This window comes from Schistocerca cancellata, chromosome 5, assembly GCF_023864275.1.
Source record: "Schistocerca cancellata isolate TAMUIC-IGC-003103 chromosome 5, iqSchCanc2.1, whole genome shotgun sequence".
Lineage (NCBI taxonomy): Eukaryota > Metazoa > Arthropoda > Insecta > Orthoptera > Acrididae > Schistocerca > Schistocerca cancellata.
The window spans coordinates 522,597,525-522,719,420 of NC_064630.1; the positions used below are offsets into that span (position 1 = coordinate 522,597,525).

Here is a 121,896-nt window from a genome sequence, read left to right on the forward strand (position 1 = left end):
GAGTGGCAGCGGCAGCGATTATCGATAGCGTGTACTGTGATACCATCTGTGGAGCAGCCTCTAGTATTTCTGGGGTCAACGTGTGGTAGCGACTGGAGTTGGGACGCAGCAGTAGTGAGACCCGGACAGCCAGTACTTGTATGGCCGTTGGCGACACACATGTACAATCCGATGGAAGGATGCGCTCGCGAAAGTGCACGACCACGTCAAGGACCGGACTCAGTGAGTTTCAGTTTAATGGACGGTGATATTCGAGTAATCCAACTTTCACAGGTGTGTGTGTCCGCCCATTGAAGTGCCCACATGACAATAAGTTGTCAGTCGACGATATATATTTGGATCTTTCAGGTGCCTCACTTGAGTTGGAACGACTGTTGGTTGGTCGTTCTGTCGGTCGTCGCAGAGGACGACGTGCATTTGGTCTTTCGACCACTTATGGCTTCTCTGTGTTTTGTAGACTTATAATTCATCCATGTTGTTTCACAGTGACTGATTTTAGAATTGTGAATTGTTGGTGGAACTGTTTCCCGGATCCACGTGTGGGTCTAGTGACTTTGAATGACCAGTTATTTTAATGTTGTCTGCATACTGGATTTGGTGAGGGGTTGATAACGGACATCAGTTCATCTTCGGACGGAACAGCAAGGAGGTCCGCAGCATGAGGGCAGGCTGGGACAGCTGGGGGCGTGCAGGCACTGTTGGACCGAGGGGCTGTAGCGAACGACCGAACCCAGGAAGTTTGAAGTTGAGTGAGCCGTGTTCACTACTGAAACCTCCACCGTTTGAAATCTCGCTGCTGTTTTTGTGTTGCTACTCCCAGGGTCGGTGAGACCAACTGCAACAAGTGGAGGCTGTCTGGTTGGCGAAAGCTATTAGCCGCCTTCTACTCCTTGACGTCAGTTTGGATTTAGTATTATTCTTATTAGTGAAGTGCAACCAACGGTATTTTCTTCCTTGTGGCCGCTAACGCCCCAGTCACCTGCCCTTCGGCCGTCGCTATAACTTGTTACAATTATTAAGATTTTTAAAAGGGTTTTTGGTATTTTTAACGTGTAATTATTACTTTATTGGTATTTCAGGCCTTCAGACATCGTGTATTTTGAAATTGTTTCTGGCCTTCAAGTTAGCGGGATTTTCAGGCAGGCCGGCCGGGGTGGCCGAGCGGTTATAGGCGCTACAGTCTGGATCCGCGCGACCGCTACGGTCGCAGGTTCGAATCCTGCTTCGGGCATGGATGTGTGTGATGTCCTTAGGTTAGTTAGGTTTAAGTAGTTCTAAGTTCTAGGGGATTGATGACCTCAGAAGTTAAGTCCCATAGTGGTCATAGCCATTTGAACCATTTTTTTTCAGGCAGTGCACCTTTCCTTGTCATGTTGATGCTGTCCGACACGGCGTGTACTTCGACAACCTCTTGAATTGAACTGTGCACATGTTTTTGGGAGGTCTACCTTGGTTCTAGTATTTCCTTTGGCCTTGATCGTGAGTGTGTTTCTGAAGATGTGGTGCAGTCCGTCTCTTCGCCCTTGCCTAACAATATTCCTTGATTGTACCGGTGATCGCGGAGGCGGATTGGTTAGTCGGTCGGTCGTCGCTTAAGCTACCACTAGTGTGAGTTGCCATCCTGTTATGTGAGTTCAACTCTTGGCTGCCTGTATCACCGCTTACACAGCTGTAGACACCTTCCTCAGGTCGATCCAAGGCGCACTGTCTGTGGATCACTCCGTCTTATGTGGACAAGTTGTCATAATTATTTAAAATTTACCCTAATGTTTCCACATATTATTGCCTTCCCCACTTGTAATTCCGGCCTTCAGCCGTTAATTGTTTGTAACATCGCTTGTGATCTTCAGCCGACAAATTATTTTCAATTTTCTCTTAATATGGCCTGCAGCCGTCACTATGGCCTGTTACAGTTCGTGAAGATTGATTTAAAACGGTTTTAGTATTATAACATCTAACTGCCTTCCTTAGTTGTAATTCAGGTCTTCAGCCGTTGAGTATTCTGAAAATTGCTTGTGGCCTTCAGCCCCCAATAATTTTGAATCCTTTTTCAATCATTCCTTCAGCTGTTGATTGTTTGTAACATTGCATGTGGCCTTCAGCCGATAAATAATTTTCAGTCTTGTTTTAGTGAGGCCCTCAGCAGTCACTATAGCTCGTTGCAAGTTATTAAGATTATTAGAAAGGGTTTTAGTATTTTTAAAGTGTAATTGTCCACCTTATTTTTAATTCAGTCCTTCAGCCCTTGTGTATTGTGAAATTGCTTGTAGCCTTCAGCCCACGAATAATTTTCAACCTACTTAATCAGGCCTTCAGCCGTTGATTGTGTGTAACATTGTTTGTGGCCTGCAGCAGACAATAGCTTGCAAGTCTTCTAATAAGGCTTTCGGCCACCACTGTAGTAAAATTTAAAAAAAAATGTTGCTGAGAGTTTTTATTTTTTTAAATAAAGTGTATGTGTTTTCTGTGCAGCCAACGGTAACTGATTAGGCCCCTCCACACCTTTCCTGCTTTCTGTAAGTTTCACGTAACAGACCTGATGATAGGACATCTGTTAAGAGATGGGGGAATGAATTCCATAGTACTAGAGGGAGCTGTAGAATGCAAAAACTGTAGACGAAGACGGAGATTGGAATACATCCAGCAAATAATTGAGGACGTAGGTTGCAAGTGCTACTCTGAGATGAAGAGGTTAGCACGAGAGAGTAATTCGTGGCAGGCCGCATGAAACCAGTCAAAAGACTGATGACAATAACAAGGCTTATGAAGATTGGTATTATATTATTTGGGAAAGGTAAATTTTGTACTACGCGGCACAACGTTGTAAGGAAAAGGGACATGTTAGACAACTTTCCTAGATGTTTTTAAAGTAACTCTTGGCTCATTTTGGGTTTTTGGGAGATAAACATCACACTCTGTAATTTCGTTCTGGACACTGGTGTAAAGAAGTTGTCAAACATGGCGGAGACTGCACCGCGCATTGGTAAGATGGAATGCTATGCTAACTTCTGCTATATAAATGAGCATCCATCTTGTCTATTTCTGGTAGTCAATAATTGTTGCAGCGCATAATTAATGAATAAGTGAATTTAAGCGCTGTGATTAATTCTGTTTTTTGAGTTTTATAATATTCTGTGATATTAAAATTATGACAAAATTCTGGGAGCTTGAAAAAGATGGAAACGTAACAAGATTCTGAAAAACAAATCCATGTCGACGACGGTGATATTGTCGATCCGGCTGTATACAAAGCTGATTCTGATGTTGATACTCCAGAATCTGCGGTTGCTAATGCGAGTTATTTGTTTGAGAATTCAAACAAAATTGATGAAAGAAGAGCCGCAAGGTTAACTTCTCGCGATACCAAATTGAAGAATGAATTAGTTTCTCGAGATATGAAACTTAAGAGTGAATTGAATGAAAATATTTCCCGCATTTTTAAGGGAACATTGCACTAGAATCGACGATAGGTTGAAAGCACAATCCATTTGGACGAACAAAACGTTTGACGAACTAAGTAATAAGACAGAAATAATCAGATTACCACAGCTTCAGATTGCGTAACAACTGAAATAATAGGTCTTATAGAAGCATACCGTGAAATATCGGTTGTAGTAAGCCAATTATCTGAGGATGTTAAGGAATTAGAAAGTACTTAGAATGTAATAGAAACCAACAGAGAATAAGTTAAACCCTCTCTGCTAAAGGTGAGCAGTCTCACAAAACGTGTAACAAGTGGATTTCAGAAAAAAAATACTGACATCCTTGAAAAAGCTGAGAAGGAAATCCGTGCTGCGGTACAATTCGACGATGCGGAGGTCCTTTCTGAACCGGCAAAATCTGCCGAGACAATGCGAAATAAGCTCGATCAGATAAGATAGGTATTGACCCCCGACTTACCGGAGAGGTGAGACACTGTTAATGCATAGGTCTCTGACCTGAAACAGGAACTCTAAATGATAACGCATGAGACATGCGGACGCCACCATTTGCGAATGTAAAGTATGGTACTACAAGTCAATAAGTTCAGTCTGTTCCGCGTCAACGAGGCCTATTAGCCTGTTTCCAGAATGCTCGTATGATTCGATGGGGCCAGCACCCATATTCCCACGTTAACCGCCATGCTTGTAGAGGAAAGGCTGCTCAAGCACTGGCATTCCAGATCTATAAATTCGCGAAAAAGTATCCAAGTCCTGCCATTTCCATTCGTAGTTAAAGGGGATCTTACCTAAAGCGTGGAATAAAAAAAAAAAAATACGGTTCACGGTATCACACATGCGAGGGGAATCTTTTCTGTGGGTCGCACCAACTTCGGAGACCTATTTAACTTTTGATCCATTTGAAAATGCTTTTCTTGCGAAGTGTCGGTCGCAGTATGTCTAAAGTCGCTTAATACGTAGAGTGTTCAATCCTGAGACGTACAAGTCGAAACAGAGCAGTCACAGAAAAATATTTCGAGATATAATGGGACAACGCAATAGCATACAAAGATGGCATCAGAATGTTGAAGGGCAAACTGCCGAACAGAATTCGTGAAAAAATTGTTTCATGCACCGGAAGACACCGTGGAATACTTTTTGACTGTAGTAAATTCGCTCGATATTATTCAGAAGGACACCAAGCATGTTAACGGCCACGCTGGCACGGCGACAAACAACAACTGTCAAAATCACGTCGCTTGCATAGGGTTGCCATCCGTCAGGATATAATGGGACCGTCACCGTTATGGATCCTCTTGTCCCGACACCCCGACAAGACCCAATTTTGCCCAGATTTGGCAAAACACTGTTATGAGCTTGGCTCAAGTACGGAAGTAACGCCACCTGTTAGCCAAAATATAAGTTCACCCTCAGTTAGTTTCATTTATGCCAGCAAGTTTATGTTGACAAGGTAGTCTCACAGATGGCGTTATTTTGCCGAAGCCCTGAAGTCTATTCGTGTAGTAGAATAGCTTCAAACCTTCGAGGGGACGATGAAGTTTTACTTATTCGAGGACCTGTATATTTTTGTTAATATTTGAAAAGAACCAGTCTAGTTACATATGTCATTTTTCTGTAACAGACTTTGTGTATGATAATATTGGTTAAGTAAATTGGAAATGGAGGGTCGAGAAAGGAAAGGAGAGGAACTACTGATTTATGCCACATCGGGAATTTCTGAGGAATCAGCGGCGACGAGAGAAAACGCGTACCGGACTGGAATTGGACCGCCGGATCTCCTGGTTACTATGCAGTTGCATTAGTCACTGCGCCAGCTGAGCACAGTGTCTACAACAATAGCGCGGTCTAACATAACTAATGAGGAGGTATTGAACAGAATTGGGGAGAAGAGGAATTTGTGGCACAACTTGACTAGAAGAAGGGATCGGTTGGTAGGACATGCTCTGAGGTATCAAGGGATCACCAATTTGGTACTGGAGGACAGCGTGGAGGGTAAAAATCGTAGAGGGAGACCAAGAGGTGAATACACTAAGCAGATTCAGAAGAATGTAGGCTGCAGCAGGTACTGGGAGATGAAGAAGCTTGCACAGGATAGAGTAGCATGGAGAGCTGCATCAAACCAGTCTCAGGACTGAAGACCACAACAACAACATCTCGGCACGCCTACCTGCCGAACAACAGTCCCACCTAGCGCCACCTATTTGCTGTCCCAGTCCTTGTCCTCCATGCTCGCTACTTTGAGATTGCCACAGGAGGTCGAACGTAGTTGTGCATCCGCCCGGAATGTGGTGGATTCATTACCCATCGAGGCGAATCAGTATGAATGCGTCGTGTCTAGTCCGAAGCAACGACACTATACATAATAGTAATATTCTGTGGCATCGTAGTAGAGATTTATTGACGATCAGCGATACTGAAATCATCATTCGTCGAAGAGGGGTTGCGTCTGCAAGATTCCTGTAGATGCTGCTGAAATCTGCGCTGTGGCTCACACAACACAGCCACAGGGCCTGGCGCTGAGTGCAGACGCCAGCAAAGTAGACTGCCAGCAAGTGTTGCAGCCAGCTGGACAGACGTTAGCTGTTGGTTGAGCGACTATTGGTTCACTCCTGTGGCGCAAGTACATGTCTTCCAGCCCAGACCTCAGTACTACAGAACTAATGTTGTTGTTGTTGTTTTTTTTGTTAGTCATCAGTTTTCTGGTTGGTTTGATGTGGCTCACCACGAATTCCTCTTCTGTGCTGGCCTCTTCATCGCAAAGTAATACTTATATCCTCTCCGTCTTCCTCTACAGTTTTTACCCTTCACAGCTGCCTCTAGTACACTATAGGCTATTCCCAGATATTGTGTAACACATGCTTTACTATCCTGTCCCTTCTTCTTGCCAGTGTTTTCAAATGGTTCAAATGGCTCAGAGCACTCTGGGACTTGACATCTGAGGTCATCAGTTCCTTAGAACTACTTAAACCTAACTAACCTAAGGAAGTCACACACATCCATGCCCACGGCAGGATTCGAACCTGCGACCGTAGCAGTTGCGCGGTTCCAGACTGAAGCACCTAGAACCGCTCGGCCCCAACGTTTGCCCATTCCGTTGAGAACCCCCTCATTCTTTATCATATCCGTCCACATAGTGTTCTGAGTACTTCTGCAGCAGGATCTCTCAGACACTTCAGTTGTCTTGTATTCCGGTTTTCCCTCCATCCGTGATTCACTACCATAAAGTGATGTGCTCCAACCGTACATTCTCTGAAATTTGTTCCTCAGATTGAGGCCTATGTTTGATATCAGTAGACTTCTCTTAGCCAGGAATACACTCTGTCCCTGTGCTGGTCTGCTTTTTATAATATCTGTATTCTGCGACGCTGTAATTGAGACTTACCGACGATCAGCGTTATTGAAATGGCTTATTGCTGAAGCAGAACAGAGTAGGGGAATGTGTTCCCTCTCTCTCTCTCTTCTCTGTCTCTACCCCTTTTTATGAAGGCGAGCTCCTCTCTCTCTCTTTTACTTTACCTTCTCTTGTAGTCTGTCTTAGCATGCAGACCTTCTTTGTTAAACTTTTAGAGTAACGAAATGTTGTATCTGTTAAGGACTTCTGTAATTATTTAAAATTTATTTTGATTTTATTTTGGATAATTTACATGTTTTTTACCATAGGATACTGCGGAGTCGTCAGATCATTGTGAAGCAGCGCAGTGACCAGACACGTATTGCGTTCAGTCGATAATTTATACTTGCTCATGAGCAATCAGTGTCCCTGAGATCAATAGCCGATCGCTTTAATGTGTCTTGCTGCTATTCCATGAAAGAGACGTTATAAATGATTCGGTCACTGTTTTCCGATCAGTGATACTGTCAGTTTTTGTCAGACATCGACCACGTGTTCAGTAATTAGCGATTACTCTCCTTGCCTTGAGCCCTATGAAGGTTAAAAGATACGAACAAAAATCTTAAACTAAGATAAAAATTGAGGTGCAACGCGTGACTATCGTCGTGTCCCTTGTTCTTGTCAGAGTTTTCAATATATTCCTTTCTTCACCGATTCTGAGGAGAGCTCTATCATTCTTTATCTAATAACTAATTCTGAACATTCTTCTGTACCACCACTTCTCAGGCGCTTCACTTTTGTTCCGGTTTTCCCACTGTCCATGACTTACTACCACACAATGCTGGGCTGCAAACGTGCATTCTCACAAATTTCTTTCCCAAATTAAGGCCTATGTTTGATATCAGTAGACTTCTCTTGGCCAGGAATACACTCTGTCCCTGTGCTGGTCTGCTGTTTATGTCTTTGTTTCAACTGTCAAGGATGATTTTGCTTCCAAGGTAGCGAAATTCCTTAACTTAGTGTACTTCACCGGATCGTCTGGCACCAGATTCATCACAAAGAGACCAACTCATTACCGGTGAAATTTACGCTGCTACGAATACAGCGCTGACAGTACTAGGGGACCATCACTTCCACTCCTATCATAAACAATGTGAACAATCTGTCGTGCCAAATACTTTGAAACCCGGAGTGCATTTCTGTCAGTGTTGCGTATCACACTGCTGCAGTGCACAACTTTCTGTAGTTTGTGTTATATAGTGATGCCGCCTATTTCAGCCGCGGCGAAGTTTTGAACAGGAGGAAGTTGTCATCTAATCATACACGGCAATCGTATAAGTTCACCAGCAATGATTCTCTGTCTAGCTTGTAGGCCGAAATAGTACAAGATTTATTAAAAGCATCATGTCTGATCAGAGGGACTGACTGGGTACGTTACTTGATGTCTGTTCGAGGTGTGCTGGAGACAGCACGTCTTGTTTTTGGTGATTTCACATCTGTGCTCCACCCCATATCGATAGTAGTTTTGCTGACCATCTGAACAACTAAGACGATCGTCTTACGATGGGAAGAGAATATTTTTTCTATCTCCAACGCGATCGCTAGGTACCATACTTATAGTATTTTAGTTGCAATGGTGTTCACAACCATGATAAATTACTTAACTTATATCAGTTACTCGTAAGGCTATTATCATTCTTTAAATCATAATGTTCACAACTACGTTGTTTGAGCTGTGTAGCCATTCTCAAGTGTCTGCAATCCATATCAGGTATTGTACGGTAAACTGCACAATATAAAGAAAACACTTGTTGTGTTGTCGACACAATAAAAGGAGAACTTAGGAAGCGTAGCCTATTATTAGCAAATACCATGGTTACACCCGACGTACTTTTCTAAATCGCATAAATGTGGATGCGGAGCGTAGCGAATTACATAAAACTGAAAGAAGTAGGCATGTATTAACCTCTGAATATTGTTTGAACGTTTGGAAAATTGAATATCACAGTATAAATAGTTCTCATGTGTCACCTACACCGTCCATCCTAAAAGTTTCGATACGGATTTATTCCCGTCGTATAAGTATGAACTGCCAACTGTAAACAGACGGAAATTAGGATTATGCGGGTTAGCTGTGTGCAGGTAGTGTTAGGTGGTGGACGTGTGACCGTAGTGTGTCAACGTTATTGTGTCACAAATCACAGTGCAACAAGAGCTCTAAATCAAGTCGTCAAGAATTTCTTCAGGATGTTTGGAGGAAGAGAAAAATGTTAGGAAGAATTATGCGACACACCTTGATACCCGAACAAAGACAAAGGCTGCGAACTGATTGAAATGCAAAACTCAGCCAGTTCTTTTATAGAAAAAATCATGGTCTGTGACGAGATTTGGTGTTATCAATGCGAAGCTACTGCAGTATGACAAAGTGCAGAAATTCACACTAAGGGTCAACGCTTTGACTACATAACCGGCTTTCAAGCCAGTGCGACGCGCGAGTTGTACGACATTCCAAAGAAAGACTTTTCTAACTACTTTACACAGTTGTACAAACGTTGTATGTGTCGGACTCAAGTGAGGAGGAACTACGTAGCACAGCTGAAATTAAAACCACCATCTTAAAATTTTTCTCTCTTTTATTATTATTATTATTATTATTATTATTATTATTATTAATCCCGTCTCGAAATTTTCTGGACTGAGAGGGTTGTGCAGTGATGCACACTTGGATAATGTCTTCCACCATGTTGTACTATCTGTAACACCGTGTTTCTCTCTGGCGTTATTGGAGTCGTGCGGCCATTAAATCAGCGGGTATCGAACATAAACTTCGATATGTTTATCGACTATGACTGTTACTTGGTGGATATATGCTCGCTGATCCAATCGATGAAGTACGAAACTTCTGTGAAGACTCCAGGCAAACCTTCGGAGGCGCAGGGTTTCTCAGACCATGAGACTATTCCGATCTGCTGGCCATTTGCTATGAGGGGACCTCCTGAATCTCCCTGAAAAAGAAAAATTGTTTATTACGGATATGAAGGCAGGCAATAAAATTATCACGACAGATGTCAGAGCGTTAGGTACACTGCAGTTCAACCTGCATACAGCAACAGTAAATTCAGAGTAAAAAATGGGTTTTAAAAAGACAACACATTATGGTACATGTAAAACCTATTCGATTCTTCAGACACTGATACTTCGTGCACTAGAATCACAAAATCTTTGATAAAGTTATTTAATACTGTCAGATAAACAAAATACGTTGTTGTGAATCAGATGTGTAGGCATGTAACAGGACTGAATCCTTGCTAGTAAATGGAGCGCAGTACGTCTTTATCAATGGCCACGCACTGAGAGAAGTGGAAGTAACATCAAGTGTATCTTGAGCTGTAATAGGACCGTCACAGTTCATGGTAAATCGTCTTTTTGACTGAGATATAGAAAAAAAAAATGTGCAGCCAACCGTGACAGGCATAGTCACACCACAAGAATAGTATATTTCGGACTAAGACTGATCAGTTCGCATCCCAAAATGGCAGCACTTCCCAACCACCATATCACAGTGTTCTGTACTTCCTGTATCTTTGACATACCAATATTTCCAGACTGAATAAACGGCGCGCTTAAACGGAGGGTTTATTCTGTGACTCTTCAGGCTTTCCCTGTGGATATGTTAAATATAACACTACCGGTTTTGCCGGCGGATCACGTTTTATAAATTCCACAATATTTCCTGGAGGCAACTGATCCACATTGTCATCCGACTGCACATGCCCAACTTTCATATGAGGCCTCCATAACAAGACCGTCACCATGAGGGCGACAGCAGTTGGTAAATACCATCAGTAACCGGCAGACACCGCTTGACGGTATTGAGCAGTGGCCTCAAAGAAATATTGTCAGATTGACAAAGCATCATCCAGGTCCGAGACCCATGTATAGGCATATGGTGTTTGTGTTATTTATTATCTACGTACTTTTGTATTCGAATCATTAGTCTTTGTTTGTGTACATGTTAGAAAATGATGGCGATAAGGAAATTTAAAAAACGCTTGCTTCTGACGAGGAACTGTCAGTTGAGAATCCGGTGTAAAACACAAATTAAGTCCATCATAGATTCCTCCTTCTTTTAAGCAGAAATAATCACTTCATCCACAGAAAATTTAGAAATTTCAGTCCTTGTTGATACTTTACACACACGGTATGTTGTTTAACATGGAATAACAAATTTAGGTGTGAACTTACAAAGAAAGTTATTTTCATCTGGGCTTTACCGAATCAGTCCAGATCCGTGTGCTTCAGAATCTCAGAGTCTGTGATAAGCACGACCAGCTAGAGCGATCAAGTGACACCAATCTCTACAATCAACACTGTCATTTACACTCAGTGTCTGTGTCATCTGTAACACATTTAGCTAAGTGGTTGCCATCTTTTACCCACCAGACTGTCTGATGTGAGCGTTTCTGAGCAACATTGATATTTGATTTTCACGAAATTATCATCAAAATGGTGCCTGTAGGTGCCAAGAGCTGCAAGGTTCGAACTTCTAGATTGGACATTGGGATTTCTGAGGGCAATTTGGAAAGTAAGGAAAGATCTGTCGCAAAATAGAAACCCCAGTGAAAATCAAAACTGTTTCATTTCCGACAGTTAACTACATCTTCCAGGTGCTCCTCTGCACAGTCGCCGTTCCGACTTATACATTTGTCGTAGCGTTATACTAACTTTCCAATACCCTATTTATCGATGGCAGCCTCCTGTACTTTCCGACAATTTGTTATGCTGGACTGCAACTCGTTGTCTGTGCCAAAATATCGTCTTTATAGCCAGCTGTTCACGTGAGCACTCCGTCTTCAGGCCACGAGTGGCCTACCGGGACCATCCGACCGCCGTGTCATCCTCCGAGGAGGATGCGGATATGAGGGGCATGGTCAGCACACCGCTCTCCCAGTCGTTATGATGGTATTCTTGACCGAAGCCGCTATTATTCGATCGAGTAGCTCCTCAATTGCCATCACGAGGCTGATTGCATCCCGAAAAATGGCAACAGTGCATGGGGGCTGGATGGTCACCCATCCAAGTGCTGGCCACGCCCAACAGCGCTAAACTTCGGTGATCTCGCGGGAACCGGTGTATCCACTGCGGCAAGGCCGTTCATGTGAGCAGAAATGAAAATTGGAGGGAACCAAGTCCAGGTTGTACAGTTCGTGATCGAATATTTCCCACTGAAACCGCTGCAGGAGTGTCCTCATTGCCCCTGCAGTGTGCGGCCCAGAACTGTGTTAAAGAAGGACATGCATACATGCATAACAGTGACGTTATGTGGGGTTGCGTAAAATCAGGGGAAAGCTCCTGATGGGCACCCATACTGCGCAGGAGACACTACTTTCTAGGCATCTTTATGCATTCACTGTGCTCACGGCAGAGAAGAACGACGTGACGCTACCTAAGGACATACTACAGATTCTGGGGAACACATCTCTGTGTTTCACTGTGGTTTCCATTTCGCGACCTATCTTCCTTTCCGAATTGCCCTTGTATAAAGGCTAATCACCTAATCCTATGTAAGATATAATTATTAGCTCTGAAACTTTCTGGCAGATTAAAACTGTGTGCCGGACCGAGACTCGAACTCGGGACCTTTGCCTTTCGCGGGCAAGAGCTCTACCGACTGAGCTACCCAAGCACGACTCACACCCTGTCCCCACAGCTTTAATTCCGCCAGTACCTCGTCTCCTAACTGCCAAACTTCACAGAAGTTCTCCTGCGAACCTGCAGAACTAGCACTCCTGGAAGAAAGGATATTGCGGAGACATGGCTTAGCCACAGCCTGGGGGATGTTTCTAGCTCTATCCCTAGTTATTAGCTCTACCCCTAGTTTTAATTTAGTCGTCTTTAGCAATTTACATGATGTACACGTAATGAAAACACTGCCCAGGAAGTAGTATGCCAAATTACAGTCCGAACAGGTGCCCATTGTGTAAGGATCCAAATGTGGTATAGTGGCGAAAAGATTTGTACAGTAGCTACTAAAGTGAATTATCAATGGAAATGTGTAGATTCTGAAAGTATACGTTGCTGCACACTTAAGAAAGAGTTTGAAGTAGACCTGCCTGTATCTTTACCAGATGACGAAGTTGATCCCGCCTTAGAAGATACAGATGTTATCAAGGACGGATTCCGGCAACTCAGTAGAGGCTGTGTGCGCTCCCAGCAGTCAGCCGGTGCTGGCACCGAGAGACCAGAAGGCCTTTTTATGCAGCGGCCGACAGCTCCTATAGGTTGTTCACCAAGTGGAGGCTGTTGAAACCGTCCTCGTAATCTGCTACTGCTACCTAGTAGCTCTCTACTGGATTAGACTACGGCATGGCAAACGGACTATTAGTTACTGCGCTGATAACGACTTTATGAGGGATTACGGAGTTTTTGGTATAATTCTTCCAACCCCTGACCCAACTCGTTCACGTTCTGTGATTGTTTCATTACGCATTAAGGAAATTAATTAAAAGGACTACAAGCAATGTCTCCTCAACGAGCCTTCAGTGAACGTAGCTGCGTATTGGCCCCCAAAGCAGGTGCCTGGTTCATGCACCAATGTTAACTGCTGTTCATCGGCGACGAAGGCTGGAATTCGCACGCAAAAACCGCGACAGGACGTCCACTGAGTGGCGACAGGCTGCCTTTGCAGATGAATCACGTTTTATGTTCCAGCGTCGTGAAACGTGTGAAAGAAAACACCCTGGAACAACTGTCGGAAAAGTCCAGGTCGGAGGAGGGAGGGTTATGGTCTGGGGAATTCCCTGCGTGATCTCGTCATTCTGCAAGGCAGAATGGATCAACATAAGTACGCATCTATCGTTGGGTACCATGTCTACCCCTACATGCAGTTCGTCTTTCGTCGGCACGATTGTATCCACCAGGAGGACAGTGCAACGTGTCACGCAACTCGCAGTGTGTGTTCACGGTGTGAGGAGCACCAGGACGAGCTGACCGTTCTCCCCTGGCCACCAAACTACCAGACTAAAACCCAATCGAGAATCTGTAAGGCCGCTTCGATCGGGCTGTTCGCGCTATGGACCCCAACCGAGAAACCTAGCGCAGCTGGCCACCGAAATGGCTCTACGTTCCTGTCGGCAAATTCCAAAACCTCACTGCCTTCCCGCACGTCCACACTGCAAGAGATGGTCATTCAGGCTTTTGGTAGATAGTCACATCAATGTGACTTGACCGTGTATATGGGAGTTTGTGGTGTCCCATGATACCAAAATCAGCCTTCCTCCTTGAGAGGGTTGAATTGTAGGCTCACTCACATGTGGTTACCTCCAGACTTACGGCTCCAGTGTAATTAAGTTGTGTTATTCAGTCAGTGAACGGTCGATACCGGTCTTACCGGTTATTTCTCTGATATTCACATGAGCAGTTTGCAGATATGTAAAAGAGGAAGTCGTTTCAACCTTGCTCCCTGCCGTGATGTGGCTGTTGTGGATGGAAATGTGGTCCACGCCCTTACATTTCATACAGGATGCCTTTTTCCGTTTGAAGCACTGATCTTAGTAGTGGCCACGTCTAGGGCATAAGGCGCAGCAGTTCGTTTTCTTCGCGACCCTGTTCTAGCCTGTAAGCTTGCACCCTTTAGTCAGTCTTGGCCCAGTGTTTCCATTCACTGCATTACACACAGAAGGCTCCTGAATTTTATTGTTTTTCTTCTTGTCATCCGTCGTTTTAACCTTCACGTGAAACGCGAATGTCACGTGTAGTCTACACAATTCCCTGGTGGAACAGTATCCTCACGTATGTTGTGTGTTCCATCCACCTCTTTCTTTAGACGCTCCACGAGGTGTGTGAGATTTCCTTCTTGGATCTTTCACCTTCATGCATGGAAAAGCCAGTGTCTGGAAATACCCTGTGAGAATGCACGTAGATGTTTGGCAGTGAGCAATCTCAAAGAATCCACGTCCTCTCCCAGTGCTCATAGTGCTTGAATATGCTTATGGCAGTCATTGTACGCGGCATTGAGAGCTTCTGCACTGCATGCAGTAGAAGCTTTAAGGTTCTCCTAGCGGTCTAGGTACCTTTGGATAATTCTGTTCTCATCGCTTTATTTGGATTTGAAATCATGAATCGTCTTCTAATATGAGTCAGTTGTGAAAGAAGTCCCATCGGCCAAGTCCTTATGTTACACATCTAGATATCCACAGAGGAATATATGCTAATTAATAATAAACAATGTCGGATTTTCATCCTTGGAAGGTATGAACTGCTCTCAGAATGGAGACATATAAATTAGAATGCTGTTTGCTGTTAGGTAACTTCACATCTGTGGAGGCGTCATAGTGAGCTTTTGAGGTTGGAAAATGAGTATCACTTGTATTTCTACCATCTAAACGTGCTCCTCCTAGAACCACTTTCGCCTTCGGATAGCGCGTTTGCATTTGTTGGTACAGTTTCAGAACTTTCTGCGTCGGCCTCGTATTCAGTGTCATCCAACAAATCTTGTGCTTAGTCACTGAGTGTGATCAGCTCTTCGAGGGGTCTCTGCAGGCAAAGCTGTCAGTATCCAATTTCCCCTGCCGGTATGAAAAGGTCAAACGTGTTTATCTGGCTCAGGAAATGCGTAGTATTCGAGTGAAGATTTGTTCGTTGTCGTCTCTTTCTACTATGCGATAATATGCCAACTTTACAATATTGCTCTGTCACTAAAATGCCTGCGTCAAATTACATCATAAACAAAAAGAGTCTATCAGTAATATCAGTACGAACGCAGTACAGCAATGCTGCGACTAATTTGAATGAGCTGGACGTGGTATGACCTGTTCTAAATTCGAGATTTAAGTCGCTCGAAATCTTCTTCGTCGCCCCCACAGGCCGTCCTTCTCCTTCGTGAAGCCCGCCGTCTCTACTGCGTTTTTCTCCGCACTCGTGACGGGGACGCACTCACCCGCCACCGGCAATTACAACGACTCATCCGCAACATGCTTACTGCGAAGAAACGCCGTGCTTGGCGACAGACATGTACGCAACTCAACACCACGCTCCCAATAAACTTTTCCCAGTATTGGGATCTGCTTTCCACCGCCTTACTGGGAACCACGTTACCTCCCAGTACCCTCTCCTCCTTGATGACTGTCTCTTTCCTGACAACCTCAATAAGGCCAACCACTTTGCCTCCCACCTATCCGATATTTTTTCCATCCCAGATGATCCTCAACTTGATTCCCCCTTACCTGACGTCATCGACTGGATGGATACCAATGTTCCTCCCCATGCTGCTAGCTTCCAGTACTTGGGCCACACAGCACCATCTTAACACTCCCATCACTTCACAGGACATCAGACTCATACTCCGCACTAAGCGCAAAACTGCTCCCAACCACGACCGCGTTTCCTACTTCCACCTCAAACACTGCCCTCCCTTCTTCCCTGCAGTCCTTGCCACTTTCTATAATGTAATCCTTGCCACCGGCTTCTGCCCCGACCTGTGGAAAAGCTCCTGTATCCTGATGTTCTCCAAATCCAACAAGCCTCCATCTGATGCCTCTTCATATCGCCCTATATGTCTCACCTAGGTGTTCAGCAAGCTCTTGGACTCAATCCTTACCCAGCACAATCATCACCACCTCCACTGACACCACCTCCACCCCAACACCCAATGTGTCTTTCGACTTTCCTTCTCTACCGATGACCAAATCCTATGCGTCACTCATCTCCTCTCCCTCCAGCTTAACTACCATCGCTCCACCATTTTGGTCTCCCTCGACCTCGGAAAAACCTATGACCATGTTCAGCATCCCGATCTCCTGTCTGCCTCCTTCTTCTCCTGTCACCCCTCCTATGTTACCATCCATAACGCCGATTCCCACACCTTCTACCCCTCTGCATGTGTGCCCAAGGGCTCTGTCCTCTCCTCTCTCCTCTACCTGTACACGACAGATATGCCCCAACCCCCCCCCCCCCCCGCCCCTTCAGTACACCTCCTGCAGTATGCCAATGATATTGCTCTTGCTCCTATCCTTCAGCGGTCCCAACACCTTCTCCAGAATCACCTTAACCTTTTTGCCGCATGGTGTAGCCAGTGGCTTCTGAAAATCAATCCTTCCAAGACCCAGGCAATCATCGTAGGTCGTACCACTCGCTCCTTCCAGCTCCTTGATTTCTCCCTTACCATCTGCGCCTATCATGTCTGCTTCTCCCCCACCCTCACCTTCCTTGGCCTCACCATTGACTGTCACCTCACCTGGATCCCTCATCTCCACTCTATCCAATCCAAAGCCCACAACCACCTCCAACTCCTCATACTCCTCTCTAGCTGGACATGGGGGTTGAACTCCTCTACTATCCTCCACACCTACAAATCCTTAATCCATCCCATCTTCTGTTATGCAAGTCCCACCTAGATATCTGCCCCACCCGAAATTCGATAAGTCACTCCTCGAGTGCCGTGCACTCCACCTCGCCTTCCGTATACGCCTCCCGTGCCCCACGCGGATTCCCTATGACCTTATTCTTTTCCACCATCTGCTCCTTTCCTCAAAGGTATCCGCATCCTCTACACCTCCCACCAACTTGATCCCCATCATCACCTGGTTGCTCCTCTCCTCTCGGACCCCTGCCCTCTGCTGCGCCTTCACCATTGTGTCCCCCCCTACCCTCCACATCTACCCCCTTCATCTCCTTTCGCAAGGTGGCTTTCATCATCTCCCCCTTCCGGATTTATTCCTCCTATCAACTCTGATCCTTACCTCCCCCCCTCCTCTGTCCTTAACGTGGGCTCCCTCTCACTCACCTTCCATCCTGCTTTTTCCCCAGCTACCCTCTCTCTGCCTCCCTTCTCTCCCCTGAGTCCTTTTGCATCTCCCTCCTCTGCCTTTCCCCATTCCCTCTCGCGTCTGCCCTGCGCCCCCTTATGAGTCCTCTCCTCCGTTGGCTCCTCTCCTTCCCCCTTTTTTCCCCCTCATCTGTCCAGGTCCCCCCATCTGTCCTTGGCTGTGGTGTGTCATCTTCGTGCCAGCATTTTAGTGCAGTGTTTTAAGTGAGTGTTAAGTGTTGTGCGTCTTTTCCGAAGTGTTGTGAACAGAAATCATACTGTCGCTGGAAGTGATTTTTTATATCTCTTGCGAACAGAAACCAGACTGTCGCCGTGTTTTTTAATTGTCTGTCTACTATTTTACCTGTCTTCTTTCTGTGTATTTGATTAGCATCGCCAACCCATTGTTTTATGTTTTTATTCCACAATTTTCCGCCATTTTACAATTTAGGTCTCAGTTTTTATCGCCTGTTTTTATTGTTTATTATCTTCTTCTGTTTTTACAATTCCGTAGGCTGAAGAGCGGCGTACTAAGCTGGTGCCAGCCCGCCTCCTTCGGGGCGAGTCGAAACTCAATAAAGAGAAAAAAAATTCTTGCTCGATGTCTTATCCTCTTGAATGTGTTGTAGTAATTAATCTCTTCATATCATCCCAAGTTTCGGCACCGAAATGTTGCATCTCACTTTTGTTTGAAGGAATTCAATACAGTTACTTTAGCACATACACCATATTCACCATATTCACAGCACCCATTACAGTTACAGTTACATCACACACACACACACACACACACACACACACACAAACACACACACACAAACACGTATATGCTTTACTGGGCATCACCGTCTACAGTTCACTATAATACGCCAATAGACGGTATATTGTTAGAGCCTGCACACACGCTCTTTGTTATTCCCCAACACAAGCTAGGCTGAAAAAGAATGGCCACTAACTGTTAATGGCATTTAATATGTCTGTCAGAAGGATGGAAAACATAAAAACGTAATGTACGCACTGTTGGTAACAAAGGGTGGACAGTGGTTATTCGTGTGGAGTATCAGTCTTTGCAACATGGCCAGCTGTTTCAGCAGATCATCAATAGTCCAGTGTGCTGATGCTTGGGCTGCAATCCTTTGGACCATACTTCGATCCAAAAAGCTCCATTCAAGCTCGATAGCATTTCTGTAGTGGGTGAGCTGGCGACTGTAAACACTTGAATCTTCATGTTACAGACACCTGTGTAACGAGGCAGACCTGCATGGCGTCCACTATTAACCATCAGAATCAAAATCCCTTTCAAATGTACCAGTTTGCAGGTGCTAAATGCCTTGTAAGACATCAGTTGAAATGGTTCAGATGGCTCTGAGCACTATGGGACTTAACATCTGAGGTCATCAGTCCCCTAGAACGTAGAACTACTTAGACCTAACTAACCTAACGACATCACACACATCCATGCCCGAGGCAGGATTCCAACCTGCGACCGTACCGGTCGCACGGTTACATACTGAAGCGCCTAGAACCGTTCGGCCACACTGGCCGCAAGACATCAGTGATCAACTGTAAGCAGTGATGGGCATCCTACTAAAGGTAGTCTGCGACATAAGAGAACACTGTTCTACATCAATACTGAGAGTCTTGTAACATGGCCCAGCAGAAAAAACGGCGAGATGCTCCTTCTAAGCTAAATCACGAACCATTAATCAACGGAACATTAGCTTACGTTAGTGAATTTAATCATGAACTATGCTTACATGGGGCTCCGAACTTGGTTTCCGTAAACCAGTTTCCTAGTTCCACTTTTGATTGGACCTGTTAACATTCCTATACCCATTCTGGAATTGTGGTTAGCGCTGAGGTATCTTTAAATTTTTTGAGTGTTATAATGTTCACCAATTACCTTTCCATATATTTTCCAGAAGATGCATGATTTCAGTGGGTAATTAAATAGTGCAGCATGTATTAAATGGCATGGACAATTTTGAAAATATATTTTCGTGAACAGTCCCCTCTTCTTCTTCCTTAGAAGTTCATTGACACCTATTAGGAAATCGTGGCCTCACTGTATTAAAAATATTACAAAGGAAGTGATAACGTTATTCTGTTGTGCTGATTTACAAACGCCATTCGTATTTTCCGAAGTTAGATCTTCGTCTTCCGCAAATTGTGTTGCATGTAAACGTAGAGATGGTGCTAAGGACGCCACGTTCGACCAGCCACGAGTCACGTTTGTTTGATGGGAATGCGTATTACGGGTCGCCTAACGTGTGACCATTAAAATCTAATAATACACAATCATAAGGAAAATGTGTGATTAAGAATGTCACAAGGGCACTACATTAGCCGCATGTCTTTGGCCACTTAAAAAGAAAAACAAAAAAGGACCAGCGCTGGATTATAGGACATTTCTCCTATTGCTTTTAATGTTTCCTCCATTCTGGAGCCTTCTCACCAGCCACGGAATGATGCTGTGGATGTCATCCTAGCTAGTAGTGACTGTGTCTTCCCTCTAGCCCCATAATTGTCCAGTACACATAACGACATTCACATATTTTCGAAATTCCATACTACTTCCATCGAATGTACATCTGTAATGTTTTCTGACAAATTCACACAGTAAGCATTCAGTAAATATACTGAAGATCTCTACTCACATTAACTGTTGCAGGGACGAAAACGCAACCTTAACACAAGGGCAACTATTATGCGCGACACGTATGAAGGCCACCGGATTTACTTTGATGTATACGGAGCCGTTCAGACAAGAATATGACGTAGTGTTCTGTACCAGGTACCTTCGGTCAATGTTATGCTACCTGCGATATAACCTGCGTCAAGAGGACTGAAAGAACCGTGCAAGGCTTTGTGTCCTTCTCATGTAACCAGTTGCTATGACACTGAAACTAATGTAAATTATGTGAAAGAGTCAACGCTACTTCCATTTATGAATTTTGTATTTCAGAAAACTTTTTTTTGTATTCCACAGTTTTTTATTTGGCGTGATTGTTACCGTGTCTCAATTGAATTTTAGGAAATGTCTAACTGACAAAAACGTTTATCTCCTACGCCTTTGAGCTCCTATTCGCAGGTTTACAATTAACTGATTATCGTTTCGTTACTCATCATAGTTTGGGGTTTCCAAATTAACTGATCAAAATCACATAATATTAAGATTCTTCCATTTAAAATGTACTTTCTCAATATATTGAGTATCGTCCACTTCACGTAATTCCAATAAAATATAGCTAACACTTCGAAAAAATTTTTAAATTTTGAAGGATTTGAAGCTTCCTCTCCCTCTCATGCAAATTTTGTTGTTGTGGTCCTCAGTTCAATGACTGATTTGATGTAGATCTCCATGTTGCTCTATCCTGTGCGAGCCTCTTCGTCCGCGAATAACTATTTCAGCTTACATATTCTTCCGAATCTGACCATTTTAACCCCCCCTCTCTCCCCATACTTCCCTCCAATAGTAAGTCGGTGATCCCTTAACGTCTCAGAATGTCTCCTATGAACCGATACCTTCTTTAGGTCAATTTGTACAACAAATTTCTTGTCTCCCAAATTCTATTCAGTACCTCATTAGTTACGTGATTCACCCATCTAATCTTCAACATTCTTCTGTGGCATCACATTTCTTCCATAGATGGCTACAAAATCAAATGGCTCCAAGCACTATGGGACTTAACATCTGAAGTCATCAGTCACCTAGACTTAGAACTACTTAAACCTAACCATCCTATCACACACATCCATGCCCGAGGCAGGATTCGAACCTGCGACCGTAGCAGCAGCGTGGCTCCGGCCTGAAGCGCCTAGAACGACTCGGCCACAACGGCCGGCATAGATGGCTACACTCCAGACAAATACATACTGGAAAGACATCCTAACTCTTAAATCTGTATTCGATGTTAAGAAATTTCTCTTCTTCATACACTGTTTTGTTGCCAATACCATTTTATATCCTCTCTACTTCAGCCGGCCGATATGGCCTAGCGGTTCTACGCGCTTCAGTCTGGAACCGCGCGACCGCTACGGGCATGGATCTGTGTGTTGTCCTTAGGTTAGTTAGGTTTAAGTAGTTCTAAGTTCTAGGCGACTGATGACCTCAGGCGTTAAGTCCCATAATGCTCAGAGCCATCCTCTCTACTTCAGCCATCATGAGTTATATTACTGCCTAGATGCAAAACTCAACTTCTACCTAATCTAACTCCCTCAGCATCACCTGATTCAGTTCGACTACATCACATATTCTTGTTTTGCTTTTGTTGATGTTCATCTTTGTTCAGTTGTGTGTGAAATCTTATGGGACTTAACTGCTAAGGTCATCAGTCCCTAAGCTTACACACTACTTAACCTAAATTACCCTAAGGACAAACACACACACCCATGCCCGAGGGAGGACCAGCCACACAGTCCTTGACTGCAACACCCAAGACCGCCCGGCTAATCCCGCAAGGCGATGTTCATTTAATATCCTCCTTTCTAGACAATGTACGATCCGTTCAACTGTTCTTCCGAATCTTTTGCTGTCTCTATCAGAATTACAATGTCACTGGCAAACCTCAAAGTTTCTATTTCTTTTCACTGAACCTTAATTAATACTCCACATGTTTCTTTAGTATCCATTACTCCTTTTTCCTTGTACAGACTGAACAACATTGGGGATAGGCTACAACTCTGTCTCATTCACTTCTCTACCACTGCTTCCCTTTGCATGCCCGTCGACTCTTACTTCTGCCGTCAGGTTTATGTGCAATTTGTAAATAGCCTTTCGCTCCCCGTATTTTACCCCTGCTATTATCAGAATTTCAAAGAGTATTCGAGAAAATGTTGTCAAAAGTTTTCTGTAAGCCTACAAATCCTATTAACTTAAATTTGCCTTTCCTTAACCTCTCTGGTCGCAGGATCAGTAATGCCGAGCGTGTTTCTATGTTTCTTCGGAATCCAAACTGATCTCCCACGAGGTCGGCTCGTGTTAGTATTTTGCAACCATGACTTATGGAACTGACAGCTCGGTAATGTTCACAAATATCAGCAACTGCATTCTTTGGAACTGGAATTATTGCCTTCTTCTTGAAGTCTGAGGGTATTTCGCCTATCTCATACATCTTGGCTCTCCCAAGGGCATCAGTAGTTCTGACGAAATATCGTCTACTCTCTGGGCCTTGTTTCGACTTAGATCTTTCAGACCTCTGTCAAATTCTTCTCGCAATATCGTATTTCTTATCTCCTCTTCATGTAAGTCCACTTCCCTTTCTTAAAACTGTCTGCAAGTCTATCACCTCTGTATACCAAGTAAGCAGCCAGGATTTGTCAAAAGATGGAGGGGGGCATTAGTTAAACAGGACCATCAAAGGGCTCATGTTTTTAAATTTATTTTGGAAACTCATTAATTAATTTATTAATATTATCTACAGAATTTGCTTTCTAGAAATGATCATGCAAATAGTATTTTGTCTATAAAATTAAGCAGAAAAAACTTCTCATAGAGAAGAATTACATTTAGTAAGAAATACCCAGTTGCGCAATTGAATATTTTTTTCGTAAAATAAAGACCAACTTTCTTCTCACAATGGTGATTTTATTTCCATGCACGAGGCATTTCGAGTCCTGGGCGATCATTTCCAGGTACTTTAACAGTCTACATCAATTTTTTTTTCTTTTCTCAGATTTAAGTTCATTCTGGTCCTGGTAAGATTACAATGGTATATTACAAAGTGGCACATTATGAACATAAGATTACAGAACTAAGACAAATCTAAAGATAACTTACTATTTCAAGTAGTGGATACATGGTTCTGAAGCACAATATGAGTAAACATATCTATGTACGTATACGCACATACGGACAGGCGTATAAATGCACATAAACATGTTTACTCGTACTGTGCGTCAAAATAATGTACCCACTATTGTAAACGGTAAATTACTTTTCGATTTAATGTTTTTTTTTTTTTTTTTTTTTTTTTTTTTTTTTTTTTTTTTTTTTTTTTTTTTTTTTTTTTTTTTGTAAACTTATATTCACAATGCGCCACATTCTGATATATCAATGTAGTCTCACCTGGACGAGACTTAATCTAAATCTGAGAAAAGAAAATGATTGATGTACACTATTGAAGCACCAGAAGATCATCGCCCAGGGCTTCAAATACCTCATGCATGGAAATAAAATTACGATTTTGATTGAAAGCGACTGTTCTTTACTTTATGAAAGTAATACCGTCACAGAAGGAATTCTGACGAATAAGGATAAAATGAGGTAAAATATTCCTTTATTTGGCAATATGTTAACTTCACTCTATTGCCAAAGGAATTAAAATTCTAATGTAACGTATTGCCTCATTGCTAACAAAAGACAACTCAGCCATTTAATGCATGGTTCACTATAGCAGAGCAGAGGAATCTTAATTTCGGTTCAATAACTTATAAAGTTAAATGGGTTCATATTGTTTTGACGATAGCTATCTTTCTCCTACGAACCTACACTCCTGGACATTGAAATAAGAACACCGTGAATTCATTGTCCCAGGAAGGGGAAACTTTATTGACACATTCCTGGGGTCAGATACATCACATGATCACACTGACAGAACCACAGGCACATAGACACAGGCAACAGAGCATGCACAATGTCGGCACTAGTACAGTGTATATCCACCTTTCGCAGCAATGCAGGCTGCTATTCTACCATGGAGACGATCGTAGAGATTCTGGATGTAGTCCTGTGGAATGGCTTGCCATGCCATTTCCACCTGGCGCCTCAGTTGGACCAGCGTTCGTGCTGGACGTGCAGACCGCGTGAGACGACGCTTCATCCAGTCCCAAACATGCTCAATGGGGGACAGATCCGGAGATCTTGCTGGCCAGGGTAGTTGACTTACACCTTCTAGAGCACGTTGGGTGGCACGGGATACATGCGGACGTGCATTGTCCTGTTGGAACAGCAAGTTCCCTTGCCGGTCTAGGAATGGTAGAACGATGGGTTCGATGACGGTTTGGATGTACCGTGCACTATTCAGTGTCCCCTCGACGATCACCAGTGGTGTACGGCCAGTGTAGGAGATCGCTCCCCACACCATGATGCCGGGTGTTGGCCCTGTGTGCCTCGGTCGTATGCAGTCCTGGTTGTGGCGCTCACCTGCACGGCGCCAAACACGCATACGACCATCATTGGCACCAAGGCAGAAGCGACTCTCATCGCTGAAGACGACACGTCTCCATTCGTCCCTCCATTCACGCCTGTCGCGACACCACTGGAGGCGGGCTGCGCGATGTTGGGGCGTGAGCGGAAGACGGCCTAACGGTGTGCGGGACCGTAGCTCAGCTTCATGGAGACGGTTGCGAATGGTCCTCGCCGATACCCCGGGAGCAACAGTGTCCCTAATTTGCTGGGAAGTGGCGGTGCGGTCCCCTACGATACTGCGTAGGATCCTACGATCTTGGCGTGCATCCGTGCGTCGCTGCGGTTCGGTCCCAGGTCGACGGGCACGTGCACCTTCCGCCGACCACTGGCGACAACATCGATGTACTGTGGAGACCTCACGCCCCACGTGTTGAGCAATTCGGCGGTACGTCCACCCGGCCTCCCGCATGCCCACTATACGCCCTCGCTCAAAGTCCGTCAACTGCACATACGGTTCACGTCCACGCTGTCACGGCATGCTACCAGTGTTAAAGACTGCGATGGAGCTCCGTATGCCACGGCAAACTGGCTGACACTGACGGCGGCGGTGCACAAGTGCTGCGCAGCTAGCGCCATTCGACGGCCAACACCGCGGTTCCTGGTGTGTCCGCTGTGCCGTGCGTGTGATCATTGCTTGTACAGCCCTCTCGCAGTGTCCGGAGCAAATATCGTGGGTCTGACACACCGGTGTCAATGTGTTCTTTTTTCCATTTCCAGGAGTGTATATTTAGATTTATGACTTACCTGTAACCAAGGAAAAATTTCTTCACCACATCCAAGCATCCCAAGTTCATCAATTAAGTCTCAAATTTTATTAAAGTATCTTTCATTTCATTAAAACTCTTCAGTTTTTAAGTGATCTAGAACAACCGACTTGAAACTACAAAAACTCGATTTATTCGTAAAACAGAAGGGAATACACAGATTCTGTGAACTGTAGTTTGGAGATCTTAACATTGCTTCGTGCATTAATTTCAGCTCTACTTATTATGTATGTGCCCTCATAAATGAGTTTGTATTTATCCATGATAATATGATTATGTAGTCTTTGATGGTAATAAATTTCTTAAGATGTACAACATACATTGTCACCTGTATGACAGTTATCTACAAATACGTTAGAGATGATACTGTTGTATCACAGTTCCAAGGTTATTAGGAATAACACATTTCACAATATAACATTTTGTTGTAGGAAAACTTAAAGGCATGACGTATCACCGTTCCAGAAGTGAGCCATCACATAAACACAGTACAAAACGAAGATCGCTAACCACCTTCAAATGTAAAAATGGCTTTTAGTGTCAGGAGTACCCGAAGAGATGTTCGGCTCGCCTTCGAAGCAGCTCTTTTCGTTGAAGCAGAGAGTCTACATCTTTAAGGAATTGGGATCTGTTAGGAGGGAAAGGAATTCGGAAGGAATTGGCCGCGGCCTATAGTAAGGGGCCAACCCCGGCATTTGCCTAAACTGAAAACGGGAAATCGCAGACAACCATATTCATGATTCACGGCAGATGGATTCCAAAGACCTCCCCTCCCGAATCCACGGATTGGTAGCTGAGAACCTCAAGGCACAGAGCTGCCCCGGTCGGTGGAGAATGTGAAAATGGTTGTTGTACATTGTTTTTAAATAAAATAAAATGAATCACACAAATTATATGTTTCTACTTTGATTGTGCCTGTTTCGTCTTTCGACAGTGCATGAATGCCTGCATTTTAAGATTAAGTGTGCAGGGAATTCATGGCTTTAGTTATTGAAGCATTAGAATAGCGTAAATAGATTTTGGAAGAAAAGGGTGGGAGCAGGGTGCAGTCGGTTCTAACGAATCTAAGTAGCCCTCTGAAAAAATCTTTTAGAAAAGAACAAATTATAGAATGTGGTGTCATCACATGCCCCATCTGCTCTCCGCAAAGCTCTCTCCGTCTTCCATATAGGAACCAGTTTTCATAATTGAGTACCGTTCGGGTGACCAGATTTGGGCTAATAATGAAAGAGTTTTGTGAATCTTTGTAAAGAAATGCAACCATTGCCGTTTGGGAGATTTTTTTTTTGATCAGTACCACTTCTGGGTGACACAGAGCAGTCCTAGCGTATTTTTATATACTGAGTTTAGTTTAATGTTATTTGAAATGATTCTTATCGCTTCGCTGCCTTGTGAAATACTGAAAAATTTCAACGCCTAAGTTCTACCAGTCTCCATGCAACTATTCCAGTGCTAACATTAAACTGCTACAGGTGAGTAATTAGGATATTGTAGCAGTGTGTACATGTTTTTAACTTACAATAACGCCAGTGGACGAATCAAAATAGGTTTCTCTTCTTTCTTTTTACAGTCTTATCCGTAATTAGAAACTATGGGAATAGAACACAGCAAAAACAATCATAAACGGCAGCACCTACATTAAATTAAACTGCAAGTAAGAACTGAACTGATTACCAAAAGGAAAACTAAACTCTAGTAAGGCGAAGAACGAACAGTAGTAGGTCTTGGCTAAATTAGGGATAGGAGAAAGCCAACAGTGTTAGCAATATATCGATAGTTTAAATCTAACGATCACTTCGGTGACTATCGAAGGTACTTGTTCCTTTTTCGTCGTATGATTCAAAATCAAAATATGCGCGGTGATCAAAACAGTTTCCGTTCGATAGCCGTACGGTCCTGAATCAGTATGCCGCTCAGGCGAAATCGACGTGGACATTGAGGTAATCACCCAACCGACGCACCAGATCGAAGACCCTCTTTTGGTAAAACACCGTGTCCAGCTGCGTGAGCAACTCCGCAATGGCCTCCTGCACACCCTTGTCCGACAGAAACATCGACCCTACAAGGTCTTTTTTAAGGGATCGAAAGCGTGATAATCGAATGGAGAGAGATCAGGACTGTAGTGTAGGTGCTCCAGTGTCCCCTACTTGAGATGGCGCAACTTATGCATCATGACATTAGCGACTTGAGAACGTGCATTGTCATGAAGCAGCAGTACCCCTTGTCGCATCATTCCAGAATGTTTTTCGACAGACGTGCTGCCGTATACACATTCATTCTCCGATGCATGCCTTGCAGTATCTGTCCTTCAACAGCAAAGAAGCCAATAAGAGCACGTTGGTCGTATTTGGACGTATTTGGTAATAACATCGACATAGTTTACGTTTCCGCATTTATGGCAAACACGTCGGAAAAACACAAACGACAGACTAATCCGTTGCAACATGCCGGCGCTTACATAACCGTATGGAAGTTGTGCTACGTTTCATATACGCCGCAGCGACGCTGTCAAACGGAAAATTTTTGATCTCCCCTTACATCTTTCAATTTAATTACGCGGCAACTTGGTCTGGTGTAATTCCTGTAGACGGTATTTATCTTTCTACTAATTAAATATGCTTCTAAATCCTTACATTTGTTCTTCAGCCATTCCTAATTGGCCGTTTAGCACTTCCTGTCAATGTCGTTATTTTACACGTTTGTATTCCGTTTGATCTACCTTATTTGTTGCATTTTTACATTTTCTCCTGTTCGTCGATTACAGTCAATATCTCTTGTGTTATCCAAGGATTTCTACGAGTCCTTGTCTTTTTACCTACTAGTTCTTCTGCTACCTTGACTATTTCATCTCTCAAAGCTACCCTTCCTTCTTCTACTGTACTCCTGTCGCCTGTTCTTGTCAGTCGTTCCCTAATGCTCCCTCTGAAACTGTCTACAACCTCCAGTTTTTTGACTTTATCCAGGTCCCATCTCCCGAAATTCCTTCTTTTTGCAGTTCCTTCGGTTTTAATCTGCAGTTCATAACCAATAAATAGCAGCGAGAGTCCACATCTGCCCCTGGAAGTGTTACGTGCTTCCTAAATCTCTGTCTTACCATTATATAATCAGTCTGAAGCCTTCCGGTGTCTCCAGATCTCTTCCACATATACATCCCTCTTTTATGATTCTTAAATCAAGTGTTAGCGAAGATTAAACTAATTAAACTCTACCAGGCGACTTACTCTTTCATTCCTTTCCTCCAGCCCATATTAACCTATCATTTTTCGTTCTCTTCCTCTTCCTACTATCGAAGTCAAGCTCCTATCACTATGACAGTTTCCTCTCCTTCAACAATAGGCTCGCGATAATACGACAATTACTGGGCCGAGGAGGTTTCGAGTTATCAAAACTGTAGCAGTACCAAAGGTAGATTTTTTAAAAATTGAATTTAGAGTTCTATGGCTAGAAAATTGAAGTTGTTTTGTATAAATACTGAGTATGTGGTCTACGTACTATAGTACGCCTATTGTTACAATACATATTGATTACCTGCATACGTATTTTACGGCCACTGAGGTTATAAAAATACATATGTACATATAAGACAAATTTATTACTTGTGTTAGTATGTATTACAAGTGGATACAAATACATACATAAAATGTACATACATACATGCTAATGTATACAAATAGCGTATTTATCGCTTAAGAAAATCTGTTATTGTATCTTTCGTAAATAGTACGTCATGGCTATATCTTGTGTGTCATTCCCATAGTCGAGTTCCCTCTCTTCACCAACGTACTGAAGTGTTGTCAGCCGCCGAAACCTCACCGGACTGCCGTGGCCGCCACAGTCGGGTCGTTGTCTACAACATGAGCAATAACTTCGTGGATTATCTACTATTCTGTCACTTCAGGACCAAGGTTATCTTGTAACACCCATCTTCTAGATTTTTCTACATCTTATTGCGGACTATTTCATCACAAAGTGTAAGCGCAGCCTTGGTAATTTCCTTATTACAATTAGATTTGTTATCTCTGTCGTCTTTCTGTGGAAGGAGTGGATTTCCTGGTCAAAGATTTTCCCAATATCTTATCAGAGTTAAATGCTTCTCTTGGCGCTGCATTGATAATGGGCTTCTTGAAGTTAAATTTTTGCGGGACTGATGAGATGTTTGCGTCAGGTTGGCTGATGATATCAATCAGCACGCGCTTTTTGTAATGTGCTTTCAATGTTTTGATAACATTTTGATCCATCGGTTGAACCAGTGCAGTCGTAATTTTTGCGAAATACAAAGCCTCTGTGTAATCAACCTCCTCCTTAACTCTAAATTCTTCCTTGTCCGTGTGTCCATGAGCATTATCTAATGAGAAAAGGGTCTTCAAATGGCAGATTTTTTTTCTCTTTAAGTGTCCTTAGACTTTTTGTGCAAAATGGTTGGAAAACCAGCATGAATAAACTTCTTTAGTAACCCATGCTTGGCTTTCGATTTTGTACGTCACTGGAAGAGGTTCCACTTTCATGTTTATAAATACCCACAGCTAAGAGTTTTAACATATGGCTTCCAGCGGCATTTGCGCACACCATTAACGTGATACACTCTCTGAGATTTTATTTAAACTTCTTTTTGGGAATTATACAATTGTTCGGGAACAAGGCCTCGTCCGTCGATTTCGGCGTTCAACTCTCGAATGAACTGAGAAACCTCAGTCTCATCAGCTGATAGTTTTTATCCGCTCATCTGCAAGAAAAGAATCCCACGCTGCTTCTTAAAGTTTTCAAACCAAGCATCGCTAGCACGAAAAACAGCTTTGTTGGTCAATTCACGATAAAAGAGCTGGGCCTTCTGTTGTAAAATATATCCCGAAATAGGGATATGCCTGTTTCTTTGTTGTTTAATCCAAACGTACAGAGCTTCCTCAAACTGAGATTATTCACTCATGCAAGGGGTTTTTCCTTTAGAGCCATCTTCTACAATTTCTATAAACGGTCCTACTTTAACCCTATTTTTTACGATGTCGTAAACGATAGATCACCTGATATCAGAACGTTTATAACTGGAAGTTGGAAATTCACAACGGTCGTACCACCATTTATCCATAAGAGTTAAAGTTTTGTGCTATCGTTCAGCGTTTCCACTTTAGCTCACCGTCACACAGCGCTTTTCAACACAAAAATTAAAACAGAACAATTAATTCACGTAGCAGAATTCAGATTCACTAATAACATGAAAGAAACATCCTAAATAACACGTTTTACACTGGGTGAGGCAAGGGGCAGGGAGCAGAGGGGAAGAGTCGCCAGTTGCGACAAGTGTGTGCCCCTCTTTGTCTGGAGCAAGTGCATTGCTGACCCCCGTCGCGGCGTCGGATTGTCAAGCGTTTAGGACTGTCGAATGTCTGATTATTGCGAGTCTACTGTAATTTCTTTTATCTGGTTATCCATTTCTTCAATCTCTTCATCATTTGCGGAGATAGTTGGCATATGAACTTGTACTACTGTGGTACATGTGGGCTTCGTGTTATCTTGGCTACAGTAATTCGTTCACTATGCTGTCCGTAGTAGATAAACCACAATACTATTTTCTTATTATTAAACCTGTTCCCACATTACCCCCATTTTAATCTATATTTACAACCCTGTATTCACCTGACCAGAAGTCCTGTTTGTCCTGCCACCAAAATTCACAAGTTCCCAAAATATCTAACTTTAACCGATCCATTTCACTTTTTAAATTTTATAATCTACCTGCCCTATTAAGGGATCTAACATTCCACTGTCCGACCCGTAGAATGCCAGTTTTGTTTCTCCTGATGACGACATCCTCCAGAGTAGTCCCCACATTGAGCTCCGAATGAGGGACTATTTGCCTCCGGAATATTTTACGCAAGAGGTTGCCAATATCATTTAACCATACAGTAGAGCTGCATGCCCTCGGGAAAAATTACGGCTGTAGTTTCCCCTTGCTTTCAGCCGTTCGCAGCACCAGCACTGCAAGGCCACTTTGGTTGATGTTTCAAGGCCAGACTGATACCCCTGCAAGTACTGAAAAGGCTGCTGCCTCTCTTCAGGAACCATACGTTGGTCTGGACTCTCAACAGGTACCCCTCCGTTGGAGTTGGTCCTACTGTACGACTGCTATCTGTATCGTTGAGGCACGCAAGCCTCTTCACCGATGGCAAGTTCCGTGGTTCATGGAGAGCTCGTGCTGTAGTAGTATGCCGCCCTCGACGAAATCATCGTGCACAACGTTGAAATTATTAAATGCTTATTGTCAATGTAATTCATATACACGAGGGCGTGCTGAAAAGTAATGCATCGAAATTTTTCATGTAGAACTCTTAAAGCTTTTTAAATAAAACAACATCCTGCATCTTTGTTTTTCATGTATATTTATTTAGTTCTCATCATAGTCATCCTGGAGATAAACACATTTCTTCCAACGATAGACCAATTTGTTGATATCGTCACTGTAGAATGCTTGACGATGTTGACAGAGCCACAACCACTCCTACGTTTACAAAGCTTCATCACTATGAAAGTGAATTACTCGAAGATGTTGTTTAAGTTCTGGAAACAGACGCATATCGGATGAGGCCAAGTAGGGACTGTCTAGAGGATGATAGACGGCACTGAACCAAAGGTCTCGGATTGCTGAAGATGTCACAGCGTGTCCTGGCATTTCATGGTGAAGGGAGTGTGCTCCATGTGTGGAAGAATTTTCAGGCACCGACACGCCTCACACACAGACATGTTCCGAGACAAAATTCGGAACCCCTTAGCAGCAGCGAAGCCGCACGAAGGCGGAGGGTAGGGGGTGGGAGTTGGGCGCTGGTAGCGGTACAGATAACCCGCTCTTCAGCCAGTAGAACGTAATACTAACACAGATGCTAAAAATAGAGAAACAAGAAGACACATGTACTATGAGTTTAAAAGTAATTGAAAACGGAGCAACGTGCACTTTCACTATAACTGGTAAAGTACCAGCCCTGGGATGGTGGATACTAGAGGAAAAGAAGGGGTCGGGGGGTGGGGGGGATAGAGGGAAATATAGGCGTGGTGGTGATGAGAAAGGCGAACTGGGAAGAAGTTGTGACAAAGACAGGGATGGCTGCAGGGGACAAGTAGAGCTGTAGATTGGAGAGTAAAAAGTGGCGGGGGCGGCAGGGAAGAGGAAAAGGATGAGATGCGGTAGGGGGAGAGGAGGAGTAGGTAGCCGTTGGGAGGGTAGACAGTTTAGGATGGGTTGGTAGGAAGGGTATATGTCAGGGAGAGGGACACAGTTGAGATTTGTTTGGGAGAGGATGTGGAGGGTGTGCAGGTGATGAGTGGCTGGAATGTGTAAGTAGAGGCGTGGCAGCACACTAGGATTGGAAATTAGAGGGGACACAATAGGACTGTCGGAGTCCAACTTACGGATGGTGTAGGGTATTGAGAGGTGTTCAATATGAGTGGGGAGAGGTGGGAATTTGATGAGTTGGTAATGGATCCTCGTTCGGGAGGGTGCGTGAAAGTCGACTGAGAAATATGTATGACATGTAATACCTCAACCGATATCAAGAACAGAATAAAAAATTCAGAGGCATTACTTTTCAGCACACCCTCGTTCTTAAGAAGTCACGTGTAGTCTACGAAAACATCTCTTTCGGTTCAACCATTTCAGCCGCAATCATAAGATGTATTGAACTTAATCAGTTGCTATGAGCGTTTTGGAAGGAGCAGTTGCGCCAAAATTTCTTGAAAGGCAGAAAAGTAATTACCTGCCTCTTATCTGTGACTGCTACAAGTTGTGCCAGTGAGAAAGCAGTCCAAGAGATCTCATATTAGCCTACCAATGCAGGTCGTGCTGTCCTGTCACAGACCATTTCACACAATGTCACCTCCATGAAACTGATTTCTCTGAATTTTGAAGATTTTTTCTGCTTATGCTCATAATTACAGTCGACCGAAATAGTGGTGTGTGGCTTTTGCTTCACGTTTCGTGCCATGTCTAGGTAGAGAAAGGGCTCTCTGTTCTTCAAAAGGGATCCCACAAAGTTAGAATGGGATAAAGGAGTTCAGTTGAAAATATTTGGAAGTGGATTATTACATACGGAACACTCGTAGCAACCAAAAGAGATAAACTTTGATCCCTGGCGGGAGATTAGTATCTAATTTAATTTGTGGCAGGGAAAATATAATCCCAGACCATAGTACACTGGTAAGCAAAACTTAAGAACGAAATAAATTATCGCCTGTTCTGTCACTGCCAAGTAACATTTTCGAAGAAACTTGGACCATGTATAGAAAGTACTGCTGCAATACATCATATACGAGGGTTGGAACTTAAACAGTGGCAACTATTTATCCACAACCAGTACAAAACAGTTACATGTTTGTACCTGTTACTGTCTTTCAAAGTAGTCACCAGTGTTGTGTAGAGCCCGTTGCCAGCGATGTGGAAGGCGTCGTATACCGTTAGCAGAGCCTGTTCTATTGATGGTGCGAATGGAGCGGTCTAAAGTTATGGTGATTCTCGTGATGGTGTTATCCTTATGTAACTCTTTTGTATCGGTTGTGAATAAATAGTTGCCACTATTTAAATTACAACTCTCGTACACTGAAGAGCCGAAGAAACTGCTACAACTGCCTAATATCGTGTAAGGCCCCGCGAGTACGCCGAAGTGCCGCAACACGACGTGGAATTGACTCTACTAATTTCTGAAGTAGTGCTGGAAGAAATTGACACCATTAATTCTGCAGGGACGTCCATAAATCTCTTCTGAACAGCACGTTGCAAGGCATCCAAGATATGTTCAATAATATTCATGTCTGAGGAGTCTGGTGGCCAGCGGAAATGTTTAAACACAGACGAGTGCTCTGGGAGCGACTCTTTAGCAATTCTGTACGTGTGCGCTGTCGCATTGTCCTGCTGGAATTGCCCAAGTTCGTCGAAACACACAATGGACATGAATGGATGCAGGTGATCAGACAGGATGCTTACGAACTGTCACCTCTCAGAGTCGTATCTAGACGTATCAGGCGTCCCATATAACTGCAACTCTACACGCCCCACACCATTACAGACCTCAACAAGCTTGAAAAGTCCCCTGCTGATATGCAGAGTTCATGGATTCATGAGGTTGTCTCCATACCCCTTCACGTCCATCCACTCCATACAATTTAGAACAAGACTCGTCCGACCAGGCAATATGTTTCCAGTCATCAACAGTCCAGTGTCGGTGTTGACAGGCCCAGGCGAGGTGTAAAGCTTTGTGCCATGCAAACATCAAGGGTACGCGAGCGGTCCTTCGGCTCCAAAAGCCCATATCGATGATGTTTCGTTGAGTGGTTCGGCCGGTGACACTTGTTGATGGCTTAGCATTGAAATATGCAGCAATTTCCGGAAGGATTGCACTTCTGTTGCTGAACGGTTCTCTTCAGTCGTCGTTGGTCCCGTTCATCCAGGATCTTTTTCCGGTCGCAGCGATGTCGGAGACTGGATGTTTTACCGGGTTCCTGATATCCACGGTACACTCGTGAAATGGTCGTACTGGAAAATCGCCACTTCATCGCTACCTCGGAGATGCTGTGCCCCATCGCTCATGTGCCGGCTATAACACCACGTTCAAACTCACTTAGATCTTGATAACTTGCCGTTGTATCAGCATTAACCGATCTAACCACTTTTACAGACACTTGTTGTCTTATATAGGGATTGCCGACCGCAGCGCCGTATTATGGCTGTTTAAATAGTTCTGTATTTGAATACGCATGCCTATACCAGTTTCTTTGGCTCTTCGTTGTAGTACAGTACAGAATGTAACTGGGAGAAAGACACAACGAGACGAACAGAAATGAGACTTTCATTCATAAATTCACCGCTATTTATGATAATCCTCTGGGTATTACAGAAGGCGGGACGTGATTCACTCCAGGATGTATGACGGCCATGGACGGGAATCCATGCTTTGCTATGTGTTCCCACGGTGGCGACAAGGTTGGTGAAGAGTCCTTGCGGTAGCGCGTTTCATTTCTGAACCAGCGCTGATGACGATTGCTGTAAGGTCGTTGGTATATGTGGAGGTGCTCCAATAGGTCTCCTCAACGGGCCCCACGCGTACCCGATGGGATTTAAGTTGGGGGAACGGACAGGTCAGTCCATTCGCCGAATACCCTCTCGTTATAAGAGCTCCTCCACCAGCGTTGTTCTATGGAGACGCGCGTTGTCATCCATAAATATGAAGTCGGCGCCGAATACACCACTGAGAAGACGCTCGTATAGAAAAGAGTACAGTGTTATAATAATGTTGACCAGTGGGTGTACCGCGTTCAAAAATTTTGCGGTCGGTTCCCCTATGCAACATAATGCCTCTCCAGACCTGGGCCGCTGAAACCTTAAGGTTCGACATCGTTGCTGGGTACATTACATCCAGAACCATTTCGGAGACTGACTCTGCTCTCATCCGAGAAGAGCACGTGACACCACTCCTCGTTGGTCTAGTCCCTACGCTCTTGCTCCATCCCCTTCTGTGCCGCCAATGTGCGGGTCTCAATGGAACACAACGTGCCGGTTATCGGTTAGAGATACTAACCCCAGCAATCGCCGCGCCATTGTGGAGAGTGAGGTATCGTGCCTTGCAATCCTTTTCAGTGTGACAGCAATGACACCCGCTGATTGACGTGGGTTGCTCCTTGTCTTTCGCACAAGACAGCGGTCGTCTGCTACTGTATTTGACCTTAGTTTCTCGTCTGGGTAGCAGTATCTGTGGTTCGGAACGCTGTGGGTAATACGAAATTCCTATGCGACACTCGTTTGGGTTGGGTTGTTTTGTGGGAAGAGACCAAACAGCGAGGTCTTCGGTCTCATCGGATTAGGTAAGGATGGGGAAGGAAGTCGGCCGTGCCGTTTCAAAGGAACCATCCCGGCATTTGCCTGGAGCGATTTAGGGAAATCACAGAAAACCTAAATCAGGATGGGCGGACGCGGGATTGAACCGTCGACCTCCCGAACGCGAGTCCAGTGTGCTAACCACTGCGCCACCTCGCTCGGTGCGACACTCGTCACACTCCGTCCTTATTCTAGTTTCTCGATGATTCATCCCGGTGCGAAGTCATTCAGGAGGTGTCTACGACCCTACGGTCGTGAAGAACACCAACACAGTGCACCATAACTTCTCATTGATTTACACACAGTCTCCTTCTGCTGTCTCGGGCTATGGAGCCAGTTCCATTTGGCGCTGAGGTCACGCGCTGACCTCCCACCATGTGACTTCCAGCTTTCTTTGTGTTACTGGGAGGCCTCTGGCAACATGCTACCGCATTTTCATTTGTTACCAAAGAGTTGTTAAAGTGTCATGCTATTTGATTTATCTCGTCCTTATGTTTTCAGTGCACTTTACATAGGCCTAGTGTCGGGACGTGTATTCCTAATGATTACTCTACTTGCCTTTCATTCCCTAGCGCAATTGGCAGCGTCTCTTGTACAGTTCTCGGTTCTCACCCAACAGATCTCTGGAGGCTGGAAATGTGACAAATGGATATAAAATTGGAAACGTTTCTGAGGAGAATTGTTACCAATTTCCGTGTTTACTTGATAAACATGGGAAATACAGATCAGAACTAGGAAGCGAGCGGTTTGCGTGTTGTGGGTTGGGGCGACTGCAGATATTTTAGCCAAGATTAGTGATGATATTTTTCCACACAATAGCTGGATGCTTATTATTGTATTTGTATTTGTTAACGTTTCTCAAAGGGTACCTACGTCTTGTATTATAGTGTATGGAGCTAGTGGTGTGCCGGAGAATCAGTAGTAAACGTAAGTGACAGAGAAATACACTTGTGGGCGTCAGTAATGTCATGGAGTTATGAGAAAACCTCTGTTCTGTTTTGAACCCGTCTGATATACATAACTCGTATATAACGAGTCAAGTTGTAGGTATCACAAAAACAAATCGAATGGGAAATGTGGTCATACGCAGCAGTTAAACAGGTGGAACTTACCAGTGAAAATGGTCGATCACAAAGAGATATGCAGGCCCACATGCAGAGATAACTAAATTCCGTCCGAAGAGGCCTTGAATGGCCCAGCGGTACCGACATGCCGCCGTGTCATCCTATCCCGCAGGCGTCACTGGATGTGGATATGAAGGGGCATGTGGTCAGCACACCGAACTCCCGGCCGTGTATCGGTTTACGAGACCGGAGCCGCTACTTCTCAGTCAAGTAGCTCCTCCGTTTGCCTCACAAGGGCTGAGTGAGTGCACCCCGCTTGCCAACAGCGCTCGGAAGACCGGATAGTCACGCAGTCCGACAGCGCTTAACTTCGGCGATCTGAACGGGAACCTGTGTTACCACTGCGGCAACGCCAAAATATTACCTAGAATGTGCTCGCTTGTCATCCAGAAGGAAGAAGAAATGTTGGGAGACCAAACAGAAGAAGGGGATTATGATTTAACGTTCCTTCGACGATGAGATCTTTATTGACTAAGCACATGTTAGGACGGGGAAAGAAATTTTAGGTCGAAAATACATGTAGAACTGAAGCCTTAAATGGATGCAGGCATAATGCTAGGTGGAAGAAAAGTAGTTTTTGCCTGTATTTTATGTCCTGTATATATGTGCTAATGATGCAATTCAACGCTTCTCGATGTTCTCATTTCCTCTGTTTTGCACAGTATTAATCGTTACCAAAACTTTGGAATCCTGAACGGTTGTAGATACAGAACAGGAAAGCGTCTATAAAGTACTCAGCTATATGTAGCCATGAAAATGGCTTAACTCTCCAAGAGAAGAGGACACCTCGCTTCATTCGACGCAAATCAACGATGAAATCGACATCGTCGAGGAGAAGTTCGATTTACTTCACATGCCACAAGAAGACTAAGACTTGGATGACGACGTTTCCTCTCAGGGATCAGTTTCCACGAAACGCAGAAATGCATTAAAAAATAAATTCTAAGTGAATGTAAATACAGGATAACAATTGTTTAAAGCATGTTATTAAAACATTCTTCTCAATTTTATACTGTAACTGAAGTATTTTCCATTATTAAAACCTTTGTTTTTCATTTTTAAAACCGTATATTATCATCTTTTCCTGGATTGGTAATTAATTAGTTTTGATACACAGAGCTAACAACCCAGATATCTAGGTATCTAACTAAAATGTCCTTAAATTTGAATATTTGGATGAATATGGATGATTTTACATTAAAAAGTAATTTGAGTTTACGGAAAGCTCTTAGCATGAATGAGTGAGTGAGTTCATTTTGAAATTCAGAAACACTTATTACGCAAAATTTAAAGCTCTGCAAATTTTATTCGTGACACTTCTCATTTGGAGTAGCGACTTTTGAGTTAGACGCACTGGAACATAAGCATAACTCACTTTTCCGCCAAGCTGATAAAAAGAGCCGATATTTGACGATCGATTGCGGCTAAACGGGTGAACTGATTTTAACTGTTACATGGGTCGTACTACGCGAAATTATGCTCTTTCATTTTGGTGTTATGGAAATCTAAGGGTGTATCGTTTTCGAGGCGAAAACTGAAAAGAATCAAAACATTTCGTTATTTTTGGGCCCCCAGGAGTTTAGCAAAACCCAGACTCATTTAACTCTTATTTGTGATGCCTAACGTAGATTAAAATTGTCCCCTGCTGTGTATATTTATTGGCCAGATTTTAAGATTTTGCTTTCACCTCACATCTGCCAATTACCGTTGTCTACCATTTTTTCACACACAGTGCTGCCTTTCATACTCTTTTTTTCGGGGGAGTTAACTGATTTTCAAATATTTAAGCGCATATTCTATGTAATTGGGTTACCTCTGTTTCCTCTAAAACTGATATGAGTCTTGACCTCTGTATTTATTAATTTCGTATTACCTGCACGTTTCTGCCTTCCTCCATCTCCCAAGGCTCGAAATATCTATAACACATTATCAGTCTTAACTTCTGAGTTTGCACTTAAAAGATCATCAAGTAATTTAGACGAGATACTTTATATCCATGTTTGACAGTTTCGTTTTACCAAAGAATATGTCATAGATATTTCCAAGCCTATGAGAATGGCCTAAGGACGAACCACTTAAGGAAGTATCTAATAAATAGAGTGGTCAAGACTAATATCAATTATTAAGTGCTTTAAAAATAGCCGCAACATCTCACAAAGCGTTTATGCACTTTGTAACCTCTGTGTATTTCGCAGTTATAGTGCTTCCTAAATTGAACAACTTCTTTCTGTTGTTGTTCATTAATTTTTTTTCGTTTTGATAACTTTAAAATGAATTACTTTATAAAGCACGCTAATCAGATCGTAAGATATAATTTTTCATGTCTTTTTTCGAGAAGTCTCATTGATTAGAAAATAATGCACTGATTTACACCTGTTCGGTCGTTTCCTTCTTTAGTGTGGGACACAAAATTTTATCTTCTGTTTCTTCTATTTCTTCTTTATCCCTCTGTGTTCGTATTTTACCGAAGATCATGGGAAGTCGCTGGTTTTAGGTTCAGAATTAGTATATTTCTATGGATGAAATACCTATAGATATAACGTTTACCTAACGTAACACACGAGTGACAGAGATTGTGAACCCTATGTTTGTAAACAGTAATGTTTTCCCTAAGCGTGATTCCGTGCTGCCTGCGTATTGGTTCGCTAGTTGGATAAAAAAGATCCGTTCTGTTTGTCTATGCTTTTGTGAAAAGAGTACGTGCAACACCCAAACCGGGCAGTGTACATGTGCAAAGGTCGGTTGTATAAATATGATCTAGACTGTCCTAATCACCTACTGACCAATCTAGCTCTATACGCGAAGTGCTGTAAGGACACGTTGCCTGACTCGGAAAGTCGGACTCACAAACAGTTATAATGAATTTATTTCCTTCTGTGGCTTGCTACTTTCTGAATGACCACGCTTCTTTCCGACTGTTGGGTCCTCTTTGCGATAGTTTGCCACTATAACAACATAGACTATTGGTTTTCATTTTATGTAAATAGACTGAAGCGGCGAGTGAAAGCTTGTACTTACGCCGGGAATCTAACCCAGGACTCCTGCTTACTAGGCAGCTCCGTTAGCCACTAAGCCACCCTGGCACAGCATTTCACACAGCCGCACGGAATACCCTGGCACAGCTCCCACCTCGATCCAAATTCTCAGCGGCACCCTAGTGTACTTTAAATTCCCCCCTACAAACGAACAGAATTTCCAAGGCTCTCCATGTTCTGGAATAACACCTCAGCATAGACTGTAAATGAGGGATCCAGTCTGAAACTCAGGTGCACGTACTTATAAAAAAGAAGTGACACAATTTCAGAGACCTTAATGGTCTTACACAGATATGATTTTGTGTGTAGAGACTGAAGTGGCGAGTGAGAATTTGTAACAAGCCCGGACTTGTAGCTTGCGTCTCCTGGTTACTTGGAAGGTATGTTAGCCACTAAGGCACCTAGGAACAGCGGTTTACACAACTACACGGATTACCCTGGCACACCTCCCACCTTCATTCAAATTCTCAGCGGCACCCCAGTCTTATTTAAATTCCCCAAGGTAATCCGTGCAGCTGTGTGAACCGCTGTGCCAAGAAGGCTTTTTTTTTAATCTCATTTTGTTCGATTTTGTTCGTTGCATCTGCTCAGGGCGGACGTCGTAAGACACCCTTTTGAGTTCGTTGTTGATCGACTAACTCAGTTTTTTTTATTACAGAGGGAGCTAACCATCTGACCGAACACGTTGAGCTACCGTGCCGGCAAGGCTTAGTGGCTAACGGACCTGCCTAGTAAGTAGGAGTCCTGGGTTAGATTACCTGCTGTGCTGCCTTGATACAAATTTTCAATCGTCTCTTCAGTGCACATACATAAAATCATATCTATATGAGACCAGTTATGTCTGTGAAAATTTGTCATTTCATTTATATACGATTGTATTTAATTCCATTTCCGATGATCAAATGTTGAATCTGATTAGTTTTTTTCTTCTATAATGTGTGCCAGATAATGTTTTCATTATCATATGTAGTAAAGTAGCCATCAGTCCAAAGACTGTTTTGAAGACCACGGTGCGTCACTTAGTATGGTCCTGTTGGATGTGATGCCATATGCCGTTGCCTTCCTCTGACCTTTGAAATGACTTACCCAGTCAGCTGTAGAAGGATCTGGAGACCTTTAGATTTGTAGTATGGCCCTTTGCTCCGTTATTTTGGCTTTCCATCTCTTCTTATAACTCTTCCTTGCTCTCTCCAATTAATAAATTCGTTGGCGAGTTTCTGTGCAACGAGATAATAAGCTTAGTGCATCGTCGGATCTCTGAATATATATCTGTCATTAGACGTGAAAGATAAAACTTCTGAAATATAATGCCATCTTCTACTGCAGAGAGAAGAAGCAAAACTGAATCTGATATTTCGTCTTCAAGACATTGCTCAAATGTATAATGGTTTGGAGATGTGGTAAAGAAGTAATGGCACGCGCCCTCTCATGGAAAAGACAGTAAAATATACGTTCATTGAAGTCTGACATATTTGCAATAAAATGAAATAAAATTGCGCTCATTCTAAAAACAAAGTCTATAAAGTACTCAGCTATATGTAGCCATGAAAATGGCTTAACTCTCCAAGAGAAGAGGACACCTCGCTTCATTCGACGCAAATCAACGATGAAATCGACATCGTCGAGGAGAAGTTCGATTTACTTCACATGCCACAAGAAGACTAAGACTTGGATGACGACGTTTCCTTACAAAACTGGCAGGGAAGGAATGCACAAGAAAATTCTGCTTTTTCTCCTTACGTTACGAATAGTCATATCTGGAACTAAAATATCACAAGAAAGGAAGGTAACATAAAGTTCTAGCGGAGACTTGAAATTTTCTGCTTGAAATAAAACTATATTAATTCTTCTTCTCCACGTTGGGATACTATAAAGACTACCAATCAGTCGTAAGTCATAGAATACTGACAATTGTTAGTCCGCATTTCTTTTTCCCTCTTATTTTCTGATGTTCATTTTCGAGGTACGCATACTTATCCCCGAATGCTGCACTGCCGTTCGTTGTTGTACGACTTGTAATGGGAATTGAGTGCATAATACTCTGAATAGGAAGCCGTGTCCGGAAACGTACCGTTTCCGTGTTACGGCCGTTTGCTACAGGATAGACATGATGGGAGGCGGGGTGGTTTCGTTGAATCGGCTGACGTCATCTGACGTCCATCCTATCTCTCTGATCTGGTTCAAGCCTTATTCACGTGTCTGTGAGTGTTTGAGCTACATGCTATAGCACACGTTTGCAGAATACACCGGCATGACTCTTCTGAATGGCGAAGCTCACAGTAATGGAAGAGTTGCTGCTCGCCTTTATCAAGATCGTTTTCCTCAACGTCTAACTCCCTCGAATACTATTTTAGCCACAAATACGTAACGGCTTCGAGGAAAGGTACCTTCTACGTCAGGTGTGACTGTTATGGTCCTAGGAGACGTCCCACAACCGAATTGGAAGAGGCCGTACTGCATCGCGTTGAAGAGAACCATCAACGAGTACACGAGCAATTTCTTTGGCTATTAATGAGTGGATCTGTACAACAAGTTATGTACTGGGTCAGGCCTAATCAATTACAAACACGTTTTGAAATTGTTGCAACACGGTAACGGTACATTTCAAGACATGTGTTCCAATTCAAGTTATGATCTACTCGCTCAACTCTACAACGGGAATTTCCGAGTACCCTGTATAACTCAAAGTGTGTCCAGTTATCCATGTTACTGCGTTATTCTTCATTCGTGGGTATCTCAATCTCTGACGATGAAGAAGATCTTATTTATTGATGCAATTGGGAGCTGTGCCATCTATTACCGGTATTGTGTGGAGGACGTATCTAAATATGGTCATGTGTTGCCGCATGTCAATCTATGAATGAAGGTATCTCTGAGTCAGCGAGTCACATTGCATGTATTGTATTTAAAAAGTGGCCCACACTCTTGCAGGAGTACGGGTAAAAATTAGGAAAAACTGCTATAAACGTATGTCTAGGAACAAATTCTTGCTGAGATACATACTATTCTGTCGTATGACAGCCATGGCTGTGTCGGTACTATACAAGATGTTCAACGTAGCCACAATACGTTCTTACACATCCCTCAATCTGTTCTCTCAAAGGAGCAAGAACTGGTTCCAACACATGTTGCTGTCTCTGGCTTTTGACGAACATAGGAAACACAATCCTGTACCGTGTCAGTGGGCGTGGAGTACATCAAAGCCTTTAAATTCCTCTAGACACAACTCTTAGGTATTAAATTGTCTTCCTGATAAGGCAGTGTTACCAAACAAAGCGCGTAATCGGATTCTCAGAAAATAGTTATCAACAATAGCTATTAATTTGGGCGGTTTATTGTATGTTTAACTAATTACGAACTTTACAATGTAGAATCAGGAGGGATTCATCATCTGTGGGATAAGCATAGGATATATAACCAAATTTATGCCAAGGAAACAGCCAAAATCCTGCCATAAAAAAAGAATAAGATAAACAAAGGAAAGAGAAGAGTTCGATGTTGGAAGACCAGAATTTATTGTATTATTTATGAGAACATTAGACGTCGAACAGACATTGGAACAACCGTTGGTAAAGAGTAAGTCTATGACTCATTCTGATGAAACCTTCATAGCAGTCACCTTACGTACCTGAGGGAATAAAAGATCACTCATTCCAGGATGACTGAAAGGGTCGTCGCTTCCGACAGAGAGCGTAGCTGCAGGATAGTTTCAAAACGGCGTCTGTAGGTCAAGTACGTTACAAGGAACGTGCCGTCATTGAATATCTCACTGCAGAGAAAGAAACTGTGGGGATTATTCACAAACGCTTGTGCAAAGTGCATGGAGCATCTGCTGTCGACAGAAGTACAGTTAGTCTCTGGGCACGGAGGGTGAGGTCATCAGAAGGCGGTTCGGCGGAGTTGCACGATTTGCAGCGGTCGGGGAGACCTTCCACGGCTTTCACACCTGACACACCTGATCTAACCTCCTCGGACTTCCACTTATTCGGGCCATTAAAGGATGCCATTCGTGTAAAACGTTTTGAGGACGATGAGGAGGTGATTCACACAGTGAAGCACAGGCTCCGCCACCAGGACAAGGATTGGTACCGACAGGGCATACACGCCGTTGTTTCGCCTTGGAAGAAGGCCATAGAACGGGAAGGAGATTACGTGCAAAAATAGGGTGTGTAGATGAAACACCATTCTTTCGTGTGTGTAATTCACATTATGTTCAATTAAGAACTGTTGAAGAAAAAAATGCGGTGCATTACTCTCTTGGCAGCCCTCGTAGTACACCGTCTTAGCCGTTGGGAATGCCAGTACACCGTCTTAGCTGTTATGCTAGTTGTCTCGAAAACAATTATACGAATGGTTTAATGTGAAACATTTCCATTACACCCTTGTTTTTTGTATTACATTCGGCTGCAATTAATAAGGTACACGAGACAATACCGACATTAATTAAATACGATTGTAGCTGCTTGAGTACGAAAAATATAAACATCAGTTTGTGAACCGTATAGGTCTCAGTTTTCTTAAATTCCCTCACATGCTAAAAATGACAAAGATTCAATTCAGAAATGCGATAAGAATGGGAATAAAAACTTTGACTACTCACGTTGCATTGGCCTTTGCCAGTGGTTCCTGCGCAAATGTTGTTCTCCCGCAAAACTCCGTAGTTTTCGTACGCTGCTTTACATTCCTCGTCCGACCATACTGGTATGTCAACCTTCCGCAGTTTATCTACGGTAGACGATGACGACGTCTGAAACACAAATCACAATAAACACTTTATGGCACTGAGCACTGTTTCACAGTGGACACTTTCCTCTAAAAGCACAATTCGTACTGCAGCCCAGTTTCTTTTTTCTTTCTTTACAGTAATACAGAACCTTATACCTACTGAGTTGTTACGTTCATCAATTTTGGATGTTTGGAAGTACCAGTATACTACAACCTGAATCGAATATGTTTACCTAGCGACTCTTCTTCTTCACACATTTGTATTTAGTGCTTTGGACCGGACCGTGACACGAATCTGTCACAAAAGTGTTTGAAGATACAGAGGTGCGACTTGGGAAACGTTGTTGAAGCTCTAAGTGGGATCGTTCTGGGACAGCATAATTGGCACTGCAGCTTCAGCCGCACCTCGCCCCCTCCCAGTCTCCCCTCCTCCGCTCTCCACACAACGTCAGTATTGATCCGGATAAAAATCCCAGTGTCGCACATGTTTTCAGCTTTTCTCATACAGTTACATCGTTCACTCCGCAAACAGAGTTTGGGGCTCTTCTCTTTGTGACTTAAATTTACAGTGCTGCTGATTTCTCAAATATCAACTCAGACCATGTGGTTAATAAGCTCCCTGGACAAAATATCAGTCACACGCTTAAGAGAGTTCACGGGTTGCTTAGGAGTCCTGTGGATGGTTTGGAACCGGTACCAGGTGACTATGGAACCGTGAACTGCCGACGTGAGTCATGGCAGTGGAGTGATATGGTTTGGGCCACATGGTTGTATGGAACCAGTGCAGTAAATTGGGTCGGCTTATAGACGTCACAGGTTGGCAGAAGGCAGCTACCGTGTGTGGACGTGCTATAGTAGAACAATGTGTATCTACAAAGGTCTTATACAGTCTTATAGACACTAAGAGAATGCTATAAATATTTGCAGAATGTACAGGGTTATTACAAATGATTGAAGCGATTTCACAGCTCTACAATAACTTTATTATTTGAGATATTTTCACAATGCTTTGCACACACATACAAAAACTCAAAAAGTTTTTTTAGCCCTTCACAAATGTTCGATATGTTCCCCTTTAGTATTTCGGCAGACATCAAGCCGATAATCAAGTTCCTCCCACACTCGGCGCAGCATGTCCCCATCAATGAGTTCGAAAGCATCGTTGATGCGAGCTCGCAGTTCTGGCACGTTTCTTGGAAGAGGAGGTTTAAACACTGAATCTTTCACATAACCCCACAGAAAGAAATCGCATAGGGTTAAGTCGGGAGAGCGTGGAGGCCATGACATGAATTGCTGATCATGATCTCCACCACGACCGATCCATCGGTTTTCAAATCTCCTGTTTAAGAAATGCCGAACATCATGATGGAAGTGCGGTGGAGCACCATCCTGTTGAAAGATGAAGTCGGCGCTGTCGGTCTCCAGTTGTGGCATGAGCCAATTTTCCGCGGGCTACGCGTGAAACTTGCCCGCACGCGTTCAACCGTTTCTTCACTCACTGCAGGCCGACCCGTTGATTTCCCGTTACAGAGGCATCCAGAAGCTTTAAACTGCGCATACCATCGCCGAATGGAGTTAGCAGTTGGTGGATCTTTGTTGAACTTCGTCCTGAAGTGTCGTTGCACTGTTATGACTGACTGATGTGAGTGCATTTCAAGCACGACATACGCTTTCTCGGCTCCTGTCACCATTTTGTCTCACTGCGCTCTCGAGCGCTCTGACGGCAGAAACCTGAAGTGCGGCTTCAGCCGAACAAAACTTTATGAGTTTTTCTACGTATCTGTACTGTGTCGTGACCATATGTCAATGAATGCAGCTACAGGGAATTTATGAAATCGCTTCAATCATTTGAAATAGCCCTGTATAAAATATAACCATACTAGAATGCAATGCCTAGAATGTCCAAAGGAACAGGCACTACGTCAACGACCGCCGTTACGAATTACATGAACTGTATTCGTAGTTGCGGATACGGACAACCATCAACTGTGCAATTGAAAGCTGACAAAGAAAATTAGTGCCGGACCGCGATTCGATCCTAGATTTCCTACTTGTCTCGGGCGGTCGCCTTAACATTTTGTTTACCTCATCTTGTTCCTTATTATTCCTAGCAATTGCTCGGAACGGACGTCCCTATGACACCCGTTGAAGTTCATTGTTGATCCATTTACGCAGTTTTTTTTTTATTACAAAGGCAACTAACTCTCTGACCGAACACGCTGAGCTACCGCGCAGGTATACCATTAGGCCGTTCTAGCACGCTTCACTGCCACACCCAAACTTCCACATGTTGTCAACTATGTGTTGTTCAGAAGTACGACGCAATGCGGCGACTACAGCCGTTATGAAATACAGAGCGGTCCAAAAAATGTATCCAATGTTTAAAAGTCCATAACTTGCAAACTAATTGACGGATTTGTCTCATTTTTGGTGAAAGTGTAGCTTAAAGTCCAACTTAAAGATATCACTGTAGGTGTTCGAAATGGTCACCATGAACATCCACACACAAACGATGCCGCCAAACTGCAGCACGAACTACTGGCTGCAACGTGTTCAGTTGGATACTTGCACATGAATGTACGATGGATTCTCGAAGTTCATCCAATGTGCGTGGCTTTTGTCGATAAACGACGTCCTTAAGTGTTACCCACAGGTAACAGTCCAGAGGAATTAGGTCTGGGGAACGTGGTGGATACTCCACAGCACCTCTACGACCTATCTCGGATGGCACGTAAAATGGATGTCTGAAGCTTCTGAAGGTACACCTCACCGGTAACTGTGCCATAAAAGAAGATTGGTCCAATCAAGCCCCGGTAAGACAACCCACACCACACATTTACTCCTGGCAAATTCACGGCTTTGTCTACATGGACGTTCGGATTTTCGGCGGCCCATTAGATGCAATTGTGGCGATTTACTGTACCACTGAGTTTAAACTGTGCCTCATCAGACCACACAATCATCTCTGCAAACTCTTCATCGATGCACACCATGTTAGTAAACCACTCGCAGTACTCCATTCTACGATCGGGGTCGTCCTCGTTCATTGCGTGTAGCAATCGGGGGATGTAGCACTTCCCCTTTGTTGTCTTCAAAATTCGCCGACCACTTGAGCGACTCACTCCAGTTTCACGGGCACACTGTCTCAGAGATTTCTGTGATGAGCGAGTGAATTGTTGTAACACGCGACAAAAGTTAGCTGGACTTGTTACTGTTACAGGTCGTCCAGATCGTTGTTTGTGTACATCTTTAACACAGTCTTCGGCTTCAAATTTGTCTCGAATGCGATGAAAAACCACTTCAAAACTGACTTCCTTTCATCGAATGTAAGCCTTACGCCAGCCATGTTTACTCGAGTAACTAGGCGCAACTAAGAACAAAACACTGACTGTCTGGCGACTGTCATCTGACAAAACAAAGAACGCAATACAACGCTTGTGTGGCGATTGCCGGAGCTACAAACTATTACACTCCCAAAGGTGAGACAACTCCGTCAATTAGTTTGCCAGTTATGGAGTTTTAAACAGTGGATATATTTTTTGGACCCCTCTGCACATAAAAGGTATTCGCAGTTGCGAATGTGGACAACCATCGGCTATATAATGGAATGACCGGAATGAAAATCTGTGTCTGAAGGAAGACTGCATAGCACTTCTGCACCACACAGGCACTGCAATATCGTATTTTGTCCGCCGACACCAGGCAAACGACTTTCGATTAAAATATCACCAATGTACAGGAATATACATAATTTAGGTATGAGTGCAGGTAGTAGACACATGGTTAACGACATGTGAAAATTTGGATCTGGCCGTGAAGAATTCTCGGATAAGCTTCTGGCAAGGCGACCGTGCGCGATAAGCGGGAAACGCAGATTCGATCACCGGTCCTGACACGAAATATCATTATCGTCACTCCATTATACAGCTGATGGTAGCCCATATTCGCAGCTGCAAATACATTTCATGTATTGTATAAAATTTGGATAACCGTTTGGATTTGATCCGAGAGACAATCGAGAAATCAGAGCCAGCTTCCGGAAAGACTCTCTTTTTAGTGCGCCTTCTGTCAGAAGCTGTCATATTCTTATCTTTGTACTACATAGAATAGTAATATATGCTTGATAGATACGATGCTTTTATTTAATATTATCATGTTTCCATGTCCTAACATTGATCTTTAAACACTTTTGCAGCTATTTTGTAACGGTGAGTGATGAATTAAGCTGGAGCTTACTAACATGTTGATGCTACTGATCGGGCGCTATTGCAGCAGTCTTAAATGCGTATAGCTTCGTCAATATAGGAACCTGCCTGCGTTTTTTCTAAGTTATTCCCACGAAGTTTGATACCTATTAAAGAATCACAGGATTGCAAAGCCCATAACATCATTCAAATAGCGATATTTCTTGTCATGGTCCTTCAAGACACTGTTAGCGAGCTAGCGATCACTGATTACGTCGGTTTCTCCCTTGGCTCATGTCATTATGATAATTCAGCTTTCTGTTGTTGCCAGTAATGTGTTACAAATAATGTCAAATATTCAGTCGGATAGAAGGAAGAAATATAGTGCCCATGATCATACCGTTTACGAAGTTTCACAATTTGTTGGTGTATCAAACCCTATTTCGTTGGTCTACAAGGAATAGTGTACCACTCTTAGCCACGTAACATGACGTAACAGAGATGGGCATGAGGAAATCTTACGTGACAGGGACAAGAGACGAGTGTCACATATTGCCAGTGAGGAATGGTTTCAAACTCGACACGAATTGCTACTGCCAGTGAATGCAGGTCCAACTTAACCTTTGACCGAGAGAGCGCTGCGAAGGGAACTACATGCAGTAGTCATTTGGAGTCGAGTACCTCGAAAACGATCAGCCATTCTAGAGGCACAGAAAGCTGCACATATTCAGTGAGACAAACAACACAGAAAGAGGACGGTATCAGGTTAGGACGTATAGTGACGTCCGACCAGTCACTATTTTCCCTCTTTTCAACAGATAAAAGGCTTCGAGTGCACCTACGTCCCAATGAGGCGTTTAAAGCGCAGCGTGTGGAAGGCGTATTTCATGCAAAAGGTGGTTCTGTGTTTTGTTGGTGTTTTTTGTACCATGACTTGGGACACTCAGATAGATTGCTGTGAACATGAACCAGCCTGTTTATGACAACATTTCATTCAGCGAAGATTGCCTTTTCTTCTACATCAGTATGAAGGGTACGCTGTGGAGAGAGTCGTCTTCCACGATGACAAACAGCAATCTTCGCAGGTCTGCAGGCTTACTTTTTTTGAGCTGGTGAATACTCAGGAACGCTACAGCACCTCGACTGGCCCTTTCAGGCGCCCGAACTGAAACCCGCTGTTTGAAACAGCTAGTGAAACGTAGCTGTAGACATCCTTACACTCTGCTAGCTCTACCGGATGCCATCATCCATGAGTGGTCTCAGTTACATGTGGTATACATGAAGAGACTTGTGGACCACTTTCCTCACCGAGTTGAGAGAATTATCAGGGGCAGATGTGGAGTTACGCTGTGTTCCTGCGTTGTGTCATAAGGGAGAGGAGGAAACTGTTCACTTTCCGGTAAAGCGAAGGTAAATACACGTTACAATTATGATACGAGTTCCCATAATCCATTACTTTCTAATTGAAAATTTTATTGAGAAATATTGCATGAATTGTTCATTTTTGTTCATAATACTCTTGATCTAAATGAATAAAACCATTAAAGAAGTATTAGGGTATAAATAAATTAAATCAATGTGAAATACAAAAATTCAGCTTTGCTAATCCAAAAATGATCATACAAACTGTACACACTTTAGTATGTACTCTCAGCTGAAGAAATTACTGATAGTTCAGAAGCTACTGAAACATACCAAAGTAAAAATAATCAGTAATTAATCTTTTTGGATACCTGTTTCAAATAATTAAATCTTAAATATCTGTAAACTGATGTTAAATGAAATTGGACGAAGCTACGATTATGGGTAAGTAAATGATTTAATTATTTTTGAATATTTTAGACTACGCTGTTTTAACAGCTGTCTGATTTTGTGAAGAAATTTGATTTTCAAAGTGAGCAGATATTTTAAAGATGTATTGAGACTGCCACTCCAGCGGTAAATATGGATAGCTAGTACTGTTTGAGTTAGAAAAATATATGGGACAATTTTTTTGTGTTTCCTATGTTACATGTACTTCATCACAAAAGAAACTAAAATAGGTTCTATATAGCTGAGTCAGACGAACTTCCACGCGTACTGAAGATGATAATTACCGATTTTCCCTGATATTAAAAACTGAATAAGAAAATAGTCAAACACTGGGTTTTTCAGTAGACGCGTTACAGTCAAGCCGCTTTGAAAGTAGCTAGATATTACTGTTAGGTTGATGCTTAAGTTATCAATGTTTTTGTTTTCAATGTTGCTATTCCGGTTGCTATGGGTTTATTTGTAGAGTGTCAATTTTTTTTTTTTAATTTACAGTTCACAGTAGCTACCTGAGTTTTCACATTGCCATTTTATTGTCTGAAGTTATTATGTGGAGCTGCGGACGCTAGAAAATGGAGTTCCAATTGGAGCAATCGGAACATTTCGGACACATTCTACTGTTTGAGTTCAATAGAGAGGTGACAGCTTCAGAGGGAGCCAGGAACATTCGCACCTAGTATGAGCATAACGCCATTGGTCAGATTACGGCAAGAAAATGGACTTCTCGTTTTAAGAAGTATCTTTTTGACGTTAGTGACTATTCACATTCAGAAAGACCTTAGGGGTTTAATACGTAGCGTTCAAAAGCATTAATCCACAATCAACCACGTCAGTGTACTCAAGAATTGACAAATGTGTTGAACTGTGATCATCCCACCACTGTGCGACATTTTCATGCAGTGAGGAAGGTGCAAACATCGGACGCATGGGTGCCATGTGCTGTAGGCCAGAATCACAAAAATCAGCGGGTGGCTACATGTGCGTCTCTACTTGCTCGTCATCAATTGGCGCGTGAACAACACGGAAGGAACCTATACTGTATCGCTACCAGTGGCGAGAAACGGCGTCTTTATGTTCCCGTAAGGGAAAGAAAGCAATGTTAGACACCAAACACAGCAGTAACTCCCCGTCAAATGATCTTTGCGCATACACGAAAGATAGTTTTACGCGTCTGGTTGAACAGTGGCGGTGTGGTGTGCTACAGATTGCTTCCCCCCCAGGTTAACCATCACTGCTGACATTTATTGTCAACGACTGAGACTTCTTGCAGACACAGTCCGAGAACAACGACCAGGAAGACTGCGTGAAGTGGTACTACTCCACGATAACGTTCAGTTGCATTCTTCTAGGCTAACGGAAAACACTATGCAGGAGGCGGGCTTGGACGTCAAAGCGCACCCATGTTATTCATATGACGTTGCGCTCTCCGATGTTAATCATTTCCGCTCTCTATCGAATAACCTTGAAGGAACTTCCTTTTCGGAGGAAATGTGTTCGACGGGTCCGTCGCCTCAAAACCAAGTGATTTTTACAATCGAGGAGTAGTAAAGTTACCCCAGCGTTGGTAGACTCTTGTAAATAGTGAAGGAGAATATACCATTGATGACAGAAGTCTCTGAACGTGGAGAATCACTGGTGTCAAAACGGTCCTCCTTAACAAGATGAAATCATTTTCTTGCAATGCTCTGTCCAATGGAATTATACCTATACACGGCGCAAATGTTTCTGACTCCCCCGTAACTGTCGCCCTCAACTGAACTCAAGCAGAAGAATATGGCGGGAATGTTATGATTTCTCCTGTTGGCACTCCACTTTCTAGCACCCACTGCTCCACTCACTATCCCCAAATAACAAAATGATATTGCGTAAACGCAAATAGTAACCGTGCACTACAAATAAAAAATGAAAACCGATAGGTAAACCCATAGTAATCGGAATACCAACATGAAAAACAAAAACGTCAGGAACTTATGCACCAACATAATATTGTACACTCATGATCATAAATTAAGGATAATGCTGATACATGGTGAAACAACGCTCTCGTCGGCGGTTTGCGGGTTTAAATCACATCGGGGTATGATCAATGCGGTGCATTTTGACCAGCGGTCGTTGCACGGTGGCGATGGCAGCAGTCCACACACGCAGAGATGTGTTGGTGCATGTCAGAGTTCGGTGCAGCGAGTAGGTGTGCAGACGTTCTGAGACGTGCTAATGGTGACTGTGAGTTGAAAATGGCTCAAAGAACACATATTGATGACGTTGTGAGGGGTAGAATACTAGGCGACTGGAGGCTGGTAGAAACACAGCAGGTCGTAGCACAGGCCATCCGTGTGCCACAAAGTGTGATCTCCAGATTATGGTAACGATTCCAGCAGACAGGACACGTGTCCGGGCGCTACAGTACGGTACGTCCACAGTGTACAACACCACATGAAGACCGATATCTCACCATCAGTGCCAGCAGACGGCCAAGGAGTACTGCAGGTAGCCATGCTCGGGATCTTTCTGCAGCCATCGGAACAGTTGTCTCCAGGCACATAGTCTAAGACGACTGAACAGACATGGTTTATTCGCCCGGAGACCTGCAAGGTGCATTCCACTGATCCCTGGTCAGAGCCTGGTGCCAACAGCACATTACATGGTCATTGGAACAGTGATCCCAGGTTATGTTCACGGACGAGTCCAGGTATAGTCTGAACAGTGAGTCTCCCCGGATTCTCATCTGGTGTGAACCAGGAACCAGATACCAACTCCTTAATGTCCTTGGAAGGGACCTGTGTGGAGGTCGTAGTTTGATGGCGTGGGGTGGGATTGTCATTGGTGCACTTACACATCGACATGTCTGACAAAGGAACTGTAACAGGTCAGGTGTATCGGGACGTCATTGTGCACCAGTATGTCCGCCTTTTCAGGGGTGCAGTGGGTCCCACCTTGCTCCTGATGGATGATAACGCACGGCCCCACCGAGCTCCCATCGTGCAGGAGTACCTCGAAACAGCAGATATCAGGCGAGTGGAGTGGCCTGCCTGTTCTCCAGACCTAAACTCCATCGAACACATATACATCTGGGATGCTCTCGGTCGACGTATCGCTGCACTTCTTCACACCCCTAGAGCACTTCAGGAGCTCCGACAGGCACTGGTGCAAGAATAGGAGGCTATACCCCAGCAGCTGCTCGACCACCTGATCCAGAGTATGTCAACCCGTTTTGCGGCCTGTGTACGTGTGCATGGTGATCATATCCCATATTGATGTCGGGAAACAGTGGCGTTTTGTAGCACAGGAAACAGTGGCGTTTTGTAGCACATGCGTTTCGGGACGGTTTTCTCAACTTATCACCAATACCGTGGACTTAGAGATCTGTGTAGTATGTGTTCCCTATGTGCCTATGCTATTAGCGCCAGTTTTGTTGTGTTGTCACGTTGTGTGGCACTACATTCAGCAATTATCCTCAATTTATGAGCATAAGTGTATTAAAACATATAATCTCGTCAGTTCTGCATTTCAAAGTCTGAAAAGCTCCTCCAGGACTACTGGTAATAGTTCTGATTTAACTGAATTTATTGTACTTGTCTGTCTTCTCTTTCCAATTTGAAGGTCTCACAATCTTGAAGTGCCTTAGAATTGGAACGAAAGCATTTTGATTAAACTACCGTTATCCCTTCGCTGCTCGAGCCTTCAGTACACATTCAGAAATTACAACCAAGTTATACCGCTATGTGCTCTGTCACACATTTGAAGCACTTCGGTGTAGTGTATGCTAACTTACCTCTGTGGCTCCCCATCCGACCAGAGTGGCCGTTGTTCCAGCCGTTGTCTGCTGCTGAGACGCTGGTAACGTGGCCGCTTGTATTTTGGAGTTGAACGTCAGGGGCTGCTTCAGCTGCGAGCGTTAAAACCAGTTGTGTGTTAATATCTGATTCTGTCACCAACAGAGAAATCAATAATGCAACTAAGGCTAGGAACACTTTGGCGTGATACGAGATACATCAATCGGTCGTCTTGAAGAAACAATTGTGTGATGTGTGGAATGGTAGCAGGTAATGGGAGTTAGCTGGATGCTGGAGCTAGATTTCATGGGATATTTCATTTCGGAAATCGTTAGGGAATTGAGTATTCCGGGATCTACTGTTTCAGGAGTGGGCCGAGAATATCAAATTTAAGGCATTATCTCTCACCACCAAGGACAACGCAGAGGTCAATGGCCTTCACTTAACGACCGTGTGCAGCGGCGTTTGCGTGGTGTTGTCAGAGCTAAGTGACAAGCAACTCTGGTTGAAATAAGTGTAAAAATCAATGTCGGACATACGACGACTTTATCCGTTAGAGCAGTACGGCGAAATTTGTCATTACCGTGCTTTTGGCAGCAGTCGATCGAAGCGAGTGCCTTTGCTAACAGCCCGACTTAGCCTGCAGCGCCTCTCCTGTACTCGCGACCACATCGGTTGGACTCTAGCCGTCTAGAAAACCCTGACCTGATCAGATGAGACTCGATTTCAGAGCTGATGGTAGGGTTCGAGTGTGGCGCAGACCTCATGAAGCCATGGACCCAAGTAGTCAACACGGCACTGTGCAAACTGTGTTGCCTCCATGATTGTGTGGGCTGTGTTTACATTGAATGGTCTTTGTTCTGTGGTCCAACTGAACCCGCCATAGACAAAAACGCTTTTGTTCGGCTTCTTGGATATCATTTGCAGCCATTCAGGGTCTTCATGTTCCTAAATTTTTATAGTTAACATTTCGCCATGTCCCCAGGCCACAATTGTTCGCGGTTGGTTTGAAAATTATTCTGGACAATTCAGTTTAAGCGAATAATCCGGCTACCTCCACCGTCCGACATGAATCCCACTGAACATTTATGGAACCTAAACGAGAGGTCAGTTGGTGCACAAAATCCTGCATCGGCAAGACTTTCGCAGTTATCGATGGCTCAGTTTTTCTGCAGGTGACTTCGAACGACTTGTTGATTCCATACCACGTCGAGTTGTTCCACTTCGCCGGCAAATAGGAGGTCCGGCACGATGTTAAGAGGTATCATATGACTTTGGTCACCTCAGTGTAATGATCAAGAAAATTACATTGCACTACAATTGTAATTAACAGGAAGTTCGAAGCTACAAATGATATAGGGAACTTAACGATAACATTAGTGTTAACGAGTGTTGCTATAGAGTCACATCAAGATTAGCCATTGTCGCGTGCCAGAGCAATGTTTACAGAGTTCAGCCTAGATAATAGTTTTACCCAGAGTAAGTATCCCACAGCCAAACCTGCTAATACATACTTACTTGTGAGATGATGGAAGAACGCGTCATGGGTGCTCTGAATCCGTATGTTCGAAAGAATTCTCAAAGTTTGTATTTGTCCGATGAGGGGAACAGGTGGAGCTAAATGAATTTGTACATCATAGGACTATGTGCCTGACCGCCCCACATTGTCGCAGGGAGTGAGTGTGTAACTGTTTATCACCATAAACTCGTCCGTCGGTTGGGTATGTTGGAGTCGAAAGCCTTCTGGGAGGTATGAGGGTTCAGTAGGCTACCCGCCGGCGATCATTTCGCTTCCTCCCTTGGCTATCTTCATAATCAAGAACACAAACAGCGACACCTCATGCCTACTTATCTCGGTTATATATTTTATGTAGTTAAAATTTACACGGAACACTATGTTCCGAATAGGAAAGGTGCCCAATGGTCTTTTCCGTTTAGATGGCCGAATCATTAGATCAGCGGTTGCAAACCCGGGAGTAATTCCTCACTGCAGCGTAAAACGAAATTTTCTGTGGGATAAACCAAACAGGATTCGATTATAGGCTGAGTAAGGAAATCAGTTTCATTTCAAAAATTCCTTTTTATTAATATTTTAGACTAATATTTATTTGCTGGAAAAACTAAACTCCGCCCGAACCAATGAAGGCCCAACGGCACCGCCTAGCCGCTGTATTATCTTCAGACCATAGGCGTCACTGGATGCTGATGTGATCAACACACAATATTTATTACCTAAGAAACCAAAAATTACATTTTTTTCAAATACGGCCAGTGCGAGTACTGAAAGCGATGGAAATGAATGTTTACACAATTTAAACTGACATTCACGCGCAGTCAATGATGACTGCAACCGGGCAACTGCTGCATGGCACATCCAATGATTCGACCGGATAGATTTGTCACCGTTGCTTCGTTATTCAGATGCTGGTTCGCCGTCCGAGTGCATATAGTGGATAATGTATTTATTTCGTCCGTCGTGTGTTTCACGAACTAGTTTGAAGGAGGAAGTGTGACTGACCTCGCCTTGCGAAGAAATTTCGTGAATATTCTGACAGAGACAGACTATGGTTCCCAGGTTACAGTTTTCGCTGAACTGATGATGAGATAACAGGTAATGAAAAGGGTGATTTAGGGATTTCATATTTCTCTACTTGTCGTATGCTATGCATATAAACTATTTTCCTCATTCGAAATACTAAGAAGAAAGTCTGTGCCTTTAAAAACAAGTTTCAGTGAATGAAAAAATGTTCTTAAATATTGAAATTACACAAAAATTAGAACTTTTTAGACACAACGAGGAGGTCTCAAAACAATTAAGTATCAACTGAATTAGCAACATGATGATTAGTATCTTTTATTAACTGAAGAACTTTCGAGTGTGAGAGTACTTGAAATGTACTCGCAGCTGTGAATATAGAAACCAATCACCTGTAAAACGGATCGTCGACTGCGGAAATTTGTTCCGGACCGGGACTAGAATACGAATTTCTCGCTTATTGCCATAAGCCGGAATTCTAGGTTCGAGTCCCGTTCCGGCACGAAGTTTCATTGTCGTCATTCACTTGCATAGCTGACGGTTGTCCATAATTGAAACTGCGAATACATTTCATGTATTTTACAGCTGCTGTAGTCGCCGCAGTGCCTGTTAGTTCGGACAAGCAAGCATATCCGAAGGAACATTGCATCGTAACTCTGGACAACACAGGCACTGCAGTAGTGCTGCTCCCATATGCCACGACTAATAGATATGAAAAAGAATTTTCGAGTAATAGAGGAATGGAAACACAATAGTGAAATCGATTACACGTGGAACATCATTATGACAGACAGTGGAAAAGATCAAACTAAATGTGAGAAATAAACATTACCTAACGTCTCACTGACCCTTTATTTCTCGATTTAAAAATGTGAATTTTATTTATTTCAATGTTAACAGTATTTATCTTTCTTCATTTTACAAACATAAAATTGTCCTTATTTTTTTTAACGAATTCAAAGTTTGCCTACAGAATTCACTTTATAGCAGACATCTGATCTCCTTCAAGAGTGATGGTCTCAGAAAGGTTGACCAATGGCGTGCTAGTGGATACTATAGGCACTAATGTCATACGGCATTTACATTGTTACCGAGGGCAAGAATAGCTATTTCCGCAAAGAAGCCCTACGAGGCTACCTCCGAAAGAAAACAAAATTATGAGGGAATCTTAGCTGGAGTATTTGTCTTCATTTCAACAGCCACTAGATTAGCCTAAATCTTCAAAGTCCATTAAACCTTTGCTTCACTCCTGAGACACAAACATAGTAACCAAACAGAAATTAAACGACATAATGCAAATCGCAGACGAAGAGAATAATTTTTAGAGAAAGTGAATCGAAAACTAGCTACTAATTTGGCCACTCTCCATGCACAAGACACATAGACGCATTTAGTGATTGACTACACAAACACATAGTAAGAGTGCCAAATTGTATAGTATTTCAGGTCTAGAAATGTGGAAGCAAGCGACACCACTATGTGTGAGAGGGAAAACGTATAAAAATTCCGTAAGTATAAATTACGTTTCAGTAGATTTCGTAACGAACTGGTTTTATATTCAGAAAGCAATCCAGAGTTATAGATATGTAACACTACAGAAGAATGACGAATGTTTTAAATTAATGAAGCTAAACGCAGATTTTCTTAGTTGTTTACATGAAGTTTAAGTACGTTAATATCTGTAAAGCAACTACTGAAACTGTGGTAACAAAAAAAAAAGTTCAAATGTGTGTGAAATCTTATGGGAGTTAACTGCTAAGGTCATCAGTCCCTAAGCTTACACAGTACTTAACCTAAATTATCCTAAGGACAAACACACACACACACACACACACACACATGCCCGAGGGAGGACTCGAACCTCCGCCGGGACCAGCCGCACAGTTCATGACTGCAGCACCCTAGACCGCTCGACTGTGGTAACACAAACGAATAACGTAATAAGCATATGTCTTACTCAGTTACTTCTGATTACTACTGAAAACGGACGTCTTTAATTTCGTCATAATTGCGCAGCCTCCCAGTAGCAAGTCTCAGACTTTTTTCGGACAAATGAATAACTGACACACTCTTTCCGTATGGATTCTTTACAGATTGTACATTGCTTTTCTTTGGTTCATTTGGATTGTAGAGACCGATACAGGATGGTCCATATGAAACTTTCCATAAAATTCTTATCAGACTCAAATCTTAACATTCAAGGAACAATAGGCAGTCTAAGTTGCAAAATTGTTTTTTATTTATTTAATTTGTGACGCTCTTCACTCTCACAGGAACATCATCAGACATCCAGACAACTGTCGCGTGTTCGTAGAAGAGCAGAACAGTAGTCCACAGTGAAACCAGAAACGTTGCTACATTGTTCTCGTAAAACCTATGACTGTTGTACTGTTACTCCTGTCATCAATTATTGTTGCTGCTATCTCATAAATGTCTGAGAGTCAATCAACATTTATAGCTTCATTCTGGACTACTGTTCCGCTCTTCTACGAACACACGACAGTGGTCTAGATGTCTGTGATGCTCCTGTGAGAGTGAAACGCGTCAATAGCCATTTTCAAAACGAAACTGTTTATTCTTTCTTGAACATCTCAAGAGATTGCTGTCCCATGAGCCGAAAGACAGAATGATGTGATTTTCAATTTAACCTTAACATTGTCTAACGTGTACTCTGCGTACTGATGAGGAGTTTCTGGCACCTAACGGTTGGTGTTCTGTGACTTTACATATTAAGACGGGGCTAAAGGAGATATCATTTATAAAAAAAGTAAACTGAGGATGTAAATGTTTCTTCACCACTTCTTTAACCTACCTGCAGAACCAAATACACTCACGTTGGTGTGGAAGCCTTAACTAATATTCGATAGAAATTAGTAAGCGTCAAGATCTATTCCTTCCTGATAATGTTTTGGCACAGCAGTCCTTTGATTGATTATTCAAACTTTTTTAATGACGTTAGCCGGATTTGAGCATTGAAATGTATCAATGATAACTGGTGAAAATTTGTAGCGGAGTGAGAACATAGCCCGCATTTCCCACTTACGCGAGCGTTCCACTTCATCGCCTCTGCCATCCGAGCTCGTTTCCCTTCCGACTCAAATTCTCAGACTGTTACTCACTACTGACACCCACTTACGAATCCGTATTCGCAGTTGCTGACACCCGTAAGACATCGGGCATGGTGTGTATACGCACCGAAAGACAGCATCGTTGGTTGGGGGTTGGGTTGTTGGGGCGAGGAGGCCAGACAGCGATGTCACCAGTCTCATCGGATTAGGGAAGGACGGGGAAGGAAGTCGGCCGTGCCCTTTCAGAGGAGCGATCCCGGCATTTGCCTGGAGTGATTTAGGGAAATCAGGATGGCCAAACGCGGGATAGAACCGTCGTCCTCCCGGATGCGAGCAGCATCGTTGGTTGTTTGCACCTATTATATACCGGGTGTTTCCGTCAAAGCGTGCAAAAGTTTAACAGGACATAGAGGATGCTCCACTGAACAATTTGAGGTAGGGAGCCTGCGGTCGGAGAAACCAGCTTAAGGAGATAGTAGGAATAAAATCACATTACTGTGTACTTTTTTATTTACTTTAGTTACAGTTCTCTGCAAATGAACGTGCCATTTGTTTTGTGTCTTACAAAATGTGCTGAAACTGACGGCAATCAACCACAATGCAAACATGACATCGATGAACAACATTCTGATTCACCCTGATAAATAAATATCCTTGGTGTGTTTGAAATCACATCAGAAGCAGCTACAATTCTGGCAATTATTCCATCTCAGTAACCACAGGGGTCTAATGCATATGACTTTACTCGTAGATATCCCCTTAGGAAATAACCAAGGGGATTCAGGTCAGGTGACCTGGCAGCCCATCGAATTGGACCTTCCCTTCCAATTCAGCGACCATGAAATACAACAGTGAGACGGTTGCAGATGTCCACACTGAAGTAAGCCGGTGCACGGTCATATTGTATCCACGTCCTCTCAGGAAAAGGAAATGGTACGTTCTCAAAAACTCAGTTAGAACTTTGCACGAACCTCGAGTTGAGGTGGGCATTCGGACGGCTAGGTAGATTATATGGCCCAATGAGATTTCCTCCTACAACGCCGGCCCAGATATTCACTGCAAAACGTACTAGATGGTGTGACTCTACTAAAGGGTGAGAGTTTGTCTTATCCAACACATGGCTATTCATGCTGTTCGAAATACCATCACGGCCTAATCAGGAAACAGTACCATTTGGAGATAAATCCGATCGATCAATCGATTGTTGGAGCAACCACTGACACAATGTAAATCCAGTCACAAGCACTGCGTAGAATCGTTATGGGTGATACGGGTGTAACTGTTTTTCGTGGAGTTCTAGCCACACGCTACTATGTGCAGCGCTCATTTCACGTGCAGTACGACGAGTACTTGTAGTGGGGTCCGCTGCAACTCTTACCAGCATCTCCTCTTCCAAGTCTGGTGTGCGACTGGTCCTTACGTTGTCTGGTCCCTCGTTTCTTCTTTCCAGTGACCCAGTCTCTTGCATTCGTCGCTCGAGAGAAATAAGCACTCCAGACGGATGATACCTCTTAGGAAATTGTTCACTGTACAGCCTTTCAGCAGCAAGAGCATGGAAACGTATTTCTCCAAGGTGCATGTCACTGAGTTCTGCGAAACTGTTTACCGGTACTGCTCCATCATGTTATGCTACACATCTCTGAATAACACTGAGTGAGTCGGTCGTTGATTCATAGCAAGTTATGCTGTGGGACAATGTAAATGCGCTACAACGAAGCCACCTTGTGGACCAAGAAAACAAACACAACCTGCATCACGACTTACAAGTAATCAGGCTCCTCTGTTTTGTTTCCTTGCAGGAAATAAAGAATATACATTTAAATAAACAGCACAGTACGTGTAAACTGGTACTCATATTAGTTCAAATGAGTGTGAAATCTTATGGGACTTAACTGCTAAGGTCATCAGTGCCTAAGCTTACACACTACTTAACCTAAATTATCCTAAGGACAAACACACATACCCATGCCCGAGGGAGGACTCGAACCTTCGCCGGGGCCAGCCGACACATGTTAGTTGTCACTAAGCTACAAAACAGTAATGCTAGCCGAAGTGGTATGCAAGTATACTTCCATATCTCCTTAAGATAGCTTCTCCGACCCCAGATTCCCTATCTCAAATTGTTCAGTAGAGCATTCTCTGTGTCCTGAAATTTTTTTGCACGTTCTTACGGAAACACACTGTATATACGATGACGACGACGCCTTATTGATACATACACATGCTAAAGTCAGTAGTGAGTAACAGCTTGGAAATTGGGGTCAAGTGAAGCATGAGCGCAAGGCCGGAGCAGTTACGGTGGCGGTTCGCGTAAAGCGGGAAATCCGGGTTCGAGACCCGGGCCGGCAAAAATTGTCACCTGTTAACCAGCGATACATTTCAGTGCCCAAATGCAGTTACTGCCATTAAAAACCTTTCAACAATTAGTCTTATATCTCTTGATCCATAGTGGACATGGGACAGAAGGTGGTCAGATATTTACCAAAGAAAAGTCGACAAACAGCAGTATATTTTCAGAATTTACTTTTCTTAGATAACCAGATTCGCCATTTCATTAATGCCATCTTCAGGCTTCTAAGCACTCCATGTGTACAGAATCAGATAGACCGATACACGCATAACTGGAGCCATCAATACCTGTATTCTCTCACTTCTAAAAAGAAAGCACCAACAGTCATGCCTTAAGTAACAAGTGAAGATGAACATTGAACCAATACATGCATAATGCCCCTGGATCAAACAAATTGTCTATTCTTTCGGATATATCCGAAAGAAAAGACTTCACATGTACATATGTCTTTTAATTTCTACTTATATATCTAACCAATATTGCGATCGCCCCGAAATTTTCTGTAGATTATTCTTTACTTGAGAATGATTTCTGCTGTGCAAATTCGCTTCGGTTAGTTTTCTAACAATTGCTTTTATATTTAAATTACTAAATGTAATATCGAGTAATTTTTTGTCGCCTTGTGTGTTACATGGGTTCATTTAGATTTCCTTCTAGTCTTACGGTTACTTAATTGACCACGTCCAGAGGAGCAATATTCAAGCTGGAAACTTAAAAAAGTGGTAGCATTAGATGATATCTCTTTGACGAAGACAATATTTTTCTGAGACAAAAGTTCTTACACCAAACTCACAGTATCTTAGAGTGTTAGGATAAACTTCACAGAAGTAATTGCAATGTATGCAGAAAACAGTTAACTGGAAACCTGTGGTACGCCAACAGTCTATCATACCCAAAAGAATTCGAACGAACTGAATTGCACGTCGCCTGATATGCATGCAGCCCACATAACGTAACTGTCTTGCAGGTCCTCTGATCTCATTACAATACAGTCGCGTGATAATACAAAGTTGATACCACAAGGGATCCTAGAGAACAATGTTCTGTAAGGTAATCAGACAAGATGTAAATCGACGTGACGATATTGTAAACACCGTACTAGAAATTGCTTCATTAGAGATGAGACAGTCTTAATGCTTGCAAATTTTATTACTGTACAGTAAGCGATATTTCAAAATCACTAATTTGAGTTAACTACCTCCGCTACATAAGTTGTTCTAGCAATCTTTAAGAAAAATTAAGTATTTTCATGAACAAGAGATTTAGAGATAATATATCGATTCCTGAAGTTCTATGTCAGTTCGAAGTATTTTTGTACCCCTGAAACGTTGTTCCTTATGAGAGTGATTTGTCATAAACTGAATGTTGAACTAAACAGTTAAAAGCAACTCAATTAACAGCGGCAAGCGCTCTATGGAAACCTCAAAATTAATATCGCATCACCAGCAATTTCTCTCTACTTACGATTGAGCATTTATTTTAGTACATGTCTGAACTTTAAACGACTGACGAACTTTTTTTGTTCTGTATCTCTACTGAAACCAAACATCTATAGCTATTGTAACTAAGCAAAGCTTTCGTCACCGGTGACTGGGCACAAAGAGTCCAGAAATGTCGAAGTTTTCAACAGTATCAGTCAGCAAACCTAAACTTGAACATTTTTGTGCTCTGTCTGGAATCCTGTCAAGACTCTTATTATGTTTACTATAATTTCTTGTGAGAAAGTTTGCAGTTGTATAAAACGAAATGCTTTGATGTAAAGTTTTGTAACGGGGACCCGAACTAAGCACAAAATCAGATTTAAAGGAAGTAAAATCAAATGTTAGATATTGAATTTTTTCACCAAAAGCGAGGAGTCTGAATTTTAAATAAGGATACAATTTCTTTGCCAGACCGGGAATCGAAACTGGCACCTACCACCGTTGTTTTCTGTACAAAAATTGTTTGTTCACAAGTAGTAAGATGTGTGCCTGTTTGACTAGAAATAACGGCACCTATCGTTGTTATTTAAACACATGAAGAGACATTAAAAATGAAAATTATTTATCAGTAGTAGTTCGATGAAAATGGTAGCACTTGAAATGAAACCATGTATAACTTTTCCCTGGATCGGGATTCAAACCCACATATGTGACTTTCGTGGAGATGTAGAAGAGTTTGCCATCTTGGAGAAAAACAACGAAATGATCGAACCATATCATTTTTTGCGGGTCAGGTACCACGAAAGAGGAGATCCGAATTCCAATCCCAGCCCTGCACCAAATTTTTCAGTTTCTCAAGTTCAAATAAAACAGGAGCCCTGTGACTTTAAATGACAATTGGACCATTAAATACGAGTAAAATAAAGTTTCCAATCTAAGGAAGCCCATTGGAGACCGAGTTTCTGTTTGCCGCGACTTCCACCTCTGCTATGGTGCAACTACACCGGCTCTGCCCCATCTGATGGCGAATGGACACGATGTTTATAATGCGGATTCTGAACTACGGTACAACTTGGCGTTCTTCGCTTGGCATTACTAGAGGTACAGGAGATCTTTTCGAGTGTGTTTCAGAACACACACTGGAAGTGGGAGTCGAGCCCATATCGCACACAAAAGTCTCTAGGATCCATTCGCCAGACTACTGAAGCCCACATTTGCCACATTCATGATTGTTGCGTAACGTATTATGTGACGTAGCCGTAAAGTACATGTACCCCGGCGCGTCCTTATGTAAGCAGGTCCATGTAGCCAAGAAGGCCATGTCAGGTACGACGATGGAAGATGTGGGCATGGATTCTAATTCGGTATCTGATGGCATGAACGCAGTACGCAATCTAAATCACGTCCAAGAATGATACGATTGTACCTGCCCGGGAGGAGGGTATCATTTCAATCCGATGGAATTCGAAGGAAACTGCTGGACGAAACTGGGATGTATACATTGACGAACCGGACATCGACGAGCGTAAGCGCTGCTCCTCTCACGAAAGGTAAAAGCTCGACGTCCTCAACGTCGGTGCCCGCTTTGGTCTGCATTGCAGCGCCCAGCTCTTGTGCGGTACCTGGATGGATACGAGCGAGCAATTAGTCGAGATCTGCCTCCCTTATTTTCTGTTATAAAGCGGTATCGACATCCGTAACATGCCCGTAACATGTCACTTAGAAGCTGTAATTTATGTCCATTGCTGATGTTATTGATGTTGATCGTCGTTATTCGATATACCTCTTGTGGGTTCATTCTGCACAATTCCGATAAATATTCTGCTGCTCTCCGAGACGGTGGCTGTTTCACTTGCTCTTTATTGTATCGAGATGTCCATGGTACCTTAGTTTTCGTTTGCGTCCTGTGTTATCGTTGGTATCTCCGTCTTTCCTGCATCCCAGTTGTCAAACTCAACGTCATCCGTCGATTTCACCGGATTGTGTGGAGGGGCTGCTAGGTTCAAGGTCGGAATTCGTCTATATGGACCGCTTTGTGGTTCGGGCTGTCGCACAGTGCCCACGTTCATTGGAGTCGAACTAGGGCCTCCACAGCCATATTGACCTCGGGTCGTCTCTTGCTGTTCGGGTTCCCGTTCCTTTCCATGACCCGTCGCCGGAGTACTGCACTGTGCTTGTACTACTTATTTTGTTGCTGCTGTGGCGTGTGTCCGTCCTTCGTATAACATGTCTGAGACTGTCCCAAACTTGCAGTTTCTAAATGCCCTCCTTTCTCGAGCGTCAGTGACCACATCTTTCCCTTCCGTCCATATGGGATCAACACGCTCCGAGACAGAGCGACTTGGAGCGTCTTGCAACGTTCTCGCTCGTTGGTTCATTACTTGTCCATCCCGCAGTGTTGCTATCGTGGTTCAGCGCTAGGCGCTCGTGCAGTGGGGAGCGGTGCCGTAGTTCCTCGCACCGACTCGACGTATGTGAGGGGCCATGCTTGAGATCGTTGTGGTTCAATGCTTTTTCCCACCGGCAATTGCGCAATTCGTCGTTGTAGACACGTGACCCTCTCTGCCACTACCGGAGCATATGTGAGGTTGCCCTTCATACATAAATACTACACGACAGCCAAAAAATATATACATAAGAGCGGACGTGTTTCAGGAAATCGATTCTTACTTTCCGTATACCAATGAGAACAGGATATGTCTCAAAGCTCATCCATTTTTCTTCAGTAAAGGCGAGGACCTTTCCGTATTGCTGCAGTGCTGACGTTACTTGTTGTGCAGTCACGTCAAAAGGCAGTTCAAAAACACGCACCGTTCTTATTCAAATTACCGCTGGATCCACCACGAAATTCTCTACACTGTTATTGAAGTGAAGAAACTTATAAAAGCCGCCTGACGACTGAATGAGTTGGCCACAGCAATTGTCACTGATAAGCTTTACACACACCACCTGTGGCTATTGAAAGATGAATGCCAATCAGTTCGTGAGGATCGAGTTTGAGCACACCTCTCAAAAATACGTTCAACTTCAAGCGCTTCTGGTCGGGAAAATAGGTTTTAGAATGCGAACTTCACAGTCGATTTTCGTAGAGACTTAGCCATGTGAACGACATCTGTGTACTCTGAACGCTCCGTTGCTAAACCACTACACTCCCCCTACATCTACGCTGTTTATCACAGCTAGGACGTAAACAACTCGTCTTCGCAGCACGGCCTCTCAAGCCCAACTTGTTAAGCCACATGAAAGTAGTGCGGTATATTTTTTTTCATTACGTCCGTATTTCCTAATGTAGATTACATGGAAAGTGGCATTACGCATCAATCATAGCATCGGTGCCAAACGTCATATCTGAGTTCAAACAATTAATTTTACTTACTCAAGTGTCACATCTTAAATGGAAGTCATTTAGAATATTTCACCGAGATGACAAGAAAATACAGTGTTAGACACAAAAGCTGGCCGCCAGCTGGTCACCTCAGAGATGAAACGCGAGTCATTCACTTAAGGCAGCCGCCTCTCAGAATTCTAAGTCCGGCCACATCCACGATCTGGCAACCCTGTAAGATGCAGAATGATGCTCGTCCACTCCATCCCGTGGTTCCTATGGAAACTCAAACATAATTCGTTTGATTTTCTAATGCACCCGAAATAGCAAAAAGTTCCAGAAACATATCCACCAAACAGCTCGTGGCTGCGTCAATATCAGAACAGTTTATGCTTTAGAGTTTCCTCAACCCACAGGAGCTACCGGCTACGGACAATACGCTGCCTACTACCAACATCAGACGCCTCCGACTAGGGGAACGTGGTGTGGCGCTATGAGTTTATGTATTTATCAATGGTTATTTTCTTGTTTGAAATTCTCGTACTTATGCCACACTCACAACTTCGATTTCGCATGTCTGAAACTTATGAACGTGGTTCAAGTGTGATAAAATATAGTCGAAAGTGGAAAAAGGTCTAATACTTTTGGTTTGGGTTTAGTGGAGGTGTGAAGGCAAAGAAGCAGCTCTAAACTTTTTTATTGTCTGTGGGGATAGTACTTTTGGGCAAAACACGTCCGAAAAAGACTTTTTCTGCTTCAAGAAACATCGCTCTGACGTGAAGGATTTTGCACATTGAGGAATCCTCTATAACAGACATATGTGGTGGAGTGCGACCATTTAACGTCGTGCGTCCCTTACGTTCAGCAGAAAAGGTTGAGAAGCCGGGAGCAGTGGTACTGAATGCTCTAATTTAATACAACGAAAATCAAAGGGGTGGCTATTAACACCTGTTTGCTTGATCGTCATCAGTTGGTTTATTGAGAATTCCAATGCAAAATTCCTACTGGTGACGAGCTATGAAGTCTTTATATTAACTTCTTAAGAAGAATTTTTGGTTGAGCCCTAACAAGAGACATATAATCTAGCAAAGGGCAGTGTGAGCATAATATTTTGCCTATGGTGGCTCAGAAAAGTTTTTGTGTCTTACGAAAACCTCCCTGTTGAAGAGTATATCGCAGTTTGTATTTTTTTTTACCAACAACTAAGACATGTAAGAGTCGCAGTGTAAGAAAAACGTCGTACAAAACTTCATCACGTGTTGATACTACAAAATAGCGCACACTGCCGATTTCACTAGCAAAGGTATTCAGGAGTTTCAAATGTCATCCATCATGCACTTATTCTTCTGATCTCATGCCCTCAAATGTTTGCCTTTCAACATGCTTGTCAAAAAACGGTCAAGAATATTCCTCTCTGGACGGAAATGCACTTCACACCTGGTTCAACGACATCTTTAACTCTGGTCCAGTATGTAGGCGTGTAATCAGTAAACTACCTGAACAGACTGTTTTACATAAAGCCTGTTGATGGTTAATTTCTCTCTGATGTTTACTGTTGTGTTCACTTAAATAACGGACAACACCATTAAAGTATTCACTGCATTAATACCAATGAAATGCAGACTACCGCAGTACCCTTATGAAGAAAGCCTATTTTAATGAAACATAATTATCTGTAACAGGAGCGTGCCTACGTCACTACGAATTCGTAAGATTTTACTCATTCTAGACTTAGAAACGGTCTATGTTTACTTGCTGTTCTGTTACAGTGAAGTACTATGCGACATTTAATAAATAAAATAAACAAAATTTCCTTATAGATTTTCGATCTTGGGGCCCTTTCACGAAACTGCTAATAAGAGTATCCTGCAGCTAGACTGGAACTCGAAAAATGCAGCACCCACTTTACAACTGACGTCTATCAGGATACTGCGGCGTTGTGCTCTCCATTCTACTCGTTAAGGCTAGGACAGATAAGCTCGCAACATAAAAAACGACATTAATAGCAATTTCCACGTTGAATCACTTTCCTGGAGTCAGAAGCATAAGCTGATAACTTCATTTCGCACCTCATGAGAAAATCACTCAGATTATTTATTGAAAATGATACGAATATATGTTAAGTGAATTTTGTAGGCTGTTTCATCCAGGAAGTAACTCATCGATAACACTGTTTCCAAGCACATCCTGCGTTGTTTCCAAGATTCAGTTATCCTTCTAGCAGGAAATACCAGCAGTCTGGGACGTGACTGCAGTTAGTGTCTGAAAGGCCTAACGCCGAAATACCCCAAGTATTTGTCAATGAGCCTTATCTGCGTTTCTGTACTGGGATTATGGATTACAGTGTTGTCGCGAATAATACTCAGATGCGCCGACTGCGAACTAGACAACACAAATCGTTAACCGTCACAATTATTTGTGTTTTCCTGTCTTAAGCGTACTGAAACCAAAAATCTCATCGCCAGACAGGTTTCACATTTTTAGAAGATTCCAGTAGTTATGCTGTAAATGTTATAGGTAGGCAATACATCTTTTTTGTAATAATAGACTTGAAAAATATATTTCTTGAAGTCGATGTCAATGGCACTACCCATGAAAGACAGGCAAACAGATGAAGAGGCAACACCAGAGCATCGATGACACTACGTAACGTCCTCAGGGAAATTTCGTAAGCTACGAATAAGATTGAGTTTCAAATCGAGATACGCTGTTATGCAAGAATCCATAAGAAGAGAAAGGAAACGCAGGTTCAAAATTCCGTTGAAAATTAAACTAGCGAATGTATGGAGTGCAACTTCGATTCCAGCTTCTGCTAACGCGAAAAGGGAAACAGCTGTTTTCAGAAAGAGGAACAAGGAACGCAAAGCGTTGACAGTAACGTCTAGAATAAGTCGTTCTCGAGTAAACCTGCCATTCAGTCCAAAATACTAAAAGAAATATACCTGTCATCTATTCATTATGATAAAAATGTAAAGGTTGCTGATGCTTTGTCAAGAAAAGCGAAAAGCACCTACGCTGTGGAGCTTTTCAGCATGCAGTATGCTTAAGATTGGCAGAGAACCCGAAATAACAACAGGTTCTACCAAGCTGAGCGCGGTGCTAAGATTCTCAGCATCACTTGTATAGAGTGTTATTATTTTAGTCCTTAACTTTTTGTTATTAAAGACCCTGTTAGCTACCGCAGTAGCCACATGAGAATAAACGAGAACTATTTCGGCGGCATAGATGGGCGGACGGTTCTAGAATTTGCAGAGACTATCCATAAGCTGCTGAATCATAACGCCAAACTATCACTAGATCAGATTATAGGCCACACTTAATTTCTACTAATGAAAGAATCGCTCAGCAGTGTGTGAACAGCATCACACTCACAAATCCTCATCCTACAGGCTATATAGTCCCAGTATACGGCAGTTAATCGCTGCTAAGTGCTCTATGCTCCATCTTTTCTGCCAACGACTTTATTTCTAGCGCAGAACTGTCATCCCATTACCAAAGGAATAAAGAAATGTTATAGTGTAACACACCACCATTCACGCACACCCGTTTCCCCCATCCACCACACCACCATGGATGTCTCATAAATTATGATACCAAACGCAGATGTATACCTAAATTAACCAGCTCCTTTTAATCTTTTTTGAATAGGTTCAAAAATGGTTCAAATGGCTCTGAGCACTATGGGACGTAACATCTGAGGACATCAGTCCCCTAGAACTTAGAACTACTTAAACCTAACCAACCCAAGGACGTCACACACATCCATGCCCGAGACAGGATTCGAACCTCCGACCGTAGCGGTCGCGCGGTTCGAGACTGAAGCGCCTAGAACCGCTCGGCCACACCGGCCGGCTTTGAATAGATATTCTGCCGTTGCTCTTAAGAGAAATACTTAAGGTAAGTACAAATATTCTATATGGCGATCATCCAATGTTTCCACTCTTCCAGGTCCATTATTCGAAAAATTGTGAAAATAAGCGACAGAGAAGCACCTATGAATTAATAAATAGTAATCTGTCAAATGTTGCATACACCATCACTCACCCGACGATTGTGAAAAGCTGCTTTTTGACCTACACGGCACTACAGTACAAATCTGTCACTTAAATTCGTTGCGTTATCAATTAAGACAGAGGAGGAGGAAAAAGGATGACTTTGAATATACTGTTCCAGCAGGATTTGAGCCTGTGGCTACAGCTTTACTGGCACTCTGCAGCTGAGGAATCAACAAAGTGAAGAACATTCTGTTGTTTGTGTAGTACAGACTAAGGCAGAGAGAAACATTTTCATTATTTATTTTATGCTTCATTTAACATATACCATTGCATTTCAAGCACGCTTTGCTTATCAGCAGGCGCTTATGCGTACAAAAACTGTTACATAAAGGTAAATTGGCTTAATCTAACTTAGCATAGATATGTTCTGTTCACTCTTAGCTACTGGAACTTTAGTTGGAGTATCTGGAGGGGGAGGGGTGTGTCAGTGAGTGGTGAGAAATCAACATCTAGTGGTGCCTCCTGCTAGCGTGGAGCGGTATCCCGTTGTGACTGTCACCATAGCCTAAGTGGGAGGCGGATAGTTTTGCAGCAGTTATTGTGGTGCTTTATCGTGTGATACGCTCTTGATATGTCAGTTGTACACTTACAATTTACCCTTCCCAAACTTCATTCGTTTTTTGCTACTCTTGAGGAGATGTGTTGCAACATTACATTGTTGCACGACTGAATCTGACGCGGACACTAACTTTTAGTTTCAATGGAGAAGCTAAATTCAACTTTTCATGGGTTAAGGTTAATAAATGCATTCGTAATGAAATATTTCATGTAACACTTCGTCCCCTATTTCAGCTCCTTAGGAGTCGAATTTTCAAAATCACTTAAACACGTACTTTTTATTTGGAACTGAGGCGTTCAAATGCCAATTTTCACAGATGTAGCTTTAAAAGAAGCTCTCTGTTACTTATTTATTTTCCAAAAAGAAACTGTCACCGACTGTTTCTCCCCCATAGGGGTTAAATTGCTGAAACATATATTTTTATACTTATGATTGACAAACCCAATAGCAATTTTGGTAGTTATAGCTTCAGAACTGTCTTAATAGCGGCTCGTTTTCAAAAGCCTTTCCTCTCCTGTTTCACCCCATAAGGGACGGAATTTCGAAAAATTCTTTCTTAAACGACGTCTACAGTATGAGATCAATGTCCTCTACAGATTTTAAGTTTCTGTCCTTAGAGTTTTGGGATGGGCGATGATGAGTTAGTGAGTGAGCCAGTCAGGTGAGACTTTGTCTTTTATGTATAGAGATTTGTGACTACAGAATGTAACTTGAAGTACTAACATAGGTACTACAACCTGTAACTTCCGTAGTGTTGTTGTTTATTTACAAATACCTAATACGTTTCGACGTAGTAACTAATAATCGTAACATAACGGAACTTGTGTTTTTATGGGGATCTCTCTCTAACTACTCGTGTTAATAACCCTCATATTGCGTGAAGAAAAGGGTTTAAACATCAGCATCTGTGAAACTTCACGAAAAAGAAACAGCTATGAATTACAAATGCACTTAGTAGTCATGTGCTGTTATTTAAGTGTTCATAATTATAGCTGTGTCAATTATAGGTTGGCCAAGTGGCTAAGCGTTTAATTGCCACTTCTACTTGCACATTTATACCAATCAACTACTCCTACGTGCACCCTTTCATCATCTTAATTTGAATGGTTACCTACTCGAAAATGCATTATAAACAGACAACAACAAAATGAAAGTGGCGCGCTGCTATTCAGGGTTTAGAGACATGACCACTTATCTACGAAGTTGGCCGTTTTGACATAGTTGGCTCAATACTATCTTGACAAACCAATCTGTTAAATGCATATTTAGAATACCGATCGTTAACAATTTTGGAGATAGTTTGTAGCGTATCACCAACTTCACTTTCATACTGAATGGCACAGTTGGGTATAGCCTTTTACATAATTTCGGCTCCTTCTGCAGTGCTGTGACTTTAAAAGACATACCATCGTAATTCCAGATACGTACTTCTCTCAATGAAGAAAGGCTGCGTATTTTTAGATACGTGTCAAAAATGCAGAGCAATCTGTAGCCTCATACACACATAGTCGACGTAACAGTTGCAATGCTGTTAACAACAGTCCTTAACCATTACTGTGATACATGGAATACATGAATTTGCAGTTGTGCACAGCAAATATTTCCCAGAAGATTATTTATTTCTGAGAGGAATATTTATTTTGTAAATTTTACACCCCTAGATTACACTCAACTATTGAAAAACTTCTTTTGTCTTTGTTTCAAAACACAAATTTTGTAGGTAAGTCTTTATGAGTCTAGATCACCGCCATCTATTCTAACTAAATGAAGTGTGAAGAAAGAAAGAGGACACATAAAGAGGAAAAGCACAGACAAGGAATCAGGGAACTGCAGAATAGGTTACCTCTAGAAGAGCGATGTCGTTCGTAAGAGCCATGTCATCGAAACTCTCGTGAACAAACCGTCTTCCAACGTCAACTCGTACACCCGTGTCATCACTTGCATTGTTGGAACCAGCGTGAATGGTCATGGCTGGAATGTTGCTCCTAAAACGTAAATAACATTTTCTTCTTAGTGGAAAATGTTTTCTATATGTCAAGCACACGATAATCTGGTCGTTATAAAAAAGTAGAATTAACCAATTTTACTATTGTGACATTATATACCGACGTAAGTTACTGTTAAACTGACGCTAGAAGAAAATTTACCTAACTTTCAGTTAGTGACTAGTCCATGTCACAGAGTGAAAAAAGATGCAATTTGAAGTGAATAACGGTTAAAAAACTTTCAGTGAGTGAATTCAAGTTCATAGGTTTCTTTGGTCAATTTTCAGCAGCTGATATATGTTTCAAAAACTCGTGGCGATGGACTGCATTGACTGGATTTTATTTATGTAAATTTTCTAAGTGCAGAATATCATACTCAGCAAATAGGCTTGATTATGCAACCACTATCTAAACGTTAATTGTTAGTTCTGATTATCCATGTAGAGTACGTGTTGATATTTCTTCTCGGTGGCGCAATTTAACCTGTGCATACTGGCACAATTAAACAAATCCAGGGAATTTAAAACTCTAACGTATGTTGAGGAATAATTACATATTGTTTAACAGACAATACCGAAAAACAATCCAATGATTCCTTTTTCTTGCTCACACTTCAGACATAATTATTATTGCGTCTATGTAACCCCTGACGAAAAGTAAAATACTTTAAAAATAAGTGTTCAAATAATCCACGAAGTACAGTAGGCTAATAAAACAAATCATTCTTCAGGAAAAAAGAAACTTTAAGGCAGAAGTTTATGGATTGTCTTTACGCAATACAAAATCGGAGAACTAGCAAACAGAATGAAAGGAAAAGAATGGGAAGAATTCAAGTAAACCAACAGTAAGAAAATAGGAATATGTTTAGAAGAAGAGGAAAGACAGTGGAAATTTGAAAGAATTCTGTAGAAAAAGGAAAAGATCTTTGAGAAAGAGGAAAGAGACATAGCGAAAATTAGAAGAATAATGTAGAAAAAGTAGTTAAAGGTCTTAGAATTCTATAACGAATAAAAAGCACAAAATACTTATTATCTAGAGCAAGGTGTTTTGGTTTGTTACTTTTGGTGTGCTTTGATTACAGATAGTTTTATTGTATTTCACTTCTTTTACTAATTTAACGAGTTCTCACTTGAAATAATTGGAACTGACTTCACAAATTAAATAAATAATTTATGCTAAATGTTTTTCAATAGTCAGTTCTTTTACCAAATGGCTCTCATTAGAGTATTCAATGATAAACTTCCTCTGAATTTACTCACTTGTAGATCCCAGTTTGAAGGAGAAGTTTAGAAATGAGTCTGATTCATGTTTAGTAATTAATAAAGAGAAGTAGTTATTAGTTGCACAGACTGCATACCACACCAACATCTAGGTATAGCTGATGTAGGTTTTTTAATTTCCTTAATGAAAATTATTAAGCCTATTACATGTGAATTCAGGAATTTTGTAAATGAAAGCGAAACTGGTTGAATTAGGTTGGTTCGTTTGTGAAGGTGACACTTCTGTCTTAGTTACTCTTGCACAATCTACATAAGTAAGCAAGAGATATAATACGCGGGATACACGCTTTCCTGAAGCGCAAAGCACGTGCCTGCACTAACGCAACTGTTGCTTGGAAGCGGCAACAATGCAATCTCCGTCAGCGCCTCGACATTTGCGAACAGTCATCGTTGATTGTTCATTAATCGGACTATAGCTAGTATAAGAAGCAAAAGTAAAAGTGGTACTCTTTTATATAGCAATGACAGTAGAAATAAGTCCATTTCGATGTACATAGTCTGCCAAACATCGGAGGATTTGGATTCTTCCTGTTTCTCGGCTTTGAAAGTTCATCTCTCTGGTAGAGTGCTTGTATCTGTCAGAATTACCGAGTGATTATTTTCATGTATATTGAGTATTACCATACATTTGTTTTATCACTATTGCATTCTCCTAAGGAGCTAGGAAGAAAAGTATATATATATATATATATATATATATATATATATATATATATATATATATATATATAAGTTGAATACTTCAATTAAAAATCAGTATAATACTCCAGCTTCTCGAAATTTGTTGCGGAAGAAACTAATCTGTCTTTACATGTGCTAGGACATCAAGAATAATTTCGATGCAAATAAATAAAACACATAGACGTTACATGTCGAATCAATTTTTGCGCAGAAAACTGTAGCTTTAGATTAATCATCTCCCTTTTCACTGAAAAAATCCTGTGAATTCGTTAGTAATGCATTTCAAAATTTTACACGTTTAGGTTGACAATATTCCCTGATGTAGTGCTGTAAAATTTTGGTCTAAATACTGAATTAATAAGTTGTAAGAAAGAAATATCCTGAATGAGATTTTCACTCTGCAGCGGAGTGTGCGCTGATATGAAACTTCCTGGCAAATTAAAACTGTGTGCCCGACCGAGACTCAAACTCGGGACCTTGCCTTTCGCGGGCAAGTGCTCTACCATCTTTTTTTTTTTATAAAACCTTTATTAAAAACAACAATGTTACACATTGCAAATACATACTAAGTTATACATACATGAAGTTATTTAAACAAAACGGTTTGATCATTTCAATTGCGCTGACATTAAGGAAAGACAACAGAAGATTGTGTTACTGACTAAATCACCAGAAAGAATTAAATTAAACATAAATACTTGAGAATGGCGGAAAGGAGATATATAATAAATTTGACTAGCCTTTCAACTACACTTTCTGGACATTAATTGAATCTAAGTATTTGAAGTGATCAGATCTATATAATCAGTCTTTCACTGCAAAAGTGAACAGGGCAATGTGCCAGCCATTGAATATTACATTTATCGGATAGAATCTTATGGCTTTAACCAATCGATAAGGAGATTTCTATAACAAACTGTCTATTTGCAAATTTCTAGTATAAGCCAATAATGCACCTTTCATGTTTTGTGTTTGGCATTATTAGACACACAATCTCAATGTCACATAAGTTCTGTACATTAGCTTATAAATTTCAAAAAACTGTTCTCTGAAGTAGAGAAAGCACACATCATAAATATACTGTAAAATCTTAAATAGTATCCTTAAGATAACTACAATACATCACTGTCAACACAGTCTTCTTTTTTATATTAACCAATGCCCATTCTTTCAAATACAATTTTTAGCATATTACCGAACTTTTTCTTGTGATTCGAATAGCTTCTAATTTTGTGGAACTCACACAGCATGTGTACCTTGAACTCTATGATGCTATCGGATCCTAATTTGTTAAGGATGTAGTTAACAAAATTGCCCAGCAACCAGTACACAGCGTTATTTTTTGCTTCTGAGAAATAGCGTGCTTCAGGCCTGTGTATCAATGACAGCGATATATACTCAGGGGATGTTCTTGTAATCAGAGCTACTTGCTCCCGGATCCACTTCCAACTATTCATGAGACCACTGCAAGTATATCGATGAATTACTGTGTCAACTAGATGGCATTGTTGACTTAAATTTGTTTCACAGATTGCGTGCAGTCGTTCATTGGTGCTAACTATGTTGTTAACTGTCTTGTACCATGACGTTTTTATATTAGACGTGAGCACATTAGAAGTAACATTTTTCCAAATCTCAGTCCACTCAATGTTTGGAAACTGTCGTTCTATTTTGTTTCTTCCTTCTCTTTTCTTTCGTTCCCGCATTATGGCTCTCGATGTTAAGCGTCGGGACTGCCTGAGTTCGACACTGACATAACTAAACTCAACATAGAAAATCTTCACGTGCTGTAAGCGACTGTTGATATTCTGCACGTCAATCGGGGGAAGCAGGCTTGGAGGTTTAATGATCTCGAAAAGTTGGCTGGTTATGCTTTCTCGCGAGTCTCTTATTAAATTAACTTGCCTTTTGATAAAAAGAGCAGAGGTTTTATCCGTTATATCAGTTAATCCTAGTCCACCATTTTTAGGATCTAAAGTGGCTACTTTAGCAGGTACTCTGAACACTTCACCTCTCCACAAAAATTTTGTGATTTTGGACATTATTCTCCTCGCTATCATTCTCGGTATTGGAAACAGCTGGGCAGTATAATAAGCCTTAGCAAGGATGCATGAGTTGATATACTGTGTTCTTTGAACTTGGTTCATATATCGAGTTAAATTCTCTACAATGGCTCCTTGCACTTTATCTGCTGCAACTTTCCAATTTAAAGCCGTCATTTTCATAGGGCAAGCTGTCAGGGTGATCCCAAGTGTTTTATGTTGTCGGACTAATTTTGCCCACTCGACGTTGATATTATGAAAACCTCTGAGATTTAACATCTTACTTTTTTCCGTTTGCATTGGCTCCAGATGCTCTACAGTACGAATCAATCACTGTTGCTAGCGTGGTTACTTCGTCATTATTCCTTATAATGACCCCTATATCGTCAGCATAGGCTCTTATAACTGTTTTGTTTCCTGATAATGTTAAGCCTTTTAATGTAGCATGGACATGTCGGAGGAAAGGTTCCAGCGAAATTGCGAAGAGCGACATGGACAGAGGACTTCCTTGAGGAACACCTCGTTGTATTTGCATCGGCCTGGATTGTTGACAATTCACCGCTATTTTAGCATTTATTCCAGTTGCTATGTTCTTAATCAACTGTATAACCCTATCGTTGAAACCTATTTTCTTCAATGTCTGTAGAAGATATTCATGGTTTACTACATCGAACGCCTTATAAAAATCTAAAAACAATAAAGCACACTTTATGTTTGTTACAGAAGTTATTGCAATAACTTTGGTAACAGATCATTTAAGGTAAGCTTCTGACGCTGTATCAAATTACTTTTAAGCACAACAGTTCGCCGCAAACATTCCTGTCTGAAGTGGCCGGTTTCGTTACATATATGACATGTAGCTTCCTGACCTGTATAAACAATTTGTACCTTATACCCACAAACAGTTATGTGAGACGGAATATTCGTCTTAACGTCCATCTCTACACAGCGGACCCAGTTAAAACACTGCAGTTTAAAGCGAGGCGACCATCTTTCATTTGCAATTGATTTAACGTCTCCGTAGTTTAAAAGAGCTTCCTTAATCTTATCATTTTCAATTTCAATGGGGAGATTCAAGACACGAACGGTTTTGTAATGAATTTCCGCTCTATAGATGGAAACCTTACTCTTATAACCATTTCTATGCACAAAATCTACTTCATAGCCCCACTTTCGTAACACTTTATCAACAGTCGAAGCACTGATTAACTTGACAAAAACACAGTATTTTTCCTGATCCAGTTGCCAGGTATGAACGGTTTCAGAATTTAGACCAATTACCTGTGTAATCCAGTCATCTATTTCCAGGGATGTCGGCTGAACAGGACGGGATTCTTTGTCAAAAGCAAATACCAGAGTATTCTTCCTGAGGTTTGTAGCCATGGTTAATCCAGCGAAGCAATTTCGGTTAAACAACCGAAATTCCAAGTAGCAGCAGCAAGACCAGAAAGAGCGATCAGATCACAAGGAACAGGAACGAACACGGAGATTAACGGACGGACGGCACTCGGCGAAGCACAAGTACAGCGATGTAAACACTGAAGTGCAGCGCAACAGCTAACAGCGGCCACTCGCGAGCGCGGCTGAAACGGAACTGGCTCTACCATCTGAGCTACCGAAGCAGGACTCACGCCCGGTACTCACAGCTTTACTTCTGCCAGTACCTCGTCTCCTACCTTCCAAACTTTACAGAAGCTCTCCTGCGAACCTTGCAGAACTAGCACTCCTGAAAGAAAGGATATTGTGGAGACATGGCTTAGCCACAATATCCTTTCTTTCAGGAGTGCTAGTTCCGCAAGGTTCACAGGAGAGCTTCTGTAAAGTTTGGAAGGTAGGAGACGAGGTACTGGCAGAAGTAAAGCTGTGAGTACCGGGCGTGAGTCGTGCTTCGGTAGCTCAGATGGTAGAGCACTTGCCCGTGAAAGGCAAAGGTCCCGAGTTCGAGTCTCGTTCAGGCACACAGTTTTAATCTGCCAGGAAGTTTCATATCAGCGCACACTCCGCTGCAGAGTGAAAATCTCATTCTGGAAACATCCCCCAGGCTGTGGCTAAGCCATGTCTCCACAATATCCTTTCTTTCAGGAGTGCTAGTTCTGCAAGGTTCGCAGGAGAGCTTCTGTAAAGTTTGGAAGGTAGGAGACGAGGTACTGGCAGAAGTAAAGCTGTGAGTACCGGGCGTGAGTCGTGCTTCGGTAGCTCAGATGGTGCCGGCACGGTAGCTCAGCGTGTTCGGTCAGAGGGTTAGCAGCCCTCTGTAATAAAAAAACTGAGCTAATCGATCAACAACGAACTTAAACGGATGTCTTACGACGTCCGCCACGAGCAGATGCAACGAACAAAAGCGAACAAAATGAGATTAAAAAAAAAAAAAAAAAAAAAAAAGAAAAGATGGTAGAGCACTTGCCCGCGAAAGGCAAAGGTCCCGAGTTCGAGTCTCGGTCGGGCACACAGTTTTAATCTGCCAGGAAGTTTCAAGAAATATCCTATTGTTCAATAACGTGTGTGTAAATCCCTGGAAACTGATAAGTTAGATCTGCAATTAGTTTCTCATTAGTTCCCACACATATCATTTCAGGATGAAATAAATAAATAATCAAGGTGTTCACAGATTTCCAAAGGATCAAATTCGTGGCTTTTCATTTCTTTTTCATTACCCTTTTATTTATATTCATGACCTCTCATAAATATGTGTGATAATGACAAAAACACATATTTAATGAGTCTGACAGCTGATTGAAATGAAAGCTGGATGTAATGATAATGAAGAAGAATGACATAATACACTAATGACACAGCTAAGAAGAAAAGAATTAGTAGGAGTTTTTGGTTTCTAAACTCACGGGAATGTATATGGTGGTAGTGTGTTTTAGGTGTCACTGGAAGGTAGACACCCATTATCGTTAGACCGTATGAATAAAGCGCCATAAAAGATGATTAACTAGAACGCACATCATCATTACAATCGCTTGAACCATCAATGAGAATCTTTTATCTAAATTCAAAGTGAAACTTTTGTCTATAGTCCAATTTTGAATTTATCAATGTTTTTCCGATCGGTCTCAGGGTTCTTAGCTTCTCAAGGCATCGATTAAATTCGCACAATCGGACGACTGCGTCACATTGTTACTCTTAACGTGTAAAGCATACGCAGTCTGGCCCACTTAATCTTGAAAAGACAAGACGTAAATTTTCCTTACCCGTCCACACAGTGAGCCGCGATCAGCACCCACTTTTCATTGATGATTGTGGCTGTGCACTGGAGCACGTCGTAATGAATGTAAGCAACCTGGAACAAATACAATTTTTTTCCCTCCCTGACATTTGACTGTAAACTGTAAGAAATAAGAAATATAACTAGAATTTTGTGTGCGAGATGCTCGTTATGAAACAACACTGCAGATACGATCTGTGATCAGCTGGTAAACATAACGTTTGTTAAATGGAAACCGTCTGCTTTACTGAATCCGCTTTACAGTAACTTTGTTGTGCAATACGTCATGGACTACGTCGTAGAATATTATCGGTCGCAGCCAAAATCTGAATATTTTATCTTGTATGATTTAGTGGTAATTGGCTCAGAAATAATACTTTCTGGTATGTGTTCGACATTTATATTACGAACTCTTAGGAGCACCTCTAGATATGGACACACAATTGTTTCTATATTAACTGGACAACTATAGAGCTCGAAGATAAATATGGTGGACAAAATGTTTGTTATCTCAGAGTGAGAATAAGTGTAAAACTATTCACAGTGGACATGGAGTGGTAGATGAAATTCGACCCACTGCATAGTGCTGTATGAAACTAATAATCCTGGATGGTGAAATTTTTCCGTGAGGACTATGTGGCAAATAATGGATATATATCAATGCGAAATAAATTATTATTGAATTATGTAAAACATTTATAAAATTCGTGTATCAGTGTACAATAAAAAGATACTAGAAATAGCCATTTATGTGGTTGTAGAATGCTGTTTATTGTTTCACAAACATCGGTTTCCGGCATTGTAACCCATCTAGTCGTGGTTACACAGTAACCCGTAGTAGTTACTTATCATGTAATTCTGAAATCCGGATTCGTAGGAGAGAGTGGATCAGGTAAATTACTGTTAGTTATACAAGAACACACGCAACGTTATTGTACAAACAAATGCACAGTTTTCTCTTTAAAGCAACCAAGATCAATTCACGGCTGAGGACCCGAGTAACTTCTGCGGAATAAGTTTGAATGATTGCTTTTAGAACACCAGGGTTTAAAATAACGGCTGAAGGCCTTACTTCAGCATAATTACAATATCTTCTCGGCTAAAGGCCGGAATAATAATTCAGATCAGCTAAGGAATTCTTTAAAAGCCAATCATTTACAAATTCCGGCTAAAGGCCATATTAAGGAAAAGCCAATTCTTCGCCTAAAAGCCCCCCAAAAAAACTTTCCTTACGTTATAAAAGAGAGGCTTTAAAGAAAACCTTTTACACAGTACAACAGAAAAATATCTTAAGCAAATTTGAAGTATCTTGTCGGCTGAAACCCAAACAATTACTCAAGAATAATTAAAGACAACCTTAAGATAAACATTTGCATAACACGGCTGAAGGCCGTTTCAAGAATCCAAGATAATTGTAGGGAAACCTAATAGACAAGGATTTACATATTAAAGCAACAGATTCTGAAACAAACGCGACTGAAAGCCTAAATACAGAGCAACAAGAACTGTAAATGAAACACGGCTGAATGCCTCATCTTAAAGTTGTTATGAACTTCGGCTACAAGCCATGTACTGAACATAAAACAATATCAATACACGGCTGAAGGCCTGGCACAGTACCTGCGACCAAATAAAGTGACAGTCACAAACAACAAATAGTGGTGCTCAGAAGTGTTCCAAGGGTCGGCCTGGGGAGGAAACACTAACCACAGTTTAGGTGAGACAGACAGCCAAGCGTAACACTAAATAATAGGGTGGCAACACGACCTATGGACGGCTGCAGAACCAACCAACAACTTAATCAATTCCCTCTGTCGCAAGCGACCAACTGACTACTCCAGTAAGCAGACAGCATTCATCTGCTCAGTGGAAATCACAGAAGCTACACTTAGTTCCACGTAAACAAAATTGCACAAGAGCTCGATCAATCGTAAAAGCAATCACTGTGGAACAACTAGGACGAATCAGTTAGACACACAGAGAGTTTCTACAAGCGGTCGGCGACCAAATACACATCGTCCGATGAGACGACAGACCAAACTACCAACCCAGGTCGTTCCCACTCAAGTTACGTGTGTTGGCAACGGTCGCGCGAGTCTTGGTCGCCCGAAGCTGACTGCAGCTCTAACCCAACTCAACTCCATGTCCGTTCGGAAGTCGGAGACACGGTGACCCGGGCTCACTGGCTCGGACCCAACCATGCAGAGGTAGCTCTTGCCCATTGGCCACGATATCTCTGCACAAGGAAGGAACCGACATACGTCCGGCAAGATGACCAACTGTCGAGGCCCAGAAACTGTCAAAAGACCAAATACACCTCGCCCGATGAGACGACGAACCGAACGACCTACCAACGGTCGTCCTGCTCCAATCTCCTTCCGTCCGACAGATCACGTGTTTGCCAACGGTGGGCAAGCACTGGCTGTCCGCACCTCACTGGAGTTCCGTCCCCGACTGAACTCCCGACACACGACGAGCCGGAAATACTAGCGGTCGCTTCAAAGAAAATACGACAGTGCTCTATCGATACGCGCTGCTGCTGCCACTCACGTGCAAGCAAACCAGAAACTTAGTGACGCCAGTAAATCGAATTAAGGAGGAAACGTGGAGACAGAACCATAAAAACAAGAAGACGAGCAATAAACGGCATGACCGCGAGCCGCGCAAGAGTCAAATTCTTTACTTAAAAGTATACCCAATTTCTAAAAATAAACATTTTGTAAACCGTATAAGATAAGGTATTAATGCACTGCCTCAGAAGAAAAGGTGGAACGCCCATAAGATACAGTCGGATGTCAATATAGCTATGTACAATACGCACCATCGGGTGTGGAAAAGAATAGAGGTGCAATTCCATGGGACAGGTCGATCAGCCACCAGAGTGGGTGAGTGTTGTTCGTGCTTAGTGTTGTTGCCAGGCTGGGCTGAGTATATAAAGGGAATGAACAGATGCTGACTGATCATTGTGAAGGACACGGAGATGCTACGTACTTACGTAAGGCAGCATTGTCAGCACCTGACACGAGTTTGAAAGGGGCCTCACTGCGGGTCTCCATTTGTCATGTTCATGGAATGTTGCAGTACCCATATACGTGGGTAGTCGGGAAAGTGGAAAGTGAGAGTAGGCATACTCCTCATTTTTCCGGTCGATCACGTCTGACCACAACAAAGGGAAGATCACTGCACTACACAGCGTAAACCCTTCACAACATCCGAGAACAAGCAGTGAGATCCCCAAAACAAGCTGTGCCATCCTGAAACGATGGTCGGAGACTAGCATCAGCTGGCCTGAGGATTACAATCCCATTCGTAGGCTGCCATTAACACCACACCAGCCCACCCGGCTAGCAGTGCAGTCTAACACGCTGAAGGCGTGACGGTCCCCGGCACGAATGCTCCCGGTGGAGTAGTGTCGAGGTCTGGTGTGCTGTCTAGCCTGTGATGGGTTTTGAGGCTGTTTTCAATCTGCCTCGACGAATTCGGGCTGGTTCCCCTTAGTCAACCTCAGTTGCACTATGTCGGAGACTGCTGCGCAAACACTGTCTCCACGTACACGTACACCATAATTACTCTACCACGCAAACATCTGGGGTTACACTCTTCTGGTATGAGGCGTTCCTGGGGCGGGGTGGTCCACTGGGGGGCCGAACGGCACAATAACCGTGGGTTCGGTGTGGGGTGGTGGTGGAGTGAGTGGACTGCGGTGGCCTATTGTGGGTTATGAACAGCTGAGGGCTACGGTGGGGACGAAGCCTCTCAATCGTTTCTAGGTCCCCCGTTCAGTACACAATACAATACACAACACCGCATCACAAACGTCTGCGTTTGGAGTGGTGCCAGACTAGGCAGCATGGACTGCTGATGGCTGGTATCGCATTTTCTTCAGCGATGAACTGCGGATCTGCACTATTCAGATGATCGTCACGGGCGAGTATGGCGGCGACCTGAGGAAAACTTTCGTTCTATCAGCGTTTTAGAGAGGAGCGGTGGTCTTACTCGTTATCTGTCATGACTTCAGGTCACGTCTGGTAGTAACTGAGGAGCTGGATAAGAATGTTGTACATTCTGTTTCCTGACGTGTTAACTCTCATGCGAATCGTGATGCCATTTTGACTATTCATACATGGAAGATTTCTCTATGGACTGTGTGCATGATGTCAAAGGTTTCCCTCAGCCTTTCAGATCTCCAGGTATGTCCCGATAGATTATGTGTGGGAACATGTTCCAGTGCCAGTGTGCAGGTTGTCAAGGAGCAGTTACAACAGTTGTGGAGGGAATACAACGTTTTTACGAACCCTTCCCAACGGAATCAGTTCATACATCCTGGAGAAAGAGGGTGTAACGCCAGACTCATAAGTGGGCTCATACTGCCAACTTATTTGTAAGTTTGACTCGATTTTGTAATCACTGGCCGGCCGGCGTCGCTGAGCGGTTCTGGGCGCTACAGTCTGGAACCGCGCGACCGCTACGGTCGCATGTTCGAATCCTGCCTCGGGCATGGATGTGTCTGATGTCCTTAGGTTAGTTAGGTTTAAGTAGTTCTAAGTTCTAGGGGACTGTTGACCATAGCGCTCAGAGCCATTTGAACCATTTGTAATCACTGAAGTCACCTTACATGTTTCATTTCGTTTCCTCCTTCCGTACTGCTTGCTTCACCTATTTTGTCAGACTGTATGTAAAGTTATTTAATGAGCCTACAACGTTTAGAGAAGTGTAGAGTATATTGTCGCTATACACAAATTTCCTAAACAGTGTTACACATACAAAGAAGAAAAAATAATCGCAACATAAAAAAAAAAATAATAAATGTAGAGCAATGAAATTTTGGGAATTCATTTTTCTAAGTAACATATTCAAGCGATTAACTTTGTAAGGACACATGTTACTGTAAGTGTGAGATAAGGCATTCATTGCAAATGTGAAATGCTGATACATTCATAACCGGTGCAACAGCCAGAATGTTGAATGCAAGCAAGCAAAAGTGCATGTATAGTGTTGTACATGCGCCGGATGCCAGATGGTGGGATGAGGTTCCATGCCTGTTGCGCCTTGTCGGTCATTATAGGGACGGCTAATCCACAAGAAGAGCACTGGACCTGTCGTACGATGATGTCCTACTCGGGTTCGATTGGAGACAGATATGGTGATCGAGCAGCCAAGGTAACATGTTGACACTATGTAGAGCTTGTTGGGTTACAACAGGGGTATGTGGGCTAGTGTATTCCTGTTGGAAAACACACCATGGAATGTTGTTTATGAATGGCTGCTCAACAGTTCGAATCACCAGATTCACCTACAAATTTGCAGTCAGAGTGCTTGGGATAACCACCAGAGTGCTGCTGCTGCCGTACGGTCACACGCAGACCATAACTCCAGGTCTAGTGCGCGCAGATGGGTTGGTTGCAGACCCTCAACTTTCTTTCCTCTGACCGATATACAGCCATCACGGGCACTGAGGCAGAACCAGCTTTCATCAGAAAGCACAACAAACCTCTACCCTACCCTCCAACGATCTCTCGCTTGACACCACTAAAGACTCAAATGGCGGTGGTTTGGTGTCAGTGGAATTCACGCTACAGATCGTCTGGCTCAGAGCTGTCCTTGTCGTAACAGTTCGTTGTGCCACTGCGGTGCCAGCTGCTGATCGTACTGCGGCTTCAGGTGCAGTACGATGCGCCAGAGGCATATACCGATCACGATTGTCTTACCTTTCGGTAGAGCCACGTGGCCGCTCGAAGCTCGGTCCTTTTGCGACTGTATATTTTGGTGACCACCACTGCCAGCATTTATGTGCAGTGGCTATATTCCTGCCAAGTTGCAGTATCGCCGAAGGAACGTCTAGCTTCTCGTAGCCCTCGAGCAAACTCGGTGCGGTGGTGATAATGACGTCTTTGTTGCCTTAAAAGATGTTCTTGACTAACATCAACACAATGCGTCCATTCTCAAAGACAACTAACGGTCACGACCATTACCTAGCGTCTATTTAAAGCACATCTGAGATGTATTCTCATCGTGACGCTACCAGCGCCTCTCTTACACGACTGTACCGAAGTCTCTACAGACATCATCTTTCAGCAATAAAAACACGTCTCCGATAGAAACACGTCCCCGAGTACTCGTTCATAGTGTTCAGCTCACAGCTCCTTCTTGTCGCTGGGATTTTATCGTCATTTTATGAGTAATTTGGCGAAACGAATATTTGAGGAACTTCATCTATAAATACTGAATCACAATAAATGATGTCTAATGCGCATGCTAGTAAATTTTCAGAAACACAGTTTTCGTTTTAGTCACATGTAAATAATGCTGGCACTTATAATTGTAATAAGAACTGATGAATAACTGCTACATTCTGTTCATCATTCAAGATTTAAAATTAATGGTGAGCAGGAGGTAAGAATAGTTCAGTGATTTAAGACATTGCAATATTTAAGTATAGGTGAAATAAAAAAAAAAAAAAAACTCGCACGTTCTGATTGATTTAGATTAGACTAAACTGATATCAACGTATTTAATTGTTCTTAGACATTGAGCTGAATAATGTTTTCCTCTTATTTGTGAACGATGAACTGCATTTTTAATATCGAAATGTCTCTATGCTTTGCGATGTCTTTCAACGTTGCACTTGCATAATACAGAGCCCTCAATCTGTTGATCAGTTAGGAAGAAACAATAATACTTAAAGTAAATTAAATACTTTTTTTACGAATAAATATTACAAGTCTCCTAGTGACGCCAGCATTTAATCAGATCGGAAGCAGCTGTATCTTGATGCAGTGTGACTCCTGCTGTGTAAGGAACAGACGTAGCAGGTTTCTGAACTCAGTAAAAGTCAGTGCGACTACAGGGGTCATGTGCTAGCAGATGAGGCATAAGTAACTAGTAGTGGGAGACAATGTCATCGATGGATTCGTATCTTTTAACACCTTACAATTCCAAGAAAAATCATCATCATCTACTAATCACTGACTGGCAATATTTCGAAGCCTACCTCTTTGTGGATTAACACTAATCGTTGTGCAAGGCTTGTTGGTAGCCGTGATCATAAATTATTTCATTATATTGTATGGAAAAGTTAACGGTAGTTCAAACCATGCCACAGAAGGTGGAGGATTGGAAGATTAGGCGTTTGATGTCCCGTTGACGGTGCGCTCGTTGGAGACGGTTGATATACTCAGATCAACGAAAGGATAGGGAAGGTAATGGACCGCGTCCTCTTCAAAAAGCACGTCCCATCATTAGTCTTACGTGATTTAGGGAAACTACGGATAGATTAATCTTGACTTCTATATGGGAAGTTGAACCACTTTTCAGAATGAGGAGTCCAGTGTATAAACCACAATGCCCTATCGACTGTCTGCACAAAAAAGGCACATATGTTGTGTGTGGGACTGCTGAAGCTGCAGGTTGAGTAATGGCGTTATGTAGACTTTGTTATTTCAAGAAAACATAACTCAGCTCTTGCCGTCATCCCAGAAAGCTATGGGAGTCTGGCGACAAGTGCACGCAGCGAAGGTATACATCGAGGGAGACACCCTCTCTGGTTACAGACTTGTAACTGGGAACTCGGTTCCTACCGGCGCTTCTGCTTCTCTGGTTCCGCCCATGCTCCTTGAAAACGGCCGCCATCTTTCCCGTTGTATCTAACCACACAATTCCCGAATTCTTCTCTGTTGCGGACTGTGTGCTGATCTGAATCTTCTTTGCAAATTAAAACCGTCTACCGAGCTGGGACTCGAATTCAGAAAATTTGACTATTGTATGCAAATGCACCACCGGTTGAGCTATGACTTACTTGCTTATGCCAGTATCTCTCTCCCACTTTCTGAACTTCGCAGAAGCATTCCTGCTTAGCGTTCTGGACTAGCACTCAAGATACAGGAAACAGCCGTTCCTTCTCTGACCTGCTTGGATTTAATCAACCGTAGCACCCTTTGCGAGCAATTGGGCCACTACCCAATATTCTAGTTATCTTAGGAATTACAACCGACCAGTACTATGCTTCGTTTCTACTTTCATCTACTAAAATTTCTCCTCGGCCTGAAAGATATGATACTGCTAATGTTTCATACAGCGTAAACCCTGTTTCTTTGCCTGTATTGAAATATTTATTCCTTGCCATAACACTACTAAGACAAAAAGAAATTACAGACCTTGGATGCGAGCGGGCACTGATTGAAATGAAAGGTTAAAGTTGAACAGTTGAGCTAGTCGCGGATTCGAACCCGGAGCTCCTGCTTACTAGGTAGGTGCTCTGACCACTGAGCCATCCAGACACAGTGATAATTGCAAATTCATGGTCTGCCCTAGCACACTTCCTGTCAGACCTAATTTTCAGCTTATCCACACGCTACAAATGTAGTTCCCTGCCCATTATCCTCATTACTCGTGGCAGTTCTCCAATTTCCGTAAGAGTTCGAGACTGGTGTGCATGTGCACTGAAGAGATCATTGGCCGTCTCACCGACAGTACCATCGATTAGTAGTTTGTCCATGTGGCACGAATTCATGATGAACAAATTCTTCGAAGTGTATACTTTGAAGAATTAGTTAATCATGAATTCGTGCCACATGGACAATATATATATACTTTGAAGAGTTAGTTCATCATGAATTCGTGCCACATGGACAAATTGATAATCGATTATACCATCGGGACTTGCTGCGACGCCTGCTGGAAAATATAGGAAGGAAACGGCCTGAAATATGGCGAGACAATTGATGGCTCTTGCATCATGATAATACACCCGCACATTCATCCCTGTTGGTGCGTGACTACTGCACAAAAAACGAAATCACTTTGTTGCCTTATCTTGCGTATTCTTCAGACCTAGCCCCTGCAATTTTTTTTTTAATTTCCAGATTTGAAAACCCCATTGAAAGGATGAAGATTTTCAACGATACACTAGATAAAAGAAAATTAATTGATGGCGCTTCCTGCGACCCAGAACAAGAGGCTTACGAAGACTGCTTCCGGAAGTGGAAACTGCGTTGAGAGCGGTGTATCAATTGTGGAAGAAAGTATTTCGAAGGAGACCGTACTGAGCAGTGGCTGGCTCATGCTATGCCCTGGGTTAAACCTTCATTGCGATTCTGTCTTTAGTCTCTCGCGTTCATCGCGATTATGCTGTTATCCTCTCCTTCCGCGGGTGGCAGCAGCGGTGTGTATCGATATTTGCACTTTGGACTATCTTTGGCCTGGCGCTTATTGTTTCCGGCTGGGCGGAGAGCGAAGAGTCGGTCGGTTGGCGTGGAGCACTGAGGAATTCTCGGCGGGGCGTAGTTTGGCCGGGGCGCGCTGACGGTCTCTACGCGGTGTCGGAGAGTGTGGCGCTGTTCTCATTGCTACGAGGCCTTTGGCTCACTGACCCTGGACACGAAAGTCGAGTTTTGATGTAACCTACCATCAAGTCAAGACTGTTCACATTGTGTCGTTTGGAGTTCGTTGTCGGCTGTTGGGATGTTCCCACGAGCAACAACGTGGTTTTCAAGTTGGAAAATTCTAGCCACCCTCAAGTGGAGTTTCACTGTATTTGGTTATTTGAATTGAAGTGCACCAGCGGAATCTTCTGCCTTGTGGTCGTTAACAATCCAGTCACCTGCCCTGGTCGTTGACGTAAATTTCAGGCAGTGTAGTTTCCTCATCGTGTTGTTGCTGTCCAGCACGGTGTGTAGCTTGACAGCTCCTTGTATGATTGGTTGTGGGTGCCAATATCTTCTACGTTGTTCCGTCGAACTCCCTGTTGTGCCCTTGTCAGGTGAAATGGAAGTTATGTTGTCGGTGGGTCCGCTGACTGTCGGTCCGTTGGGTTGTCGTCGGATCGTGAATGGTTGGCCCGACTGCCTGTCTCTCCTAAGCGAGCGTTAGTGTTTGAATTACAGGCCGACCCTCGAACATCTGGGCGCCGTTGTGTGGACTGCCTTATTTTTTTTAATTAGTTCTTTTTGTTGGTACTTGTATGGTTTCTAGCCGGTTTTGTCTTTTAAATTATAGTCGTTTTACTCTTAAGGCCTTCTGTCTAGTTTAAAGTACTGTTTGAGTAAGCCCTTTAGGATTAAAAAGAAATTGAATTTTTAAGTCTTCGGCCAACAGCCGATTTGAATTTAACTTGTTTACTTCAGCCTAACTAAAGAACTGTTTTAAGATAATACTTGCCTCTTAAATTTCAGATTATGCTTGCGTTTTAAGTTATTGGCATTTAGCCGTTTTTAAATTAAGGTGGCTTTCAGCCAGTAGTTAAGTACCAAATATTAAAGCTGTCTGTTTAAAAAAAATGTTTTGGGATCTTGTTATGTTTAATCAAATAATAAAGTTGTGTGTCCAAGTGTAACTGACAGCACCTTATTTTGGCCCCTTTCCAGAATTTATTCGATCTGTCCTGTCCTGCGGGTTAAGCAGTGCATTTCACATGCACAATAAGCAAAAGATAAGAGTAGAAAAATTTTGTGGACAAAGTTTCGGATTTTTTGAACAAATCTAGTAAGCGCCATAAGGAAATGGTCGTGGAAAACTAAATTTCGGAAGTAACTGGCTGCCCCAGACTGCCGACCTGAGCCCAATGCAACATCTTTGAAATGAATTAGGACGTCGACTTCGCTTCGTACCCTAGCCGCGTTGGATGTCCCCACAGTGTTGAAGCCGTCATCAAGGAGAAGGGTGGAAAACCTCGTATTAATATCTGCTAACAGTTTCCGTATAATTTTGATCAGTTACTGTATGTACCCTACAGTAGACCAAGGCAAGGGCAATGTTTGGAGTAAACTTCCTCTAGTTCAGCTGTACGCGTAGGAGGACGTTCTCTTTGTAGTCGAGAGTATGGGGGATCTGTGCAAAACAACAATCAGTCCTCTTAGTTCTGAGCGTACCTGTCTCTCACGGCTGATCTTGTAGTCGGACGAAAATGTTATGCGATAATATACACTACTGGCCATTAAAATTGCTACACTAAGAAGAAATGCAGATGATAAACAGGTAGTCATTGGACAAACATATTATAGTAGAACTGGCATGTGATTACATTTTAACGCAATTTGGGTGCATAGATCCTGAGAAATCAGTACCCAGAACAGCCACGTCTGGCCATAATAACGACCTAGATACCCTTGGGCATTGAGTCAGCCAGAGCTAGGATGGCTTGTGCAGGTACAGCTGCCCATGTAGCTTCAACACGTTACCACAGTTCATCAAGAGTAGTGACTGGCATATTGTGATGAGCCAGTTGCTCGGCCACCATTGACCAGACGTTTTCAACTGGTGAAAGATCTGGAGAATGTGCTGACCAGGGCAGCAGTCGAACATTTTCTGTATCCAGGACCTGCAACATGCGGTCGTGTATTATCCTACTGAAATGTAGGGTTTCTCAGGGATCAAATGAAGGTTAGAGCCACGGGTCGTAACACATCTGAAATGTAACGTCCACTGTTCAAAGTACCGTCAATGCGAAGAAGAAGTGACCGAGACGTGTAACCAGTGGCACCCCATACCATCTCGCCGGGTGATACGCCAGTATGGCGATGACAAATACACGCTTCCAATGTGCGTTCACCGCGATGTCGCCAAACACGAATGCGACCATCATGATGCTGTAAACAGAACCTGGATTCATTCGAAAAAATGACGTTTTGCCATTCGTGCGCCCAGGTTCCTCGTTGAGTACACCATCGCAGACGCTCCTGTCTGTGGTGCAGCGTCAAGGGTAACCGCAGCCATGGTCTCCGAGCTGATAATCCATGCTGCTGCAAACGTCTCCGAACAGTTCGTGCAGATGGTTCTTGTCTTGCAAACGTCCCCATCTGTTGACTCAGGGATCGAGACATGATTGCCCGATCCGTTACAGCCATGCGGATAAGACGCCAGTCATCTCGACCGCTAGTGATACGAGGCCGTTGGGATCCAGTACGGCGTTCCGTATTACCCTCCTGGACCCACCGATTCCATATTTTGCTAGCAGTCATTGGATCTCGACCAACGCGAGCAGCAATGTCGCAATACGATAAACCGCAAATCGCGATGGGCTACAATCCGACTTTATCAAAGTCGGAAACGTGATGGTACGCATTTATCCTCCTTACACGAGGCATCACAACAACGTTTCACGAGACAACGCCTGTCAACTGCTGTTTGTGTATGACAAATCGGTTGGAAACTTTCCCCATGTCAGCACGTTGTAGGTGTCGCCACTGGCGCCAGCCTTGTGTAAATGCTCTGAAAAGCTTATCATTTGCATATCACAGCATCGTCTTTCTGTCTGTAGCGTGTCATCTTCGTGGTGTAGCATTTTTAATGGCCAGTAGTGTAATTACAACAGGGACAGACGATGGCGCCCTCTTCAAAGATTATGTACGTACCGTGAAGCGAGACATTCGAGCCGGCCGGTGTGGCCGTGCGGTTAAAGGCGCTTCAGTCTGGAACCGCGTGACCGTTACGGTCGCAGGTTCGAATCCTGCCTCGGGCATGGATGTGTGCGATGTCCTTAGGTTAGTTAGGTTTAATTAGTTCTAAGTTCTAGGCGACTGATGACCTCAGAAGTTAAGTCGCATAGTGCTCAGAGCCATTTGAACCATTTTTTGAGACATTCGAAATTTCTTTTATATGCCAAACGTGCATTTCTGGACATGTATTCCTTATCGAAATTTCATCTACTAAGTTCCCTCTACAATCCCTAGAAACGTGTAAAAGGAACTGCGAAAAAGTTTACGTTCATAGCAAACTAAACAGTTTCACTTGTCAACTTAAGAACCTGTTAATCGTTATCACAGATGTGACTGACTGTTTCCCAGCAAATACTACCGATTAACTAATGAATTGGTTTTCAAAAGTGTATTCAGTATGTAGCGCTTACAGCTGATAGACTGCTCTCTCAGCATGAAGTTCTGTCCTTTGCATTATGGTTCAGTCATCGATAAAGAATAATGTAGAACTGGGCTTAAGATTATTGAGATGTAATACCTTGAGGGGTTTCAACGCTCATTGGTTGTTAGGTAGCCAGAATGTAAACAAAATAGGAGAGCAAGTGTACTGTATCTGTATAGTAAGCCACTGTTGATAGGTATGCACTGCGTATGGTTATTTTACGTTTCTACTGTTTTTTCTGTTTATGTTTTTATCTGTGGTAAATGAATTCAGCAATGGAAATAAGATGTTGTAGTAGGCAAGGAAACTCTAACTTTGAAGTCCACTAAGTAATGTAACTACGAGCCTTAGAAACAAAATAAAATGGCACGATGTTGGCAGAGTCTGTCCTGATACTTTACCACGAAAGGGAACTCGCCGTCCGCAGCTTCCGTGCCTCCCACTACCCTAGTTTCCTGTTGTTCGGCAGGAGCACCTGAAACAAACACGTTCCTTGCGCTTTTAGATATTCAGCCACTGCTTCAGACCGTGGACAGAAAGTATTCCGCAGCTATGTATTGGTTGAAACATGATTCCCTTCTAACCAGCACTGATGTAAACCACGATAACATAACAAATAATTTGGCATAATTTTCACTGAATGTAGCCTTAGAATTAAAAATTAAGTCAATAGTTTCTCAGCTCATAACTGGAACGTCAGCGATCTTGTACGATCATGTAACGAAAAACAGTCAGTCCAGATGGCCAAGATTTTTACTTTTATGTTATAACAAGTTTAGTCTTACATTAGATCAACATCAGGCCAGTAATGTCTGAAATCAATACCGTAGGCCAGGAATAACACAACCATACAACTTAAGTGACAGCGGAGAAGAAACACAGTTGAATGAATAAAATAAAACATTCTTTATATATATATATATATATATATATATATATATATATATATATATATATATATATATTTTATTTTTATTTTGTTTCTAAGGCTCGTAGTTACATTACTTAGTGGACTTCAAAGTTAGAGTTTCCTTGCCTACTACAACATCCTATATATATATATACTTCTTGTATATACCCGTAAGTGATGCGTGGAGCCGCTGGACGCAGCCGTTGTAAGTGCAGGAAGCTCCTGTCATCAATTGCCCATCGATTAGTCGATCAGCGCGTGATCAGTTGTACAACCAGCAACATTAAGACAAAAAGCAACATCTGTATAATTACAAAATCTATGTCTAGTTTGAAGGGAGAAACCAGATGGCGCTATGGTTGGCCCGATAGATGGCGCTTCCATAGGTCAAATGGATATCAACTGCGTTTTTTAAAATACGAACCGCCATTTTTATGACATATTCGTGTAGTACGTAAAGAAATATGAATGTTTTAGTTGGACCACTTTTTTCGCTTTGTGATAGATGGCACTGTAATAGTCACAAACATATGGCTCATAATTTTAGACGAACAGTTGGTAACAGGTGTTGTTGTTGTTGTTGTTGTGGTCTTCAGTCCTGAGACTGGTTTGATACAGGTCTCCATGCTACTCTATTCTGTGCAAGCTTCTTCATCTCCCAGTACCTACTGCAGCCTACATCCTTCTGAATCTTCTTAGTGTATTCATCTCTTGGTCTCCCTATACGATTTTTACCCTCCATGCTGCCCTCCAGTATTAAATTGGTGATCCCTTTATGCCTCAGAACATGTCCTACCAAACGATCCCTTCTTCTAGTCAAGTTGTGCCACAAACTCCTGTTCTCCCCAATTCTATTCAATACCTCCTCATTAGTTATGTGATCTATCCATCTAATCTTCAGCATTCTTCTGTACCACCACATTTCGAAAGCTTCTATTCTCTTCTTGTCCAAACTATTTATCGTCCATGTTTCACCTCCATACTTGGCTACACCCCACACAAATACTTTCAGAAACGACTTCCTGATACTTAAATCTATACTCGATGTTAACAAATTTCTCTTCTTCAGAAACGCTTTCCTTGCCATTGCCAGTCTACATTTTATATCCTCTCTACTTTGACCATCATCAGTTATATTGCTCCCCAAATAGAAAACTCCTTTACTACTTTAAGTGTCTCATTTCCTAATCTAATTCCCTCAGCAACAAATGGTTCAAATGGCTCTGAGCACTATGGGACTTAACATCTGAAGTCATCAGTCCCCTAGAACTTAGAACTACTTAAACCTGACTAACCTAAGGACATCACACACATCCATGCCCGAGGCAGGATTCGAACCTGCGACCGTAGCGGTCGCTCGGTTCCAGGCTGTAGCGCCTAGAGCCGCTCGGCCAATCCGGCCGGCCCCTCAGCATCACCCAACTAAATTCGACTACATTCCATTATCTTCGTTTTGCTTTTGTTGATGGTCATCTTATGTCCTCCTTTCAAGACACAGTCCATTCCGTTCAACTGCTCTTCCAAGTCCTTTACTATCTCTGACAGAATTACAATGTCATCGGTGAACCTTAAAGTTTTTATTTCTTCTCCATGGATTTTAATACCTACTCCAAATTATTCTTTTGTTTCGTTCACTGCTTGCTCAATATACAGATTGAGTAACAGCGGGGACAGGCTACAACCCTGACTCACTCCCTTCCCAACCACACCTTCCCTTTCATGTCCCTCGACTCTTATAACTGCCATCTGCTTCTGTACAAATCGTAAATAGCCTTTCTCTCCTTGTATTTTACCCTGCCACTTTCAGAATTTGAAAGAGAGTATCCCAGTCAACATTGTCAAAAGCTTTCTCTAAGTCTACAAATGCTAGAAACGTAGGTTTGCCTTTCCTTAATCTATTTTCTAAGATAAGTCGTAGGGTCAGTATTGCCTCACGTGTTCCAACATTTCTACGGAATCCAAACTGATCTCCCCGAGGTCGGCTTCTACCAGTTTCTCCATTCGTCTGTAAAGAATTCGCGTTTTTATTTTGCAGCTGTGACTTATTAAACTGATAGTTCGGTAAATTTCACATCTGTCAACACCTGATTTCTTTGGGATTGGAATAATTATATTCTTCTTGATATCTGAGGGAATTTCGCCTGTCTCATACATCTTGCTCACCAGATGGTAGAGTTTAGTCAGGACTGGCTCTCCCAAGGCCGTCAGTAGTTCAAATGGAATGTTGTCTACTCCCGGGGCCTTGTTTCGACATAGGTCTTGCAGTGCTCTAACAAACTCTTCACGCAGTATCATATCTCCCATTTCATCTTCATGTACATCCTCTTCCATTTTCATAATATTGTCCTCAAGAATCTCGCCCCTGTATAGACCCTCTATATACTCCTTCCAACTTTCTGCTTTCCCTTCTTTGCTTAGAACTGGGTTTCCATTTGAGCTCCTGATATTCATGCAAGTGGTTCTCTTTTCTCCAAAGGTCTCTTTAATTTTCCTGTAGGCAGTATCTATCTTATCCCTCGTGAGATAGGCCTTTACATCCTTGCATTTGTCCTCCTCTAGCCATCCCTACTTAGCCATTTTGCAGTTCCTGTCGATCTCATTTTGGAGACGTTTGTATTCCCTTTTGCCTGTTCACGTACTGCATTTTTGCATTTCTCCTTTCATCAATTAAATTCAGTAACTCTTCTCTTTACCCAAGGATTTCTACTAGCCCTCGTGTTTTTACCTACTTGATTCTCTGATGCCTGCACTATTTCATTCCTCAAAGCTACCCATTCTTCTTCTACTGTATTTCTTTCCCCAATTCCTATCTATTGTTCCCTTATGCTCTTCCTGAAACGCTGTACAACCTCTGGTTCTTTCAGTTTATCCAGGCCCCATCTCCTTAAATTCCCACTATTTTGCAGTTTCTTCAGATTTAATCTATATTTCATAACCAATAGATTGTGGTCAGAGTCCACATCTGCCCCTGGAAATGTCTTACAATTTAAAACCTGGTTCCTAAATCTCTGTCTTACCATTATATAATCTATCTGAAACCTACTAGTATCTCCAGGGTTCTTCCATGTATACAACCTTCTTTCATGATTCTTGAACCAAGTGTTAGCTAAGATTAAGTTATGCTCTGTGCAATGTTCTACCAGGCGGATTCCTCTTTCATTTCTTAGTCCAATCCATATTCACCTACTACGATTCCTTCACTTCCTTTTCCTACTGTTGAATTCTAGTCACCCATGCCTATTAAATTTTCGTCTCCCTTCACTACCTGAATAATTTCTTTTATCCCATCACACATTTCATCAATTTCTTCATCATCTGCAGCTAGTTGGCATATAAACTTGTACTACTGTAGTAGGCGTGGGCTTCTTGTCTATCTTGGCCACAATAATGCGTTCACTATGCTGTTTGTAGTAGCTTACCCGCACTCCTACTTTTTATTCATTATTAAACCTACTCCTGCATTACCCCTATTTGATTTTGAATTTATAACCCTGTATTCACCTGACCAAAAGTCTTATTCCTCCTGCCACCGAAATGCACTAATTCCCACTATATCTAACTTTAACCTATCTATTTCCCTTTTTAAATTTTCTAACCTACCTGCCCGATTAAGGGATCTGACATTCCACGCTCCGATCCGTAGAACGCCAGTTTTCTTTCTCCTGATAACGACGTCCTCTTGAGTAGTCCCCGCCCATACATCCGAATGGGGGACTATTTTACCTCCGGAATAATTTACCCAAGAGGACGCCATTATCATTTAATCATACAGTAAAGCTGCATGCCCTCGGTAAAAATTACGGCCGTAGTTTCCCCTTGTTTTCAGCCGTTCGCAGTACCAGCACAGCAAGGCCGTTTTGGTTATTGTTACAAGGCCAGATCAGTCAATCATCCAGACTGTTGCCCCTGCAACTACTGAAAAGGCTGCTGCCCCTCTTCAGGAACCACACGTTTGTCTGGCCTCTCAACAGATACCCCTTCGTTGTCGTTGCACCTACGGTACGGCTATCTGTGTCGTTGAGGCACGCAAGCCTCCCCACCAACAGCAAGGTCCATTGTTCATGGGTAGGTTTCTTAAATTAAAATACAGAACGTAGGTACGTTTGAGCGTTTTATTTCGATTGTTCCAATGTGACACATGTACCTTTGTGAACCTATCGTTTCTGAGAGCGTATGCTGTTACAGCGTGATTACCTGTAAATACCACATTAATGCTATAAATGCTCAAAATGATGTCCGTCAACCTCAATGCATGTGGCAATACGTGTAACGACGTTCCTCTGAACAGCGAATGGTTCGCCTGTCGTACTGTTCGCACATGTATTGACAATGCGCTGATGCATGTTGCCAGGTGTTGTCAGTGGATCACGATGGCAAATATCCTTCAACTTTCCCCACAGAAAGAAATCCGGGGACGTCAGATCCGGTTAACGTGCGGGCCATGGTATGGTACTTCGACGACCAATCCACGTGTCATGATATTTGCTGTTCAATACCGCTTCAACATCACGCGAGCTATGTGCCGGACATCGATCACGTTGGAAGTACATCGCCATTCTGTCATGCAGTGAAATATATTGTAGTAACATCGGTAGAACATTACGTAGGAAATCAGCATACATTGCACCATTTAGACTGCCATCGATAAAATGGGGGTCAATTATCCTTCCTCCCATAATGTCGCACCATACATTATCCGGGCAAGGTCGGTGATGTTCCACTTGTCGCAGCCATCCTGTATTTTCCGTTGCCCAATAGTGCATATTATGCCGGTTTACGTTGCCGCTGTTGGTGAATGACGCTTCGTCGCTAAATAGATCGCGTGCAAAAAATCTGTCATCGTTCCATAATTTCTCTTGTGCCCAATGGCAGAACTGTACACGACGTTCAAAGTCGTCGCCATGCAATTCCTGGTGCATAGAAATATGGTACGGGTGCAATCGATGTTGATGTAGCATTCTCAACACCGACGTTTTTGAGATTCCTGATTCTCGCGCAGTTTGTCTGCTACTGATGTGCGGATTAGCCGCGACAGCAGCTAAAACACCTACTTGGGCATCATCATTTGTTGCAGATCGTGGTTGACGTTTCACATGTGGCTGAACACTTCTTGTTTCCTTAAATAACGTAACTATCCGGCGAACGGTCCGATTACTTGGATGATGTTGTCCAGGATACCGAGTAGCATACATAGCACACGCCCGTTGGGCATTTTGATCACAATAACCATACACCAACACGATATCGACCTTTTTCGCAATTAATAAACAGTCCATTTTAACACGGGTAACGTATCACGAAGCAAATACCGTCCGCATTGGCGGAATGTTACGTGATACCACGTACTTACACATTTGTGACTATTACAACGCCATCTATCACAAAGCGAAAAAAGAAGTCCAACTAAAACATTCATATTTATTTACGTACTACAGAAATACGTAATAAAAATGGGGTTCCTATTAAAAAAACCGCAGTTGTTATTCGTTTTATCTATGGCAGCGCCATCTAGCGGGCCAACCATAGCGACATCTGGTTTCCCCCTTCAAGCTGGACGAGTTCCATTCTTTGTAGTTTTTTCGTTTGATGCTTCGATATTTGGCCCGGTCACTATCAATGGACCACGCTGCATATATGAGATATATTTGAGTGATCAGTCTACTGATTGGTTTGATGCGAACGCCCACGACTCTTCTCCTGTGCCGACCCTTTCATCTGAGAAGCATTTGCAACGTATGGCCTCAATTATTTGCAGCATATTTTCAAATCTCTGTCTTCCTCTGCAGTTTTTGCCCTCTACAGCCCGCTCTAATACCATGGAAGTTGTTGCCTGATGTTTTGTGTCCTGTATCTTGTACCTCTTCCTTGCCTTTCTTTTCTCGACGATTCTGCAAAGAGCCTCCTCATTCTCACCTTATCAGTCAATCTAATTTTTAACGTTCTTCTGTAGCACCACATATCAAATACTAGGATTCTCTTCTGTTCAGATTTCCCAATACCCCACTTTCACTGCTATATAATCCTACGCTCAAATCGTACGTTCTTAGAAATTTCTTCCTCAAGTTAAGGCCTATGTTTCTTACTAGTAGACCTTTCTTTGCCAGGAATGCCCTTTTTGCCAGTGCTAGCGTTCAATTTTATGTCCTCCTTGTTCCGTCCGTCATACGTTATTTTGCTGGCAAGGTAGTTGAATTCCTTGACATAGTCTACTTCGTGATCCTCAGTATTGATATTAACTTCCTGCTGTTCTCATTTCTGCTACTTCTCATTACTATCGTTGGTCTTCGGTTATCTCTCAATCCATATTCTGCACTCATTAGACTGTTTATCCCGTGCAACAGAATTTGTAATTTTTTTTTTTCATTTTCGCTGAGGACAGCAATATCATAATGGAATTTCCTCACTGATATCTTTTGTCTTTACCATTTTTAATCCAAGCATTTCTTTCTTGGACTACCAGTCTTATTGTTCCCTGTACAAGAACTTGTACATATTGTTTGCTACCAGGCTTTCTCTACAGCGCAACCCTTTTTTCTCAGAATTTCGTAAATGTTGCATCATTTTACACAGTCGACCTCTTACTCTAAGTCGGTAAACCGTATGAGCGTTACTTGGTTTTCTTCAGTCATCCTTATGTTATAAACCAAAACGTCAGAACTGCCTCTCTGGTGCCTTTCATTTTCCTGAGGCCAACCTGATTGTCATCTAACAGATCCTCAGCTTTCTTTTCCATACTTTAATTTATTATTCTTGTTATGAACTTGGTTGCATGAGCTGTTCAGCTGATTGTTCGATAATTCAAGCACTTCCCGGCTCTTGATGTCTTCGCAGTTGCGTGGATTATGTTTTTGAGAAGCATCTGACGGTACATCGCTAGTCTCATACATTCTATCCACTATTTATTTCATTCTTAAGTGACTTGTATTTCTTTACTCCTGAATTATTTTTGTACTTACTTATTTATTTCTCTGTTACCCATGGTTTCTTCGCGGTTACCTTCTTTGTACCTATGTTTTCCTTTCAAACTTCCGTGATTGCCCTTTTTAGAGGTGTCCATTCCTCTTCAACTGAACTGCCTACTGAACTGTTAACTATCACAATTTATATAGCCTCAGAGAACTTCAAGCCTATCTCTTCATTCATTAACACCTCCGTATAGGCCTTCTTTGCGTAATGATTGCTCCCGATTAGTCTCTTAAACTTCAGAGTATTCTCGTCATTACTAAATTGTAATGTGGGTCTATATCATCTCCTGGGTAATCTTACAAACCAGTATCTGATTTCGGACTTTCTGCCCGACCATGATGTTATCTGAATGGAATCTTCTCGTATTCCTTGGCCTTTTTCAACTATACCTCCACCTTTTGTGATTCCTGAATAGAGTATTCGCTATTACTCTCTGAAATTTATTGCAGAACTGTCTTTCCCCTCTCTCATTCCTGCTCCCAAGCCCACATTCTCCCTCAACCCTTTGATCTTCTCTTTCCTCTACAACCGTATTCCAACCCTATGACTATTAGATCTTCATCTCCTTTTATGTCGTGAATCACCAGTCCAATATCGTCGTATTCTTTATCTTCTCAGCTTCTGCTTGCGACGTCGGCATGTGTGGTTCAACTATTGTTGTCAGTATCAGCGTTACTTGGTTTTCTTCAGTCTTCCTTATGTTATAAACCAAAACGTCAGAACTGCCTCTCAGGTGCCTTTCATTTTCCTGAGGCCAACCTGATTGTCGATTTGTTGTCGATTCAGATGTGAACAACCCTGACACAGAACTGTTCAAGTAACTCATGCTCTTTCTATTCATAACGCATTCTACTCCCATTATATCATTTTGTGTTGTTGTCGATATAACCCTATATTCGTCTGAACAGAAATCCTTATTTCCTTTTGCTGATACTTCCGTCATTCACAGACAGCTTCCCACCACAAGGGCAACAGACTGTCCTCTCCCCCGCCCTCTTTGAGAAGGCCGTTAGTAGAACGAGGGTGACTTCTAGTGCCGGAAGTCTTAGGCTGCCATTGCTGTTGATTTTTATACAGACTACCAAAACTTAGGTATTTAAGCAGTGGGAAGTTAAGAACTCGGGACCCAGGACTTTTGATTACTATTCAAAGACGATACCCCAGAGACAACGGGTGCAATATAGTATATGTACAATAAATGTGCCTAAGTAATTTGAGTTTTATTAATATGTCGTGAATGGGTCACGTATCAGATAAAACATTATTAGGTTATTAAGAATAAAAACGTTAACGTAAGTTACGTTACCAGTGATTCTCTTTAGAGAAAACTGAAACGTAATGTAGGCATTCACCGTAAGAGATTTGACAGCTCCAGTGTTTCCGAAATTACGTACAGTGCATCTGATATAGAGTACATATGACAGACAGGCCGTAATATCAGTACTCGCTTTCAGGATCATACTGCTGGAGTTGCATGCAGTAAATCCTTATTTGAAAAATATCTATTACAAAATAAACACTCAGTTGGGGAAATCAATGACGATGTGAAGATTTTATAAGATCTTTTACTATAAGGGGCAGTCAAATGAACATTAGACCGGAGAAAAGTAACTGAACTGTTGAGTGTTTAAAAAATGATCGCCATAATTGTTAACACATTTATCCCACTGTGAGACAAGACGGGCAATGCCTTCACAGAAACAGGGTAATTCATCAAGCCAAGCTAAAGTTTTCCGGGCACAAAAACGTGCAGTAAGAATTATATGTGGTGTGAACTCAAGAACATCCTGCAGAAGCCTGTTTAGGGAACTAGGGATACTAACTACAGCTTCCCAATATATTTATTCCTTAATGAAATTTGTCATTAAAAATATATCACTTTTTCAAACCAACAGCTCAATTCATGGAATCAATACTAGAAATAAGAATAATCTTCACAAGGATTTAAAGTGACTTAGTCTTGTACAAAAAGGTGTGCGTTATTCAGGAACACACATTTTCAATAACTTGCCAGCAGCCATAAAAAGCTTAACAACCAATGAAATTCAGTTTAAGAGAAGCCTAAAGGATTTATTGGTGGCCAACTCCTTCTACTCCATTGATGAATTTCTTAGTAAAACCAACTGATTTGTATATAAGTACAACATAACTTCTGCACAATTTCAGTGCAGTAATGTGTTCACTGAAAATTTGTGTCTGTGTGTGTGTGTGTGTGTGTGTGTGTGTGTGTGTGTGTGTGTGTGTGTGTGTGCAAGTATAATCTAACTTCTGCACCATTTCAGTGCAGTAATGTGTTCATTGTAAATAAGTATTACAGTAGTTGTATTACATGTTTATTACCTTATAAATAAATAAAAAACTTTTTTATTTTAAATTCAGTGCATTAGTATTTGTAAAATGACTCATAGTGTTCATTAAAAAATGACGATCATTCCACTTGGGACCTGTGGAATGGTACTACAGCTTATTTGTTTTAGTTGTAAATATTTGTCATGTATTGTTGTTTTTCTGACATGTTCCACATCCTGGAGGACCTCCTCACTACGGATCAATTGGAATGAAAGTAAATCTAATCTAATCTAATCTAAAACATGTTTGCCTTTGCCTGCGGGGCGTTGACTGTATCCATGAGTTCACCTCTTCCTTCAAAGCAAATCGACGAACACAGATGTCTTTCTTTGGGGCTCAGAAGTTCCGCTGGGAAGCAGCTACACATCATCCATACAATTCTGATCTCTCCCAATGCGATTTCCATATTTTGGCACGCTGAAGAAAGACATTCATGGCCATCAATTTTCTTCTGACGAAAGATGCACAAGATGGGTAGAATCATGTCTCCGTTGGCAACCGAAAAACTATGCGTTGACCTTCGTCTCTCACAAAGGATAAATATATTAAGGGTTACGATGATTACTTTCTTAATATTAATCAGTTTACTTACCTTTTCGATTCATCCCCTTTTCATTTGATTGCTCATCATACACTGAAGGGCTAAAGAAACTGGTACACCTGCCTAACATTTTGTAGGGCGCCAGTGAGCATGCAGAACTGCCGTAACACGACGTGGCATGGACTTGACTAAAGCCTGATATAGTGTTGGAGGGGACACTATGAATCCTGCAGGGTTGTCTATAAATCTGTAAGAGTACGAGGGGGAGGAGACCTCGTTTGAACAGCACGTGGCAAGGCATCCCAGATATGCTCAGTAATCTTCATGTCTGGGGAGTTTGGTGGACAGTGGAAGTGCTTAAACTCAGAAGAGTGTTCCTGGAGCCACTTTGTAGCGATTGTGGACGTGTGTGGTGTCGAATTGTCATGCTGGAATTGCCCAAGTCCGTCGGAATGCACAATGGACATGATTGGATGCAGGTGATCAAACAGGATACTTATGCAGTTGTCAACTGTCAGAGTCGCATCTAGACACATCGGGGCTCCCACATCACTCCAACTGCACCCGCCCCACACCAATACAGAGTCTCCACCAGCTTGAACAGTCCTCTGCTGACATGAAGGGTCCATGGATTAATGAGGTAGTCTCCATATTTGTACACGTCCATCCGCTCGATGCAATATGAAACGAGATTCTTCCGACCAGGTAACATGCTTCCAGTCATCAACAGTCCAATGTCGTTGTTGACGGACCCAGGCGAGGCGTAAAACTTTGTGTCGTGCGGTCATCATCGGATCCGAAAGCTCATATCGATGAAGTTTTATTGAGTAGTTCGCACGCTGACACTCGTTGAGGGTCCAGCATTGAAATCTACAGCAATTTGCGGAAGGGTTGCACTTCTTTTACGTCGAACGATTCTCTTCAGTCGTCGTTGGTCCTATTCTTGCAGGATCTTTTTCCGGTCGGGGGTTTGATGTTTTATTGGATTCCCGATATTCACGGTACACTCGTGAAGTGGTCGTACTGAAAATCCCCACTTCATCGTTATCTCGGAGATGCCGTGTCCAATCTCTCGCGTGCCGACTATGAGAGCACGTACAAACTCACTTAACACTTGATAACCTGCCTTTTAGCAGCAGTAACAGATCTAACAACAGCGCCAGACACATGTCATATGTAGGCGTTGCCAACCGCAGTGCCGTTTTCTACCTGTTTATATATCCCTCTATTTGAATACACATGCCTATATCAGTTTCTTTGGCGCTTCAGTGTAGATACTATGGAAGAAAAATAGATATGAAGTCGGCATAAGAATCGATCACAAATGCTTCTGAATCATTATAATATTCTTACTGTACATTTTTTGAAAACTTTCCTATTGATCCCTGTGTTTTTACGACTTTTAGCAACAATGTTTATTTTGAGTACGCTTTTAGCACATAATTTTTATTTTTTTTACAGGAGTTCTCATATAGTTTTAGTCTTGTACAAAGCGCACACTTCTACACAGACTATAATAAATAGCAATACTATGCTCCTTTAGTGAGACGTTATCAACTACGGACGTTTTTATTCTCTCTGTTGATTATGAGATACTGGTTAAAATCATCACCAACTACCTAGAAAGGAAATCATTGGATTTTAATCAGGAAGAGGAACAGGCTTAGCTTAGAAGTGGATATAGTGCAATGGACCATTTGCAAATGGTACAGAAAATTATAGGATGGATCTCTGAGGGTGAACTGCCACTTGACCTGATTTCGTGGTTTGGAACAACACGTGTGACTCAGCTTCAACAAATTTCTGCTAATGAATCTGGACTAAATCATGTATTGTAAAGCTCCATTCCATTAGAATTCATCGGGGATGTATCAACTTTCAAACAAAATAAACTGACGGAAAACCGTGCTTCACTACCACAGACCTCTTTTCTATTACCCAAGAGAAAGAGCCATAAATTGGCAAAAAAAAAAAGGGACGCGTGTTAATACAACACACTGAGTCGTCGTTGTTTTGTGGTGGACCTGAAGTGTTTGACAATAGTGGACATTTGTGAGTACTTTTGAGGCAAACACAGAGTCTCAAAATATTCGTTATTTATACAACGTGTTAAAAAGAGTATTCCATACTTCGAGAGTTAGCAGTATGGACCAAAGAAGAAAATAATGTTGAGTAAACATGGGCTCTAAATTGCATACCTTAAGAACTACGAGATGGATTTAAGTTATATATCACAGACATTCTGATCAGGTAGCCGATCTGCAGATGGTAATATATGGAGAAATATTTCAGCGACAAGATCGCATTTCAATATTTATCTTTTTACAGATTGTATGATGACATCTGGACATTACGTAACGTGCAGTCTTTGAGGTTGTTCATTGGGTAATTGTGTATTGTATGAGTCGAAATGGTGTGCCAGGATGTTATGATTGCAAAAATGGTTCAAATGGCTCTAAGCACTACGGGACTTAACATCTGAGGTCATCAGTCCCCTTGAGCGTAGAACTACTTAAACCTAACTAACCTAAGGACATCACACACATCCATGCCCGAGGCAGGATTCGAACCAGCGACCGTAGTGGTTCCGGAATGAAGCGCCTAGAACCGTTCGGCCACATTGGCCGGCTTATGATTGCACACTGATGTTACTTCGCTGGTGGCTAGCAATTTTGTGACGCAAGGTAAATTAAAATTATGATGACACCACACTAAAAGCCTTACACATAAATGGATGAATTGTCTTGAGAAAGTTGCTTTAGGAAGAAAATTAAGACATTTTGAGAACAGATGTTGCCTAGTTATACCGTAGTGGTCATTTACTTTTAAAAGTTTCATACAGAACCTTTGATATGCACCGACAATAAAATTTAAAAATGAAAAGAAAACATCATAAAAAACTTTTGTTGGATTGCTTTTAAATTCTATAAATATGACAGAACAAAAACTTTTTCCTGTGTATTGCTTGAGTGGCGATCTTGCAGCTCCATGAAAACTTTTACATTCACAAATTTTACTACTGCATAATGTTTATAAAAGTCTGTATTTTCCTTTAACTTCATATCTGAACTACTTTAATTACTGTACATTCTTCTGATAAGCGAACTGTATAATTTGTCTAATGAAAATACAGACAACAACGTCTTTTACCAAGCTGCCGACTAGCGGAGATAAGAGGTAGCTTGCCTGGCACAGCGCCCGAGACAGTACAGTTCCATACATTTAATTTTGAAAAAGATGAGGTACGTTATCTTTACGGGCGGGGGGTACCAAAAAAAAGCGGAATTATTTTTTAAAAGCTGTATATTTTCATGTTGTTGTTGTTATGGTCTTCAGTCCTGAGACTGGTTTGATGCAGCTCTCCATGCTACTCTATCCTGTGCAAGCTTCTTCATCTCCCAGTACCTACTGCAACCTACATCCTTCTGAATCTGCTTAGTGTATTCATCTCTTGGTCTCCCCCTACGATTTTTACCCTCCACGCTGCCCTCCAATACTAAATTGGTGATCCCTTGATGCCTCAGAACATGTCCTACCAACCGATCCCTTCTTCTGGTCAAGTTGTGCCATAAACTTCTCTTCTCCCCACATTAGTTATGTGATCTACCCATCTAATCTTCAGCATTCTTCTGTAGCACCACATTTCGAAAGCTTCTATTCTCTTCTTATCCAAACTATTTACCGTCCATGTTTCACTTCCATACATGGCTACACTCCATACAAATACTTACAGAAATGACTTCCTGACACTTAAATCTATACTCGATGTTAACAAATTTCTCTTCTTCAGAAACGCTTTCCTTGCCATTGCCAGTCTACATTTTATATCCTCTCTACTTCGACCATCATCAGTTATTTTGCTTCCCAAATAGCAAAACTCCTTTACTACTTTATGTGTCTCATTTCCTAATCTAATACCCTCAACATCACCCGACTTAATTCGACTACATTCCATTATCCGCGTTTTGTTTTTGTTGATGTTCATCTTATATCCTCCCTTCAAGACACCATCCATTCCGTTCAACTGCTCTTCCAAGTCCTTTGCTGTCTCTGACAGAATTACAATGTCATCGGCGAACCTCAACGTTTTTATTTCTTCTCCATGGATTTTAATACCTACTCCGAATTTTTCTTTTGTTTCCTTTACTGCTTGCTCAATATACAGATTGAATAACATCGGGGAGAGGCTACAAGCCTGTCTTACTCCCTTCTTAACCACTGCTTCTCTTTCATGTCCCTCGACTCTTATAACTGCCATCTGGTTTCTGTACAAATTGTAAATAGCCTTTCGCTCCCTGTATTTTACCCCTGCCACCTTTAGAATTTGAAAGAGAGTATTCCAGTCAACATTGTCAAAAGCTTTCTCTAAGTCTACAAATGCTAGGAACGTTTGTTTACCTTTCCTTAATCTTTCTTCTAAGAGAAGTCGTAAGGTTCCAGTATTTCTACGGAATCCAAACTGATCTTCCCCGAGGTCAGCTTCTACTAGTTTTTCCATTCGTCTGTAAAGAATTCGCGTTAGTATTTTGCAGCTGTGGCTTATTAAACTGATTGTTCGGTAATTTTCACATCTGTCAACACCTGATTTCTTTGGGATTGGAATAATTATATTCTTCTTGAAGTCTGAGGGTATTTCGCCAGTTTCATACATCTTGCTCACCAGATGGTAGAGTTTTGTTAGGACTGGCTCTCCCAAGGCCGTCAGTAATTCCAATGGAATGTTGTCTACTCCGGGGGCCTTGTTTCGGCTCAGGTCTTTCAGTGCTCTGTCAAACTCTTCACGCAGTATCGTATCTCCCATTTCATCTTCATCTACATCCTCTTCCATTTCCATAACATTGTCCTCAAGTGCATTGCCCTTGTATAGACCCTCTATATACACCTTCCATCTTTCTGCTTTCCCTTCTTTGCTTAGAACTGGGTTTCCATCTGAGCTCTTGATATTCATACAAGTGGTTCTCTTATCTCCAAAGGTCTCTTTAATTTTCCTGTAGACAGTATCTATCTTACCCCTAGTGAGATAAGCCTCTACATCCTTACATTTGTCCTCTAGCCATCCCTGCTTAGCCATTTTGCACTTCCTGTCGATCTCATTTTTGAGACGTTTGTATTCGTTTTTGCCTGCTTCAGTAACTGCATTTTTATATTTTCTCCTTTCATCAATTAAATTCAATATTTCTTCTGTTACCCAAGGATTTCTACTAGCCCTCGTCTTTTTACCCACTTGATCCTCTGCTGCCTTCACTACTTCATCCCTCAAAGCTACCCATTCTTCTTCTACTGTATTTCTTTCCCCCATTCCTGTCAATTGTTCCCTTATGCTCTCCCTGAAACTCTGTACAACCTCTGGTTCTTTCAGTTTATCCAGGTCCCATCTCCTTAAATTCCCACCTTTTTGCAGTTTCTTCAGTTTTAATCTACAGGTCATAACCAACAGATTGTGGTCAGAGTCCACATCTGCCCCTGGAAATGTCTTACAATTTAAAACCTGGTTCCTAAATCTCTGTCTTACCATTATATAATCTATCTGATACCTTTTAGTATCTCCAGGGTTCTTCCATGTATACAACCTTCTATCATGATTCTTAAACCAAGTGTTAGCTATGATTAAGTTGTGCTCTGTGCAAAATTCTACCAGGCGGCTCCCTCTTTCATTTCTTAGCCCCAATCCATATTCACCTACTACGTTTCCTTCTCTCCCTTTTCCTACACTCGAATTCCAGTCACCCATGACTATTAAATTTTTGTCTCCCTTCACTATCTGAATAATTTCTTTTATTTCATCATACATTTCTTCAATTTCTTCGTCATCTGCAGAGCTAGTTGGCATATAAACTTGTACTACTGTAGTAGGTGTGGGCTTCTTGTCTATCTTGGCCACAATAATGCGTTCACTATGCTGTTTGTAGTAGCTTACCCGCACTCCTATTTTCCTATTCATTATTAAACCTACTCCTGCATTACCCCTATTTGACTTTGTGTTTATAACCCTGTAGTCACCTGACCAGAAGTCTTGTTCCTCCTGCCACCGAACTTCACTAATTCCCACTATATCTAACTTTAACCTATCCATTTCCCTTTTTAAATTTTCTAACCTACCTGCCTGATTAAGGGATCTGACATTCCACGCTCCGATCCGTAGAACGCCAGTTTTCTTTCTCCCGATAACGACATCCTCTTGAGTAGTCCCCGCCCGGAGATCCGAATGGGGGACTATTTTACCTCCGGAATATTTTACCCAAGAGGACGCCATCATCATTTAATCATACAGTAAAGCTGCATGCCCTCGGTAAAAATTACGGCCGTAGTTTCCCCTTGTTTTCAGCCGTTCGCAGTACCAGCACAGCAAGGCCGTTTTGGTTATTGTTACAAGGCCAGATCAGTCAATCATCCAGACTGTTGCCCCTGCAACTACTGAAAAGGCTGCTGCCCCTCTTCAGGAACCACACGTTTGTCTGGCCTCTCAACAGATACCCCTCCGTTGTGGTTGTACCTACGGTACAGCTATCTGTATCGCTGAGGGACGCAAGCCTCCCCACCAACGGCAAGGTCCATGGTTCATGGGGGGGGGGGGGGGTATATTTTCATATTGTTCACAAAACAACCTTACGCCTCCAACATACTCTCAATATCAACTAATACTTTTGTCCCACAGGTGTTTCCACTGTTCGAAACAAATTTTGTAGTCATCTTTAGAAGTGGTTGACGGCTCCTCCTTCGCTTTTTTCTTGACTTTTTGAATGTTGTCAAATTGGTGTCATTTTATGCTCCCTATCATGCGTGGAAATAAGTAAAAATCGTACGGAGCCAGGCCAGGCGAGTTAAGATTCGTGGAGCAGTCTAACAGAGGAGGCTGTTTGTGCAGGTGCGTTGCCGTGGTGGTAGGACCAGATTTCTGCTGCCAATAATCGGGTCTTTTTGACAAACACTGTTCTTAAAACATTCGAATAAAAGGTCGGATTGATAGTCTGACCTGGGGAACGAACTTTTTGTCGAATCGGGCAGTTGATGAACGTCCAACGCAAGGTTTGTCATCAATCGACATGTCGCCATTTTTAAATCTAGCAAACCACTCGTACACATGAGTTTTTCTCATAGCGTCATCTTAGTAACCTGTTTTCAACATTAAAACAGTTGCAGCAGCTTTTTTACCGTGGAGAAAACAAAATTTCACAGCTACACGTTCACTTAAATTTTCCATAGTAAAAAACAAACAAGAACAGAAGAGCGATAGCAAAAACAATCACTGCAGACGAACTGAATAAACCTAACTGACAATGAGTTGCGCTAGCGGCAGAAATGTGTACTGCACAAGCTCCGCCCAGGGCAATGTTATTTCAGTTTTTCTGTGGTGGGCTGGGGGGGGGGGGGGGGGTTTACCTCGTACGTAAAATATTATACTTACGTATTTCATTACTGCTAGCATAGAAAATACGTTTAAAATGCAGTGTGTATCTGTGTCATATTGCAGATCCGAAGATGACTACAAATAACTTTGAAACCGGTCATCAATTCAAAATAAATATTTAAATGTGATCTTGGCTCTGAAGTATTCCTTTCAATATTGTAATACCTTCGACTTTTTTCCTCACAAACTAATCACACGAGAACTGAAATTTGTATCACTTTTTGACATAATCTTCCTGCAGCTTCCATGGCCGCATCGAACATATCTATGGGAGTCTTGTTTGATCACGGGAAAATCACGGCGAATGTGTTTGCTTCCATTGAGCTGATTGGCTCTTAGTTTCAGGATTGAAAAATGCCTTCCATGTCTCACTCATTGCCACAGTCGATGAAAATAAACTAACTCCCAGTCATACCGCCATCACGCGGCAACATTGCCTGGCAACATGTCTGTCCATACCAAGTATCATAAACGGTCCTCACTCTCGCTGCTGCTGCTACAGTACTGAGTTCCGTACAGTGTTGCCATCTCCGTCACGCATTCACAGCGAGTGCACGCGTATATTAAAACAAACCACACGTTTCTATCTTTTTCGAGTAACGAGTAATAAATCGGAGGTGTTATTAGCAAAATGAGGCGCTCCGCAGAACTCATGGGCTTCGAACGTGGTCAGGTGATTGAGTGTCAATTGTGTCATACGTCTGTACGCGAGATCTCCACACTCCTAAACATCACTAGTACCACATCTCTAGGTGCACTGTTTCCGATGTGATAGTGAAGTGGAAACGTGAAGGAACATGTACAGCACGAAAGCGTACAGGCCGACCTCGTCTGTTGACTGATATAGACCGCTGAGAGTTGAAGAGGGTCGCAATGTGTGAAAGGCAAACGTCTATCCATCAGGAACCACTGCAATTACTATGACAGTTTTGCGGAATGTGAGAAAACTTAGATTTCATGGTCGAGCGGCTGCTCATAAGCCACACATCCCGCCGGTAACTGTCAAACGACGCCTCGCTTGGTGTAAGGAGCGTAAACATTAGACGATTTAAGAGTGGAAAAACTTTGTGTGGAGTGACGAAACACGGTACACTATGCGGCGATCCGATGACAGGGTGTGGGTATGGCGAATTCCCGGTAAACGCCATCTGCCAGAGTGTGTAGTCCCAACAATAAAATTCGGAGGCTGTGGTGTAATGGTGTGGTCGTGTTTTTCATGGACGGGGCTTGCACCCCTTGTTGTCTTGCGTGGCACTATCACAGAGCAGGCCTACAATGATGTTTGATGCACCTTCCTGCTTCCCACTTTTCAATAGCAATTCGGGGATGGCGATTACATCTTTCAACACGATCAGGCACCTGTTCTTACTGCACGGTCTGTGTCATCTACATCTACATCATACTTCGCAAGCCATCAAATGGCGTGTGGCGGTGGATACTTTCGGTACCACTATCTGATCTCTCCAACCCTGTTCCAATCCCGAATAGTGCGTGGGAAGAATGATTGTCGGTAAGCCTCTATATTGGCTCTAATTTCTTGAATTTTCTCCTCGTGGTCAATATGCAAGATGTATGTGGGGGGAAGTACTATGTTGTCTGACTCCACCTGGAAAGTGCTGTCCCGAAATTTCAGTAGTAAATCTCTCCGTGATGAACAACGTCCCTTTTGTAACGTCTGCCAGTGGAGGTTGTTTAGCATCTCCTTAATGCTCTCTCGCCAGCTAAACGATCCAGTTTAGTGGTTACACGACAATAACATCCCTGTAATGGACTCACCTGCACAGAGTGCTGACCTGAAGCCTATCTAACACCTTTGGGATGTTTTGGAACGCCGACTTCGTGCCAGGCCTCATTGGCCGACATCGATACCCCTCCTCAGTGCAGCATTCCGTGAAGAATGGGCTGCCATACCCCAAGAAACCTTCCAGCACCTGACTGAACGCATGCTTGCGAGAGTGGAAGCTGAATCAAGGCTAAGGGTGAGCCAACACCATATTGAGTTTCAACAATAGCGATGGAGGGCGCCACGAACTTGTAAGTCATTCTCAGCCACGTGTTCGGATATTTTTGATCACATAGTTTATATAATCAAACAAATCTGGACACCTACTAGTGGACAGTAGTAGAAGGTGTGTTTACTCTTTGCCTTTATGACTGCTTCAGCTCTTCTGAGGACACCTTCAAAGAGGTGTCTGAATGTTTGTGGAGGAATGACAACACATGTTGCTTCAAGAGCCGAAATCAGACGTGTTTTGGGACACTGGGATCTGGAGAGAAGTGGCCATTTTAACTTATCCAGGGTGGTTATGTTGGGTTCATGTCGGTAATTTGAGCAGGCCAGTCCACTTCAGAAACGTTATTTTCTACAAAGCTTTCCGTTATACAGGGTGGTCCATTGATCGTGACCGGCCAAATATCTCACGAAATAAGCGGCAAACGAAAAACCTACAAAGAACGAAACTTGTCTAGCTTGAAGGGGAAAACCAGATGGCGCTATGGTTGACCCGCTAGATGGCTCTGTCATAGGTCAAACGGTTATCAACTGCGTTTTTTAAAAATAGAAACCCCAATTTTTTATTACATATTCGTGTAGTACGTAAAGAAATATGAATGTTTGAGCTGGACCACTCTTTTCGCTTTCTGATAGATGGCGCTTTAATAGTCACAAACATATGCCTCACAATTTTAGACGAAAAGTTGGTAACAGGTAGGTTTTTTTAAATTAAAATACAGAACACAGGTACGTTTGAACATTTTATTTCGGTTGTTCCAATGTGATAAATGTACCTTTGTGAACTTATCATTTCTGAGAACGTATACTGTTACAGCGTGATTACCTGTAAATACCTCATTAATGCAATAAATGCTCAAAATGATGTCCGTCAACCTCAATGCATTTGGCAATATGTGTAACGACATTCCTCTCAACAGCGAGTAGTTCGCCTTCGTAATGTTCGCACATGCATTGATAACGCTCTGACGCATGTTGTCAGGTGTTGTCGGGGGATCACGATGGCAAATATCCTTCAACTTTCCCCACAGAAAGAAATCCGGGGACGTCAGATCCGGTGAACGTGCGGGTTATCGTATGCTGCTTCTACGACCAATCCACCTGTCATGAAATATTCCATTCAATATCATTTCAACCGCACGCGATTATGTGCCCGGCATCCATCATGTTGGAAGTACATCCCCATTCTGTCATGCAGTAAAACATCTTGTAGCAATATCGGTAGAACAATACGTAGGAAATCAGCATACATTGCACCACTTCGATTGCCATCGATAAAATGGGGGCCAATTACCCTTCCTCCCATAACGCCACAACATACATCAACCCTCCAAATTCGCTGATGTTCCACTTGTCGCAGCCATCGTGGATTTCCCGTTGCCCAATAGTGCATATTATGCCGGTTTACGTTACCGCTGTTGGTGAATGACGCTTCGTCGCTAAATAGATCGCGTGCAAAAAATCTGTCATCGTCCCATAATTTCTCTTGTGCCCAGTGGCAGAACTGTACACGACGTACAAAGTCGTCGCCATGAAATTCCTGGTGCATAGAAATATGGTACGGGTGCAACTGATATTGATGTAGCATTCTCGACACCGACGTTTTTGAGATTCCCGATTCTCGCGCAATTTGTCTGCTACTGACGTGCAGATTAGCCGCGACAGCAGCTAAAACATCTACTTGGGCATCATCATTTGTTGCAGGTCGTGGTTGACGTTTCACATGTGGCTGAATACTTCCTGTTTCCTTAAATAACGTAACTATCCGGCGAACGGACCGGACACTTGGATGATGTCGTCCAGGATACCGAGCAGCATACATAGCACACGCCCGTTGGGCATTTTGATCACGATAGCCATACATCAACACGATATCGACCTTTTCCGCAATTGGTAAACGGTCCATTTTAACACGGATAATGTATCACGAAGCAAATACCGCCCGCACTGGCGGAATGTTACGTGATACCACGTACTTACACGTTTGTGACTATTACAGCGCCGTATCTCACAAAGAGAATAACGGTGGTCCAACTAAAACATTCATATTTCTTTACGTACTACACGAATATGTAATAAAATATGGGGGTTCCTATTTTTAAAAAAACGCAGTTGATATCCATTTCACCTATGGCAGAGCCATCTAGCGGGCCAACCATAGCGGCATCTGGTTTCCCCCTTCAAGCTAGACAAGTTTCGTTCTTTGTAGTTTTTTCGTTTGCCGCTTATTTCGTGAGATATTTGGCCCGGTCACTATCAATGGACCACCCTGTAGATACTTGTTTATGACAGGGTGCATTGCCATCCTGAAATAAGGAATAATCGTATCCAAACTGTTCCTCTTCTTTGTGCAGAACACAATGCAGTAAAATGCGTTCATATCCTTCCACATTTTGTATTTTCTTAAACTCGATAAGTCACTCTGTAGTGTATCATCATCTTATCTGTATTTCACTGTTGGCAGTACACATGACCGCAAGTAACGTTCTCCACGCTTTCGTCAAACCCAAGCCCTGCCATCGGATTGCAACGGGATATAAAGTGGATCACCACTCCAAATCACTTATTTCGAGTCATCCTCTGTCCAGTGGTGTCACATTTCACACTATCAGAAGCATTACTTAGCACCGAAATGTGTGGCTTATGTGACTGATCAACCTTTGTACTCAGTTCCTTTTCACTCCTAGGCATAGTCATTGTGCTAACTGAACTGATGCTGGTAGAACTTTGCATCTCACGATTGATTTCTTCGGCTGAATTCATGTAATTTTGTACAACCACTCTGCCTGCTCTTGGTTTAGCTATGCTTCGTCCTTCATGTTTCCACTTTTCAATCTTATTGCTAACAGTCAGCTTGGGCAGCTTTAGACGGGTTGAAATACTCCTGACGAATTTTCTTTCTGACGCGACTCCACTTTCTGACTGACTCCTCCACGCTCTAAGCCACTGACCTCCCCTGACTGACCCAGTCTGCTGTTCCTGCATCTCTACTACCAAATACAATATTCCCTCCGTCATTTTATTCTCGCGGGTCGGATTCTCGTGAAATCTCGTCGTCAGTTCCGAATACGTTTGATGAGCTGATGTTAATATTGGTAACCAAGTCGGCGTGGTGCACTGAGTGTGCGACTGCTGTGGAGTGTGCTGACACCCTGTGGCCCCAAGAAGCGTTGTCGCTCTGACGCTGTCCTCCAGTTTAGTCATGAATGTCAGTCAAACTACGGGACCAACCAGGTTACGGTTCAGAATCAGCTCGGATGGGAACTGGATAACATCCCCTTCGTCGCTTAGGCCACTTCTGGGCTGGCCAGAAACATCACCCATTGCATTTCGGCAGTGAGGGAGGTATCTGTGCCCAGAAGTGACTCTCTAGCGGCGTCGGGTGCCTGCCTAGCTGCCGCGCCCTTCTGCAAGCCACGCTACGCTGGTTACAGCTGTGGCTTGGAGCCTGGCAGCGCACCGTCGTCGAGGACCATAGGCTCGAAAACCACTCCTCACCTGCTGAACGTTGGCATTCAATCACTGTTGTACGCTGTGCAAGAGAAATGAACCAACCAACTATACCCGAGAGAAGATGCAGTTACTCTTGCTTTCCCCATGCCTGGGTGAAGGGGCAGTCACTGATACTCTAACTGGGTCGACGTTCCCCAGAACTGTCAACGCCGTTACTCTTGATTTTGGAGCACACAGTGAGTGAATACACACTGATGACATCGAGAAATTTTCTGTATAAACCCATATTACCCATGACTCTATCAAGGTAATCTAATTCGACAATATCGTACGTCTTTTAGAAATCGACAAATGAAGCATACTGAGCTACAGACCAATCCCAAATGAGAAAGACAGGGTGTCACTGGTGTGCGTCCTAGAGAATGACTTCTTGATTTCGCCGTAAAACACCTAGAATTTCAATTTTTATTCGGATGTTAATCACCCGCACGGGAAAGCTGTCACTTAATATTATCGGACGGAGTGCTTCCGGTTTCCTTTGTGATTAGAACCGTTAGAGAATTCGCGAATTTCGCTAGTGATCGCATGCCGCGCAGTATTTCATAGGAGATTTCCCATAGCTTGGCCCGAGTAAGGTCAGAAATTTAGAGAACGTCGCATGTACGCTTTAGAGACGGACTCATTTCAGCATTGCAGTCATCCATAGTTATTGAAACCAGTAGATTTCTCTTCTGCTACTCAGTAATCTAAGATAATGCTTGAACAGAATGTAGTCTTCAATAATGTCAGACACTACACCTTCTGCAGAATAAAAGTGGGCAAAACTTACCGTTAACCCATTTAATGCACTACTGGGTGTTACAGACACTTCCATCAAATGCTGAAGCGCCGATTTTTTTTATAAGGTGGTGATTTGTGATTTATAATCGTTCAAATATTTCACTTTCATCCCTTTCTCTAATGTCATAACCTGACGTATAAATCTTTATCGAGCTAATAACTTTGCTAATAATTTGCTCGTTCCGGCCCCATACAGGTTTCTAAATCTCAGGAAGTAATATGCTTGCCTCATTTTTTGTCAGGCCTGCAATGTACTCTTCCAACCTATTCTCTCTCTCATCTACATATAACAGTGAAATTCCTTTTACACTCTTAATGTGAGCACCCTTGCTTGTAGTTTCAGCGAATGTTGTTTTGACTTTCCTATATACTGAATCAGTCCTCCCGACAATCACTTCTTCTTTGATTTCTTCACATTTTTAAGGCAGCCCTTTCGTCTAAGCTCCCCTGCACTTCATATTTATTTCATTCCTCAGAAACTTGTATTTCTTATTTCTCTGAACGTTTTTGCACTTCCTTCTTTCAACGATCAACAGAAGTATTTCTTGTTTCTTCGCAGTTACCTTCTTTGTTCCTATCTTTTTCTTTCCAACTTCTGTGATTGCCCTTTTTAGGAATATCCATACCTATTCGCCTGTACTGGGCTTTTCCTTATTGCTGTATCGATATCCTTAGAGAACTTCAGGCATATCTCGTCACTTCTTAGTACTTCTGTATCCCATTTGTTTGCGTGTTAGTTATTCATGACCAATCTTTCAAACTTCAGCCTACTCTTTATCACAACTACATTGTGATCGGAGTCTATATCTGGTGCTGGGTATGCCTTACGATCCTGTGTCGGATTTCGTAATCTCTGTCTGACCATGATGTAATCTAATTGAAATCTTCTCATATCACCTGGCTTTCCCAAGTGTACCTCCTCCTCTTGTGATTATCGAACAGAGTATTCTTTATTACTAGCTGAAATTTTCTCCTCCTCAACATTGATAGAAGCGTGTGGTTTGTGAGCGGTACAGATGTGATAGTGAGGAATGATATGAAAAGGTACTATATAATTTGTTAATCAGTTACACCGATACTTAAGTTCGGTCTATACGACTTGTGGCGTCAGCTGTCGACATACTAGTAAGCTGCCCTGTTCATGTATTTTATGTTCCAGATGTCGGATAAATGAATTCGATTACATTAAACTCCTTAATTCAATTGTAAAATTAATCTTAGGTGTTTGATATCACTGAATACACAATTAAAATCCTACAGTTCGATCACTGGTGCGCGTATGATCTTTATACTTGATGGGACTATATCGAATTCGTCGTTATTTGGGTTTGTGAGTTTACGGTACTGATGACATCATAAATAAAAGGTTGCCAGTGTTCTTGCTTTTGTTGTGTAATGCGATATTATCTTATAACAGGTTTTATTCCGCCCCTGTTTTGCGACTATGTTTGTATTTCTGCAAAGCTCTCACTTCCGAAGTTGTCGAAAATCTTTTCTGCATGTTCTAATACTCAAGTATCAATGCAATTTTTCTACTATTACTCCTAGTACAATTTAAAGTTCAATATTCTTACAAATTCCTACAATTAGCAATATCTCATCGTCCTGTTACTACGACACATTTGTGTATCAATCAGAAAATAATTTATTTCTTACCGTAGCACCGAGTAAGCGAAAGCAGGGATAACAAGATCACAAGCAAAGAAAACATTGTGAATGCCTGAAAAGGCTCTTTATGTGCAGAACTTTTATAAGTAGAGGTAAGTGCTAATATATTTTCATACGATAAAATAGTTGTCTTATCCAGTATCAGGTTATCTCAGCTAGTCACATCCTCCATCGCATCATTAAACACTTTAATACCTCCATTAACCTTGACATCTGAACAAATATGCTTTAAGAGGTACTTGAGTCTTTATATGGCCCATGATGAATAATACTTAATAAAAAATTAATATCGTCTGAGGTAAAGTGTTATAAAAATGTTGTGCCTTCTAAGTTTGTCTTAGCCTTAGTTTGCATCTTTACATTTCTTGGGCCTCAGCGTCAAAGAGGAACATGCAGATCGTCGAAGTGGCGTCCAATTGAAAGGGGTATACCGGGCCAGTGAACCACTCGAAATTATAATTATTGTTAAAGTCAGAGAGATGTCAACATGACAACTAACAATGAACTCCGATAAACATCAAGAAATGTAATGGTTGGTTCTAAATACATTGTCAGTTTTTACTCATTTAGGCAACAAAGCTGAATTCATTACAAACACTGAATTTATGGATCCACGCATATAGCAGAACTTCCACTTTATTGCGTCTTATGTTTGGCATATGTCAAAAGTTGTAAGGTTTTTCTTGAATACTTCGCGGTATATCTGTTTTAGCACCCTATTTTCACGTAAACATTTAATTTCGTTCTTTATCAAAATAAGCGTTTCGGGATACAATCTGAGTAGCCATGTTAGAATGTTTGCAAATGAGGCTGTGCAAAAATTGACAGTTGATACTGAACAATAAGATGTTTGATTACCTCTAAATGAGTATTAAAAATATTCCGTTATATCTCGATTACACAGTAAATCACACAATTTTTTAAGATTGTCCATTCAATTAAATACATATGAACAACAATTACAAACAACTGAAACAACGGAAATTGGAGTCAACACACAGAAAATATTGTGAGGAAGACGAACGACAAACTGCGTATTATTCGAGGAATACCTACAAGGTGCAACAAATCTACTAAGATGACGTCATGCTGTCCGTCCTCTTCTGCAGTGTTGTTACGCGAGACGTATCCTTGTCAGATGTGACTGACGCAGGACATCAAATAGTTCAAAGATGGGCAGCTCGTTTTGTATTTTCACGAAAAAGGAGAGGGAGTGTCACCGATATGACGAGCAATTTGAGGTGGCGATCATTGAAACGAAGGGGTCGTATTGTTGTATAGAGAAGTTAATTTCATATAAGGGGTAAATCGTTATAGTACTACCCCAAAAACTGAAACTGCAGAAGAGCGAGTTC

The 121,896-nt window shown here is 42.4% G+C and overlaps 1 protein-coding gene across 1 annotated transcript; it reads right to left on the reverse strand.

The window, feature by feature from the left end:
* Window positions 1-9,623: 9,623 nt before the first annotated feature.
* LOC126188648 (brachyurin-like) lies at window positions 9,624-120,584 on the reverse strand. The gene is made up of 7 exons (XM_049930250.1): window positions 120,530-120,584; window positions 94,797-94,870; window positions 81,530-81,618; window positions 74,188-74,329; window positions 55,030-55,143; window positions 45,140-45,286; window positions 9,624-9,776 (listed from the first exon to the last, which is right to left on the reverse strand). Exons 1-7 carry the CDS (start codon window positions 120,582-120,584, stop codon window positions 9,624-9,626), a joined length of 774 nt encoding a protein of 257 aa, XP_049786207.1.
* Between the last annotated feature and the right edge of the window lie 1,312 nt (window positions 120,585-121,896).

What these genes read in the sequence shown, in the direction of transcription:
- LOC126188648 (XM_049930250.1), bottom strand. Translation starts at nt 120,584, where the DNA reads ATGTTTTCTTTGCTTGTGATCTTGTTATCCCTGCTTTCGCTTACTCGG. An exon ending in ACGGCGAGTTCCCTTTCGTG is followed by an intron (nt 81,619 to 94,796) that starts GTAAAGTATCAG and finishes TATTTGTTCCAG; the next exon opens with GTTGCTTACATTCATTACGA. An exon ending in TCGGATGGGGAGCCACAGAG is followed by an intron (nt 45,287 to 55,029) that starts GTAAGTTAGCAT and finishes TTTGTGTTTCAG; the next exon opens with ACGTCGTCATCGTCTACCGT.